This window comes from Chiloscyllium plagiosum, unplaced genomic scaffold (genome assembly GCF_037043375.1).
Source record: "Chiloscyllium plagiosum isolate Xiang-an unplaced genomic scaffold, Cpla_swu_hap1 HiC_scaffold_31, whole genome shotgun sequence".
Classification (NCBI taxonomy): Eukaryota; Metazoa; Chordata; class Chondrichthyes; order Orectolobiformes; family Hemiscylliidae; genus Chiloscyllium; species Chiloscyllium plagiosum.
The window spans coordinates 50,253,618-50,378,172 of record NW_028270169.1 but is presented as its reverse complement, the minus strand read 5'-3'; the positions used below and the strand labels follow the sequence as shown (position 1 = coordinate 50,378,172).

Here is a 124,555-nt window from a genome sequence, read left to right as displayed (position 1 = left end):
ATGACGCTGGGCACTGAGAGATCTCTATGCTGGGATACTGAGAGATCACCATGCTGGGCACTGAGATATCACCATGCTGGGCACTGAGTGATCTCTATGCTGGGCACTGAAAGATCACGACGATGGGCACTGAGAGATCAGCGCGCTGGGACTCTGAGAGTTCACCATGCTGGGCACTGAGAGATCTCTATGCTGGGACACTGAGAGATCACGACGCTGGGCACTGAGAGATCACCATACTGGGACACTGAGAGATCACTACGCTGGAACACTGAGAGATCACCATGCTGGGGCACTGAGAGATCACTACGCTGGAACACTGAGAGATCACCATGGTGGGCACTGAGAGATCACTACGCTGGAACACTGAGAGATCACCATGCTGGGACACTGAGAGATCACGACGCTGGGCACTGAGAGATCTCTATGCTGGACACTGAGAGATCACCATGCTGGGCACTGAGAGATCACGACGCTGGGCACTGAGAGATCTCTATGCTGGACACTGAGAGATCACCATGCTGGGCACTGAGAGATCACGACGCTGGGCACTGAGAGATCTCTATGCTGGACACTGAGAGATCACCATGCTGGGCACTGAGATATCACCATGGTGGGCACTGAGAGACCACGACGCTGGACACTGAGATATCGCCATGCTGGGCACTGAGAGATCACCATGGTGGGCACTGAGAGATCTCTATGCTGTGCATTGAGAGATCACCATGGTGGGCACTGAGAGATCTCTATGCTGTGCACTGAGAGATCACCATGCTGGGGCACTGCGAGATCACGACGCTGGACACTGAGAGATCACCGTCCACGTCCCCGACCCCCATCCCCGACCCCGACCCCACCCCCATCCCCGTCCCCGTTAACGTCCCCGACCCCGTCCCCGTCCCCGACCCCACCCCCGTTCCCATCCCTGTCCCCGTCCCGATCCCCGTCCCTGACCCCGTCTCGACCCCACCCCCGTTCCCATCCCCCACCCCGTCCCCGTCCCCGTCCCCATCCCCGTCCCCGACCCCGTCCCCGACCCCATCCCCGTCCACCCTGTCCCCGTCCACGTCCCCGACCCCACCCCCGTTCCCATCCCCGACCCCATCCCCGTCCCGATCCCCGTCCCTGACCCCGTCCCCGACCCCACCCCCGTCTCCGACCCCATCCCCGACCCAACCCCATCCCTATCCACCTCCGTCCCCGTCCACACCATCCCCACCCCAGACCCTGTCCACCCCCGACCCTGTCCACCCCTGTCCTTGTCCATCCCCGTCCCTGTCCCGTCCCCGTCTCTGTCCTCCCCCATCCCCGTCCCTGACTCACACACATGCAGCCACACACACACGCAGCCACACACACATACACGCAGACACACACACACGCAGCCACACACAGAGATACACACACACAGGCACACAGAGAGACACAGACACACACACATGCAGCCACACCCACACACAGACACACACGCACGCAGCCACACCCACACACAGACACACACGCACGCAGCCACACCCACACACAGACACACACGCACGCAGCCACACACACACACACAGACATACACGCATGCAGTCACACACACATGCAGCCACACACACACACACAGACATACACGCATGCAGTCACACACACATGCAGCCACACACACACACACACATGCAACCACACACACACAGACCCCCCCACACACACACACACATGCAGCCACACACACATACACACACACAGGCATACAGACAGATACAGACGCACGCAGCCACGCACACACACACACACACACACACCGACACACACGCACGCAGCCACAGACACAGGCACACAAAGACACACACAGACATACACACACACACACACACAGACATGCACACACTCACACACACACAGAGACATACAGACACACACACAGACACCCACACACTTACACACACACAGAGACACACACACCGACACACACACAGAGACACACACATAGACACACATAGAGACACACACACACACAGCCCCACACACACACAGCCCCCCCACACACACACGCATGCAGCCACACACACAGACATACACACAGACACACGCAGCCACACACACACACAGCCCCACACACACACAGACATACATGCATGCAGCCACACACACATGCAGCCACATACACAGCCACACACACACAGCCCCACATACACATACAGCCACACACACACAGCCCCACACACACATGCAACCACACACACACACAGCCCCACACACACACAGCCCCCCCCCACACACACACATACATACAGCCACACACACACACAGACGCACGCAGCCACACACACACACACCGACACACACGCACGCAGCCACACACAGGCACACAAAGACACACACACAGGCATGCACACACACACAGAGACATACACTGACACACACACCGACACAGACACACACACAAACAGACACACACACACACCGACACACACAAACAGATATACACAGACAGACACACACACAGACACACATAGACACACAGACACACACAGGCACACACAGACACAGACAGACACACAGACACGGACACACAGAAACACAGACACACACACTGACATACACACACAGACACACACAGACAGACAGACACACACACAGACACACACACAGACACCACAGACAGACACACACAGACACAGACACACAGGCACTCACACACAGACACACACACAGACACACACACACACAGACACACATACAGACACACACCCAGACACACAGACATACACTCACACACACATCCGCACATGCACATAGCCACACACACATACATACACACACGCACATGCACACACAGCCACACACACACATGCAGCCACACACCCATACGCAGCCACACACACGCAGCCACACACACACACAGCCACACACACAGACATACACGCATGCAGCCACACACACGCAGCCACACACACACACAGCCATATACGCACACACAGCCCTACACACACGCAGCCACACACAGTCCCACACACACGCAGACACACACACGCACTGCCACACACACAGACATATACACACACAGGCACACACACACAGGCACACAGACACACACGCATTCAGCTACACACACACAGACACGCAACCACACACACAGACACACACACACAGCCTCCCACACACACAGCCCCACACACACACACGCAGACACACACCCAGACACACAGACAGACACAGGTAGACACACAGACACACACGCAGACACACACACAGACAGACATACACCCACACAGATAGACAGACACACAGACTCCACAGACACACACACACACGCACATACACACACACACAAACACACAGACACACACGCAGACCACACACACAGACACACAGACACACACCCAGACACAGACACACACAGATATACACACACAGACACCACAGATACACAGACAGGCACACACACACACACACAGATACACACATACGCACACGCACATGCACACACACAGCCACACACACACACAGACATACACACACACACACAACCCCACACACACGCAGCCAGACACACATACAGCCCCACACATACACAGCCCCACATACACACACACAGACATACACACACAGGCACACAGACAGACAGACACACACGCACGCAGCCACACACACAGGCACACAAAGACACACACACACACAGAGACGTACACAGACATACACACACACACAATTTTTTACTGCAACGTTTTAATAAGTTCTAACTTTGCTCTGTACACATGATTATCGGGGGAAGGAGGGGTTTAGGGTAGACCCCTGTGTAGAACTCCAGGGAAAATGTGGGGAGAGAGAGAAGGCGGGAGGTCAGTCATTTGGAGACGGTGCCTGGGTTCCCATTGATGTCCAGGACTGTTCTCGGCAGTAATTCAGTGAGCCATATTCATTTTCCATCAGTGTAAACAAAAGACGCAATCAGGGTTGGATAACACCTCTTTGATGTAATGCTTCTATCGGGACCTTGAGACCTTCTTCGGATAATCGGAAATTCGGATAATTGATATTCGGATAATTGATATTCGGATAATTGAAGTTCCTCTGTATTTGGTTGGCATGGGTGAGTTGGACCAAGGGTTTCCTTGCTATACAGCTTTATGACTCTTTAAAGTGAAATCTAGAACTTCTAATTGGACTACAGGTTCCCCATAGAACAACAGATCTTAACATTTTAAAAGTATTTCTGACTCTGTAGGCAACTACATCTGTCACAAAACACAATTCTAAACTGGTGTTTTAAATTATTATTTCAAGGACACCTATGTTATATTTTACTTTTATTAATAACATATTCAACAAAGGAAACATTAAGATGACAGTACAAAAAGATCTCACAAATATTTTGGAGTGATTAATCAGTTTTCTTACCACTTGCTTGTTTGGATTTGTAACCCTCATTTTATAAAAAGTAATTTGATTGCTCAGTTTCCTAGTGCCTATTTATTCCTCTCTGTCATTTACCAACTGAACAAACTATTTTTAATTTAACTATTTTATTAATTGAATATAAATCAACAAATAAATTTCCATTTTAGCTGATCCCTGAGAAGTCACGCCCAAAAGTTTGACATTTTAAAGTAACAAACCTGTGAGAGGCTGCAGCACCTCAAGTGGCAGGAGGGCATTATTACAGCATGACAAGTTAATATTGACATTGCCCATGAAAAATGCAGCCTTCGGAATTTATGAAGCCAGTCTTAACAAGTTGTTAAAACCCCATTAAGTCACACAAATGTTTAAATGAAAAATCTCTTTATTGAAAATAGTTATGATTGTCTACTCCTTTTCCAGAAATTATTTTGACTGTAAAATAAATTAGCAACAGTACAGCAACAAAAATAATTTCTTCATAAAATGTGGATGCCATAGAATTGGAAGTCTCTGGTGCAGGATAGGAAGAGTCAGTGTACTGGTGAACAATTCTCCCACTGGTAAGTGCATCAGAATTATGAACCCTCAGTTGTTTTCCAATTAAGGCACGAGATGTGGCAAAGTCCTGTGTGTTAACAACATCACCACATGGAACACAAGAGAACATATCCTCCAATAACCACAACCATCATTCCAAGCCCTTGTTAATACTTAGCATGGCTTCTGCATAATCACCTGGTACTTATAAGCCATGGGATCATTGGAAATTAGGATTCATTTAGCATTTTGAACCATTTCTGCCATTCAATCATCATGTATAAGAACTCCTGCCTTGTCATGGTTCTATTATCCTTAATACTCTGACCTAACAAATACCCATCAGCATTGAGCTTTCAACTGAGCTCAATTAGCCTCAACAGTTTTGTAGTGGACACAGTCCAAGTTTCTATTCCCAATTCTGTTAGGATTATGCGTTCACTGATCCCACCCCTGAATGGCTGGGCTCTCAATTTAAAGTTACTCATTGATATAACCCCATGTTCCATTTGCCCTGGCCCTCACATACTCGTGTGGCAGGGGTGGACTCGAGATCAAAGAATCAGGGCGACCTTAGACTATTCAGGTTGTTTTTCAAATATGAATACAGGGGAGAAATTAGGATTTAATATCTGACCAAGCGGGAATAAACGGTATTATTAATAACCTGATCAAAGTTTAGAAAACAAAGAAGACGCCATATAAATCTATAAAACAAGTGACATTGTGATAAGCTCATTATAATCATTTGTGAAACTACTTGTAAACACATCAAAACCGAATCAGAGTTTGTAAACAATTAGTGTTGAAACCCCACACTTTAATTGATTCACTCTTGCTGATCATGGTATAAAGATACATTAGGTCATTTGATAAGGACAAAATGTCTTTCACTTAATGCTCCTTTGATTGACTTTCAAACTTTTCATCACTTTCTGGATGAGCGTGTGCCATCTCCTCTATTGGGTTAATTAGCATTAAGTAGTGCAATTGTTATGGTGCTGGTTTTCTTGTACCTGTTGTCTTATGCAATTATCACCAGGTTTAATTTCATTATAAAACGTGTTGGCTTTCAGTGTGCCCGTGGACCTGGCTGAGCTGTTTCTTCTGCCTTGCAATGGAGTGTTTGTGTTGAGGAACAACACACACACACTAAAATATTGGTGGTCAATAAACAAATTGCTTGAGGTTGAGCTATTACTCAGGTTTTCTTTCAAACTTTTAAACCCAAGATTCCTCATCTTCTTGTCTTTGCCCAGAGTCCTGTATAATGGATTGCTGTACTGCAGTTCTGTCACTTGGCGAAACACTGTGCTGATGAACCCAAAAGTCTTCTCCTGAACCAAGATCCTCCTCGGGTTTGGTGAAATGTAAAGCCGGGATCTGTCTTCCCTGAACTTTAGACTTTGAAACCTTGCTGTTGGCTTTGTGGGATTTCTGGGAGCTTCCAGATTTTGGCATACCCTTTACAGTTTTGTCTGCCTCTCTGTAGGATAACGGAGTGGGAATTCTCGATGGCTTCTTCTCAGGTCGGTTGTCCCTCCTGGGCCGTATCTTGGGGCGAAGCTTCAGTTTGTAGATGGAAGGAACTCTCTCCGGCTTTCTCAGTGACCGCTTTTGTCTTTCTTGTTGAGCTTTGGCTTTCTGGAGAGTGCAGGGTGAATCTATCCATTCCAACGAAGAATTAGTATCAGATCCTTCATTTGTGGATCTGGAATTCACCTCAACGGCGTTCAAATTATTCTGAGCCAACATTATTTGACTCTTCACACTGTTGAGGTTAGTGCCTTTAAAGTCATTGGTCTGTTGATTGCACTGAACAGATTTTGATCCAATCTTAGTACAGCTTTCACTTTTCACTTCAATTCTGTTGGGAAAAGGTGTGACGGTTTCAACAGAGGACAAAGCTGCTGCTTGTGGATTAGCACTCGATTTAGTGAGCAACATCTTTGGGCTCTTTGCTATCCAGTTCTCAATGTCCACCCGATTAAGCTTCTGTGTTCCACTAACAAGTTCAGCCAGAACAGCATTAAAACTGCAGCCATTCTCCGTCACTCTTCCCATCTGGGTTGACGCCACATTGATACAGCTGTAAGGCTGACGAGTGCTATCACAAGGACTGGGGAGTGAGGAAACCGAATGTTTGGATGAAATCGGAGAGTCAGGTTGCTTACATTTTGAAGAACTCGACAGACTGGGGACCAAAGCAAATGCATCAAGTTCACTGACCTCATGTAGACCCACCTGCAGAGCCTTCATATTGGATGCAATCTCATCTTCGAGGCTCTTGTAGAGTTCTGACTCTTGTGTAGGATTTATGGGAGGAGCTGTGTACGTACACAGCTCGCGCATGTCACTGTCGACACTTTTGTTATTATTGTTATTGATGCTGTAAGGCTCGGGCGTCCGCGAGCGCATCCGACTTTTTGGTTGAGACCACTTCTTGTCTCCATCGCGTGGTGGCTTGCTGACACACTTTGGCTCCTGCCAACAGCCTTCTTGCCAGGTACCATCCGGGCTGAGAGGGCGATGAGACACTTGACCCTTATCACTTCTCCTCTCAGCAACTTGAACAAGGGAGAGCTTACTGACTCGGCTAGGCGCAGGCGAATTACTCCTCACTGAGCCTTTTGAGGTTCGGGGGGTCATTTCAGAAGAGGATTTCTGGGAAACTGCACTGGTGCTTGGCTTGCCTTCATTTGAGTTACTTTGGTCCACTTTAGACTCAATAAACTGGGCACTGGTCCAAGTCTGGTTCAACCTGGTATTGGATTGTTGAGGAACAGCAAGCTGACTTGGTACTTTTTTGGTATCCACTGTAGACACAAGGATACGTTTGTTATCCTGGGCCGCAGAAGATTTAGAAGGTGCTGGCAAAGTCCTGCTCCTCTCTCTCCCTGTTCGAGCTGCTGTGGTAGCGTTGGAGTTGGCTTTGGTGCTCTCAACGTTCACTGACGTCTGGTAGGAAGGAGTAGCTGGCTGATCTTTCTGCCTAAATCAGAGACATCTCCATTAGCAAGAAAGCCAAAAAAGAAATGCATTCGTTTATCCTCAAGGTTAACTGAGGTGATTGTTAGTTAAGTAATATTTATTACGGGGTAGAAATTTCTCCACACAGTGCAGGCCTCTTGAGTAGAAAATGACGGGTTGCAAGAGGGGACCAATTTCTACCATACAATATTCCCTGAGGGCTCTTGTGATGTGGTGGTAGCATCCATGCCTTTGAGCCAGGAGGTCCAGGTTCAAGTCCCCCTGCCCCAGAGGTGTGTAATACCATCAGTGAACAGGCTGGTTAGAAACGATTTGCAATGTTCAATACTGAATCTGGGCCTGTGTTATAGACACAGCCGTTAGGTAAAGGCTGCCCTAAGTGGCTACCTAAAACAAGTGCTAACCCAGTTGGAGATGTAAGGTGAGTGATTCAGTGCCTGCTTTAGGACTCTCCCCACCCACCTTTGTAGTCAGGTGGCGATCAAAGCAGCAGGTATCAATGAACTGATTGGGAATTTACAATAGATACATCAGACACAGAAGCCAAGAGAATGTAAACAGCTTCCCCACAGCTCCACAGCGCGGTGTATTGCATTTACAGGATATGGGCATTGCTGGTAAGCCAAGTATTTGTTGACCATCTCTAACTGCCCTTGAGGAGTTAATGAGTTGTCCCCAACTGCAATTACTCCCATATCTGTTGGGTGGAGAGCGCTAGGATTTTGACCCAATGACACTGAAAGAATGGCAGTATATTTCCAAGTCAGGTATGGAGGGGAACTTGAAGATGGTGGCGTTCCATACAGTTGCTGCCTTTATCTTTCTGGATGGTCATGGTCCCCGGTTTGGAAAGTGCTATAGAAGGAGATTTTGTATATTTCTGCAGCGTGTTTTGTGGACGGTACATGTTACTGCTGCAGAGAATCTGTGGTGGACGAAGTGAATATTGTAGGTGGGGTGCCAATCAAATGGATGCTTTTTGTGAGAAGTTTCTTGAGTGTTGAATTTGAATTAGAATCCCTACAGTGTGGAAACAGGCCCTCTGACCCAACAAGTCCACAGTGACCCTCTGAAGAGTAACCCACCCAGACCCATTCCCCTACCCTATTACTCGACATTTACCCTGACTAATGCACCTAATCTACACATCCCTGGAAACTGTGGACAATTTAGCATTGCAAATTCACCCTGACCTGCACATCTTTGTGATTACGAGAGGAAATCTTAGCACCCAGAGGAAATCCACACAGACATGGAGAGAACGTGCAAACTCCGCATGGACAGTTGCCCGAGGCTGGAAGCGAACCCGGGTCCTTGGTGGTATGAGGCACCGGTGCTAACCACTGAGCCACCATGCTGCCCCGTTGTTGGAGCTGCACTCATCCAAGCAAGTGGAGAGGATTCATTATACTCCTGACTTGTGCTTTGTTGATGGTGGCAGACAGGAGGTGAGTTACTCAGCTCAGAATTCCCAGCATCTCATTTGCTCTTGTAGCAACAGTATAGATATGGCTAGTAGTGCACAGTTTCTGGTCAATGGTAACCCCCAGGGTAATGATAGTCAGTTTGCAATGATGGTAACACCATTGAATGTCACGGGAAAATGGTCAGATTGTCTCGTGTTGGAGATAGTCACTATTTGGCATTTGTGCAGGACAAAGGCAGTTTGCCGCTTACCATCATAAGCCTGATTGTTGCAATGGTCTAGCTGCAAGTTGGCACTATACTGGAACACAATGTTCTGGAACAGAGAATGATTAACCTCCAACAACCACAGACTGTGTTACATGTTATGTATGATGTAGGGTGTGTGATTTTATATGCATTTTTTAATCATTTATTTTTGAGTTGGATATTTGAGTTTTGAAATTGTGGAATATGGATTTTCTGTCTGAAGGGGTTTAACGATTAATTTTTAAGTATTTTAGCACTCATGGGGATTTATTTTTAAACAGTTTGAGACAGAGAGCCTCCAAGAACAAATGGGTTTTTGCTTACACTGAAGGAGTTTACAAGTGAAAGTACACAATCTAGGATATAAGGTTTTCCAGTGGAAGATTCTGGACAACTTTTAAGCTTGGGGGAAATATCCATAACCTGGAGAGAAACCTTTCAGTTTTATTTGCAGTTTGGGTAGTTCTCCAGCAATCTTAGCTGAAGATTGATGTGTAAAATAGTTTAGATTTGTTAAAAAAAAGACTTCAGTCCAGGGAGTTTAATAATAGTTCCAAACCAGAACTGTTTGGGTAAAACCATGTAGGGACTCTGAAGCTGAGAAAATTTGAACTCAGGCATATGAAGACTCCAGGTAGACACGAACATATGGAATTAAAACTACACTAAATTCATGAGATGATATAGAGTCATAGAGATGTACAGCATGGAAACAGACCCTTTGGTCCAACCTGTCCATGCCGACCAGATATCCCAACCCAATCTAGTCCCACCTGCCAGCACCCAGCCCATATACCTCCAAACCATTCCTATTCATATACCCATCCATATACCTCTCAAGTGTTGCAATTGTACCAGCCTCCACCATTTCCTCTGGCAGCTCATTCCATACACGTACCACCCTCTGTGTGAAAAAGTTGCCCCGTAGGTCTCTTTTACATCTTTCCCCTCTCACCCTAAACCTATGCCCTCTAGTTCTGGACTCCCCGACCCCAGGGAAAAGACCTTGTCTATTTATCCTATCCATGCCCCTCATAATTTTGTAAACCTCTATAAGGTCACCCCTCAGCCTCCGACACTCCAGGGAAAACAGCCCCAGCCTGTTCAGCCTCTCCCTATAGCTCAAATCTTCCAACCCTGGCAACATCCTTGTAAATCTTTTCTGAACCCTTTCAAGTTTCACAACATCTTTTCAATAGGAAGGAGACCAGAATTGCATGCAATATTCCAACAGTGGCCTAACCAATGTTCTGTACATCTGCAACATGACCTCCCAACTCCTGTACTCAATACTCTGACCAATAAAGGAAAGCATACCAAACGCCTTCTTCACTATCCTATCTACCTGTGACTCCCCTTTCAAGGAGCTATGAACCTGCACTCCAAGGTCTCTTTGTTCAGCAACACTCCCTAGGACCTTACCATTAAGTGTATAAGTCCCGCTAAGATTTGCTTTCCCAAAATGCAGCACCTTGCATTTATCTGAATTAAACTCCATCTGCCACTTCTCAGCCCATTGGCCCATCTGGTCCAGATCCTGTTGTAATCTGAGGTAACCCTCTTCGCGTCCACTACACTACACCTCCAATTTTGGTGTCATCTGCAAACTTACTAACAGTACTTCTTATGCTCGCATCCAAATCATTTATGTAACTGACAAAAAGTAGACGCTTAACTCCATGTTTCAAAACCTTTACCTTTGTGTTATATGTGAATAGTTGTTTTTTCTTCTACTTTACCTTCATTTGTTTTGTAAAATAAACTTCCATTTTACTGTCAAAAACCAAATTTGCAATATCACTTGCTTATATTCAAGTGAGGAACCACCTCAACAAAACCAAAATATGATCTGTCAAGCCAGATCTCAGCCTGGAAAGAGCTTGTCCAGTAATAATAACAACTGTGATCATAACATAGGTATGACTACATCTTTGATAGTTTGTAGCTTGGCCTTCAGTCATGGGATGAGGGCATCACTGGCTAGGCCAGCATTTATCCCCCTAACTTTCCAGAGGGCAGTTAAGAGTTAACCACATTGCTGTGGGTCTGGAGTCACATGTAGGCCAAACCAGGTAAGGACAGCAATGTCCTTCCCTAAAGGAAGCAGATGTGCTTTTTCCTGACAATCAGCAATAGATTCTTGGTCATCATTAGATTCTTAATTCCAGATTTTTATTAGATTCAAATTCTACTATCGTCTGTGGTGGGATTCGAATCAGGGTTCCCAGAATATTATCTGAGTCAAAGAGTCTAGTGATAATACCACTAGGTCATGGCCACACACACACATTATGCAGTTACAAGGAGGGACATTAGGTTGAACCTATGACCATCTGCTTGGGGAGAGAATGGACAGCTAAAGATTGAAGGAAGGAGTCAGTTCACCTGAAACTCTGCAGTTTGATCGACCCAGAATTTCAAATCAGGCTGAATTCCGATATCATCTTCTGAAGTAAAAGACAGCTGCTTTGCTAAGAGGTGAAGGAGGAATGGTAGATGGAGTTTAATTTAGATAAATGCGAGGTGCTGCATTTTGGGAAAGCAAATCAGAGCAGGACTTATACACTTAATGGTAAGGTCCTAGAGAGTGTTGCTGAACAAAGAGACCTTGGAATGCAGGTTCATAGCTCCTTGAAAGTGAAGTTGCAGGTAGATAGGATAGTGAAGAAGGCATTTGGTATGCTTTCCTTTATTGGTCAGAGCACTGCATATAGGAGTTGGGAGGTCATGTTGCAGTTGTACAAGACATTACTGAGGCCACTTTTGGAATATTGCGTACAATTCTGGTCTCCCTGCTATCGGAAAGATGTTGTGAAACTTGAAAGAGTTCTGAAAAGATTTACAAGGGTATTGTCAGGGTTGGAGGATTTGAGCTATAGGGAGAGGCTGAACAGGCTGGGGCTGTTTTCCCTGGAGCGTCGGAGGCTGAGGGGTGACCTTATAGAGGTTCATAAAATCATGAGGAGCATGAATAGAATAAATAGACAAGGTCTTTTCCCTGGGTCGGGGAGTCCAGAACAAGAGAGCAAAGGGTTAGGGTGAGAGTGGAAAGATTTAAAAGGGACCTAAGGGGCAATGCTTTCACATAGAGGGTTGTGCATGTATGGAAGGAGCTGCCAGACGAAGTGGTACAATTGCAACATTTAAAAGTCTTCTGGATGGGTATGTGGATAAGAAGGGTTTAGTGAGATATGGGCCGGGTGGTGGCAAATGGGACTAGATTCAGTTGGGATATCTGGTCGGCATGGATGAGTTGGACTGAAAGTTCTATTTCTGTACTGTACATCTCTATGACTCTAAGTAGATAGATGGACACTACAAGAGGATGGGTACTATCAACTTACCAGCCCTGCCTCTATTTACAAGACCAGGTCACTAGGGGGCAGAGGTACTCAGTTAATGTCTGCTTCCAGTTTGGACTGGAACGTGAACTATAACCTCCTGCCCCTGATTCTATTGCGACCAACTGAGCTGTATTCTCATACAGCTTTCATTAATACTGCATCAGTGACAGTGAAAAAGACAGTGACATATTGCAGGTGGATGGAGCAGGATTTGCAGATGGTGGTGTTGCCACACGTCTGCCGCACTTGTCCTGGTATCTGCAAAGATCACAGTTTTGGGAAGTGCCACCAAAGGAAACTTGGTGAGTTAATACTGTACACCCGAGTATGGAGTACACATTGCTCCATCAATACAGAAGGAAGCTTGGTGAGTTAATACTGTACACCCGAGTATGGAGTACACATTGCTACATAAATGCAGAAGGAAGCTTGGTGAGTTAATACTGTACACCCGAGTATGGAGTACACATTGCTCCATCAATGCAGAAGGAAGCTTGGTGAGTTAATACTGTACACCCGAGTATGGAGTACACATTGCTACATAAATGCAGAAGGAAGCTTGGTGAGTTAATACTGTACACGCGAGTATGGAGTACACATTGCTCCATCAATATAGAAGGAAGCTTGGTGAGTTCATACTGTACACGCGAGTATGGAGTACACATTGCTACATAAATGCAGAAGGAAGCTTGGTGAGTTAATACTGTACACCTGAGTATGGAGTACACATTGCTCCATCAATGCAGAAGGAAGTTTGGTGAGTTAATACTGTACACCCGAGTATGGAGTACACATTGCTCCATCAATGCAGAAGGAAGCTTGGTGAGTTAATACTGTACACCCGAGTATGGAGTACACATTGCTACATAAATGCAGAAGGAAGCTTGGTGAGTTACTACTGTACACCCGAATATGGAGTACACATTGCTCCATCAATGCAGAAGGGAGTGAATGTTTAAACTGAATGTAGTCATACCTAAGTTTTCATCCCAGTTGATAATATTATGACTGGAAAAGTCATAAGCTGACTGAAATCTGGCTTGATAGATGATATTTTGGTTTTGAATACAAGCATGGGTCTGAGACACATTCTCTCCAATTTTGCAAATGGCACAAAACTGGGTTGGGAGGGTGACCTGTGAGGAGGATGCAGAGATGTTTCGGTGTAATTTGGATAAGTTCCTTTAGTGGGCGGACGAAGTACAATGTGGATAAATGTGAGGTTATCTACTTTGGTAGCAAGCACAGTAAGGTAAATTATTGTCTGACTAATGAGACTTGGAAAATAGGGAGGTGCAACAAGACCTGGGTGTCCTTGTACACCAGTCCCTGAAAGTAAGCATGCGGGTACAGCAGGCAGTGAAGAAGGTAAATGGTATGTTAGCCTTCGTAGTGAGAGGATTCGAGTACAGGGGTGGGAATGTCTCGCTGTAATTGTACAGAGGCCCTGGTGAGACCACATCTGAAATACTGTGTGTAGTTTTGGTCCCCTTATGCTTCTAAATGAGATAAAAATTAGTGGAAGCCACAGAATTGGGAAACAGAGGATAACTAAAAAAGCAATAAGGGGGGAGAGGGTGCGATATGAGAGTAAGTTCGTTAGTGATATAAAAGAAGATTGCAAGAGTTTTTTTAGATGTCTAAAAGGCAAGAGAGAGGCAAGTGTGGACAATGAACTGTTAGAAGATGAGGCTGGAGAAGTAGTAATGGGGAACACAGACATGGTGGTGGAACTGAGTAGGTACTTTGCATCAGTCTTCACAGTGGAACACACCAGAGTCAGGGGACAGAGGTGAGTATTGTGGCTATCACTAAGGAGAAGGTACTGGGGAAGCTGAAAGGTCTGAAGGTGGATGAATCACCTGGACAATATGGACGATATTGTCCAGAGCTCTGAAGGAGATAGCTGAGGAGACTTTGGGTGGTGGTGATCTTTCAGGGATTAATGGAGTCATGGAGGGTCCCAGAGGACTGGAAAATTGCTGATGGCAACACTCTTATTTAAGAAGGGAGGGAGACAAAACTCAGAAAACTACAGGCCATTTCGCCTGACCTCAGTTGTTAGTCAAATTCGAGAAGCCATTATTAGGAATGAAATTGCCGAGTACTTGGAGGTGCATGGACTGAGTAGGCATGGTTTCGTCAAGGCGACATCATGCCTGACAAATCTGTTGGAATTCTTTGAGGAGGTAACAAGCAAGTTGAACAAAGGAGAGCCAGCGGACACGAGCTATTTGGATTTCCAGAAGATTTGTTGACAAGGCATGGGTGGCTGCTAAATAACATAACAGCCTGTGGTGTTAAGTGCAAGGCACTGGCTAAAACATTGAACATTTTCACAATGGAGTTAGGGAGAGTTCTCAGTGCTAAAGTGATCAAAGGGAGAAAGCAGGAAGAGGTGACTGAGTTGGATCATCAGCCATGATCATATTGAATGGTGCAGCACCCTCGATGGGCTGAATGGCTTTCTCTTGCTCCTATGTTTCTATCTATAAACCTATCCACATTTACAGACTTCACTTCTGTCTTTAATTATATCTTACACTCATTGTATTTTCAGAGAAGGGGAGTGGGAGGTTACCACACCACACACACTGCACAAGCAACTGAGGCCGTTAGATCATAATGAATAGGAACTGGATTAAGCCATTCGATGCTTCAAGCCTGATCTCCATTCAATAGAATCATGGTTCATGCAATGTTCCTCACACCCATTTTCCTGCCCTTTGCTGTAATTCTTGAGTCCCCTACTGATCAAAACTCTTGCGACAATAAAATCTAATTGTGAATTCTATGTATACACACAAGGACTCTTCCCCCACAGCTCGCTGTGGCAAGGAATTCCAAAGACTCACAGCCATCTGAGAAAGAAATTCCTCCTCATCTCAGTCTTAAATTGGCACCCCTGAAATCTGAGACTATGCTCTCTGGTCCTAGACTTGCCTATAAGGGGCAAATCCTGTCAAGCCCCTTAAGAATTCTCTTTGTTTGAATGAGATCACCTCTCATTCTAAATTCCAGCGGGTAGAGTCCCAACCTGTTTCACCTTTGTTCATAAGGACAGTCCCTCCATCCCAGGGATCATCCAAGTGAACATTCTCTGAACTGCCTGCAATGAAATAAAACCTTCCTTAAATAAGGGGACCAGACTGCTCACAGTCTTCACCAGCACCTTGTACAGTTGCAGTAAGACTTCCCTACTCTTATTCTCCAACCCCCTTGAAATAAAGGCCAAAATTCCATTAGCCTTCCTGATGACCTGCTGCGTCAATGTGCTAGCTTTCTGTGTGTCATGTCAATTCCCTTGTGTTGCAACTTTCTGCAGTTTATTTCCTTTTAAATAACGCTCTGTTTGTTTGCTCCCCCTTCCAAGTTGAACAACTTCATATTTTCCCATACATACTCCATTTGCCAACCTTTTGCCCACTCACTTAATCTATTGATGTCTCCGCATAAACTGTTTGCATCGCTTTTGTAACTACTTTAGAGTCGTCGGCAAATTTGCCTCCAGTACATTTACTTCCTTCCTCAGCCTCAGCATTGATCCTTGTGGTACCCCATTGCTCACCGGTTCCCAACCTGAAAAAGAACCCCTTTTCCCCACCCGCTGTTTCCTACCTTTTAGCCAACTCTCTATACACATCAATATATAACCTCCAAACACCACGGGCTCTTATCTCATGACTTAATCTCTCGTGAGGTACCTTGTTGATTGCCTTCTGGAAGTCTGAGTACAACACATCTATTGGTTTCCCTCTATCCATTCTGGTTGAGACTTCCTCAAAAGAGTCTCATAGCCAGGCACGATTTCCCAGTCATAAAGCCATGCTGACTTATACAATCAAAAATAGAGTCTTAAGTAGTTTTGCAGAACAGAGAGGACTGGGGATTCAGATACATAATTCTTTGAAGTTTGTGTCAAATATAGATATGGTAATTAAGAAGGTGTTTTGCATGCCTGGCTTCATTGCTCAAATGTTTGAGCCTAGGAGTTGGGACGCCATATTGAGGCTGAAACTTTATTGCTGGAACAGCACAGCAGGTCAGGCAGCATCTAGATGCTGCCTGACCTGCTGTGCTGTTCCAGCAATAAAGTTTCAGCTTTGATCTCCAGCGTCTGCAGACCTCACTTTCTCCTCGAAGACGCCATATTGAGGACATTGGTGAGGCCTCTTCTGGAGCACTGTGTCCAGTTCTGGTCGCCCTGCTATTGGAAGAATAGCATTAAGCTGGAGAAGGTTCAGAAGAGATTTACCAGGATGTTGCTGGGAATGGAGGGTTTAAGACAGAAAAATAGGCTGGATAGGCTGGGACTTTTTTCACTGGAGGGTAGGAGGTCAAGGGATGACCTTATAGAGGTTTGCAAAATCATGAGGGGCATTGGTAAGGGGAATGGCAGGTTCACTAAATAAATCCAGGGTGGGAGATTTCTAGACCAGGGGCATATTCATAAGGTGACAGGAGAAAGATTTTAAAAAGGATATGTGCAGCAATTTTTCGGGGTACAGTTACAATGTTTAAAAGATATTTAGGTAAGTACATGAATAATAAACGTTTGAAGGGACATGAGGGTGGCACAGTGGCTCAGTGGTTAGCACAGCTGCCTCTCAGTGCCAGGGACCCAGGTTCAATTCCAGACTCGAGGTGACTGTCTGTGTGGAGTTTGCACATTCTCCCTGTGTCTGTGTGGAGTACAGGGGAAATGTACAGTAATGAGGTATGGGAATGAGTCTGGGTGGGATACTCTTCGGAGGGTCAGTGTGATCTTGTTGGGCCAAATGGCCTGTTTCCACACTGTAGGGATTCTATGAGTCAAGGTAGGTGGGACTACTTGTTTTGGGATTACAATTGGCATGGACTGGTTAGACCAAAAGGTCTGTTTCTGTGCTGTATGACTCTGCATGATTAGATTATGATCATACAAATGTGCTGCTTTTACTTCTTTCATAATTGATTCCAACATTTTTCCAACAATGGATGTTGGGCTAATTGGCCTACAGTTACCCACTCTTTGCCCCCCTCATTTTGCCAATATAAGGGGGAAGACAGGTAGTCCAGAGCAATGCCCGATCACAGCAGGAGACAGCAGCATCGATCACAATATTGCCCAGAAGAAGACTACACAAGGGGTTTGATGCCATATCTTCTTGTTGTAGTTCAATTCCCCCAACAAACTGGGCGGTTAATTAGCAGAATAGGCAGTAGCATGAATACTTGTAGTCTCACAGGGAAATCACCAGGTTCCTGAAATGTAGCCTCAAACAGCTGGTGCCCCTGCCTGCTAACTGTATTCAAAAAAGAAGCAGACTCCTGCTGAAATCTCCATTTTCCTAATGTAAGAAACTGAATTGTGTCACAGTTAAACGCTCATTAGTAACCTGTTGACGAGGCATAATTAGCTTTAACATCCTATTGGGATAGATTGGGTGGATTATAAAAACCCTAACATGTTTCCATCACCTTCATTGCATTTACTTTGTCAAAACAGGAGACGTGGGGATAAATCAGAACAGTATCTCCTGGTGATAGCAAGCTGCCAAGTAACATGAGGTGTAAAGAACTACCCTGCAGGAAAGCCAATAGGAAGAGTACACTGCAGCTCAAATAGTGTACCAAGTGAATTCAGGGCCCAGTGGTACAACGAATGGGCTTGGATAAAAAAAGTCCTTTAAAGGGTTGGTGGAATGCTACCCATTATCTAAGGTAGTGCTGGAACACAAAGGAAGTTACATTACAGTTAAATAAAGCTCAGGTTTAGTTCTGGACACAGCACCTGAGGTCATGGGTAGAGTAGCAGTGCAGATACACCCAGAATAATACGAGAGCTAAAGTAGTTAAAACCATACAGATAGATTTTATAAACTAGTCTTGTATTGGGGATAGAACTCTTAGCCTTCAGTCAATTGGGTTTAAGGAACAGGGGGAGCTGGATCTGATTGTGTAGGTTATAATTTAGTTTCCGTTGCAAAGTTATAGCTTTTGCCATTTCAGTTTAATTTTCCATTCAATAAATCCCATGAGTAATGGAAACAGCAGTTTAAATTTAGCCAGAGAAAATTACACTTTATCATCATTGGCATCGTTATAACACCACCACTGAAGGGAGAATATGACAAGCTTACAGAAGCACAGTCCTTTACAAATGCCACATTCAAAGTTACAATCATAACATTGATAAAATATGAAGAGAAGAGTAATTGTTAAATGTAAAGGAAAATGTAATTCTTCTCCAGCATTTAGAAGCTCACCAATAGAGTTTAGAAAATTCTGGGCAAATGTTACTCGATACATGGACCCCAATAAGAAAATTAATTTCTGCTGTAAAGTGTTGAGACACTACTGGGGGTCCTGAAGTTGTCATGTAAACCCAGAGTCAGGGTCCGACCTAACTGCAAAGAGAACTGAAGGAGTAAAACACAAAACAGAAATTGCTGGAGAAGCTCAGCAGGGCTGGCAGCATCCGCAGGGCAGCATGGTGGCTCAGTGGTTAGCACTGCTGCCTCAGAGGTGGAGGGATCCAGGTTCGATTCCAGCCTCGGGTGACTGTATGGAGTTTGCACATTCCTCCAGGTGCTAAGATTTCCTCCCACAATCACAAAGGTGTGCAGGTCGGGATGAATTGGCCATGCTAAATTGGTTTCCAGGGATGTATAGGTTAGTTGCATTAGTCAGGGGTAAATGTAGAGTAATAGGGTCTGGGTGGGTTACTGTTTGGAGGGTCAGTGTGGACTCATTGGGCTGAAGGGCCTGTTCCCACATTGTAGGGATTCTATTAGATTACTTATAGTGTGGAAACAGGCCCTTCGGCCCAACAAGTCCACACCGCCCCGCCGAAGCGCAACCCACCCATGCCCCTACATTTACCCCTTACCTAACACTACGGGCAATTTAGCATGGCCAGTTCACCTGGCCTGCACATCTTTGGACTGTGGGAGGAAACCGGAGCACCCGGAGGAAACCCACGCAGACACGGGGAGAACGTGCAAACTCCACACAGTTAGTCGCCTGAGGCGGGAATTGAATCCGGGTCTCTGGCGCTGTGAGGCAGCAGTGCTAACCACTGTGCCACCGTGCCGCCCATATGTGGTGCATCTGTGGAGAGAAATCAGTGTTAACGTTTCAGGTCCCCAGATCCAAACTGTGACCACTTCAGTTTGACCTCCCATTCACCAAAATCCAAACTGATTTTTAAAAAATTCATTTGTGGTATGTGTAGGCCAGTATTTATTACCCAACCATAATTGCCCTGAGGATAGTTAAATATCAACCACACTGCTGTGGCTCTGGAGCCACATATAGGCCAGACTGGATAAGGATGGCAGCTTCCTTCCTTAAAGGGCATTAGTGAACCAGATGGGGTTTTCCCAACAATTGCCACATGGTCATCATTAGACTCCTAATACCAAATATTGATTGAATTCAAATTCCACCATCTGCCCTGGCAGGATTCAAACCCGAGTCCCCAGGACATGACCAGGATTGATAGTCTAGTGATAATACCACTCCACCATCACCTCCCCTTGTCAATCAAAACCCAAATTCAAGGTGACTGTAACCTTCTGGACATCTTGCCTTGTATTTAAGCAATTAATTGAAATGGGGAGGGTGGTGGTAATGTCACTGGGTTAGTAATCCAGAACCTCAGGTTTGAAAATCGGTGATTAAATGCCAAGCTGATGGTGACCATATCAATTGTTGTAATAACTCACGCCACTGTCAAGGGTTGTAAAAACCCATCTGGTTCATTAATGTCCTTTAGTGAAGGAAATCTGCCATCCTTACCTGGCCTGAGCCTACATGTGACTCCAGACCCTCAGCAATGTAGCTGACTCTTAATCAGCCCCTGGGTAATTAGGGATGGGCAGTAAATGTTGGCCTGGTCTAGCCAGCAATGTCCACTTCCCATGAAGCAATCAGAAAACTCAATCTAAATGGGTTGGGGAGAACTACAGTCCACACTTTAAGCACAACGCATTCTGTAACCAGATTTTGAAACATTTGAAATCATTCATCCTCTGATGCCTTTTCTGCCATTCCATTAGATTGTGACCTTTAATAGATTTGACTCTTCCAATGCTGACAAGTTAGATGCGCAGACCCTTCTTAGAATAGCAGTCAGACAACAGACAGGCCATCAAACAAGAAAACCAGCCACTGGAACTGACACTGAGCTTAGTAAATACAGTATAAACACAGCCTCAGTGTAAGTGATTCCCTTTTATTCAGAGGCTGGACTGACAATAATAACATTAAATACAGAACTAATTTGTAGAATAAAGCTGTGCTTTGTGTAAGCATTAGCTGGACATCTGAGAGCAGATTAATGCAATGACTGGCTAGTCTCTTGTACCAAATAATCAGCTGTTAAACAGATCCATTTAGATGAATAACCAGCATTAAATATCCTTATTTAAAAGGTGGAAAACAAGCTGCTCAGTTACATCACATCACTTGCATGCGTGGGGATTGTAAATCAAAGCACATTTTACTTAATGGAATAGAAACAGGGGCAAATTGTAGACATCAAACAAAACCTGTGCACATAAATGAAGTGACAGAGCTGCAGAATCATGGAGGAGCTCAGTCAGTGTATTGTACTGGCTCAGATTCTCCTGCAAATTCCAAGGCATGAGCATTGTGTCAGAATTTAGTGCTCACTCCCAGTTCCCCTCAAGAAAGTGGGCACTATGGTCTTCTTCCTGAATGATACCAGAGTACCTATGGAGAAGATGCTCCAGTTATACAGAAACAAATATATGCAGTAAGATCAGGTTGGGGGCCCGTACATTCTGGTACCAGGGAGCAGCACAGACTGCAGTTGTGTCTGGAACCTGCAAAGTCTCACACACACACACATAGACACACACAAACACACACACACACACACACACAGACACACACAAATACAGACACAAACACACACACACAGACACACACACACACACAGACACACACACAGACACACACACACACAGACACACACACATAGACACACACAGACACACACACACAGACACACACACACACAGACACACACAGACACACACACACATAGACACACACACACACAGACACACACACACACACAGACACACACACAGACACACACACACACAGACACACACACATAGACACACACAAACACACACACACACACACACACACACAGACACACACAAATACAGACACAAACACACACACACAGACACACACACAGACACACACACAGACACACACACAGACACACACACACACAGACACACACACATAGACACACACAGACACACACACACAGACACACACACACACAGACACACACAGACACAGACACAACCACACACAGACACACACAGACACACACACACATAGACACACACACACACACAGACACACACACATAGACAAACACACAGACACACACACACAGACAAACACACAAACACACAGACACAGACACAAACACACAGACACACACACACACAGACAAAGACACACACAAACACACAGACACACACACACATAGACACACACACACACACACAGGCACAGGCACACACACACAGACACATACACAGACACACACAAACACAGACACACACACACACAGACACACACACACACAGACACACACAAACACAGACACACACACACACAGACACACACACAGACACAGACACACACAGACAGACACACACACACACTCACACACACACATACACACACACACACCACACACAGACACACACACAGACACACACACAGACACAGACACACACACACACACAAACACACACACAGACACACACAGACACACACACAGACACACACATACACACACATAGACACACACACAGACACACACACACAGACACACACACACAGACACACACACACAGACACAGACACACACACACAGACAGACACACACACACACATCAATTCCCCTGCGTATGCAACCCTCCAAAAAAGAAACCTTAATGATAGAAAATTCAAAGGATTTCCTTCCATTAAGTTAAACAATTAAAAACGAGGCTAACCCTCACTCCGACCCCAACCCCAACCCAACATACCACCCACTTTCCCAACTGCTCTTCCTCCGACCTCGTATTTCCGCTGACAAACATCCCCACCTCCATGCGCACACACCATCAAGCACCAACCTCCCCAACCATCAGCCCAACACCAACAACCCCTGCTGGCCCCCTCCCTCACCCGTCTTATCAAATCATCTCCCCTCTTCTCTCAGCGTCCCAATTGCCCCCAGCACCAATACCTTACCCCCCCAATGGCCCTGACATCCTGTTCCACTGTCTGACAGCCGAACACACCCTGGCCATTCTGTCACTAACTTGGCACCATACCCACCTGGCACTAGGTATCTTGTTGTGCTGCTGAACTTATAAATCTTAGGATGTGGCGCATTGCTACAAAGGGAAGTGGGCTTTGATTTCCCTGACTATCCTGCACTGCAGGGGAACTGTGCTGGTTTCAGCTACTTTGCATTTCTGAAGGAGCCAGATTAGAATCCCCAGCGATATGTGCAGGGACCCAGTGCTAATGGTTCCATACAACTGAAGCCTGAATGCCTTGCTGCAGTACTCTGAACTGCTTTGCAATAAAGGGCCTTGCTCAGGGCCTAGCATTAGTTTTCATTTTATTAACCTTCGCCTCCGCCGCATCTGCTCCCAGGAGGACCAATTCCAATACCGAACAACCCAGATGGCCTCCTTCTTCAAAGACCGCAATTTCTCCTCAGATGTGGTTGACAATGCTCTCCACCGCATCTCCTCCACTTCCCGCCCCTCCGCCCTTGAACCCCGCCCCTCCAATCGCCACCAGGACAGAACCCCACTGGTCCTCACCTTCCACCCCACCAACCTCCAGATACATCGTATCATCCTTCGTCATTTCCGCCACCTCCAAACAGACCCCACCACCAAGGATATATTTCCCTCCCCACCCCTATCAGCGTTCCGGAAAGACCACTCCCTCCGCGACTCCCTCGTCAGGTCCACACCCCCCACCAACCCAACCTCCACTCCCGGTACCTTCAACCGCAAGAAATGCAAAACTTGCGCCCACACCTCCCCCCTCACTTCCCTCCAAGGCCCCAAGGGATCCTTCCATATCCGTCACAAACTCACCTGCACCTCCACACACATCATTTACTGCATCCACTGCACCTGATGTGGCCTCCTATACATTGGGGAGACAGGCCGCCTACCTGCGGAACGTTCCAGGGAACACCCGGACCAACCAACCCAACCGCCCCGTGGCTGAACACTTTAAACCCCCCCCCCTCCCACTCCGCCAAGGACATGCAGGTCCTTGACCTCCTCCATCGCCAGACCATGGCAACACGACACCTGGAGGAAGAGCACCTCACTTCCGCCTAGGAACCCTCCAACCACAAGGGATGAATGCAGATTTCTCCAGCTTCCTCATTTCCCCTCCCCCCACCTTATCTCAGTCCCAACCCTCAGACTCAGCACCGCCTCCTTGACCTGCTATCTTCTTCCCGACCTCTCCGCCCCCACCCCCTCTCCGGCCTATCAGCCTCACCTTAACCTCCTTCCACCTATCGCATTCCCAACACCCCTCCCGCAAGTCCCTCCTCCCTACCTTTTATCTTAGCCCGCTTGGCACACCCTCCTCATTCCTGAAGAAGGGCTTATGCCCGAAACATCAGTTCTCCTGCTCCTTGGATGCTGCCTGACCTGCTGCGCTTTTCCAGCCTTTTATCTCAGGCTTTGTAATGAATGGAAGGGAAGGGAGCCATTTAAAAAATGAAGGGAAAGCTAGATTTTTAAAATGTAAAGCACATCGAAGTAGGGCTCAATTCCAACGCCAGGTCAGTGTTGGGGGAGGGAGAGGTAATTGGAGATTAATTACATAGTCAGTTCGGATTACTGCTTTATATTGCTTGTCAGTGACCCCAGTCTGCAAGGGAAATGCGAGCGTGCAGACGTCAGGTGAAATATTGTGGATTGGTTGTGAATCTTCTGTTCTCCCTCGATCCCTGTAGTGGGTCAGCATGCAGACAGTCAGACACAAGCAGCAATGAATGGAGCCCTGGAGCAGTTTGTGTAATGACGTGCCATGCTGCTATATGAAGAACATGGAAGGAGAAAACCTATAATCTCTGGCAAAGAGAGACCACTGGCAACATCAGCACCTCTCCACAAGAAGCAAAAGTCCAATTAACACAGAGGATGGAGGGCAATGCTTCTGGGACAAGCCCCCACTCAATGTAGGATCGTTGAAACATACACCAGAAAGCACAGCAGCAATGTTTAACCTCACCACAACACTGGTGGTGGTGGGGTCGATTTCAGGACTTTCTCTATCAGAACTTTCTCGATAAAATCTCTCTCTCTCGATGAACCACTAATGGTAATTCGAGCTTAGGTCTTTACACTTGATGGAACTTTTTTAGGGTGGCATGGTGGCTCAGTGGATAGCACTACTGCCTCACAGCCCCAGGGACCCGTCTTCAATTCCAGCCTCGGTCGACTGTCTGTGTGGAGTTTGCGCGTTCTCCTTGTGTCTGTGTGGGTTTCCTCCGGGTGATCCAGTTTCCTCCCACAATTCAAAGATGTGTAGGTCAGGTGAATTGGCCATGCTAAATTGCCCACAGTATTAGGCGTATTAGTCCGAGGGAAATGGGTCTGGGTGGGTTACTCTTTGGAAAGTCGGTGTGGACTTGGGCCAAATGGCCTGTTTCCACACTGGAAGGAATCTAATCTCTATATTTAGCCTATGGATTTGGGAGAAAATATCTCCCCCTTACTTCTTCTTCTCTCCAACCCACCCATCTCAGGATTGTGACTCTTATACGCAAGTGTCCTTTATGATAGAGACTCACGTTTTTCCAAATGCTGTTGTAAGAATAATGGGTCAGTGGTTCCTTGTTCCCTCTCTTGCTCCATTCTCAAATACTGAGGGGACATTAGCTTTCAATCTTGCAGGAATCACTCCAGAATTTAGCAAGATAATCACCCGTGACTATCACTCTCGTCACATCCTTCAACACTCTGGGATTAAAAACTATCAGGTCCGAGAATTTTAGCAACTCTCAGCCCCGTGAATTTCTCCAAGACAATTTTCTTACTGACACTAATTTCCTTCAACTCTTCAGTCTCCCAGTCAAGTCTGGGGATTTTATTTTATATCTTTCTCAGGGAAAACAGAGACATGTTTTTTCCATGTAAGCAAATAGCTACAGCTGATGTTAATTTTGATACATATTGTTACCTAGATTTTAAGGAATTCCAGATGTTAGCTGTCAGTCCTTCAAGATCCTGAGCTGTTCTCCCCCAAGTCCCTATGACTTCATCAATACGTGCAAGGCTTACAGCACTCTCAGTATTAACTCTTTCAGACTCACACCAACAAATTCAAGAATAGCTTCTTCCCTGCTGTTACCAGAGTTTTAAATGAAACTCTCATATATTAGGTTAAAAATCACACAACGCCAGGTTATAGTCCAACAGGTTTATTTGGAAGCACTAGCTTTCAGAGCACTGCTCCTTCATCAGGCATCGATGAAGGAGCAATGCTCCGAAAGCTCGAAGAGAAAATGCTGCTCAAATGTCAGCAGGTCTGGCAGTAAGGAGAGAAAAGAGCTGACATTTCAAGTCTAATTGACCCTTTGTCGTCAGCTCTGAAAGCTAGTGCTTCCAAATAAACCTGTTGGACTATAACCTGACGTTGTGTGATTTTTAACTTTATCCACCCCAGTCCAACACCGGCACTTCCACATCATCACTCCAACTCATATATTAGAGGTGATTTTTCTCTCCACCTTCTCTGTAGCAGTAAAACTATATTCTGCATTCTATTCTCTTACCCTGATGCACTAATGTAAGATATGATTTGTCTGGTTAGTGTGCAAAACAATACTTCTCAGTGTATCTCAGTACACGTGATAATAATAATCAAACCAAATATGCAATGCAAGCAGTTTTCAATCTTTACAATTCTGCATCTAAGCAACTTGGGCCTGTCTTCAAATGTTTCCAAATTAAAGTTCATATCAACCCAGATTGCGTCAGTCAAACACTCCACTTCCAATATATGTTATAGAGTCATAGAGTCATAGAGATGTACAGCATGGAAACAGACCCTTCGGTCCAACCCGTCCATGCCGACGGATATCCCAATCCAATCTAGTCCCACCTGCCACCACCTGGCCCATATCCCTCCAAACCCTTCCTATTCATACACCCATCCAAACGTTTCTTAAATGTTGCAATAGTAACAGACTCCACTACTTCCTCTGGCAGCTCATTCCATACACGTACCACCCTCTGTGTGAAAACGTTGCCCCTTAAGTCTCTTTTATATTTTTCCCCTCTCACCCTAAACCTATGCCCTCTAGTTCTGGACTCCCCAACCCCAGGGAAAAGACTTTGTCTATTTATCTTATCCAAGCCCCTCATAATTTTGTAAACCTCTATAAGGTCACCCCTCAGCCTCCGACGCTCCAGGGAAAACAGCCCCAGCCTGTTCAGCCTCTCCATTTAGCTCAAATACTCCAATCCTGGCAACATCCTTGTAAATCTTTTCTGAACCCTTACAAGTTTCACAACATCTTTCCGATAGGAAGGAGACCGGAATTGCACGCAATATTCCAACAGTAGCCTAACCAATGTCCTGTACAGCCACAACATGACCTCCCAACTCCTGTACTCAATACTCTGACCAATAAAGGAAAGCATACCAAACGCCTTTTTCACTATCCTATCTACCCGCGACTCCCCTTTCAAGGAGCTATGAACCTGCACTCCAAGGTCTCTTTGTTCAGCAACACTCCCTCGGACCTTACCATTAAGTGTATAAGTCCGGCTAAGATTTGCTTTCCCAAAATGCAGCACCTTGCATTTATCTGAATTAAACTCCATCTGCCACTTCTCAGCCCATTGGCCCATCTGGTCCAGATCCTGTTGTAATCTGAGGTAACCCTCTTCGCTGTCCACTACACCTCCAATTTTGGTGTCATCTGCAAACTTACTAACTGTACCTCTTATGCTCACATCCAAATCATTTATGTAAATGACAAAAAGTAAAGGGCCCAGCGCCAATTCTTGTGGCACTCCACTGGTCACAGGCCTCCAGTCTGAAAAACAACCCTCCACCACCATCCTCTGTCTTCTACCTTTGAGCCAGTTCTGTATTGAAATGGCTAGTTCTCCCTGTATTCCATGAGATCTAACCTTGCTAACCAGTCTCCCATGAGGAACCTTGTCGAACGCCTTACTGAAGTCCATATAGATCACATCTACCGTTCTGCTCTCATCAATCCTCTTTGTTACTTCTTCAAAAACCTCAATCAAGTTTGTGAGAGATGATTTCCCATGCACAAAGCCATGTTGACGATCCTTAATAAGTCCTTGCCTTTCCAAATACATAGGTAAAAACAATGACTGCAGATGCTGGAAACCAGATTCAGGAGTAGAGTGGTGCTGGAAAAGCACAGCAGTTCAGGCAGCTTCCACGGAGCAGGAAAATCGACGTTTCGGGCAAAACCTTTTGCCCGAAACGTCAATTTTCCTGCTCCTCGGATGCTGCCTTTCCAAATACATGTGCATCCTGTCCCTCAGGATTCCCCAACAACTTGCCCAGCACTGATGTCAGTCTCACTAGTCTATAGTTCCCTGGCTTGTCCTTACCCCCTTTCTTAAACAGTGGTACCACGAAAGCCATCCTCCAGTCATCTGGCACCTTACCTGTGACTATCGATGATACAAATATCTCAGCAAGAGGCCCAGCAATCACTGCTCTAGCTTCCCACAGAGTTCTAGGGTACACCTTGAAGGAGAGGGCTTTGGAATATGATGACCATTTTCCATACCTCAGCAGCCAGTTCACACACACGGGATCATCTCCGCCCACTCAACCTTTATACAGCAGGGAGACTATGGTGAGAAAGATGTCCACAAGTCAACAAAATGCCTGATGTACAGACACACTCCTGTACTGCAGGGAGATGTGACACTGATACTTAAGAATGCTGGAGAAATTCCACCACATCCTCCAGATTGCAAGTCAGGGCTGTCAAACAAACATTAATATCCTCCCTGAACCCTACTTCAGGGGCATTCAGACCAAACCTCTACAAAATTAACTGGAATGGCTTGCACTCTGTGCCCTGATGGTCAAACACCAGCTTCCATGCTGAGAGTGACTGGGAGGTGCTTCCTACTAATCATTCAGAATGGCAATAATCCATCCATCAAGCTGTATCAGGTTTTTTTGGAGTTCAAACGCATTACTGTTGAGACAGAACATTAGTACAGAAGGGATTTGAACAGATGGATGTTTGATGTTTGAGACAGACACAATGGGCTGAAGGGCCTCTTTCCGCGCTGTAAATACTCTCTGATAAGGAAAGGAAAAGCAAATCCTGCAATCCAGACCTCACTGCCTCAGCCCCCCCCCCATGCCTGTGGGTCGAGAATCGATCTGTTTGGTCACATTAAGACCTTGCAAACCTGCAACCCGAATTAGATATCATCCTCAAATCAATGAGCAACTTACGAAAACGCTTCTTTTTTTCATTCACTCATGGGATGTGGTCACATTCCTGGATTAGCCAGCATTTATTGCCCATCCCCAGTTTCCATTGAGATGGTGGTGATGAGCTGCCTTCTTGAACTGCTGCACTCTAACCAGTGTGGGTTGACCCACAATGCCATTAGGAAGTGAATTCCAAGATCTTGACACGGGAACAGTGATATATTTCCAAATCAGGATGGTGAGTGGCTTGGAGGGGAGCCTGCAGGAGGTGGTGTTCCCGTGTACCTACCGCCCTTGTCCTTCTAGATGGAAGTGGTCGTGGGTTTGGAAGGTGCTGTCTGAGGATCTTTGGTGAATTTCTGCAGTGCATCTTGTAGATGGTACACCCTGCTGTTACTGAGCGTCGGTGATGAAGGGAGTGGATGTCAGTGAACGTTTTGCCAATCAAGTGGGCTGCTTTGACCTGGACAGTGTCAAGCTTCTTGAATGTTGTTGGAGCTGCACCCATCAATTCAATGTGATGAAGACAACACAGCCACTTCACAGAAGAATAACCAGACAAGAAGTGTCAGAGATGGAAACTTTCCACGTGGTAATGTTGGCCAAAAACGGAGGTTCCAGAAATAATCAGCCCATCCAGCCTACACCAGTGATCCACCTCTTCCACCAGAATAGTGGGTAGTTTACGCTCTCTCTCCTCTGCTCTCCTGCACTTGTCACTCCCTTGAGAAATAACAATATTTGTAGACGTTGGAAATCTAAAACAAACAAGTTCTAAGAATTCTGAAAACACTCAGCAGGGCAGGCACTACATTGTTTTCTTCACATACACTGGGCTTGACTCCTTGCGAGTTGCTGGCATTCTGTGCATCACTTTGATCAAGTGCAACCAGAAAATGGAATCATAGAAACTATTATGATTCCAGCCTCAAGCGACTGTCTGTGTGGAGTTTGCACATTCTCCCCGGGTCTGCGTGGGTTTCCTCCGGGTGCTCCGGTTTCCTCCCACAATCCAAAGATGTGCAGGTCAGGTGAATTGGCCATGCTAAATTGCCCATAATGCATTAGTCAGAGGGAAATGAGTCTGGGTGGGTTACTCTTCAGAGGGTCAGTGTGGACTGGTTGGGCCAAAGGGCTTGTTTCCACACTGTAGGGAATCTAATCTAATCTAATCTAATCTACAGCCCATACGAGGCCATTCAGACTCCAGGCTGTTCCATTGTTGCCTCCTCATCAGTCTGACCAATGCTAAATCTCTGTTCCTTCTCCCTACTAGCTTAATTCTTCTTTTACATAAGTGTATCTAATATCTTGTTAAGCATCCCGAATGCAGCAGCTTTAATAGCTGCTTTGGACTATGCATTGCAAATTCTCGTGCAGTTGCTACCACTCATACTGCCTGAGCAGATCAGAGACAGAAACCTGCATTGAATAAATGCCAATATCAAGTGTCCATCACCACTGATGCTTATTGTAAAGATTCTGCTTAAACTCATGCTATTTTGAAGGACTTGCAATTTTTTTTTTTGCTGTATGCCAAAGGGAGAAAATCAGACTGCTGATTGCTGAGATAGGATCATTGGACTAGAAACGCTGACTCTGCTTCTCTCTCCACAGATGTTGAGTTTCTCCAGTAATTTCTGTTTTTATTTCGGATTTCCGCAGTTCTTTGTTTTATTTTAGTCCGCTAATCGCTTCCACTTAACTCATTTTTTTTAAAATTCTGCTGGTTTCAGACAAGTTTAAGTTTTCAAGCAGCTTCACTCAGCTTCTTGTACAGCGTTCAGCTGAGCCTGGCTCAGTGATGATGGTCTCAGTATGGGTATTGATTCAGAGCTAACAATTACAACGGAAAATTCCCATCCTCACAAAAATCCCTACCATTCAGATGGGTTGCTCAATGTAGGTGTGCTGTTGGACACTAACTGGCTGGTTCACTGCCACAACCTGTTAGCGATTTATTGACCGTTTGCTGGTGAACCCTGTTGAAACAAATAGACAAACCCCATTTTGTACAAAAGAAAATCCACCTGACCCTTATTTGGGATTTACTACTGCTGCTGTCAAATTCCATCCTTTTGTTCCTGACTCACTGCTCAGTGCAATTAACCTTTCACTATTTACTATTCAATTTCTGACATTTCAAATCTTTTCCAAACCTTATCTCTATCAAATTCCAATCTCACACAACCCCCTCCAAACTTTACATAAGAACAGAAGTCAAGCTTTTACTTTATCCATTCCTGGTTTATTGCCCATCCCTAATTAACCTTGACAAAATGGTGGTGAGCTGCCTTCTTGCACCATTTCTGTCCATGTAGTATAGGTACTCCAATAGTGCTGTTGCAAAAGGAGATCCAGGATCGTGACCCAGCGACAGTGAAGGAATGGCAATATATTCCAAAGACAGGATGGTATGTGGCTTGCAGGAGAAATGGTGGTGCTCCCTTGCAACATAGCCCTGGTCCTTCCAGGTGAAAGAAGTCACCAATTTGAAAGGTGCTACGGAATTGTTGCAGGACATCTTGTAGGTGGTACACACTGCTGCCCCTATACATTGGTGGTGGATGGGGTGTTACTGTCCCAGTTGACAGCAATACTGGGCAAGTTAGATCCCAGAATGAAACCAGGCTTAATAGATCATCCATATAAATTGTGCAGTTCATTGACGTGGGGGCAGTCATTGGAAGATTTTCAAATGAGGCTGTGGACTCTCTTTATGAACAGAATACAAGTTCATTACATCAACAAAAACAAAGTTGTACATATAGAAGACAATTAGAGAGATCTTAATACTAACATCAAAACAAAGTTTTAACCTGTTTCCCACCACCATCCATCACAGAGACTCAATCGCAGAGAAATCTTACTCTTAGCTTTTTAAATCTTTTCAGTTAAATCTTTCAGACACTTTCCAGTTTCTTTCCTTTGGATTGTTGAGACTTTTCTTTGTGATTCCTTTCCAAGTCCGCTGGTCTGAACTATATTTGATTCTAATGGTTTAAACTTTCTCAGTTCTGACAACTTAAAGACTTCCAAGCCAGGATAGATTGGACGGAAAAAAAACACACTTCAGTTAGATGCTTTAGTACCCTGAGTGGTATTGATTTTCCAGCTACAAGAACCAGTTCTACCTTCTAACGTAAAATCTGAAACCTTCTGTTTTGAAATCCAAACTAAACTAGTTGCTTTAATGTGTTGTTTCAGCCTGTCTTAGACTCAACTGTATAGTTAATATCTTATCCAATTACAGTATATGGGTGCTCCCAGGGACTCGACTGCAAATATGCTTTCCTAGGACTGATACTCACTGTTCCAAATTGACTTTCTGACTTTTACTAACTAAAGAAAAACAATAGCCAAAATTCATCTGCCCTTATTTTTGAAATAAAGTTCAAATATCCAAAACGATGCACATCAAGCAGCCTGCTTTGGCCTGGATGGTGTTGGAGCTGTACCCATCTCGTCAGTGAGAGATGATTACAGCCCCTTGAGCCCAATACCCTTTCATATTTACCCTTTCATATTTACCTTTCACTGGCCACAATTTGCCCAGTGTCCTCCTCATCAACATTTACCGTTCAACCAACACATAGACCAGATGAGCTGTTGTTTCAGATTGATTGTCTCTCTGATTTCTGTGTGCTGAGTTCAGTCTGTTTCTCGATATCCTTAAAGATGTCAAGGCCCTTTCAGTGTTCAAAGCAGGTTACAGTCAACATAGTTTCAATCCCATTTGTAGGAATTTACTGTGTTGAATAGGCAAACAGTGATTACCTTTCCAAAATGTTTAATTGGCTAATTGAGACGCCCTGAGGACATAAACGGATTTTATAAACAGAGCATGTGGTGTAGGTTTTGTGTTGAATATATCAATATGTATAAATTTCTAATGAGGTCAGAAGCAATAGGGAGCCAATGCTGTTTAATAACTATCTCACAGTGATTTAAACTCCCAATACTACTGCCCTACCTGGTGTGAAAGAGTTGCCGTGGCTCTGATTTGTCCCGAGGCGTCCTTGTGGTTAAATGACCTGCAGAGGGGGTGTGAACATTGGGTGACGGGGGCCGAACAGCACTGCGACCTCGTGTTGAAACAGCAGATGGCGTGTTTAGTCTCCACTCCACTGGAGGCATGGGACTTTGTGACCTTGATAGAATGAGCGCCGCCTGTGGTTTGTTTGTCTGGTCTGTCCTCGGTGGCAGGCGAACCTTGATCTGGTGAACAGGATTGACAGGTCTGTGTGGGCTGCTGAACCTGGACACTTGCTTGTGAGCTGTTCAAAATTCAAGGGTCATGTTATTACTCAAAGACTGGAAACCTGCCCATCGGCTCCGGAACTCAATTGGCAGGCTGGCACAAGCCCCAAACTTCACATAATATTGCATTTGTAGTCTATCTAAGGTCTTGTGCACAGTCAATGCCTTCCCCTTCCAGTTTTATCCAGTGTGTCCAATATCCAACCATGCCTCACTATTTTCAGATTGCTATCTACAAGCTTCTCTCCTCCTCTCCTGCATTTACAGTCTTACTATTCAAACAGCAAGTATAAGGAGATGCTAGAAAAACTTGGGTTTCTTTTCTCTGGTGCGACGGAGGCTGAGGGGAGATTTGAATGAAAATTATGAGACACATAGATAGGGCTGACAGTCAGAATCTTTTTCCCAGAGTTGAAATCTCTAACACCACAGGGCATGCATTCAAGATGAGCGGGCGAAAGTTCAAAGGAGATGTGAGCGGCAAGTGTTTTTACACAGAGAATGATAGGAGTCTGGACCGCACTGCCCTGGGGGGTGGTGGAGACAGATACGACAGAGGTGTTTAAGGGACTTTGAGATAAGCACATGAATATCCAAGGAATGGAGGGATATGGAACAAGGGTACGCAGAAGGGATTCGTTTAATTTGGCGTTAAGTTCAGAACAATATTGTGGGCTGAAGGGCCTGTTTCTGTGTTGTACTCTTCTATGTTCTATATTCTAATTCTTTCCACACCCACACTCCTCACCTTTTTGTACTTACACATTTCTCTGCCTGCACCACCTAGTCACTGGGCTATGAAAAATCCTGTCTTTTTTTATTTCATTGGCATTTCTAATGGTGAGCTGAAATGAGAAGAGAACCATTTTAAAGCCAAGGATTGCTATGGGATTGCTGCTTGCCTTGAAAGCAAGTACCCTAACACTTATTTGTTTATTCAGCTGCTTGTTCAAGCAGTGGTTAAAGTCTGGTTGCAGATGAATTGGAGCTGATGGGTTGTGTGCAGATAGGCCTTCGGTTGGTACAACTGGCTGATTGGTCTATGGACTAGTGACCAATTATCGACAACAAAGGCCTCTGCCTACCAACAACCATCTGATGATTGGTTCTCAACGTAGCTGGACCAGCCTGGGGCTGTGAACACAATACAGAGAAGAAATCAGATCTGCTGCAGTTCAGGAGCTCTCTCTGTTATCTACAGCAAAGCCCACTTTAATCCTGAAGAAAACTAGTTTATCTTTCTGTCAGCACTTGTTGTGAGCAGTGACTTTAAATTGACTGTTTTGTAGCTGAACCTGCCACCCTGTGCCTCTTGCAAACCAGTGGAAGCATCCAGAGAAAGGTGACTGAGAAGCAGTACTCTAACTGGCAGAAGAATCATAACAATTATTTCAGCTACCCTGTGAACAGGAACTACTTTCTCAGGTTTTCCCTCTATCTATAACAAATGTTTTTTGCATGCCTGTGTATGTTGAGGGGAAATGTATAAGAGGATCAGAGTTTTAATTAGTGGAGTTATATGTCAACAATATATAATTGTTTACCTGTAGCCAGAATCTATTGAGTTGAAATAAAACGTAATTCATGTTAAGTTTAGAAAACTGGTCTGTGCTTTCCATCCATCAAACTGGTCTAAAAGAACAGTAAACTGGGGAATTTTACATACTTTTTCAAAAATTTTTAACTTTGTAACGACTCCAGGACTAATGGGGTGGCACAGTGGCCCAGTGGTTAGCACTGCTGCCTCACAGCACCCGGGACATGGGTTCGATTCCAGCCTCGGGTGACTGATTATGTGGAGTTTGCACATTCTCCCCGTGTCTGCGAGGGTTTCCTCCTACAGTCCAAAACAGATGAATTAGCCACGCTAAATTACCGATTGGTTTAGGTGCATTAGTCGGAGGGAAATGGGTCTGTGTGGGTTACTCTTCGGAGGGTTGGGTTGGGCTGAAGGGCCTGGTTCCATTGTAGGTAATCTAATCTAGGTAATTGTCTGAGTGAGGTGTAAAAACTGGTAGTCATGGAGGATTTGCCTCATGGCTCTGGGACTATGGATTCAAATCCCGCAACAGCAACTAATAATTCTGCTACTGAAAGCCAGTCTCCATCATGGCAACTGTGAAACTTCCTTCATCCCTTGGGTTCACTAATGTGCTTTATGGGAGTAAATATGTCATCCTTACTCCTTGTAGGCTCCAGAAATGTGGCTGACTCTTAACTACCCTCTGACACAACCCAGAATGCCACTCAGTTCAAGGACAGTTAGGGATGGGCAACAAATACTGGCCATAGTGGCAATGCCCACATCCCATGAAAGAATAAAGAGAAAAGCGTTTGAGTGCTGGCTCTTTGCCCATGTTGTTATATTGTGTCCTCCTACACTCTTTAACTCTTGTTCACAATTTGTCAAACCTATAATTTAGTTATCAGCAAATTTGAATATCATTGTCTCAACTGCTAGTTCTGGGTTACAGATGTGTGTATATATTCATGTATATTTATAGATTTATACAAAATAGATAATAGCAGCTCAACATAGACTGCTGAAGAACCCAAATTACAGCATTTAAGAAACTTCCCTCCCAGATCCTTAGATCTCTGCTCTCTAATACCCATCCCACAATCACTGTGACTCATCTTCCCTTATTACATGTTGCTTTACTGTTGTCATGCAGCTCTTGTGTAGTAATATAACAAGAGTGGCTCTTATCAATTCAAATGAACTGTGTCCAATGAATTCTCCTTAGTTGCTATTCTAAAAATGTTTAAAGAATAGTGAAGCATGGTCAGAAATCCTTACCGACTAGTTCTCAGTAATGGGGAAGACACCGGCTTATCCAACCTGGTTTTCCACTGCCTGTTTAACAGGCAGCTAATCAGAATTTTTGAAATTCAGTCTCAACTTGTGCCACTTGCTGCCCATTCCTAATATCATCTGCCAAGCTGAAGCTAAGACACCTGCATGAGTCATTGCACTCCCATTCTTGCTGCTGTTCAGTAGGAATTTCCGATAGATCAATGGGGTGATCCCTGTAACGTTTTTTTTTGCTTTAAGTGGACCAATTAAGAATCTTTAAAGCATTGCTGAAAAAGGACACATTTTGTTGAAGTGTTTCATCATGCTGTCATCAGGACAATTCACAAGAATACCAATTCAAGGGAAAAACCAACACTAATACTGCACAAGAGGAAGTAACTGATTGATTGGCAAACAGACTCTGAATTTATAAAGGCAATGCCATGGAACTGCACTGGTGTATGATGATCGGCAGTTAACTGCTGGCATTGTTTAAATTTTAAACCAGGAAGATTGATTCTGTTTGGTCAGGGCATTGATCTGAGTAATGCACCAGCTGCCACCTATTTTGCTGATTCGAAACAGAAGCTGTGCACATGTTCTTTCCAAAGGACAGGGCTGTAGGTGTTAATACGTATAGCTTCCAGTACCTACAAATGCACCATACTGGGGTCCTGACTGACAGCCCAAAATTGGCTATCGACACACCACTTGATGGTTCATTTCTTAGGACAATACCTTGACCATAGTGAAACCAACCTGGTGTAAAATTTATCCAAACCGGGCTGCTAAGTGTTAATCGTCATTACGTTGTACATGCTCCATGGGAATACCTCGACCAATCAGCACTTGTTGGTTTGCTTCTTGAATTGGGATTATTGCAACTGCCCTGTTTAATGCAAGATGAAAATCTTCAACAAGATCTGCCTTTTGTTTCAACAACCCATAAGTTTTGCAGGACCAGACAACGATATCCACTGCAAAACCACTGAAGTTTGAAACGGAAAATGGCCTTTATACATGTACTGTTGTATCTGGATGCTCCCTTCACCCGTGCCTTATCTCTCTAGCCAGCAGCTCCTGACCGACCAGCACTTACTGAGTGACGTGCAACGACAGGGGTCATGTTTGTCCAGGTAATGCTCCAGGGTGTCCCATCCCCCACCCACTCGCACCATCACAAGACTCCGCAAGATCTACAAAATAAGAGAGAAAGGCAGGAGTGAGCCTTGAGAACATTTAATATCTCTTTCCCTGAGCAAGACCAGCAAAATGTTTTTGTTTTGTATTTGTTTAATTTAATTATTAGAACAAGCTGTTTGCAGCTCTTGAAATCAATACACGCAAGAATCTATATTGGAGTCTGGCACACAATTCAGCATCAAATTATGGAATCCTTCTTGGCATCCAAATACAATCTGTCACGCACATTGATGGAACAGAAGGGGATCAATAGTGATGACTGTGACTGCATTAAAGTAATAAATTTATAGATCTGGACCAGGTGTGTTCCACAGAGGATTATTAATTCTGACCAATACTTTTGAACACTGGGTTGGTGGGTTTGAACATCCAATGTTAAAGCATCATTTGCAGATGTTTATCACAGTGTGGATGGAAATGATTCAAACTAGACAGCTCGCCGCAGTTAGGAAATGGCCTCCGATCAGGTTCAACTGAAGAATCCAGATTAAATTCCTTGTGGGTTTGACCTATAATTGAGAGGTATTCTATAGCAATTCAGAGGACATCAAGTGTCAACTGCATTCTGGATTTTTGAAAAATATGTTTGATGCTCAACAAGGACACTGTAATATTATTTTCGCCATCCAGAAAACATTAATTGCATAAACCACCATGGTCATTTGAGAATTTGAATTCAGGTTTACAATATCTGGAAATAAAAGAACTGCTTGCATCAAAATGAACATGAATCTATTGTATCGTCCTTCATGTCAAACTTCACTAAATGCCCTTTCGGGAAAGAACCCTGCATCTTTGTCTACATAATCCCAGGAAGAGGTGATTTTGCACTGGTAATACCTCTGGATCCAAAACCCCAGTCTAATTAGATTAGATTACTTACAGTGTGGAAACAGGCCCTTCGGCCCAACAAGTCCACACCGACCCGCTGAAGCGTAACCCACCCAGACCCATTCCCCTATATTTACCCCTTCATCTAACACTACGGGCAATTTAGCATGGCCAATTTGCCTAACCTGCACATTTTTTGGATTGTGGGAGGAAACCGGAGCACCCGGAGGAAACCCACGCAGACACGGGGAGAACGTGCAAACTCCACACAGTCAGTCGCCTGAGGCGGGAATTGAACCCGGGTCTCTGGCGCTGTGAGGCAACAGTGCTAACCACTGTGCCACCGTGCCGCCCACGTAATGTTCTGGGTTCAAATCCCCAACATGCCCAGGTTTGATCCTACCCTCAGGAGTCTGTCTGTGTGGAGATTGCACATTCTCCCCATGTCTGCGTGGGTTTCCTCTGGGTGACCCGGTTTCCTCCTACAGTCCAAAGATGTGCAGGTCAGATGGATTGGCCATGGTAAAGTATCCCATAGTATCCAGGGATGTGCAGGTTAGATGGATTAGCCTTGGGGAATGCAGGGTTACAGGGACAGGGTGGGGTGGTGAGGGGTGGGTGATTAAGTCTGGGAGGGATGCCCTTTGGAGGGTTGGTTTGAACTTGGTGGGTCAAATGGCCTGTTTCCACAATGTAGGGGTTCTATGATTCTATGGCAATTAGCGAAAGTTGAATTCAATAAAAACATGGAATTCAAAGTGTAATGGTAACTATGAACCCATTGTCAATTGTCATCTGGAACCCATATATCCTTTAGAGAAGGAAACTGCCATCCTTACCTGGTTTGGCCTATGTGTGACTCAGACCAACAGCAATGTGGTTTATTCTTTACTGCCCTCTGGGCATGAGGGGTGGAACAATAATTGCTGGCTTTGCCAATAACACCCACATCCCATGATCAAATATATTGAACAAAACCACAAAATGCATTTGACGTTGGCCTGTCCTCAGAATGCCACTCAGTTGTGTCAAAAAAATGCTGTCCAGAGACAAGCTCACCACCAGCTTCTCAGGGCAATGAATGCTGACATCACCAGCACTATCCTTATCCCAGGAGCTAAACTGGGACCTTGCATCAAACCCAACAATGAGAGTGGACTTTTCTCCAAACAAATGCACAATAAATGTGCAGGCTGGGAGCCATGGGAAATGCAGGGTTACAGTGAAAGGGTAAGGGGGTGTAAGATGCTCTTCGGAGGATCAGTGTGGACTCAATAGGCCATGTCGGAGAAGGGAAACCATTTTCCCTGCTTAGAGGAGAAACACTGGCTAAATTATAGAAGCCATTCACAGGAAGTGGCTGTGACAGCCATTGCCCTGAACAGAGCAAACACGTTAGTTAAATGAGCCGCTAATTGGATTCTCTCACTGACAAAACTGTTATATCTCCACACCCACTGATGAGTCCCCCGAGGGGTCACTCTGTCCATGGGAGCTCCAGCTAAAACAATACCCCAATACCCCTGAAGACAAGATGTCACCAGAGTATTTAATATTGATACTCACTGACCATTTGCCACTATGAACAGGATGCTACACAATCAGTTTCAATTGTTCAATTAATCGATATTCTTAGGCTAGTAATATTTCCAGCCTCTTGTTACCATTTTTCAATTAATCCATGTTGTTAGACCAGTAGTATTGTTAGCCTTTTAATATTATGAAACTATCTATCGTAGTTAGACCTGTATTGTTCTGTAATCAACAATCAGCCATTTGTAACCCTTTATAAATTGGTGGAGAGATTATGACTCATCAGTGCGGAGCGGTCTTTCGAAGCTAAGTGGTCATGTGTACAAGGTTTATTGGAAAATTGGACATTTCTCCGATAGGCCAAATGATAATTTTATTAACCCGACCGTTCTAAACCATAGATGATCCTCTTGTCCAGACACGATAATGGAATCCTAAAATGAGTTTTTAGATTTAAAACTGTCCTTTTGTCGCCATGAGGCAACTTTCCAGCTATTCCAGAAAAACCCTGCACGTGGGTCTGTGAAGAAGTGGTGAATTTCAGCAAGGCTTGCAGTTTGTAAATTCCTCTTCGCAACTGAGGAGAGAAGATATGACTGAAAGGCGGGGCAAATTTGGTACATGGACACCCTTGCCAACATTTTTTTTAAAAAACTGGAAATCCACTACCACTCACCCTCACAAAAATCAAAGTGTTGGAGTCGCCCACTTTGTATTTCCCTTCGGAGACTTTTACCATGGGAAACTGATCGGGGCAGGTACACCGGCTCACCAGGTGACGTACCTGCCAAGTTAAAAAACACAGGTAAACAAAGAGAGCCCTTCAGAATGTTCCAAAACATTTCACAACCTCAGGGATGCTTTTCAAAAGTGCTGTTGTAATGTAGGAAATGCAGCAGCCAAGATATATATACACATTCAGCAATCTCCCACATGGGCAATGAATTCAGTGACTAGATCAGCTGACATTAGCCAGGACTCTCTTGCTGTTCTTCAAATTATTGTTCACAGCCAGAGGGTAGAGAGAGAGACTCAATTTATGGGGAAGGTGATGACCAAGTGGTATTAATGCTGGACTGTTAATCCAGAGACTCAGATAATGTTCTAGGGACCCAAGTTGAATCCTGCTATAGTAGATGGTGGAATTTGAAATCAATAAAAATCTGGAATTAGGAGTTTAATAAGGACCGTGAATTCATTGTCGATTGTCAGGAAAACCCATCTGGTTCACCAACGTCCTTCAGGGAAGGAAACTGCCATCCTTACCTAGTCTGGTCTACATGTGACTCCAGACTCACAGCAATGTGGTTGATGCTCAATCCCCTCTGGCCAATGACGGATGGGCAATAAATGCTGGCTTGGCCAGCGACACCCTTGTCCTGTTAATTAATTTTTTAAAAATTATCCTCTCACCTGACAAAAGGCACTTCCAGCAGTGCGACACTGAAGGGTCAGCCTGGATGATGTGCTCAGTGGGGCTTTTGGAAACACGGTCTATGGGCTTACAAAACATCCAGCTCTAAAGCACAGCAGATATAAAGACAGCTGAGAGACTTAGGGCTGAATTTAGTGTTCCCCTAGCAGCTAGAAGGTGTGAGATGGGGACCCCATCGACTTCCATCTCTGCCTAACTAAGTAAGGGGTGTAACAGCCTTCCCACTAGGAGCTGGAATGAGATCCCAATTCACGGTTAGTGAATGGCCGCAGTCTGCTGGTAATTCATGAGCAGCTACCAGGGGAGTCACAGTCACCATGTGAGAGCCTGCAGGCTCCCCTCAAGCAGGGGTGGAATACCCCTCACTCAAAGGCACTCTCTATCCAATAACGGGACCCAACATTAGGAAGATGCAGAGTGGCTGCTGACGGACCCCACCCCCTGCTATTTCTGCGAGGATGCTCCGCCTGACTCTCTCCGTCGTCTCGAGCTGGTTAAATGGGAGTTTGGTTAGCTCGAGAGCCTGGATGGATGGTTTGCAATGTAGAGTGAGTCTAATTCTCGTACAGGCTGGGGTCACCAGGAAGTTCCAACCTTTTCATCCTTGGCCTTCAGGTTAAACTGACCACAAGCCATCTCTCTCTCTCTCTAATGACAGAATAGTCCACAGTCATCTCGGACTATGGTCCCTTTCACTGATTAACAATGCATTTGTTACCATTGTTTGGCCGTGACAGAGTCCATTTAGGTCCAAAGCCCTTCTCAGTGTCAGCCCTAATGGGGCGGATCTGTTCACAGCTTAAATTGTTCAAGTTATTGAAATTTCATGACATCGATTGCTCCAGAGGTATATAATAACATCTCTGTACAGGTTGATCAGAAAAATAGGTTAAATACAGAAAGGAATCAACAAAAGAGGTACTCTTGTGGTGCAGTGGAAGTGTCCCCACCTCTGAACTGAGAGAACCAGGTTTAAGCCCCACCTGCTCCAGATTGTATAGTAACATCTCGAAGCAGGTCAATTAGAAAAATAGATTACATTTTTTAAAATCGTGACGGGGACCCTCTTGTGGTGCAATGTCACTACCCTTGCACCAGGAGAGCTGGGGTCAAGTCCGACCTGCTCCAGGGACGTGTAATACCACGACCAACAGGTTGATTAGAGAAACCGCTCAGAGAAAGATCTTCATGACGTCAAGTTTGATTGGAGAACAGGTTCTGAAGTTTCTTTGACAGAATTCCGACTCAGTGTGAAGACTCACAAATCCTGCCATCTCGCTGTTCGATGTGAGAGTGATGGTCTCTCCCGTCAGCTCGTGAGGCTGGATTAAATCACAGGAGTGATCCACGTCACATTGAAGATTAGATCTTCACTGACAAAACTTCCAGGCAGTGTGGAACAACATGCGTACCCAAGGGTCTCATTAGACACGGAGATATTTGTACGAAGTCGTTCAAAACTCACTGATTTTCACAAAATCAGAGGGTTGAATTTTACAGCGCAAGGGACAGAAATGGGCCAGAATTTGCACTGGAGAGTTCAGGAGCAGGCTGCAAGGTTGAAGGAGGTTACAGTTATAGAGAGGGGATGAGGTGATGGATAGATTTAATTGCAAAGATTTTTAAGAAGCTGACTTAAGAAGTTGGGAATTGAAACCTGAAGAATGTCAAATTAGAGAAGGATGTTGGGAGTCGCTGCAAAACAGCCTCTGGGACGTAGAGAGTTGGAAACAACGGAGGTTTATAGAGAGAATGTTGAGGTAGACAGAACAATAGGACGTAACTTTAAAATTGATCTTAGAGTGTGCATAAGTTCACACAAGCAAGTGGACATTCAGAATTGTTTTGCAAAAATCGGAGTTGGGGCTGGAGATTGAACAGAATAGCCTTTATTGTCACAAATACTCAACAAGTATAGTGAAAAGTTTATATGTCGCTAATTACAGCGCCGGCTTAGATACAAGGTACCTAGGCACAGCTTCTAGATTGACTAAAAACTGTCAAACTTGTGGTTGGTGGATTTTTGTTCAAAAATGGACGTTAATGGATGCAGAACCGAGTGTGTCAATGGAGTTAAGATATAAATCAGCCATGATCTGAGTGTGTGATAGAACAAGCTCAATGGGCTGCATGGCCTCTTCCTGTTCCTATTTATTCCTTCTGTTTCATTACATTAGCTTCAATTTCATGCATGTTATAATAGTTTTAATTGTGGATCCTGTTTAATGGGAAGCCTCAAACTGTACAAAGAGCCCCATCTGTAGCCCAATCAAAGATTTGTATAAATTGAACATTATCTTGTTTTTGTATTAAGTACTTTGATGTATAAACTCCAAAATACTATTTGCCATTTTACAGTTGTTTTAACCTGCATCAATTTTTAAATTCAACATTCTTCCCTAGATCACTCATTGCAACTTTTGATTAAGAATCGTATCTGGAGACTTCTTCCATTGTTCTTTGTTCCTGAATGCACTGCTTCATAAATTGTTGCTTTAAACTGCGCCTGAATCCTGCAAGCCCACAGGACCATGTATCAGTCCAGCACACAGAGACAAATAGGGCCCACATGAGAACCGGTCTCTTTAAGTTGTGAGCAGTCAGCAATATCAAAGGCACCACATGGTATAGTGAATGGTCCAATGGCAGCGTAAGAAAATTACAGAAAACATGCCTGTTATTTGATTCAACCCAATTTGTCTGTGTCATCCCCAGCTGAATGTTGACCCACACAGAGGTACAGACAGGATGGGCTCAGTGAGAGGCTGAGGGTAAGACTGGTTTTGGGATCCAGACTCTTAATTATGATCTCATGTTTAACTACAGTTTCTCAGCTGCTACTCCTGCCTGGGTACAGTACCACTATAGCTATCCTCTGTTGGGATACAGTACCAGCTTTGCTGTCTTTTAATAGGGTACAGTGCCACTGTGGCTGTCTCGTGTTAGGCTACTCTACCACCTTAACTGTGTCTTATTGGGGTACATGCCACTGTGCCTGTTCCCTGTTAGGATACAGGAACACTTGGTTGTCTCCTATTGGGGTACCGTGCCTTAGTAGCTGTCTCTCATTGGGGTACAGTGCCATTGTGGCAGACTCCTGTTGGGGTACAGTGCCACCATGCTTGATCCATGTTGGGGTCAATATCCCTGTTTGTTTGTGCTCCGCCTTCTGTCAGCATGTAGTTACATATTCACCACAAGGTAAAGTCCTACATTCTTTATCATGCCCACCCCTTCCTTAGCTTGTTAATGCAGGCAGCTATTTGACCAAAGGAAGAGCACACGGAATTCTCATCTGAACCTCAAGCAATTCTCGCCCAACAATGACAGAGGTTACGTTGTTGCAGAGTCAGAATCCAACAAAAGTCAGAAGTGAGAGAGGGACGAACAGGACCAATCACAGGTTCACCATAGCGAACCTAACGCAGACCAATCACAGTTTCTCTACAGACCTATTACAGACCAATCACAAAACCGCCAAGCTAACCTAACACAGACCCATCACAGTATCACCACAGCTAACCTAACACAGACCCATCACAGCATCGCCACAGCTAACCCAACGCAGACACATCACAGCATCGCCACAGCTAACCTGACTCAGACCCATCATAGTATCGCCACAGCTAACCCAACGCAGACACATCACAGTATCGCCACAGCTAACCTAACACAGACCCATCACAGTATCACCACAGCTAACCTAACACAGACCCATCACAGTATCACCACAGCTAACCTAACACAGACCCATCACAGCATCGCCACAGCTAACCTGACTCAGACCCATCATAGTATCGCCACAGCTAACCCAACGCAGACACATCACACTATCACCACAGCTAACCTAACACAGACCCATCACAGCATCGCCACAGCTAACCCAACGCAGACACATCACAGCATCGCCACAGCTAACCTGACTCAGACCCATCATAGTATCGCCACAGCTAACCCAACGCAGACACATCACAGTATCGCCACAGCTAACCTAACACAGACCTAACACAGCATTGCCACAGCTAATATAACACAGACCCATCACAGCATTACCACAGCTAATATAACACAGACCCATCACACCATCGCCACAGCTAACCTAACACAGACCTAACACAGCATTGCCACAGCTAATATAACACAGACCCATCACAGCATTACCACAGCTAATATAACACAGACCCATCACACCATCGCCACAGCTAACCTAACACAGACCTAACACAGCATTGCCACAGCTAATATAACACAGACCCATCACAGCATTACCACAGCTAATATAACACAGACCCATCACACCATCGCCACAGCTAACCTAACACAGACCTAACACAGCATTGCCACAGCTAATATAACACAGACCCATCACAGCATTACCACAGCTAATATAACACAGACCCATCACAGTATCGCCACAGCTAACCTAACACAGACCTAACACAGCATTGCCACAGCTAATATAACACAGACCCATCACAGCATTACCACAGCTAATATAACACAGACCCATCACAGCATCGCCACAGCTAACCTGACTCAGACCCATCATAGTATCGCCACAGCTAACCCAACGCAGAACCATCACACCATCGCCACAGTTAACCTAACACAGATCAATCACAGTATTGCCACAGCTAACCAAACATAGACCCATCACAGTATTACCACAGCTAACCTAACACAGACACATCACAGCATCGCCACAGCAAACCTAACATAGACCCATCACAGTATCACCACAGCGAAAATAACATAGACCCAGTACAATATCTTCTCAGTTAACCTAACAGAGACCCATCACAGCATCGCTATAGCTAAGTTCACACATATCCATCATAGCATCGCCACAGCTAACCTAACATAGACCCATCACTGCATTGCCAAACTAAACTAACGTAGACCCATCACAGTATCGCCACAGCTAACCTAACACAGACCCATCACAATATCTCCACAGCTAACCTAACACAGACCAAACACAGCATCGCCACAGCTAATCTAACGCAGACCAATCACAGTATCGCCACAGCTAACCGAACACAGACCAATAAAAGCATTTCCACAGCTAACCCAACACAGTCCCATCACAGCATCGCCACAGCTAACCTAACACTGACCCATCATAGCATCGCCGCAGCTAACCTAACACAGACCCATCATAGTATTGCCACAGCTAACCTAACACAGACCCATCATAGTATTGCCACAGCTAACCTAACACAGACCCATCATAGCATCGCCACAGCTAACCTAACACAGACTCATCACAGTATCGCCACAGCTAACCTAACACGGACCCATCACAGTATCACCACAGTTAACCAAACATAGACTCATCACAGTATCGCCACAGCTAACCTAACACTGACCAATCACAGCATTGCAACAGCTAACCTAACACAGACTCATCACAGTATCGCCACAGCTAACCTAACATGGACCCATCACAGTATCACCACAGTTAACCAAACATAGACTCATCACAGCATCGCCACAGCTAACCTAACACGGACCCATCACAGTATCACCACAGCTAACCCAACATAGACCAATCACAGCATCGCCACAGCTAACCTAACACAGACCCATCACAACATCTCCACAGCTAACCTAACACAGACCCATCACAGTATGTCCACAGCTAACCTAACACAGACCCATCACAACATCTCCACAGCTAACCTAACACAGACCCATCACAGTATCGCCACAGCTAACCTAACACGGACCCATCACAGCATCGCCACAGATAACCTAACACAGACCTATCACAATATCGCCACAGCAAATCTACCACAGACATATCACAGCATCACCACAGCTAACCTAACACAGACTCATCACAGCATCGCCGCAGCTAACCTAACACTGACCAATCACAGCATCGCCACAGCTAACCTAACACTGACCCATCACAGCATCGCCACAGCTAAGCAAATATAGACCCTTCACAGTATACCACAGCTAACCTAGCAATGAACCAGCACAGCATCCCCACAGCTAACCTAACACAGACCCATCACGTTATCACCACAGCTAACCTAATACAGACCCATCACGTTATCACCACAGCTATCCTAACACAGACCCCTCACAACATTGCAAGAGCTAACCTATCACAGACCCATCATAGTATCGCCACAGCTAACCTAACACTGACCCATCACAGCATCGCCACAGATAACCTTACACAGACCTATCACAATATCGCCACAGCAGATCTACCACAGACATATCACACAATCGCCACAGCTAACCTCACACAGACCAATCACAGCATCGCCACAGCTAACCTCACACAGACCCATCACAGTATCCCCACAGCTAACCTAACACAGACCCATCACGGTATCACCACAGCTAACCTCACACATACCCATCACAGTATCTCTACAGCTAACCTAACATAGGACCATCACAGTATCGCCACAGCTAAACTAACATAGACCGATCACAGCATCGCCACAGCTAACCGTACACAGACCCATCACACAATCGCGACAGCAAACCGAACACAAACCAAACACAACATCACCACAGCTAACCTAACACAGACCCATCACAGCATCGCCACAGCTAACCTAACACAGACCCATCACAGTATCTCCACAGCTAACCTAACACAGACCCATCACAGCATCGCCACAGCTAACCTAACACAGACCCATCACAGCATCGCCACAGCTAACCTAACACAGACCCATCACAGCATCGCCACAGCTAACCTAACATAGACCCATCACAGCATCGCCACAGCTAACCTAACACAGACCCATCACAGCATCGCCACAGCTAACTGAACACAGACCCATCACAGCATCGCCACAGTTAACCTAACACAAACCTATCACAGCATCACCACAGCTAACCTAACAGAGACCCGGGGCGGCACGGTCGCACAGTGGCTAGCACTGCTGCCTCACAGCACCAGAGACCCGGGTTCAATTCCCGCCTCAGGTGACTGACTGCGTAGAGTTTGCACATTCTCCCTGTGTCTGCGTGGGCATTCCTCCCGGTGCTCCGGTTTCCTCCCACAGTCCAAAAATGTGCAGGTTATGTGAATTTGCCACGCTAAATTGCCCGTAGGGTTAGGGGTATGGGTCTGGGTGGGTGTGCTTCGGCGGGTCGGTGTGGACTTGTTGGGCCGAAGGGCCTGTTTCCACACTGTAAGTAATCTAATCTTATCACCCATCACAGCATCGCCACAACTAACCTAACACAGACCAATCACAGCATCGCCATAGCTAACCTCACACAGACCCATGACTGCATCGCCACAGCTAACATAACACACACCCATCACAGTACCTCCACAGCTAACCCAACACAGACCCATCACAGCATCGCCACAGCTAACCTAACACAGACCCATCACAGCATTGCCACAGCTAACCTCACACAGACCCATTACAATAGACAATAGACAATAGGAGCAGGAGTAGGCCATTCAGCCCTTTGAGCCTGCACCGCAGTTCAATATGATCATGGCTGATCATTCCTATTCAGTATCCTCTTCCTGCCTTATCTCCATAACCCTTGATTCCACTATCTTTGAGAGCTCTATCCAACTCTTTCTTAAATGAATCCAAAGACTGGGCCTCCACTGCCCTCTGGGGCAGAGCATTCCACTCAGCTACCACTCTCTGGGTGAAGACGTTTCTCCTCATCTCTGTCCTAAATGGTCTACCCCGTATTTTTAAGCTGTGTCCTTTGGTTCGGCACTCACCCATCAGCGGACACGTTTCCTGCTGCCAGAGTGTCCAATCCTTTCATAATCTTATACGTCTCAATCAGATCCCCTCTCAATCTTCTAAACTCAAGGGTATACAAGCCCAGTCGCTTCAGTCTTTCAGTGTAAGGTAATCCCGCCATTCCAGGAATTGACCTCGTGAACCTACGCTGCACTCCCTCAATAGCCAGAATGTCTATCCTCAAATTTGGAGACCAGAACTGCACACAGTACTCCAGGTGTGGTCTCACCAGGGCCCTGTACAGCTGCAGAAGCACCTCTTTGCTTCTATACTCAATTCCTCTTGTTATGAAGGCCAGCATGCTATTAGCCTTCTTCACTACCTGCTGTTCCTGCATGCTTGCCTTCATTGACTGGTGTACAAGAACACCCAGATCTCTCTGTACTGCCCCTTTACCTAAATTGATTCCATTGAGGTAGTAATCTGCCTTCCTGTTCTTGCCACCAAAGTGGATAACCATACATAACAGTATCGCCGCAGCTAACCGAACACAGACCCATCACAGTATCACAACAGCTAACCTAACATAGACCAATCACAGCATTGCCACAACTAACATAACACAGACCTATCACAGCATCGCCACAGCTGACCTAACACAGACCCATCACAGTATCACCACAGCTAACCTAACACTGACCAATCACAGCATCGCCACAGCTAACCCAACGCAGACCCATCATAGTATCGCCACAGCTAACCTAACACTGACCCATCACAGCATCACCACAGCTAACCTAACACTGACCCATCACAGCATCGCCACAGCTAACCTAACACTGACCAATCACAGTATCACCACAGCTAACCCAACACAGACCCATCATAGCATCGCCACAGCTAACCTAACATAGACCCATCACAGCATCACCAAACTAAACTAACACAGACCAATCACAGCATCGCCAAACTAAACTAACACAGACCAATCACAGCATTGCCACACCTAACCTAACACGGACCAATCACAATATCGCCACAGCTAACCTAACACATACCCATTACAGTATCGTCGCATCTAACCTAACACTGACCAATCACAGCATCACCACAGCTAACCTCACACAGACCAATCACAGAATGTCCACAGCTAACCTAACTCATACCCATCACAGTATCGCCACAGCTAACCTAACACTGACCCATCACAGTATCACCGCAGCAACACTAACACAGACCCATCACAGCATCGCCACAGATAACCTTACACAGACCTATCACAATATTGCCACAGCAGATCTACCACAGACATATCACACAATCGCCACAGCTAACCGAACACAGACCCATCACAGCATCGCCACAGCTAACCTAACACTGACCAATCACAGCATCGCCACAGCTAACCTAATACTGATCAATCACAGCATCGCCACAGTTAAACATACCCAGACCCATCACAGCATTGCCAGAGCTAACCTAACACAGACACATCACAGCATCGCCAAAGCTTATTTAACACAGACACATCACAGCATCACCACAGCTGACCCAACATAGACCAATCACAGCATCGCCACAGCTAACCTAACGCAGACCAATCACAGCATCGCCACAGCTAACCTCACACAGACCAATAAAAGCATCTCCACAGCTAACCCAACACAGTCCCATCACAGCATCGCCACAGCTAACCTAACACTGACCCATCACAGCATCACCACAGCTAACCTAACACAGACACATCACAGCATCACCACAGCTAACCTAACACAGACACATCACAGCATCGCCACAGCTAACCTTACCCATGCCCATCACAGCATCACCACAGCTAACCTAACACAGACACATCACAGCATCGCCACAGCTAACCTTACCCAGGCCCATCACAGCATCGCCACAGCTAACCTAACACAGTCCCATCACAGCATCGCCACAGCCAACCTAACACTGACCCATCACAGCATCACCACAGCTAACCTAACACAGACACATCACAGCATCGCCACAGCTAACCTAACACAGACACATCACAGCATCGCCACAGCTAACCTTACCCAGGCCCATCACAGCATCACCACAGCTAACCTTGCCCAGGCCCATCACAGCATCACCACAGCTAACCTAACACTGACCCATCATAGTATCGCCACAGCTAACCTAACACAGACCCATCACAGTATCGCCACAGCTAACCTTACCCATACCCATCACAGCATCACCACAGCTAACCTCACACAGAGCCATCACAGAATCGCCACAGCTAACCTAACACAGACACATCACAGCATCGCCACAGCTAACCTAACACAGACACATCACAGCATCGCCACAGCTAACCTAACACAGACCCATCACAGTATCGCCACAGCTAACCTTACCCATACCCATCACAGTATCGCCACAGCTAACCTTACCCATACCCATCACAGCATCACCACAGCTAACCTCACACAGAGCCATCACAGAATCGCCACAGCTAACCTAACACAGACCCATCACAGCATCGCCACAGCTAACCTAACACAGACACATCACAGCATCGCCACAGCTAACCTAACACAGACACATCACAGCATCGCCACAGCTAACCCAACGCAGACACATCACAGCATCGCCACAGCTAACCTAACACAGACCCATCACAGTATCTCCACAGCTAACCTAACACAGACCCATCACAGCATCACCACAGCTAACCTCACACATACCCATCACAGCATCGCCACAGCTAACCTAACACAGACACATCACAGCATCGCCACAGCTAACCCAACGCAGACCCATCATAGTATCGCCACAGCTAACCTAACACTGACCCATCACAGCATCACCACAGCTAACCTAACACTGACCCATCACAGCATCGCCACAGCTAACCTAACACTGACCCATCACAGCATCGCCACAGCTAACCTAACACTGACCCATCACAGCATCGCCATAGCTAACCTAACACAGACCCATCACAGTATCTCCACAGCTAACCTAACACAGACCCATCACAGCATCACCACAGCTAACCTCACACATACCCATCACAGCATCGCCACAGCTAACCTAACACAGACACATCACAGCATCGCCACAGCTAACCCAACGCAGACCCATCATAGTATCGCCACAGCTAACCTAACACTGACCCATCACAGCATCACCACAGCTAACCTAACACTGACCCATCACAGCATCGCCACAGCTAACCTAACACTGACCCATCACAGCATCGCCACAGCTAACCTAACACTGACCCATCACAGCATCGCCATAGCTAACCTAACACTGACCAATCACAGCATCGCCACAGCTAATCTAACACAGACACATCACAGTATCACCACAGCTAACCCAACACAGACCCATCATAGCATCGCCACAGCTAACCTAACATAGACCCATCACAGCATCACCAAACTAAACTAACACAGACCAATCACAGCATCGCCAAACTAAACTAACACAGACCAATCACAGCATTGCCACACCTAACCTAACACGGACCAATCACAATATCGCCACAGCTAACCTAACACATACCCATTACAGTATCATCGCATCTTACCTAACACTGACCAATCACAGCATCACCACAGCTAACCTCACACAGACCAATCACAGAATGTCCACAGCTAACCTAACTCATACCCATCACAGTATCGCCCCAGCTAACCTAACACTGACCCATCACAGTATCACCGCAGCAACACTAACACAGACCCATCACAGCATCGCCACAGATAACCTTACACAGACCTATCACAGCATCGCCACAGCAGATCTACCACAGACATATCACACAATCGCCACAGCTAACCGAACACAGACCCATCACAGCATCGCCACAGCTAACCGAACACAGACCCATCACAGCATCGCCACAGCTAACCTAACACTGACCAATCACAGCATCGCCACAGCTAACCTAATACTGATCAATCACAGCATCGCCACAGTTAAACATACCCAGACCCATCACAGCATTGCCAGAGCAAACCTCACACATACCTATCACAGCATCGCCACAGCTAACCTTACCCAGACGCATCACAGGATCTCCAACTCTAACCTAACACAGACACATCACAGCATCGCCAAAGCTTATTTAACACAGACACATCACAGCATCACCACAGCTGACCCAACATAGACCAATCACAGCATCGCCACAGCTAACCTCACACAGACCAATAAAAGCATCTCCACAGCTAACCCAACACAGTCCCATCACAGCATCGCCACAGCTAACCTAACACTGACCCATCACAGCATCACCACAGCTAACCTAACACAGACACATCACAGCATCGCCACAGCTAACCTTACCCAGGCCTGTCACAGCATCACCACAGCTAACCTAACACAGACACATCACAGCATCGCCACAGCTAACCTTACCCAGGCCCATCACAGCATCGCCACAGCTAACCTAACACAGTCCCATCACAGCATCGCCACAGCTAACCTAACACTGACCCATCACAGCATCACCACAGCTAACCTAACACAGACACATCACAGCATCGCCACAGCTAACCTAACACAGACACATCACAGCATCGCCACAGCTAACCTTACCCAGGCCCATCACAGCATCACCACAGCTAACCTAACACAGACCAATCACTGCATCGCCACAGCTAACCTAACACTGACCCATCCCAACATCGCGACAGCTAACCTAACACTGACCCATCATAGTATCGCCACAGCTAACCTAACACTGACCAATCAAAGTATCGCCACAGCTAACCTTACCCATACCCATCACAACATCGCCACAGCTAACCTAACACAGACACATCACAGCATCGCCACAGCTAACCTAACACAGACCCATCACAGAATCGCCACAGCTAACCTAACACAGACACATCACAGCATCGCCACAGCTAACCCAACGCAGACACATCACAGCATCGCCACAGATAACCTAACACAGACCCATCACAGTATCTCCACAGCTAACCTAACACAGACCCATCACAGCATCACCACAGCTAACCTCACACATACCCATCACAGCATCGCCACAGCTAACCTAACACAGACACATCACAGCATCGCCACAGCTAACCCAACGCAGACACATCACAGCATCGCCACAGCTAACCTAACACAGACACATCACAGCATCGCCACAGCTAACCTATCACAGACCCATCACAGCATCGCCACAGCTAACCTAACACAGACACATCACAGCATCGCCACAGCTAACCCAACGCAGACACATCACAGCATCGCCACAGCTAACCTAACACAGACCCATCACAGCATCGCCACAGCTAACCTAACACAGACACATCACAGCATCGCCACAGCTAACCTCACACAGAGCCATCACAGCATCGCCACAGCTAACCTAACACAGACACATCACAGCATCGCCACAGCTAACCTAACACAGACACATCACAGCATCGCCACAGCTAACCTAACACAGACCCATCACAGAATCGCCACAGCTAACCTAACACAGACACATCACAGCATCGCCACAGCTAACCTAACACAGACACATCACAGCATCGCCACAGCTAACCTAAGACAGACACATCACAGCATCGCCACAGCTAACCCAACGCAGACACATCACAGCATCGCCACAGATAACCTAACACAGACCCATCACAGTATCTCCACAGCTAACCTAACACAGACCCATCACAGCATCGCGAGAGATAACCTTACACAGACCAATCACAATATCGCCACAGTAAATCTACCACAGACATATCACAGCATCACCACAGCTAACCCAACACAGACCAATCACAGCATCACCACACCTAACCTAACACTGACCCATCACAGTATCACCGCAGCAAACCTAACACAGACCCATCATAGCATCGCGAGAGATAACCTTACACAGACCTATCACAATATCGCCACAGTAAATCTACCACAGACATATTACAGCATCACCACAGCTAATCTAACACAGACCCATCACAACATCGCGACAGCTAACCTAACACAGACCCATCACAGTATCACCGCAGCAAACCTAACACAGACCCATCACAGCATCGCCACAGCTAACCTAACACTGACCAATCATAGTATCGCCACAGCAAACCTAACACTGACCAATCAAAGTATCGCCACAGCTAACCTAACACAACCCATCACAGCATCGGCACAGCTAACCTAACACAGACACATCACAGGATCTCCAAATCTAACCTAACACAGACACACCACAGCATCGCCAAAGCTTATTTAACACAGACACATCACAGTATCGCCACAGCTAACCTAACACAGACCCATCACAGCATCGCCACAGCTAACCTAACACAGACACATCACAGCATCGCCACAGCTAACCTAACACTGACCAATCACAGCATCACCACAGATAACCTTACACAGACCTATCACAATATCGCCACAGCAAATCTACCACAGACATATTACAGCATCACCACAGCTAACCTAACATAGACCCGTCACAGCATTGCCACAGCTAACCTAACACAGACCCATCACAGCATCGCCACAGCTAACCTAACACAGACACATCACAGCATCGCCACAGCTAACCCAACGCAGACACATCACAGCATCGCCACAGCTAACCCAACGCAGACACATCACAGCATCGCCACAGCTAACCCAACACAGACCCATCACAGCATCGCCATAGCTAACCTAACACTGACCCATCACAGTATCACCGCAGCAAACCTAACACAGACCCATCACAGCATCGCGAGAGATAACCTTACACAGACCAATCACAATATCGCCACAGTAAATCTACCACAGACATATCACAGCATCACCACAGCTAACCCAACACAGACCAATCACAGCATCGCCACAGCTAACCTTACCCAGGCCCGTCACAGCATCACCACAGCTAACCTAACACAAACACATCACAGCATCGCCACAGCTAACCTTACCCAGGCCCATCACAGCATCGCCACAGCTAACCTAACACAGTCCCATCACAGCATCGCCACAGCTAACCTAACACTGACCCATCACAGCATCACCACAGCTAACCTAACACAGACACATCACAGCATCGCCACAGCTAACCTAACACAGACACATCACAGCATCGCCACAGCTAACCTTACCCAGGCCCGTCACAGCATCACCACAGCTAACCTAACACAGACACATCACAGCATCGCCACAGCTAACCTTACCCAGGCCCATCACAGCATCGCCACAGCTAACCTAACACAGTCCCATCACAGCATCGCCACAACTAACCTAACACTGACCCATCACAGCATCACCACAGCTAACCTAACACAGACACATCACAGCATCGCCACAGCTAACCTAACACAGACACATCACAGCATCGCCACAGCTAACCTTACCCAGGCCCATCACAGCATCACCACAGCTAACCTAACACAGACCAATCACTGCATCGCCACAGCTAACCTAACACTGACCCATCCCAACATCGCGACAGCTAACCTAACACTGACCCATCATAGTATCGCCACAGCTAACCTAACACTGACCAATCAAAGTATCGCCACAGCTAACCTTACCCATACCCATCACAACATCGCCACAGCTAACCTAACACAGACACATCACAGCATCGCCACAGCTAACCTAACACAGACCCATCACAGACTCGCCACAGCTAACCTAACACAGACACATCACAGCATCGCCACAGCTAACCCAACGCAGACACATCACAGCATCGCCACAGATAACCTAACACAGACCCATCACAGTATCTCCACAGCTAACCTAACACAGACCCATCACAGCATCACCACAGCTAACCTCACACATACCCATCACAGCATCGCCACAGCTAACCTAACACAGACACATCACAGCATCGCCACAGCTAACCCAACGCAGACACATCACAGCATCGCCACAGCTAACCTAACACAGACACATCACAGCATCGCCACAGCTAACCTAACACAGACCCATCACAGCATCGCCACAGCTAACCTAACACAGACACATCACAGCATCGCCACAGCTAACCCAACGCAGACACATCACAGCATCGCCACAGCTAACCTAACACAGACCCATCACAGCATCGCCACAGCTAACCTAACACAGACCTATCACAGCATCGCCACAGCTAACCTCACACAGAGCCATCACAGCATCGCCACAGCTAACCTAACACAGACACATCACAGCATCGCCACAGCTAACCTAACACAGACACATCACAGCATCGCCACAGCTAACCTAACACAGACCCATCACAGAATCGCCACAGCTAACCTAACACAGACACATCACAGCATCGCCACAGCTAACCTAACACAGACACATCACAGCATCGCCACAGCTAACCTAACACAGACACATCACAGCATCGCCACAGCTAACCTAACACAGACACATCACAGCATCGCCACAGATAACCTAACACAGACCCATCACAGTATCTCCACAGCTAACCTAACACAGACCCATCACAGCATCGCGAGAGATAACCTTACACAGACCAATCACAATATCGCCACAGTAAATCTACCACAGACATATCACAGCATCACCACAGCTAACCCAACACAGACCAATCACAGCATCACCACACCTAACCTAACACTGACCCATCACAGTATCACCGCAGCAAACCTAACACAGACCCATCACAGCATCGCGAGAGATAACCTTACACAGACCTATCACAATATCGCCACAGTAAATCTACCACAGACATATTACAGCATCACCACAGCTAATCTAACACAGACCCATCACAACATCGCGACAGCTAACCTAACACAGACCCATCACAGTATCACCGCAGCAAACCTAACACAGACCCATCACAGCATCGCCACAGCTAACCTAACACTGACCAATCATAGTATCGCCACAGCAAACCTAACACTGACCAATCAAAGTATCGCCACAGCTAACCTAACACAACCCATCACAGCATCGGCACAGCTAACCTAACACAGACACATCACAGGATCTCCAAATCTAACCTAACACAGACACACCACAGCATCGCCAAAGCTTATTTAACACAGACACATCACAGTATCGCCACAGCTAACCTAACACAGACCCATCACAGCATCGCCACAGCTAACCTAACACAGACCAATCACAGCATCGCCACAGCTAACCTAACACTGACCAATCACAGCATCACCACAGATAACCTTACACAGACCTATCACAATATCGCCACAGCAAATCTACCACAGACATATTACAGCATCACCACAGCTAACCTAACATAGACCCGTCACAGCATTGCCACAGCTAACCTAACACAGACCCATCACAGCATCGCCACAGCTAACCTAACACAGACACATCACAGCATCGCCACAGCTAACCCAACGCAGACACATCACAGCATCGCCACAGCTAACCCAACGCAGACACATCACAGCATCGCCACAGCTAACCCAACACAGACCCATCACAGCATCGCCATAGCTAACCTAACACTGACCCATCACAGTATCACCGCAGCAAACCTAACACAGACCCATCACAGCATTGCGAGAGATAACCTTACACAGACCAATCACAATATCGCCACAGTAAATCTACCACAGACATATCACAGCATCACCACAGCTAACCCAACACAGACCAATCACAGCATCACCACACCTAACCTAACACTGACCCATCACAGTATCACCGCAGCAAACCTAACACAGACCCATCACAGCATCGCGAGAGATAACCTTACACAGACCTATCACAATATCGCCACAGTAAATCTACCACAGACATATTACAGCATCACCACAGCTAACCTAACACAGACCCATCACAACATCGCGACAGTTAACCTAACACAGACCCATCACAGTATCACCGCAGCAAACCTGACACAGACCCATCACAGCATCGCCACAGCTAACCTAACACTGACCAATCATAGTATCGCCACAGCAAACCTAACACTGACCAATCAAAGTATCGCCACAGCTAACCTAACACAACCCATCACAGCATCGGCACAGCTAACCTAACACAGACACATCACAGGATCTCCAAATCTAACCTAACACAGACACACCACAGCATCGCCAAAGCTTATTTAACACAGACACATCACAGTATCGCCACAGCTAACCTAACACAGACCAATCACAGCATCGCCACAGCTAACCTAACACTGACCAATCACAGCATCGCCATAGCTAACCTAACACAGACCCATCACAGCATCGCCACAGCTAACCTAACACAGACCAATCACAGCATCGCCACAGCTAACCTAACACTGACCAATCACAGCATCGCCACAGATAACCTTACACAGACCTATCACAATATCGCCACAGCAAATCTACCACAGACATATTACAGCATCACCACAGCTAACCTAACATAGACCCGTCACAGCATTGCCACAGCTAACCTAACACAGACACATCACAGGATCTCCAAATCTAACCTTACACAGACACACCACAGCATCACCACAGCTAACCCAACATAGACCAATCACAGCATTGCCACAGCTAACCTAACACAGACCCATCACAGCATCGCCACAGCTAACCTAACACAGACCCATCACAGCATTGCCACAGCTAACCTAACACAGACCCATCACAGCATCGCCACAGATAACCTTACACAGACCTATCACAATATCGCCACAGCAAATCTACCACAGACATATCACAGCATCACCACAGCTAACCTAACACAGACCCATCACAGCATCGCCACAACAAACCTAACACAGACCCATCACAATATCGCCACAGCTAACCTAACATAGACCCAACATGCCATCGCCACAGCAAACCAAACACTGACCCATCACAGCATCGTCACAGCTAATCTAACACAGACACATCACAGTATCACCACAGCTAACCCAACACATACCCATTACAGTATCTCCACAGCTAACCTAACACAGAACCTTCACAGTATCTCCACAGCTAACCCAACACTGACCCATCACAGCATCGCCACAGCTAACCTAACACAGATCGATCACAGCATCGCCACAGCTAACTTAACACAGACCCATCACAGTATCGCCACAGTTAACTAAACAAAGATCCATCACAACATCGCCACAGCTAATCACACACAGACCTATCACAGCATCGCCACAGCTAACCTAACATAGACCCATCACACCATCGCCACAGCTAACCTAACATAGACCCATCCCACCATCGCCACAGCTAACCGAACATAGACCCATCACACCATCGCCACAGCTAACCTAACATAGACCCATCACACTATCGCCACAGCTAACCTAACATAGACCCATCACACTATCGCCACAGCTAACCAAACACAGACCCATCACAGCATCGCCACAGCTAACCTAACACAGACCAATCACAGCATTGCCACAGCTAACCTAACACAGACCAATCACAGCAGTGCCACAGCTAACCTAACACAGACCAATCACAACATCGCCACAGCTAATCTAACACAGACCCATCACAGCATCGCCACAGCTAACCTAACACAGACCAATCACAGCATTGCCACAGCTAACCTAACACAGACCAATCACAGCAGTGCCACAGCTAACCTAGCACAGACCAATCACAACATCGCCACAGCTAATCTAACACAGACCAATCACAACATCGCCACAGCTAACCTAACACAGACCCATCACAGTATCGCCACAGCTAATCTAACACAGACCAATCACAACATCGCCACAGCTAACCTAACACAGACCCATCACAGTATCGCCACAGCTAACCTAACACTGACTCATCACAGTTTCTCCACAGCTAACCTAACACACAGCCATCACAGCATCGCCAAAGCTAACGTAACACAGGCCAATCACAGTATCCCCACAGATAACCTCACACATACCCATCACAATATCGCCACAGCAAAACTACCACATTCATATCACACCATCGACACAGCTAACCTAACACAGACCAATCACAGCATCACCTCAGCTAACCTCACACAGACCTATCATAGCATCGCCACAGCTAACCTAACACAGACCTATCGCAGCATCACCACAGCTAACCTAACATAGACCCGTCACATTATCTCCACAGCTAACCTAACACAGACCAATCACAGCATCAGCACAGATAGCCTCACACAGACCTATCACAATATCGCCACAGCAAAACTACCACATTCATATCACACCATCGCCACACTTAACCTAACACAGACCCATCACACCATCGCCACACTTAACCTAACACAGACCCATCACAGCATCGCCACAGCTAACCTAACACTGACCCATCACAGTAACGCCACAGCTAACCTAACACAGACCCATCACAGTAACGCCACAGCTAACCTAACACAGACCCATCACAGTAACGCCACAGCTAACCGAACACAGACCCATCACAGTAACGCCACAGCTAACCGAACACAGACCCATCACAGAATGACAATGCAAACCTAACACAGCATCAGCACAGATAACCTCACACAGACCTATCACAATATCGCCACAGCAAAACTACCACATTCATATCACACCATCGCCACAGCTAAACTAACACAGACCAATCACAACATCGCCACAGCTAACCTCACACATACCCATCACACCATCGCCACAGCTAACCTAACACAGACCCATCACAACATCACCACAGCTAACCTCACACATACCCATCACACCATCGCCACAGCTAACCTCACACATACCCATCACACCATCGCCACAGCTAACCTAACACTGACCAATCACAGCATTGCCACAGCTAACCTAACACAGACCAATCACAGTAGCGCCGCAGCTAACTGAATACAGACCCATACAGTATTGCCACAGCTAAGCTTACACAGACCAATCACAGTATCGCCACAGATAACCTCACACAGACCTATCACTAGAACCTCCCTATCTCTTCTGTTAGATATCCAATCTCCCACCTTCTGGATACTCTCTCTAATTAAAGAACAGGTGACACGGTGGTACAGTGTTTAGCACTGCTGCCTCACAATACCAGGATCCCAGGTTCAATTCCAACTTTGGGTGACTGTCTGTGTTGTGTTTGCACACTTTCCCCGAGTCTGCGTGGGTTTCATCCGGGTGTTCTCCCACAGTCCAAACATGTACAGGTCAGGTCAATTGGCCATGGTAAATTAACCATAGTGTTAGGTCCATTAGCCAGAGGGAAAAGGGTCTGGGTGGGTTACTCTTTGGAGAGTCAGTGTGGACTGGTTGGGCTGATGGGCCTGTAGGGAATCTAATCCAAAGAAATGGCACGCGGAATGATGAACCCGGGTTGTGTGGAATAATTGGTGAGCCTGTGGTTACTCTTCTTAGAACAGAAAAGGTTAAACATCTAATCATGGAATTAAAGAATGGTCACAGAGCATCAGAAGGCCATTTGACCTGTCATGTTCTCTATAAGAACAACTCATTGATCTGAATGCCCTGACTTGCTGCCACAGCCCATCAAATTACTTCTCTTCCTTTTGAAAGCCACCCTTCAATCTGTCTTCACCACAGTTTCAGGCAGTGCCTTTCCAATCCTAACCACTTGCTGAATGAAAATAACATTTTCCCCATCACATCTTTGATTCTTTTTCCATTCCTCTCAACCATGTCCTCTGGTTTTTGATTCTCCTGACAATATTCTCCCTATATACTCTTTATGGACCCTTTATGACTTTGAACACCTCAAACAAATCGTCTTAGAGTCATAGAGATGTACAGCATGGAAACAGACCCTTCGGTCCAACCCGTCCATGCCGACCAGATATTCCAACCCAATCTAGCCCCACCTGCCAGCACCCGGCCCATACCCCTCCAAACCCTTCCTATTCATACATCCATCCAAATGCCTCTTAAATGTTGTAATTGTACCAGCCTCCACCACATCCTCTGGCAGCTCACTCCACACACATACCACCCTCTGCGTGAAAATGTTGCCCTTTAGTCCCTTTTATATCTTTCCCCTCTCACCCTAAACCTATGCCCTCTAGTTCTGGACTCCCCGACCCCAGGGAAAAGACCTTGTTTATTTACTCTGTCCATGCCCCGTCTCTCAGTTTTTGTCCTCCCTAAGCACAGTCCTGGGATTTCCAATCTAACCCTATAACTAAGTTCCTCATACCTGGAACCATTCTTGCAAGTCTCACCTGCTCTCTTTCCCAAGCCTTCGTTTCCCTTCTAAAATGCGGCCAAATATTCGGTGAACTGTCCCGGAGGGTTGATAATGGGCACATGGAGATTTAGGATCGTTGGCAATTCTTCATTATGTTCTTCATTATGCAGCAAATTTTGAAATGAATTCAGAAGATAGACTCAATAATATCATTTGGGGAAAAGCGAGTTGGAAACATAACTGAAAAGAAAATAATTTGCAAGGCCAGGGGTAGAGAGATAGAATAGAAGATAAATTCCCTACAGTGTGGAAACAGGCCATTTGGCCCAACAAGTCCACACTGTCCCTCCGAAGAGTAAACCACCCAGGCCCATTCCCCCTACCCTAGATTTACCCCTGACTAATACACCTAAGCTACATATCCCTGAAAACTATGGGCAATTTAGCATGGCTAATCTACCTAAACTGCACATTCTTGGACTGTGGGAGGAAAGCGGAGAGCCCAGAGGAAACCCACGCTGACACTGGGAGAATGTGCAAACTCCACACAGTTGCCCAAGGCAGGAATCGAACCCTAGTCCCTGGCACTGTGAGGCAGCTGTACTAACCACTGAGCCACCGTGCCGCCCAAAGTGGTAGACTAATCAGATAGTTCTTTCAAAGGGTTAGTACAAATACAATGGGCAGGATAGTCTCTTGTTCCATGACTGGGTATTATGAAGAATATGTGTGGCTCGGTGTAGGACAACGAGAGAGTGCAGTCATGGGTGTACTCACCATTTCATCCAAGTTTCTGAAATCACACAGCTCCTTCTGTGGTTTGGGTCTCGGAGGGATGGTCTCCGATGGCAGATCCATCTCCTCCCGGATCTCTTCCTCGATCTGTTCCTCCATCTGAATGAGGACCGGGGCCAACATCCCAAATTTGGAGGCTCTCCTCGCCACCTCCAGCAGGCACAGCACAACGTTCTTCTTGTTTTTCCTCAGCACCAGGTCCTCGGTCTCAAACATTAACACATCTGCAAATTGGAACAGGGTAAGCAGTCAGATCCGAGCAGCCTCCAAGCTCAGGAGACAATGCACAGGCAGCAAGTCGATAAAGAATGACCTGCATTTGTATAGTGTCTGCAGTGATCTCAGAGCACCTCCCCCTGCCCTATCCCAAAGCTCTTGACAGCCAATAAAGAATTCTTTGCGATCCAGTCATGGTAAGAGTCATCGAGTCGTACAGCACGGAAACAGACCCTTCGGTCCAACCAATTCACATCAACCATGTTCCCAAACTAAGCTAGTCCCACCTGCCTGCGCTTGGTCTGTACCCTCCCAAACATTGCTTATTCATTTACCTAACCAAATATCTTTTAAATATAATTGTAACCACATCCATCACTTCCTCTGGAACTTCATTCCACACATGAACCACATTTGTGCCCAAGTCTTTTTTTTAATCTTTCTCCTCTCACCTCAAAAATATGCCCCCTGATCTTGAAATCCTCCACCCTAGGGAAAAGACACCTGCCATTCACCACCACAATTTTATAAACTTCAATAAGGTTACATTAAAAGATGTCCACGCTGGATTTGAAACATTAATTCTGCTTCTCTCTCCACAGATGCAGCCAGACCTGCGAGTTTCTCCAGCATCCTCTGTTTGTATTTCATTATAAATCAATATTGGTTTGAAAGGGAATAGCAACTGATATTTTTTACCTCAACTCTTTAGATTGTCAATAGTTTATGTCATGTCTTATGAAACGGTGGGGTTGACAGTATTGACATGTCCAATTTGCATAATTATATCCCACAGTCCTATTTCTCAATTGTCCTGGTCTAATTACTATTGTTGCCAAGGCTATTAGCATACACTATAAAGGCAGCACTCTGGATAAAACTGCGATATTTAGACCAGCTCAGGCAGAAGCTCAGTTCTCGGGTTGAGTAAGTTCAGGCTGGGGACCTGGAGACATGAAGCATTGGGTGTACTGTAATTATCCTTTGAGGGCAGAGACTGAGAAAGAAAATCCGTTCTCTCACAGGAAATCTCTTCAGAAGGTTGTGGAGACAGGGCTCAACGAATATTTCAAGACAGAGGCTGTTCAATTCTTGTCAGGTAAGGAATCAAAAATTATGAATGGAAATGTGGAATTTAAATCACAAACAGACCAGCCATGGTATTAACAAATGGTGGGACAGGCTTGAGAGACTGAATGCCGCTACCTTTACTTATAAATATTGTTTAATCAACCTGTTCAGGAACGTATACACCTCTGGAGCAGTTGAGACTCAAACCTGGGTCTCCTGGCTCAGAAGTACAGACGGTGCCACAAGAGGGCCCATGTAACCAAAGCAGTGAGATGGGATCTTTTATGACCACCAAAAAGGGTAGCTAGGGCTCCATCTAAAATCTCATCTGAGCACAGCACCATTGATATTACAGCACTTCCCCAGATTCTGTGGCTCAAGTCTCTACAGTGGGACTTTGATCCCCGGTTTTCTGATTGACACCCAAAACTGAGGGTGGTAATGAAACAGGAAAAGCTCCTGGAGGGTGTGGGCAACCCGGGTCTTCTGGAAAGGGCAAGAGGAAGGATCAGATTCGTCCCTCCCCAGCCAATGTTATGCAAACTCCCCCTTGTGTTAACCTGTAGAACTGCTCCCATAAATGTGATTTATTCTTTGGATTGGTGCTGTATAAGAACAGAGTTAAAAATCACACAACACCAGGTTATAGTCCAGCAGGTTTTTTTGGAAGCACTAGCTTTCGGAGCGACGCTCCTTCATCAGGTGGTTGTGAAGCAGGACCATAAGTCACAGAATTTATAGCAAAAAGTCACAGTGTCATGCAAGTAAAATGATATATTGAACAAACCTAGATTGTTATTAAGTCTTCCACCTTTTAGCATGGATTACAGGTTTCGGTTCATTAATATGTAAATCCCAGAGCTTCTTTTAAGTTACATTCTCGAGATAACGTTAGGTTTTCTGAAAAAAAAGGTGACATCTCACTCAGACAACGCCTTAAAGGTGTGAGGTTAGAGTGTGTCTGTATCCCAATCTTGAGTCAGACTGGTTCTATTTCCAAAGTGGAATTTACAAAATATTACATGGATTGACTGCCTGCATTGAATGTCTGCAGATTATACATTTTTGAGCAAAATAGAATGTATCTGCAAACATAATTCTGCAAGTACAAATGCACCCCATAGACTTATATGCATGTGTGTGTATGTGTGCTTGCAGGATATGAGGGGGGAGAGGGTGGAGAGAGAGAGAGAGAGAGAAAGAGTGTGCATGTGAGCATGTGCGTGTGAGTGTGTGTTTGCGTGTGTGCAAGCTTGGTAAAGTGTGTGTGTGAGTGTGTATTTGCGTATGTGCAAGCTTGGTAAAGTGTGTGTGTGAGTGTGATGGGGATAAGCCTGTGAGAGGGTGTGTCCATGGATGTGAGTGTGGGGAATGTATGTATGTGTGTGTGTGTGTGTATGAGAGAGGGTCTGCATCAGTGTATGGGTATGTAAGAGTGCGTGTGTGTGTGAGAGAGGGGGTAGTGTGACATTAACCCAAATGTCCCAGTTGAGGCCATCCCCATGGGTAGCAAACTTGGCTACTCGGCCACTCTGCGTTGCTGCCTGGCCCGAAGTCTGCCTTGGAGGATGGTCACCTGAAGACCTGAGGCCGAATATCCCAGACTGCTGAAGTGTTCCCCAACTGGGAGAGAACACCCCTGTCTGGTGATTGTGGTGCAGTGTCCATTCATCCATTGTTGTAGCGTCTGCTTGGTCTCGCCATTTTTACCATGCCTCAGGGCATCCTTGTCTGCAGCGTATGTGATAGACAGCATTAACCAAGTCACGTGACTACCTACCGCTTACACAGTGGGTGGTGTCCTCACGTGTAATGGTGGTATCCGTGTCCACATTCTGACACGTCTTGCAGCGTGTACCAAGGCAAGGTTGTATAGTGTTATCCTGAAAGCCGGGCAGTTTGCTGCGAACAATGATCTGTTTGAGGTTTGGTGGATATTTAAAGGTGAGAAGTGGAGGTGTGGGGAAGGTCTTGGCGAGGTGCTCATCCTCATTGATAATGTGTTGCAGGCTGCGAAGAACATGGCGTAGTTTTTTGGCTCCTGGGAAGTACTGGACAACGAAGGGTACCCTGTTGGTTGCAGCTCGTGTCTGTCTCCTGAGGACGTCATTACAGTTTCTCACGGTGGCATGTTGGAACTGGTGATCAATGAGTTGTGCATCGTAACCTGTTCTTATGCGGGCACAGACAGACTTGTACTCACCAATAATAGATCCTCCTCAATCACCTTCTATCAACGGTTGAAGAGCTCCTACTGGAGACACAATGTGGACCCAGTGCATTGGCATGCACAATGGACATGGACCTTTTATTGCTGTGAAGATCAAGAGAAATGTAGAGAGAACCTGCAAACTCTACACAAGGCTTTCTTTGACCTTTGGCTTAAATGCAGCTGACCGCAGAAATCCGTCACCATCCTCTTCCTGCTGTGTGACAGCACGCCAGCCCTTTTCCTCACCAACAGATCCACCACTGACCCAATATTGGGATCACAGACTGCATCAGCGCACCAACGCTCCGCCCCCATCCTCCTCACGGCAACACTCCGCCCCCGTCTCCATGGAGATTCCCACCGGAGTGGAGCTTCTCTAACAGGATGAGCAGGAAACCATTGAACCGGCGTCACCTCCACTACTGAACCAAGACCGACCCAACCTTCATCATCGAGCTACAGAGTGTGGATGACCCGTGTTGTGTGTGTCCACTCGGAGCCTGAGCTCTAGACCATCATCGACACATTCACACAGGCACGTGAGACAGCGGGTCTTAGACTAAACCAGTAGGTGACAAAGGTCCTCTACCAGCCTGATGCTGCTATTATTAACCATCAGCCAATTATCAAGACCCACAGGGACTCATTGGACCAATTCCCGTACTTCAGTATGGACAGGCACCTCCAGTGTGGACAGGCACCAACGATGAAATCCAACATGGCCTCCAGTGTCGACATGTACCAACGATGAAATCCAACATGGCCTCCAGTGCAACTACTGGCCATCTGAGGAATAGTGTGTGTGATAACAAAGACCTTAATCCCAGCAGCAAGCTCATTGTCCACAGGACACCATGTTACCTTCTGTATGGGTCACAAACATGGACATTGTACAAGAAAGACCTCAAATCCTTCAAGGGGTATCACCAATAAAGCCTCCATAAAGTCCTGAAACCCACCAGCGGGAGCGATGCTTCAATATCAGTGTGTTCACCCAAAGCAACCTCCCCATTGTCTCAGCATCAGTTATGAACAATTAATCATGTTGAGTGGGCAGCATCATCTCCATAATGGACACAAATACCCCAAAACAAACTCTCTACTCCGAGCTCCAAACAGCTGGTTACCAGATTGACAGAATACTTCAACGCTGTCGTCAAAACTTTCACAAGAAATCCATCATATCCACTAACTCATGGAAATCTCTCGCCCAAGGCCATATAAAATGATGAAGAAGGACGCGCAACCATTTTGAATGTCTCTGCCAGACCCAGATGAAGACCAAGTGCAAACAGCAGAAGGAGTGTATGATATGCAAATCATCTGTGAGGCGACACGGTGGCTCAGTGGCTAGCACTGCTGTCTCACACTGCCAGGGACCCGGGTTCGATTCCATGCTTGGGAAACTGTCCATGTGGAGTTTGCACACTCTCCCTGTGTCTGTATGGGTTTCCTCCCACAATCCAAAGATGTGCAGGTTAAATGAAGTGGCCATGCTAAATTGCCCATAGTGTTCAGGGAGGTGTAGGCTGGGTGCATTAGTAAGGGGAATGGGTCTGGGCAGGTTACGCTTTGGAGGGTCGGTGTGGACTTGTTGGGCCGAAGACCCTGTTTCCACACTGTAGGGATTCATCCCCCACACACACACACAATTTAGCAAACACACCCCTGCCTCTGCCAGGGAGGGAGGATGGGAGCAGTATCTGATTATTTAGTCACTTCAGGACCCACAACACTGGAGTAGATGAGAGTCATCCCTGGTCCTGAGGTACTACCAAAGAAGACGAGGAAGATCCCATTATAGTACTGCATCATAGAATCCCTACAGTGTGGAAACAGGTCATTCAGCCCATTGAGTCCACACCAATCCATCCCCCGCTTCCCTATAATACTGCTTTTCCCATGGCTAATCCATCCAGCCTGTACATCCATGAACCTTATGGGCAATCTAGCCAATCCACCTAGTCTGCACATTTTGGATTGTGGGAGGAAACTGGAGGAAACTGGAGGAAACCCACACAGACACAGGAAGAATGTGCAAACTCCACACAGACAGTCCCGCGAGGCTGGAATCGAACTCAGGTCCCTGGCGCTGTGAGGCAGCACTGCTAACCACTGAGCCACCGTATTGTATTACCATACAAGGAAGTCCTTTTCACATGAAAGCTACATTCGCTACGACACAGGAGTAGATGTGTACTCAGCTACAGGCTAGTTATACAGTTGTTCCCATCAACACAGTACTCCAGTGATATAAGGCAGATCTGGCCCCAACAGTAATACACTACAAGGTGTTCATCTATGAGTGACATTATTAAAATATTTATAAAGGATCTATGGTCCTTTGTACACTATCTCTTAGTAAGGAGTGGTTAACTACCATATGTTACAGCTTGCGATTAAGCAAGCTCTGCTCTCTCTGACACCATAAACAGGAAAACTGCATTTATATCTTTCTCAGAGCTATCTCCGTTACTGTCTGAAGCAGATCATAATTAATCGTTTCCTGCCAGCTATCCCAAACCTTGATGTTTTTTCCTGGCTACCAGACAGGAGCGTGCAAATCAAGTACAAAGACAACACCCCATGGAGAATATATCTTCCTGAATGAGAACTGATTCTGTTAATCTTGGTTGAGGATAAGCTGCTATATTGACACAAAAGGTCTGTGAACTGTGAGCTCCATAAGTAACATTGGAGCATGAGAATTGAGAGGGGAAAGCAGATTTCACCCCTATTGTCACAATGATAATACAATTATTAACTGGACAAAGCAATTGATCTCTATCAATTAGTGGTCATCAGACATAATAATGTGATGAAGAAGACCTAGAATCCCTACAGTGTGGAAACAGGCCCTTCGGCCCACCAACCCTCCAAAGAGTAACCCACCCATTCCCCCCCCCTACCTAATGCACCTAGCCTAAACATCCCTGAACACTATGGGCAATTTAGCATGGCCAATACACCCAACCTACACATCTTTGGACTGTGGGAGGAAACCGGAGCAAACCCATACAGGCACTAGAAGAATGTGCAAACTCCACACAGAAAATCACCCAAGGTAGGAATCAAACCTGGGCCCCGAGCACTGTGCAGCAACAGTGCTAACTACTGAGCCACCATGCCAACCCTAACAATGGAGACTTTGACAACAAAGGCCCCAAATCATTTGTTCACCTCGAGCACGGCACATTTGCCATGTTATGGAATAATAGAACAGACACAGCATTGGAGACCACTCAGCCCTTCTCATCTGTGCCACCTCTCTTTTCAACAGTCTCACTGCCTCATCCATCACTAAACTCTGCACATATTTACCTTCGCCTGCCATCTTTCATTGTGCTGCGTATGAAGCTAACATTGTATTTAAGGTTCTTCTGAAATATCCTGGCACATTTTACCTTGCTGAAGACACAGTATGCATGCAAATTAGTGTCTGTGCTGCTTTCTCATTGGTAGAGAGCGTGCCAGAATCGGTGTCTGAACCATTGGGTTAAAGATCACTGCGGATCCCAATCTTGATCACAAACTGCAGTCTCCTGCAGCAAGTGGTTGTTGGGTGATCAAGGGGCAAGTTGAATAGAGAGTGTGGGATCTTCCTATTCTGTATTTGGGTTCAGTGAAAGCTTCTTTATAAAGCATTTTTAAATGATGTAATATGTGTTTCATAGAGAGCTCTGACCTGCTGGAGATCAATTAACATGCACAAGCTTTCTATACCATCATAAGTCTATTACAAGCATAGTACTGCGGATGCTTGAAATCTGGAATAGACAGAGAATGTTGGGGAAACTCAGCAGGTCTGGCAGTTAGGGTGGCACAGTGGTTCAGTGGTTAGCACTGCTGTCTCACAGCGCCAGGGACCCGGGATGATTTCCCACCCTGGGCAACTCTCTGTGTGGAATTTGCACATTCTCCCCGTGTCTGCGTGGATTTTCTCCGGGTGCTCCGGTTTCCTCCCACAGTCCAAAGATGTGCAGATTAGGTGAATTGGTCATGCTAAAGTGCCTGTAGTGTTAGGTGCATTTGTCAGGGGTAAATGTAGGGGAATGGGTCTGGATGGGTTGCTCTTCGGAGGGTCGGTGTGGACTTGTTGGGCCGAAGGGCCTGTTTCCACACTGTAGGGAATCTAATCTATAGAGTCATACAGCACAGATCCTTTGGTCCAACCATAATCCTAAACTGAACTGGTCCCACCTGCCTGCACTGGGCCCATATCCGTCCAAAGATTTCCTATTCATGGACTTACCTAAATGTCTTTTAAATGTTGCAATTGTACCCAGATCCACCACTTCCTCTGGAAGTACATTCCACACATGAACCACTCCCTGTGTAAAAAATTTGTGCCCAAGTCTTTTTTTAAAATCTTTCTCCTCTCACCTCAAAAATATGCCCCCTGATCTTGAAACCCTCCACCCTCGGGAAAAGACACCTGCCATTCACCACCACAATTTTATAAACTTCCATAAGGTCACATCAAAAGACATTCACGCTGGTTTCGAAACATTAACTCTCTCCACCGATGCTGCCAGACCTGTGAGTTTTACCAGCATCCTCTGTATTTCATTATAAATCAATATTGATTTGAAAGGGAATAGCAACTGATCATTTTTACCTCAGCTCTTTAGATTGTCAATAGTTTATGTCATGCCTTATGAAACAGTGGGGTTGACATTTGTCCAATTTGCATAATTATATCCCACAGTCCTATTTCTCAATTGTCCTGGTCTAATTACTATTGTTGCCAAGGCTATTAGCATACACTATAAAGGCAGCATTCTGGATAAAACTGCGATATTTAGACCAGCTCAGGCAGAAGCTCAGTTCTCGGGTTGAGGAAGTTCAGGCTGCGGACCTGGGATATGAAGTATTGGGTGTATTGTAACTGGCCTCAGTCAGTGAGAGGAGAGAGGGGTAGATATGGATCCAGTGACCCATGCTGAAATAAAAGGTAGCATTTGGTATGCTTGCCTTTATTGGTCAGTGCATTGAGTGTAGGAGCTGAAAATGTGTTGCTGGAAAAGCGCAGCAGGTCAGGCAGCATCCAGGGAACAGGAGAATCGACGTTTCGGGCATAAGCCCTTCTTCAGGAATCCTTTTCCAGCAACACATTTTCAGCTCTGATCTCCAGCATCTGCAGACCTCACTTTCTCCTCATTGAGTGTAGGAGTTGATGCGGCTGTACAGGATATTGTTGAGGCCACTTTTGGAATACTGCGTTCAGGTCTGATCTCCCTGCTATCGGAAAGATGTTGTCAAACTTGAAAGGATGCAGAAAAGATTTACAACGATGTTGCTAGGGTTGGAGGGTTTGAGCTATGGGGAGAGGCTGAAAAGGCTGGGGCTGATTTGCCTGGAGCTTTGAAGGCTGAGGGGTGACCTTATAGAGGTTTATACAATCATGAGGGCATGGATAGGTAGTATAGCTAAGGCTTTTTCCCTCGAGTAGGGAGTCCAAGACTAGAGGGCATAGGTTTAAAGTGGAAAGAGAAAGATTTTAAAAAGGACCATAGGGACAACTTTTTCACACAGTGGGTGGTGCGTGTATGGAATGGGCCACCAGAGGAAGTGGTGGAGGCTGGTATAATTACAACATTTAAAAGGCATCTGGATGAGTACATGAATAGGAAGGGGTTAGAGGGATATGGGCCAAATGCTGATAAATGAGGCTAGATTAATATATCTAGTCAGCATGGACGATTTGGACCAAAGGGTCTGTTTCCTTGCTGTATAACTCAATGACTCTATTGCAGATATTTTCAATCAGCCTGTTTAGATGCAGAACAAAAACAGAAGTTGCCAGAAAAGCTCAGCAGGTCTGGCAGCATCTGTGAAGAGAAATCCTAGTTAACGGTTCAGGTCCAGTGACCGTTCCTCTGTTTCTGATTTACAGCATCCACTGTTCTTTCGGTTTTTGTTCAGATGTGGAGGCTGAAGCAGTTAGAGCTTGAATCCAGGCCTCCTGGGCCAGAGATAGGGACAGGAATCTAGGTATATTTGGAGGCAGATGAAGATTGGAATTGCCTGTGCTGCTGGCATTCACCATCCAGATGCTGACTTTGGTCAGGTACTGGAGAGATTCCGTCACCTGCAAAATCAAATTCCCTCAGTAAAGGAAAGGGAAATGTTGTCATGAGGTTTCCTACTGCCTTACAGAGCCTGGAGCACTCATCTCACACAGTCCACCACACTTTCTTAAATCACTCAAACCTATAAATGAGCCATAGCCATGGCACAGTAAGAACATAGAACAGTACAGCACAATACAGACCCTTCAGCCCTCATGTTGTGCCAACCTTTTAGCCTACTCTAACATCAAACTAACCAACATGTCCTTCATTTTACTATCAACCATGTGCCTTATCCAAGAGTCACTTAAATGTCCCTAATGTATCTAACTCTCCTACCACCGCTGGCAGTGCATTCCACACACCCAACACTCTCTGTGTAAAGAACCGACCTCTGACATCTCCCCTAAACCTTCCTCCAATCATCTTAAAATTATGCCCCCTATCACCATTTACCTCTCGATTCCCCCTTTGACCGTACTTGGTATGAAGCTCACTGAAAACATCAACCATTGAGCTGGGAGGGATGGGGAAGGCTCAAATTAAGTCAGAATGCAAGGTGGGTGGAGGTGACTTGGGTATGGATTCAGAGTAATCTGCCTCTCATTAATTGCCTGTAAATCTCCCTTCCCAATACTCAATTCCATCAACTTCACTAAAAGGAAATTTTGCATGTACAATAAGCTACTATGCTACTCTGCCCAGGAGATCTGCTGTCCTGCTATCCCACGTTTAACTGTCTTGTGGCATCCGTACACACACACTGTAAACTGTCTGCATCATTCTGGGTCATCCCATCATTCATCTACACCCTGGCCAACCCCTCTTCACCTTCCTCAATAGAAGAGATCACTGTGATTTTCCAGCTCTGATCAAAAGGGCTGAAATCCCAACATTTCCTTTTCTGGATGTCACTCTTCAAGAATTCCTTTTGCTCTTATGTGGTAACTCAGGAGGCCTGACTGGGAAAGAACATCATTTATTGGTGAACAACAGAGTCACTATTCATGGCGTATATAGGCTAGTCCCAGCCTGGGACACTCCGTTCTGCAGATCCACCCCTGGGTTTGCTTAATAAAGGGCTCAGATGATGCGTTCAAGCTGGAAAGGCCTTTGCCTGTTACTGAGGGAACTCATTTTTAGAGCTTCACAGGGAGATTAGTTAGTGATTCCTGATGGACTTCTTTATATTAGCTCATGGAATGTGGACCTCACTATTGCCCATCCCAAATTGCCCCTTGAGAAAGTAGTGGCAAGCTGATCATGAACCGCTACAGCCTACCTGCTGGGGGTTGACCCACAATGGCCTCAGGGAGGGAATTCCAGGACTGTGACCTAGTGACCGTGAAGGAAGGGTGATAAGTTTCCAAGACAGGATGAGTGATTTGGAGGGGAACTTGAAGGTAATGATATTCCTATGTACCTGCTGCCCTTGTCCTTTTAGACGGAAGTGGTCATGGGTTCAGAAGGTGATGTCTAAGGATCCTTGGTGAATTTCTGTTGTGCACCTTATAGATGGTACATGCTGCTGCTACTGAGCATTGGTGCTGGAGGGAGTGGATGCTTGTGGATGTCGTACCAATCAAGCGTGCTGCTTTGGCCTGGATGGTGTCAAGTTTCTTGAGTGTTGTTGGAGCTGCACCCATCCAGGCAAGTGGGGAGTATTCCATCACCCTCCTGACTTGTGCCTTGTAGATGGTGGACAGGCTTTGGGGAGTCAGGAGGTGAGTTAGTTGCCGCAGTATTCCCAGCCTCTGACTTGCTATTGTGACCATTGTGTTTGTGTGGTGAATCCTGTTGAGTTTCTGAAACAGCTGAAGATGGTTGGGCCTTGGATACTACCCTGAGGAATCCTGCAGAGATCTCCTGGAGCTGAGATGACTGATCTCCAACACCACAGCCATCTTTGTATGTCCAGGTATGACTCTAACCAGCAGAGTGTTTACCCCCTGATACCCATTGATTCCTGTTTTGCCAGGGCTCCTTGAAGCCATACTCGGTCAAATGTGGCCTTGATGTCAAGGGCTTTCACTCTCACCTCCCCTCTGGAATTCAGCTCTTTTGTCCAGGTTTGAACCAAGGCTGTAATGAAGTCAGGAGCTGAGTGACCCTGGCGGAACCCAAACTGGACATCACTGAGTAGGTTATTGCTGAGCAGGTGCTGCTTGGTAGCACTGTTGATGACCCCTTCCATCACTTTACTGATGATGGAGAGTAGATTGATGGGGCGGTAATTGGCCGGGTTGGATTTGTCCTGCTTTTTGTGTACAGGATATACCTGGGCAATTTGTCGAGTAGTTGCCAGTGTTGTAACTGTACTGGAAGAGCTTGGCTGGGTGGGAGGGCAGCAAGTTCTAGTGCACATGTCTTCAGTACTATCAGGGCCCATTGCCTTTGAAGTATTCAGTGCCTCCAGCCATTTTTTGATATCACGTGGAGTGAATCGAATTGGCTGGAGATTGGTATCTGTGATGCTGGGGACCATTGGAGGAGCCCGAGATGGATCATCCACTCAGCACTTCTGACTGATGACTGCGGCAAAAGCTTCAGCCTTATCTTTTGCACTGACATGCTTTGCTCTTCCCTCATTGAGGATGGGGATATTTGTGGAGCTGCCTCCTCCAGTGAGTTACTTAATTGTCCACCACCATTCACAACTGGACGTGGAAGGACTACAGAGCTTAGATCAAATCTGTTGGTTGTGAGATCACTTAGCTCTATCTATCACTCACTGCTAATGCTGCTTGGTATGCAAGTAGTCCTGGTTGATCACTCCACCAGGTTGAAACCTCATTTTTAGGTATGCCTGATGCTGCTCCTGGCATGCCCTCCTGCACACGCCATTGAACCAGGGTTGATCCCCTGGCTTGATGGTAATGGTTGAGTGGGTTGCACTAGGATTCAGTTCTTGTAGGCATTATCACATCTTACAATGTAAAATGTGTCTTCAGTTATTCTATATGGAATTCCTAGCATCAGTCTTAACATCCACATTTCAAATGTGTGGCGTAATGGCGAACAAATTCTATCTTTTCTCACATCCCTGCTCGAACCCAATTTGACATTAATAGCTTTCTGCTCATTGATTCAGTAGCTAACCCATCTGATGTTCCTTGAGTGTATCATGCCCCAAGCACAGATACAGCAGCAACTTGTGATGAATATCAATGGTCAGGTGCTTATTAAAAATACTAAATCTCAAAATAAAAAGCCAAAATCCCAGCCACATTGGAATGGCTCGGGCAGTTTCTGTGCAGACAGAAAGCGAGTTCACGTTTCACGTCATTGGTGAACACTGTTCAGTTCTGCTGAAAGAGCTCTGACCCGAAATGTTCACTGTCACAGAAGCTGCCCATCTTCCACAGTCATTCCCATATTTTGGGGGTTTTTTTTATCCACTAAAAGCAAAGAACATCTTGCATCTAATCACAGATTTCATCAGAACTGGATATCAGCAAAGTACTTATTGACGTAAGGTGACAGTCAGCATAGGCATCAGCAGGCCACAGGCTGCTCTCTCATTAGAGAGAACTGGTGGGGCTTTAACCTAAAGGTCAGCATGCCTCACGTGAGGGGACAGGTTGAGAAGGAGGGACCTTCATGGTAACCGCAGCCAGTGCAGGAATTGACCCCACACTGTTGAGATGACTAACCAGCCAACTGAGTTAACCAACTCCCTACTTTGTTAAGTAACATTATAACGGATATATGGCAATCAATATGCATGTCTCGAAACAGCAATGTGATAATATCCAGATAACCTACTTTTTAAATAATGTTTGAGGGGCAAGTGTTGTCAGGGGCATTGATGACACCTTCTCTTCTTTTCTTCAAAGCAGTGCCTTTGGTTTGTTTGCATCCAGCTAATCAGGTAGACTTTACCTTCATTTCACAATTAATCCAAAAGACAGTACCTCTGATGGTGCTGCACTCCCTTAGCACAGCACTGAAAGGTCAGCCTTGACATTGGAGCTCCAGCCCTGCAGTGGGATTGGACCCTCTAATCTTGTGATTCACAGTCTGCTACAATCTGAGCCACACTGTTACAGATGGCATTGCTGCAATGAATGTGGAGATGGCCAGGAACAGTTAGAAATAACAGTATGATCATGGATCAAATCACTCTCGCTTCTGTGCAGATTCGGTGAAGTAAAGTGTCTCCTTTGCAAATGTCTTAGCTACAGAGCAGCGACACAATGTGTGGTGATTTGCAACTCCCTGAGCAAAAACCTGGCCAAACTAGTTGTACAAGAAAAAATAACAAGGTTAATGCTCCCCATGTCTCCACTTGATGAATGGAGCCAGGTTTCTGTTGACTAGTTGAATTGATCATACTCCCTATGTACAACATGTGGTTTCACTTGTTGCTTTGTGTAGAGACAGGAATTTATCAGGTACAAAGGCACTAGAAATTTCTATTTCTTCACTAGCCAGAACTGTGCTAAACATGCTATACTCATCATAACATCAACAAAGTGTCTTTAAAAAAACCATGAGACATTTCAACGGGGTAATAATTGACTGGATGTCCAAAAGTCGATGTCAATTTTCTTCAGCAATGGGGACAGACAGCAACACAGAGGCTGAATCATAGGGACTTGAATAATTGTGGGTGTGCCACCACTTCTGGGTCATGCCCAGCCCACAACAGCAGGCAGCCAATCAGGTGGGAGATTGGGCGGGCACCATATTGAAAGAGAATTGCAGAATCATTACAAACCAGGTTAAGCGACCAGATGGCCCATAGAGTCTACAAAGGAGCAGTCTGCCTCGTACCACTGCCCATGCCTTCTCCCTGCAACCCTGCACATTCTTATGTTTTAGATAACAGCCTAGTTCCTTGTGGAGGGTCTGGATTGAATCTGCCAGCAGCACAGTCTCAGACAGTGCATTCTAAAACCAAAACATTCACTGTGAGAGAAGGCTTATCCCCTTGCCTCCAATGCAATTACCTTACATCCACGTCCACTTGTTCTCATTCCAATTCTTCCCAATAGACTCTCAATAACTCCGGACACCTGGTGATTTCAAACACCTCTATCAAATCTCCTCTTTCTAAGGAAAACAATCCCAACGATTCCAAACTATTTATGCAATTGAAGTTCCTCATCTCTGGAATCATTCTCCTGGATCTGGACAGATTGAGCAGCCCACTTGCCCCAGTAATGATTAACTCCCTTCAAAAGAAAAATCATTGCTTCATGTGTCCGTCCCCCTGCTGTTTTCAGAAATGCAGCCTATTCTTGGACAGCAATTTGTTTGGAGCCTTTTTTTCATTTGTTCCAGGCTTCCAGCTGATTTATGCTGAAGTCAGTTTCACTTATCAGGAATACACATCAACACTGTGGGAGAGCGCAGTGCTCATTACTATCATCTTGCGTTCACTAGGAAAAGCATGATTTACCATATTACCTCAGGCTCATCCACATTTTCCACTTTGTTTGCATCTCTTCATGAATTCCGTCTTACTGTTCTATAGTTTGGCTAAAATATTAATTTACTGCAATGTTTTATTTCCCCAGTTTGATCATTAACAGCTCCTCCTTCAATCCTCTGCTCATCCACTTACAGAGCAACATATGGAATGTATTTCTCTTAGCCAAATCCCTCAAGGAATTATATTTGTATATTCTTCCTTTGTTTTCAGTTTTGATAAAGCTGGTAATTCATGTAGCCCCACCCTGAGTCATACTATTTTGGTCCTTTACTGACCTGACTCTTTCTTTAAAAATTCATTTGCGGGATGTGCTTGTCACTGGCTAGGCGAGTATTTACTGACCATCCCTAATTGCCCAGGGGGCAGTTAAAAGTCAACCACATTGCCTTGGGTCATATAGGCCCAACCAGGTAAGGACAGCAGTTACCTTCTCTGAAGGGCATCAGTGAACAAGATGGATTTTTCCCAACAATGGATTTATTCTTAATTAAGGATTTGTACTGAATTCAATTTGCATTGGATTCAAGGTCTACCATCTGCCATGGGAGGATCCAAACCTGGGTGCCCAGAACATTCCCCAGGTCTCTAGATTAACAGCTCAGCAATAATACCACTAGGCCATCACCTGCCCAACGACTAACTGCCTGCTAGTTACAGGACCAATGACTCCCTGACACTGAAATGGACCTGTGCCATGTAGTAATGTTTAATCGAAACCACAAAACAGGCACTAATTGTAACTTCCTCTAGCTTTATTGGCTATCGACTATCACCAAGTGGGTAGCAGCTGGCAGTGGGAGCCTTAAGTGAGGGAAAGGAGGCAGAAACATGGGGGTTTAAGCAACAACTGTTCTCATTGGTGGAAGATTGAATACAAGAGGTGACAGATTTAAGGTAATTGGCAAAAGAAGTAATCCTGATGTGAGGAAAATCCATTTCACATCAGGAGCTACTATGCACTGCCTAAGAGTGTGTGGAGATAGGATCGATCAAGGCATTGAAAGGGAAGTGAATTATCATCTAGAAACGGCAAATGTGTGGGGCTTCATGGAGAGGACTGACACAATGTGAATTAAAAGGGCCAGTGTAAGCAGGAACGTCCTCCTTCTGTTCTGTCGCCAGTCTGTGATTCTACAAGCTGCCTCAATGCATTTCTTCCAGGCACACCCCGAAATTCACCTGCACTGAGCTGGGGAAATTCCAGTTATCATTCTGTGTAGGCCACTCAGCCCCTCAAAGCACTCAATTGCTTCAGATGCAGTTTGCGATTTTCTGCATCTTAGCCTGTGAAACATACCACAAAGACTGGGTTCTTGCTGAGTCAGATATCTTGAAGTTTATTAACAACCCCACCTATTTATACGGTTACCTGAAAACTGTTAATTGCTTGGGGTGACAATGACGCCCTGCCGAAATTACTACCACTGCATTTCACCCACACCACATTAATAACGTTCCATTAAAGCATCAAAATAAGCAAGCGCATACACACATAATCTGTGTTTGATACTTACTGATGTTGCTATACATTATATAACCATGACTAACTGACTGAACATGGATACTACTTTGACTCCGTTACATAGAGAGATGGACCGCAGAGTCATGGAGTCATGCAGCACGGAAACAGTCCAACCAATCAATACCGACCATAATCCCAAACCAAATCAGTCCCACCTGCCACCTCCCGCTTGGCCCACATCCCTCCAAATATTTCTTATTCATGAACTTATCTAAATGTCTTTTAAAAGTTGTAACTACCCACATTCTCTACATCCTCAGTAAGTTTATTCCACACATGAACCACTCTGAGTAAAAAAGTTGCCCCTCGTGTCTTTTTTAAATCTTTCTCCTCTCACCCTAAAAATATGCCCCTGGTTTTGAAATCCCCCACCCTCGAAGAAGGCACCTGCCAATCACTTTGTCTATACCCCTCAGGATTTAATAAAACTCTATAAGGTCACCCCCTCAATCTCCTACGCTCCAGGGAAAGAAGCCCCGGCCTATCCAGCCTCTCCTTATAACTCAAACCCTCCATTCCCTCCTGGTAAATCTTTTCTGAACTCTCTCCAGCTTAATAATATCCTTCCTATAACAGGGTGACCAGAACCGGACACAGTACTCCAGAGAGGTATACCCTAGAACTCCGTGGGAAGCTAGGGAAGTGATTGTTTGTCTATCAATAGCCACAGGTGAGATTCCGGAAGACTGAAGGTTGTCAAATGTGGTGCCACTATTTAAGAAAGGTGGTAAGGACAAGCCAGGGAACTATAGACAGGTCAGCCTGACATCAGTGGGAGGGAAATGAGGGACAGGATTTACATGTTTTTGGAAAGGCAAGGACTGCTTAAGAATAGGCAACATGGCTTTGTGCATGGGAAATAGTGTCTCACTAACTTAATTGAGTTTTTTGAAGAAGTAATGAAGAGGATTGATGAGGGCAGAGCAGTAGACATGATGTATGTGGACTTCAATAAGGCCTTTGACAAAGTTCTGCGTGGTAGACTGGTTAGCAAGTTTAGATCAAATGGAATACAGGGAGAGATAGTCATGTAGATAGGGGTGGCACACTGGCTCAGTGGTTAGCACTGCTGCCTCACAACACCAGGGTCCCAGGTTCAATTCCAGCCTTGGGTGACTGGGTGACTATGGTTAGTAGGCTTGGGGATGACACCAAAATTGGAGGTGTAGTGGAGAGCGAAGAAGTTAATATAGGATATCCATTCGGCATGGACCACTTGAACCGAAGGGTCTATTATAACGCTGTACATCTCTTTGACTCTAAGAGGCTTCACCAATGTTTTGTACAACCTCATTATGACAACCCAGTTCCTACACTCAAAGGTCTCAGCAATGAAGGCAAGTGTGTTAAACACCTCCTTATCCATCCTGTCTACATGTGACACAAACCTCAAAAGAATTATGTACCTGAGCCCCTAGGTCTCTGTTCTACAACACTACCCAAAGCCTTACTTTTAACTGTATAAGCCATGCCCATGTTTGTTTTACCAAAAATGCAATACCTCACATTTATCCAAATTAAACTCCAGAAGGTGAGACGGGTATCTTCATACAGAACTTCAGATGCCACAATGTTATTAGACTGTCATAAATATATAAATCTCTCTGGTCTGGACTCTACGCTACATTAAAACACTCTTAGACAACAAAGTCCTGACAATCTCAATCCTGAATATGCCAACTTTCTCAAAACTCTCGTTTCTTGTGGGTGTGAACGGACTGTTTATGAAAAAATATTCTTCATTTCTCTCCTGACTGACATTCCTCTCATTTCAAGATTCTGTTCCCTTATTCTTGATGAACAAAATAAATTGTTTCTCCACATCTACCCGATTAAAGCTCAACATTTTTAAACATCTCAGTCAGATCACCACTGAAGGAACTACGAGCCATTTTTGTGCTCATTGTCCTCAGAATATTGAGACCTCCTTAATCCAGTGAATCTGGGATGTACCCTCTGCCAAGCAGCTGTAACCTCCTACAGAATCACAGGATTGTAACAACATCGAAGGTGGCCATTTGGCCCATTTGTGACTGCACCAGCTCTCCGACATCTACTCCAACCTTCTTCCCACAACCCTGTACATTCTTGCTTCTCAGATAAACTATCCAGTTCTTCTTTGAGTATGTCGATTGAGGTTACTTCCAGTACTGGCTTTTGGGATGTGGAGCCCAAAACCGAAAGCAGTACATGGGATCTGACTGGTGCACTGAAATCAAAATTCCTTCCTGTTGTGTTGCAGCCCGATAGATAAAAGCAAACTAAGACTTTTTTAGATTAGTTTTGAATCTACCCACAAGCTTTAAATGACTTGTCTGCACCGATTCCGCATAATTTCATTGTTCCTACAATATGTGGCCCACTACTGCATTTGTAATTATAAACTGAAGGACAGTTTAGAAAAATCGCCTTGCACAGCAGCAGTGCCACTTTAGAAATAGGAGACAGAATTATTATTTTTAAAAGAATAACAAAGACCTCTGTCCTTGCGATTTCTTCACTGAATTACAGGAAGGGAGGGACCATTACCCTAGTATGCAGCGCCAACTGAGTGCTCTTTACTGGCCCAGCCTCGACATTAGAGAATAAAACAATAAGGCAATCACCCTCAAAACTTGTATTTATAAAACACCATTAATATGGTAAGACATCCCACAATGCTTTGTAGAAATGTCGAGAAACATTTGACACTGAGCCACATGAAGGCAGAGATGAAAAAATATTTTACAGAGGGTCTTAAAGTAGGAAATGTAAAAGAGCAGAGAGCGTTAGGAAGGGAATGCCTGTGTTGAGGATTTGAAGGCATGGACATCAACAGTGCACTCATTAAAACTAGGATTGCTCAAGAGGTCAGAATTAGAGGAGGGCTGACAGCTTGAGGTGTTATAGGACTGGAGGAAATTTCAGGGATAAAGAGTTAAAAAGAAGATTGGAAGACAACACGATGACCAACTGTATTAAAGACTTTGAGAGAAATAGGTGTTCTATTTCGGAACGGCAGGCGAGCCCCAGATGGACAGAGGAAGCAATTCAAGGGCACCCTCAAGGCCTCAACTAGCAATGTGCAGCTTTCCCGCAGACACCCGGGAATCACTAGTCCAAGAGCGTCCAAGGGGGGAGGGGGAGGAGGAGCATCCGGGAAGGCGTCCAGCAGCTCGACTCAACCCGTCGTCAGAAAATGGAAGCCAAGTGAAAATAGCTAAAGGAGCACACGGCCACGTCAATGCCCCACTCACCCCCTTCCTGGGACCGCCATCTGCCCCCCCCCCCCCCACCACCTAGTGTAACACAGCCTGTGGTAGCCCCATCTGGCTGCTCAGCCACCTACAGACTCACCCTGAGAGCGGACAATAGTCATCCTCATCCACGAGGGACTGCCAATGACGATGATGAAGACTTTACACAGCTCAAGAAGGACAAGGAGAGATAATGCACTGTAGTCCCAGTGAAGAAGGATCCACTTTGATCAAGGACCCTGACAGAAATAGAAACCCCACTGGAAAATTTAAATGTGGAAAGAACTGGAGATTTTCCAAAGTCGACCAATAAAGAGTAAATTAGCGGCAACTTCTGCTGAGTGCAGAAGTTTTAATGTCAAAAGCCGCATTCAAATTTTAAATTGAATTTTAAGATAAAATTTTAATTTGTGTCTTGATGTGATAAAGAGAGACAGGAACTACAGCTTTTCATTTCACACTCATCAGGACTAACCCAAGAATGTCAAATTTCAAATGATCACAACAGTTTATATTAAGAGAGAAAAGGGTGAAAATGACACTCCGCCGGCCACACAATTGAGCAAAATCAGTTAAAAATCACACAACACCAGGTTATAGTCCAACAGGTTTCTGGAAGCTTTCAAAGCGCTGCTCCTTCATCAGGTGGTTGTAAAGCAGGATCATAAGACACAGAATTTATAGCAAAAGATTACAGTGTCGTGCAAGTAAGATGACGTATTGAACAAACCCAGATTGTTGTTAGGTCTTTCATCTTTTAGAATGGGTTACAGGGGTTCACATATTAATGAACTGAAACCTGTAACCCATTGTAAAAGATTAAAGACTTTATAACAATCTAAGCTTATTAAATATATCATTTTACTTGTATGACACTGTAATCTTTTGCTATAAATTCTGTGTCTTATGGTCCTGCTTCACAACTACCTGATGAAGGAGCAGCCTGATTAAGACTGTCCACCCCAGGCCCCTCCACATCAAAGCAAAATGAGGTATGTGTTTCAGAGCCCATGTGATACCGGGTACACAGGTCATATGTCACAGTGATTAACCAATCAAATCAAACACACATACTTTCCATTGTTCACAGTGTATACTGTACAGACATTATTCAATTGGCCTGTGCTTGCAGAAGTCAATAAACCAACTGTTTTCAATTTGATTCCACGATTGGGCAGCACTGGCTGAACAATCTTGAGTGTGTTAATAGCTACACCAACAACCAGTAAATGATAATCACTCAAGCTCATAAGTTAGCTCGCTAACACTTGTTAGAACACAAATTCCTATACAGGCCCATTCTATCCAAATTAAAGGAATCTTTCTTAAAACCTTGCAACTTTTTCAAATTACTTGAGAGGTTGCAGGATATTGAGATTTGTCCTCATAGAGTTAGAGAGTCATACAGATGATCCAACTCGTCCATGCCAGCCAGTCAGACAATCTGACCTCGTCCCATTTGCCAGCATTTAGCCCATTTCCCTCTAAATTCTACGTATTCATACATCCATCTAGATGCCTTTTGTAATTGTACCTGCCTCCACCACTTCCTCTGGCAGCTTGTTCCATACACGCACCACCCTCTGTGTTAAAAAGCTACTCCTCAGGTCCTTTTTAAATCTTTTCCCTCACACCCTGAACCTATGCCCTCTAGTTCTGGACTCCCCCACCCCAGGGAAAAGACCTTGGCTATTTACCCTGTCCATGCCCCTCATGATTTTATAATCCTCTATTAGATCACCCTCAGCCTCCAAAGCTCCAGGGAAAACAGCCCCAGCCTATTCAGCCTCTCCCTACAGCTCAAACCCTCCAGTCCCAGCAACATCCTTATAAATCTTTTTTGCACCTTTTCGAACTTAACAATATGGTTCCTATAGAAGGGAGACCAGAATTGTATGCAGTATTCTCAGAGCGGCCTCACCAATGTCCTGTACATCTGCAACATGACATCCCATCTTCTAGACTCAATGCACTGAACAATGAAGGCAAGAGTGCTAAATGCATTCTTCACCACCCTGTTCACCTGTGACTCCACTTTCAAGGAACTATGCACCTGCGCCCCAGGTCTCTTTGTTTGGCAATACACTCCAGGGCCCTAATATTATCTGTATAAGCCCTGCTCTGATTTGCCTTACCAAAATGCAGCACCTCACATTTATTTAAATTAAACTCCAGCTGCCACACCTCGACCCATTGGCCCATCTGATCAAGGTCTTATTTTATTCTAAGATAACCTCCTTCACTGTCCACTACATCACTTATTTTGATGTCATCCATGAACATACTAACCATGCCTCCTATATTAACATCCACATCGTTTGTATAAATGATGAAACGCAGTGGACCTAGCTCCGATCCTTGTGGAACACAGGCCTCCAGTCCAAAAAGCAACTCTCTACCACCGCCCTCTGTCACCTACCTTCAAGCCAATTTTATATCCAATTTGTCTCCCTCTCCCTGGATCCCATGTGATCTGACTTTACTGACCAGTCTACCATGTGGAACCTAGCAAAACTGGAATCGATGGGAATCGGGGGCAACTTTTCCACTGGACTCACGCTTGGTACACAGGAAGTTGGTTGTGTTTGTTGCAGCTCAGTCATCTCAGCTCCAGGACATCTCTGTTGGAGTTCCTTGGGGTAATGTCATTGAGCCAACCATCTTGAGCTGCTTCATCAATGACTTTCCCTCCATCATAAAGTCAGAAGTAGGGATGTTCACTGATGATTACACAATGTTCAACAGTATTTGGAACTCCTCAGATATTGAAGCAGTCCACGTTCAAATGCAACAAGATCTAAACAATCTCCAGCCTTGGTCTCAAAATTACAAGTAATATTCTCACCACAGGTGTGCCAGGATATGGCCATTGGTAACAAGAAAGAATCTAACCATTGCCTCTTGGCATTCAATGGCAATACTTCAATGTTGAGAGTGTATTGCTGGAAAAGCACAGCAGGTCAGGCGGCATCCAAGAAGCAGGAAAATCGACGCTTCCTGAAGCCCTTCATTAGACCCAAAACATCGATTTTCCTGCTCCTCGGATGCTGCCTGACCTGCTGTGCTTTTCCAGCAACACACTCGCAACTCTGATCTTCAGCATCTGCAGTCCTCACTGTCTCCAAGGCCAAACCACCATTCTCAGTGTCCTAGGGGTTTCCAATGACCAGAAAATGAATTGAACAGGATGCTTGAAAAATCCCAAAGCAGGTAAGGGGTTAGCAATCCTGCAACAGCTAACTCACCATCTGACTCCCGAAAGTCTATCCACCGTCTACAAGGCACAAGTCAGGAGTGTGATAGAATACTTACCACTTGCCTGGATGGGTGCAGCCCCAGCAACATTCATGAAGCTTGACACCATCCAGGACAAAGCAACCTGTTTGACTGGCGTCACATCCATAAACATCCACTCCACTCTCAGTAGCAGCAATGTCCACCATCTACAAGATGCCCGGCAGACATTCACTAAGGTTCCTTAAACAGCACCTTCCAAACCAACAACCTCAACCATCTGAAGACCGAAAGAACTGCAGATGCTGTAAATCAGACACAAAAACAGAAGTGACTGGAAACGTTCAGCAGGTCTGTCAGCATCTGTGAAGAGAAATCGAAGCTAATGTTTCAGGTCCGGTGACCCTTCCTCAGAACTCCGATGCTGCCAGACCTGCTGAGCTTTGACAGCAACCATTAGAAGGCCAAGGGAAGTAGGGACATGGGAACACCACCAATCACAATTTCATTTCCAAATCACACACCACCCGATCTGAAGGTAGATCTCTATTCCTTCAGTGGCACTGGATCAAATCCTGGAATTCTCTAAAGGCAATGTGGATCTATCCTCAGCACTTTGGAACTATAATGCCATTTCTTCACTGTGGTTTTACCTGCACGAAAGGGATCGCTTCAAGTCAAGAAGTTAGCTCTCAACACCTTCTCAATGACAATTCGGAATGGACAACATATGCCGGCCCAGCCAGCGACACTCACGTCCTCAGAATGAATGACATAAAAAACTTACGAACGTTTTTGGTCTTGCACTCAGGAGAACACTCACAAGAATCAAAAAGTAAAGGATAGCAACATTTTGTAGTTGATGAGAAGGGTGAATTTGACCAGTGAAGGCAGGCTTGTAATAGACATTAATAAAGGACCGTCTGACAGATTTCTCAACCAGCATGTCAAGGGCACTGAGCCTATTTGACTGATCCATTTCTAGGGTGAATTTGAGTGCAAGGTGGAGCTCATTAGGATCTATAAGGAAATATTAAAAGGCAGTTACAGATTCAAAAAATAGCAAATATATCATTTACAAATCAGAAGTACGCAAGGGATAGAAGGTTAGGTATTAATCGAAGACATGTTTCTCATGGAACCCAACGAAGATGCTTGCAAGAATTGGACTGAATGGGGATCCCAGAGCAATACCATTTATTTGGGTACACATGCTGTTGTTAAAATTTAACTCAACTGCACAACAACTAGATTAGATTACTTACAGTGTGGAAACAGGCCCTTCGACCCAACAAGTCCACACCGACCCGCCGAAGAGCAACCCACCCAGACCCATTTTCCCTACATTTACCCCTTTACCTAACACTACGGACAATTTAGCATGGCCAATTCACCTGACCTGCACATCTTTGGACTGTGGGAGGAAACCAGAGCACCCAGAGGAAACCCACGCAGACACGGGGAGAATGTGCAAACCCCACACAGCCAGTTGCCTGAGGCGGGAATTGAACCCAGGTCTCTGGCGCTGTGCCACCGTGCCACCCACCTAAATTCATAAGTTCAATGAACATTGACTCACACAATGAAAGTGGATTGACATCACCACAACATAGTTACGCATTGCAAATGTGTATGAGTTCCTTGAGTGGTTTATTGGTGAACAGGCTAGCAATGTCAAACAGGCACATGGACACTGCATTGCTAGCCACATGCAAGACCTCTGTAGGCATCACAATATGAAGGAATCCTTCACTGTGTAAGTGGAGAAGTTGTTCAGAATTAGTTGTAGTTATTCACCATAGCATTAGGCCAATTCATGTCCAAGCTGGACCGAAGGGTATGTTTCCATGCTGTATGACTCAATGACTCGATGGTAATTCGATAGATTTGTATTCTTGCAAACAGTCCTCTTGAGTGCAAGTAGAAAAGCTTGGAAAAAACGTATCTATCCAGCAATTTTGTACTCAGAATGCTCTTAAAATCCACCACTTTGACCAAGCTTCAAACACCATATGAAATAGGAACAGCAGGAGACTGTTTGTGCCCCTCGAGTCTGCACTTGTATTCAAGAGGATTGTGGCTGATATGGCATTTCTCCCATCTCCTTTCCAGCCCTCTTCCTGTAACTGACTCCCTGACTGATCAAGGATCCATCTCCTTCAACCTTAAATATACTGCCCGCACAGCTCTCTCTGGCAAGTACTTCCAAAGACTCTCAACTCTCTGAGAGAAGAAATTCCTCCTCATCTCAGTCTTCATCTTGTCCTAGACTCTCCCGTGAAAGGAAACACCCCTCAGCACTTACCCTGTCAAACTTCTTAAAACTCACATGTTGCAATGAGATCACATCTCATTGTTCTAAATTCCAATGAATCATAGAATCCCTACAGTGTGGGAACAGACCCTTCAGCTCAACAAGTCCACACCGACCCTCCAAAGAGTATCACATCTAGACCTATTCCCCTCTTACCCTACACTTACCCCTGACTAATACACATCTCTGAACACTATGGGCAATTTAACGTGGCCAATCCATCTGACCTGCACATCTTTGGATTACAGGAGGAAATCCACGCAGACATGGGGAGAATGAGCAAACTCCACACAGACAGTCACTCGAGGCTGGAACTGAACCCGGGTCCCTGGCGCTGTGAAACAGCAGTGCTAACCACTGAGCCACCTTGAGTAGAGTCCCAATCTGTTTAACCTCTGCTCATAAGACCACCCCTACCAGGGGTGGTTCAAGAGAACTTCCTCTGAAGTGCTTCCAATGAAATAATATCTTTCCTGAAATAAAGGGACCAAAACTGCTCACAGTACTCTAGTTGTAGTCTCACCAGACTAGTAGATTTGCAGCAAGACTTCCCTACTCTTACACTCTAAACGCCTTGAAATAAAGGCCAACATTCCCTTAACCTTCCTGATTCCCTGCTGCCCCTGGTGCGAGCTTTCTGTGTTTCATGCACGAGTTCCTGCTTTCTGCAGTTTATTCTCCATTTTAAAAGACATTCTGTTCTTTTGTTCTCCCTTCCTTTGGGGAGGCACGGTGGTTCAGTGGTTAGCACTGCTGCTTCACAGCACCAGGGACCACTCTCTGTGTGGAGTTTCCACATTCTCCCCGCGTCTGCGTGGGTTTCCTCTGAGTGCTCCAGTTTCCTCCCACAATCCAAAGATGTGCAGGTAAGGTGGATTGGCCATGCTGAATTGCCCATAGTGTTCAGTGATGTGTGGGTTAAGTTCATTAGTCAGGGGTAAAGATAGGGTGGGGGAATGGGTCTGGGTGGGTTACTCTTCGGAATGTCGGTGTGGACTTGTTGAGCCAAAGGGCCAGTTTCCACACTGTAGGGATTCTATGATTCCAAAATGATTAAGTTCACATTTCCCACATTAGCCTCGATGTGCCAATGTTTTTCCTACTTATGTTTAGTCACTCCCACAAATTTGACAGAGATTTTTATCTGATAACACTCTGGTGAAGTAGCTAGGGATGTTTTTTGATGTCAGACACACTGAAACCCAGTTTTGGGGAGTAAGAATTTCCTCCAATTAAATAGCAGTAAGAAATCTTTTCTTCTGCCCCCTTGGAAATCTGTACTCAATAATAGAACATAAAACTTAGAAAAGTACAGCACAGAACAGGCCCTTTGGCCCACAATGTTGTGACGAGGTTTATTCCTAATGTAAAATATAATGACTTAACCTACTCACCCCTCAACTCACTGCTATCCATGTGTATGTCCAGCAGTTGCTTAAATGTTCCTACCCCCCTCACCCAGGAGATTGTCAAGTGTCAATTCAAATCCCAGCTCAAAACTTGATGACCAAGGAGGTGGGGTTCATAACACTGTCAAACAAAGCAACTTGTAAATCATTCCAGCACACACCAAGGAATGTGGAAAGAGTGCGAGAGATTCTTGATCAGCGTGGGATGGAGAGAAAATTGGAACCTTTACCATCACTATCTATACCTGCAGCGCACAACATGTGTGTAAAAGTGTACATTATCACAGCCCGTTAGGGATTCTGGACGGCCAGTACAGATCAGATCAGCGTCAATAGAATTCCAACCTTCGAAATCAGCCTCCTTACCTAAGGTGGAGATCAGTATGCTGCTGGTCAGACAGAACCCAAGAAGCAGGTTTAACCTTCCATGATGCACCTTTGCAACACTCCGTCACGTTCTCTCACTGGCTTCAAGCAGACTGACAACGAGGGACTGCTGCTCAGCTGGAAGCAACTTTTTTCACGTGAGACATCAAACCAAGTCCTGCCAGCCTCCTCAAGAGGATGCAAGATCAGCCTTAAAGCCCAAACTCATTGATCAAGCTGACTAATTCCACCGCAAGTTGTCAGGTGTCACGTTTTGCTTCATTTTGCTGCTGTGAAGCCTCAGCGCTGTTTCATTACATTAAGGTCACTGTGTAAAACAGTTGTTGTGAAATCTTCACGAGATTATTTCAACAGTTGAATGGGGGAGTTGTGTCTGCTGCCCCTGTTAAAGTTGATCTCTCTACATAACGGTAAAAACAGTTTATCCAATCATTTGTCATGTTTCTGTTTGGAAGCCCTTGCTGTGAACAACCCAACACCTATATTCCTTACATTGCAACAATGCCAATACTCCAGCTGGCCAAGAACACACTGGGGTGGTCTGAGCTAAGAACACTGCCACATAAATGCAATTTCCTTTCGTTTCTTTACTCATATTTTGCTGAAATTAAGTCAATTTAATGCCAACATAAGAAGCAAGACAGGCTATATCTGTGGGGACAAGGTGGGAGGATTTAGGTTTCAGATGAATGAAGGAAAACAAAGGTGGAGGTAGCAATCACACCTATTGTGATACTTACAACAGTCAAATAGCCTAACAGCACTTTCCTTTATTGGCCAAGGTATAGAATACAAAAGCAGGATGTAATGGTGGAACTGTAGAAAACACTGGTTTGGAGGCAGCTGGTGTTTTGGGTACACTTCTGATCACTTTATCACAAGGAGGACAGAATCGTTCTGGAGAGAGTACAGAGCAGATTTACAAGCTTGTTACCAGAGCCTGAAACCTGCGGCGACAAGGCAAGATTGGACAGGCTCGGGTCATTTCACCTTTGAGCAGGGGAGGTTGAGGGATAACTCAATTGAGGTGTTCAAAGTTATGAGGGGCCGGGGTAGACTCAACAGGAAAGGCCTGTTGTCCCTGGGGAAGGGGGCATTCACTGGGGTGGGAGGGGCACAGATTTAAGGCGATTGCTAGACAAATTAGTGGGGATATGAAGAAAATCAATTACGCGGAGAGGGGCACAGATTTATGTAATTGATAGAATGATTAGAGAGAACTTCTTTTACTTGCTCGTGTGATGAGGACATTGCTGGCTCGGCCAGCATTTATTGCTCACCCCTAATTGACCAGAGGGCAGTTAAGAGTCCATCACGTTGCTATGGTCTGGATTACATGTAGGCCAGACCAGATAAAGGTGGCAGTTTCCTTCCCCAAAGGGCTTTAGTGAACCAGATGGGTTTTACTGACAATGGGTTCATGGTGTCATTATTCGACTCTGAATTCCAGATGTTGATTGAATTCAAATTCCACCATCTGCCGTGGCGGGATTCGATCCCAGGCTCCCTGAGCATTGCCGGGTCTCTGGTATAACAGTCCAGCGACAACACGATGAGATCACTGAGGAAAAGCTTTCTCGGGGAGGGACACAGATTGAAGAAGTGGTTCGAAGGGGACAGGACGGAAATCTTTTACAGCAGTGAAAGGCAGAAATGTTCACTGGATCTACATCTAAAGCTCCTGCAAAACCACAGACCAGCTTGGAATAAGGTTAAAGATCAAGTTCGGCTATAACCGGGAGTTGTGTGATTTTTAACTTTGTCCAACACAGGCACCTCCGCATCAGAGTAGAATACACAGTCGAGCAAACAGTTGGTAGCTAGTACTTTATTATAGAAGAGAATCCCTACAGTATGGATACAGGCTCTTTGGCCCAACAAGTCCGCACTGACCCTCCAACGAGTATCCCACCCAGACCCATTCCCCTACCCTATTACCCTACAATTACCCCTGACTAGTGCACCTAACCTACACATTCCTGTGACACTAAGGGCAATTTAGTAAGGAAACCCACGCAGACGCGGGGAGAATGTGCAAACTCCACACAGACAGTCGCCTGAGGCTGGGATGGAACCCAGGCGCTGTGAGGTTGCAGTGCTAACCACTAGGACACCATGCTGTCCCCATTGTTGAGGGCTGTACCTTGACAAAGTCAAGGGTTGACTTGGAGGATGAGACAGAGACAGAGACAGAGAGAAGGAAGGAGCTGTTGGAGAAAGTTACACAATCACCTTGGATCTCTAGTTCCTTGCGGCACCAGTTGATGAAGTTGGAGATGTTGTCCCGGGCCTGGAAAGTGCCGGGCTGGGCTGAGGTGGTGTAGGTGACCCCGGCCTGGGGCAGCTTCAGCTTGGACAGGAGCTGGGGGTATTCCCGGGAGAAGTCCATGGCCACTCTGGTCACATTGTTGGCGTGAGTGCACAGGAGGCAGCCGGTCTGCAGTGCATCCAGCAGCCCCTGGGCATCCAGCTGCAGCCCATACAGCTCATGCAGCCACTCGGCCAGGTCTTCCTTCATGGCTAGCAGGTACTCCCCACTGGATCGGAACGGCCGGATACTCTTGGCGGTGGCCGACTGGATGTTGTGAGCGTTGGCCATTCCCCCGGGGGTGAAGGAGGTTGAGTTTAGTTCACAGCCAGACCCCCTCAGGAGGGTTGCAGGGACTCCTGATGCCCCCCCACCTTGAAAGCAGAGCCCCTTCCCTGCGATCCACAAACTTCTCCCCCCAAACTCGCTGCCCGGGCTCCTGGAGAGACGTCTGCTAAGGCAGCCTCACCTCCCGCCCCCCCGCGTCCCGGGCTCGGTGTTTACAGCCACATCTTTGTGTTTCCAACCGATCCCTCTCCCTAGCGACGGGAAAGCCGTCCCTCCCCCTTCCAGGGTTAACTCGTGCCTGCCCGGGACCGAGTGTAATCACACACACAGCATCTCCCTGAGAACCCAGTTCCTGCTCTCGGGGCACCTCGTCCTCCACAGCTCTCATTCTCTCTCTCTCTCACTCACACACACACACTCTGCTCTTCCCCTCCCTGCTTCCAGTTTCTCTCCCTTCCTCACCCCTGGTCAGTTTCTCTCCCTACCCCACCCCTGGTCAGTTTCTCTCCCTACCCCACCCCTGGTCAGTTTCTCTCCCTTCCTCACCCCTGGTCAGTTTCTCTCCCTTCCCCACCCCTGGTCAGTTTCTCTCCCTTCCTCACCCCTGGTCAGTTTCTCTCCCTACCCCACCCCTGGTCAGTTTCTCTCCCTTCCCCACCCCTGGTCAGTTTCTCTCCCTTCCTCACCCCTGGTCAGTTTCTCTCCCTACCCCACCCCTGGTCAGTTTCTCTCCCTTCCCCACCCCTGGTCAGTTTCTCTCCCTTCCCCACCCCTGGTCAGTTTCTCTCCCTTCCTCACCCCTGTACAGTTTCTCTCCCTACCCCACTCCTGGTCAGTTTCTCTCCCTTCCTCACCCGTGGTCAGCTCCTCTCCCTTCCCCACCCCGGTCAGTTTCTCTCCCTTCCCCACCCCTGGTCAGTTTCTCTCCCTTCCCCACGCCTGGTCAGTTTCTCTTCCTCTGCAATGTGTTTCTCTCCCCCTTATATTGATCAATATCTCCTTCTTCTCCCACCTCCACCCCCACCCACACCCTCACCCCCACCACCCTGTCACATTCTTCCTCCTCCACCATAATAATCTGGTCAATTTCCCTTTCTTTCTCCCTGTTCAAATAAGGGTATTAGGAATACTACTGGGGTTCAGTTTAGCTCAATGGGTTGGATGGATGGTTGGTTTGTGAAGGAGTATGATACAATTCCTCTCACTTAGCTGAAGTTACGATGAAGGACTTTCCTCAACCTCTCTCCTTGAGGTTGAGGTGTGGTGGCCCTCAGGTTAAATCACCACACGTTGTCCCCCTCTCTCTCTCTAATGGGAGAACAGCCATCAGGTCTGGTAAGACAGTGGTAACACAACAATTTTCAAGAATACTGTTTCTCCCAGTCAGTGCATCGCAAAAGGGTTAGTTTGAAGGTATAACAAGTAATTAGGAAAGCTCATAGAATCTTCCAGGAGAAAGTGAGGTCTGCAGATGCTGGAGATCAGGGCTGAAAATATGTTGCTGGAAAAGCACAGCAGGTCAGGCAGCATCCAAGGAGCAGGAGACTTTCCTGGAGTAGGGCTCATGCCCGAAACGTCGATTCTCCTGCTCCTTGGATGCTGCCTGACCTGCTGCGCTTTTCCAGCAACACATTTTCAGCAATGTACAAAATGTACTCGGTGGGCGATTGCAACGACCCCCAATAAGGGTGGCTCAGCAGTAGTATTGAGCGAACTGGTTGGATTCTAAATGACGCAGCTATCTGACTGGGTCTGCAGCAGGTGGGGAGGGGAACCAACAAGAGGGAAAAAACATACCCGTCACATCCTTACCAATCTGCCTTCATTGGTCAGAACATTTGAATGTAGAAGTTGGGACATCATGTTACAGTTGTACAGGACTTTGATGAGACCACTTTTAGAATGCTGCATACAATTTTGGTGTCCTTCTATTGGAAGGATCTTGTTAGACTTGAAAGGATTCAGAAAAGATTTACAAGGTTGTTGCCAAGACTTTAGGGTTTGAGTTTTAGGGGAAAGGCCGAATAGGCTGGAGCTTTTCTCGCCCTGGAGCATTGGAGGCTGAGGGGTGACCTTAGAGATTTATAAAAGTTTGAGGAACTTGGATAGGGTGAATAGCCAAGATCTTTGTACAAGGGATGGGGAGTCCAAAACTAGAGGGCACAGGCTCAAGTTGAGAGAGGAAAGGAAAGGATTTCAAAAGTACCCGAGGGATAGCTTTTTTCACACAGAGGGTGGTGTGCATGTGGAATGAGCTGCCAGAGGTACAATTACACTATTTCAAAAGGCATCTGGATGGGGACATGAATAGGAAGGGTTTATCTGCCAGCTGCAGATACATCTATCCCTGATGGTTTTGTACAAGTGACCACTGCATATCGACTTTGAGAATAACCTCCATTGTGTTTCAGTGCACTATTACTATGCCAAATGGGGCAGACGTCAAACAACTCTAGCATCTCAAAACAGGGCATCCATGAGGTGATGTGGACCGACAGTAGAATTGTACTCAACGCAATCTGTAATCACATGGCTCAGCATATCTCCAACTCAAGCATTACCACTAAGCCGAGGATAACTTTGGTTCAATGGAAAGTGTAGAAAGGCATGCCAGGAGATGCACCAGGCATACGTGAAAATGAGGTATCAACCTGGTGAAGCTACCAAATAGGTATTCTTGCATACCAACCATCCCAGTCTACTGTCAATCAGTAAAGGGATGGAAAGTGTCATCAACAGTGCTGTCAAGCAGCACCTATTCAGCAATATCCTGCTCAGTGATGCCCAGTTTGGGTTCAGCCAGGGCCACACAGCTCCTGACCTCATTAAAGCCTTAGTTCAAGTATTGACAGAAGAGCTAAATTCCAGAGGTGAGGAGAGTGTGACAACCCCTGACATCAAGGCGGCATTTGACCAAGTGTGGCATCAAGGAGCCCTAGCAAAACTGGATCAATGGGTATCAGGGTGCAATTCTTTGACGGTTGGAGTCATACAGGACACCGAGGAAGATGGGCATCAGTTATCTCAGCTCCAGGACATCTGCAGGCATTCCTCAGGGTAGTGTCCGAGGGCCACCTTCAGGTGCTTCATCAATGACATTCCCTCCATCAATGTCAAAAGTGGGGATGCTTGCCAATGACTGCACAATGTTCAGCACCATTCGTGACTTCAGACAAGCAGACCACATTCAAATGCAACAAGATGTGGACAATATCCAAGCTTGGACTAACAATTCGTGCCATACAAATGCCAGCTATGACCATCACGAACAAAACACAATCTACCATCACTGAATCCCATCATTATCAAAATCCTGAATTGACCAGAAACTGAACTGGACACACCACGTAAACAGTGGCTACAAGAGCAGATCAGAGGCTAGGAGTACTGCTGTAGGTGACACACCAGACTCCCCAAAGCCTGTCCACCACCTACAAAGGCACAAGTCAGGACTGTGATGGAATATTCCCCACTTCCCTGGATGGGTACAGCTCCAACACTCAAGCTTGACACCATCCAGGACAAAGCAGCCCGCCTGATTGTCACAACATCCACTCCCTCCACTACTAATGTTCAGTACATACTGCTGCTACTATCAACAGAAATTGAAAAATCCTCAGACAGTATCTTCCAAACCCACGATGTTTTGAAGGATGACAGCAGATTCACCACCACATTGAAGTCCCCCTCCAAGCCACTCACCATCCTGACTTGGAAATATAATAGTTGTTCCTCACCGTCGCTGGCTGAGAACCGTGGATTTCTCTCCCTAATGGCATTGTGCGTCAACCCACAGCAGGTGGATTGCAGCGGTTCAAGGAGGCAGCTCACCAGTACCTTCTCAAGGGAAACTAGGGACAAGCAATAAATGCTGGTCAGCCAGCAACACCCACATCCCACAAAATAAATTTAAACAAATTCAATGTTTATGTGGATCTTCAGAATAAAAATAATTACTAAGGATTTGATGAATATTTAGAGGGGTCATTTACAATTGTTAATTGGATAGTCAGGGCATTTTATCAATCAATATAAATTCTGTTCTGTGAATTGACCAAAAAAAAATCCTATTATAGCATTTAATATAGTAAAAATGTCAATTCCACGATTTTTCTTTCTTTACATTCCTAGGCAGCAACACTTAACCACATGTGTAAAAAGGAACAGACTCCTGGTGTTGATTTATGGTCAATTAGCACATTTTAAGAGTGAGTTACATCACCAGTTGTTGTGAAGAATGTCTTGTGTTAGAGATTTAATACTACTGATTTCCTGTATTTGAGGGAATAACAGAATGCTCATCAAGTAATTGATCAAGCAGAGATTATTGAAGAGTGCATGAACTCAACAGTTAGTGAGCCATTTAGGCTCCTTTGGGTTCCGGACTCAAGATCTTAAGATGGGCCATGGCCAAACTCCTTAGAAGCTTTGTTTGCACTTTGTTAAGTATAATAGAATGGAATAAACTGGCTCAGCTTCTAGTAATTGGAGAAAAAAAAAACAAAATTATTTTCCTTTTCCAAGCAGAAAAGTTTAGTAAGTCTATATGGATGGAGATCTCTTCTAAATAAACTTAGTGGCAAACAAATTTTAAAAAAGAAACTGCTCAAAGTAGACTAAGTGTGATTTTTGAATCACAGAAACAACTAGCAACTCTATGCCATACCTTACTGTACTTGGGCTACAAGAGAACTGTGTGTGGGACAACAAGTCAGCAACTCAGGTACTGAGGACATGCAAGAAACCTCTATCAAAACTCAAGTTTCTTCATGCTTACCAAGTAGTTTGTTTGTTCAATCGAAATGCAACAGTGACAGATGTTGCTGGATATAAGCTGGGTTAATTTAATAAAATTTGTATACACACCCATCTTATGCATTATCTAGATGAGCTATTGAACTAGGTTAGGAGAAAGTGAGGACTGCAGATGCTGGAGATCAGAGCTGAAAACATGTTGCTGGAAAAGTACAGCAGGTCAGGCAGCATCCAAGGAGCAGGAGAATCGACGTTTCGGGCATGAGCCCTTCTTCAGGAATCATTCCTGAAGAAGGGCTCATCCCCGAAACGTCGATTCTCCTGCTCCTTGGATGCTGCCTGACCTGCTGCGCTTTTCCAGCAACACATTTTCAGCAAAACTCATAGAATGTTAACCTTTATTTAGGAGGGGTTTGAATGGCTGGGGAAGTTATGCTTCAGTTATGTAGGTGATACCACATCTGGAATGGTGTGTACCATACTGTTAACTTATTCAGGCAAGGCTATAAGCTCATTGGACACAGCTCAGAGAGAGTTTACCAGATTAATACCTGGAATGGAGTGGTTGTCTTATGTGGACAGGGAAGTTTGTTTCTGCTTGAGTTTAGAAAGAGTAAAGTATGATGTGACTAAAACAAATAAGATCTTGAGAGTTCATGACACAGCACACATGGAAAAGAGGATTCCTCTTATGGGAGAATCTAAAATTAGGGGTTGTTGTTTAAAAATAAAAATCTAAGGCAGAGACAAGGCAATTCCTTTCCTCCCAGAGGTTAGGAGTTGGGGTGTCATGTTGACATTGTACAGGATGTTTGTGAGGCCTCTTCTGAAGTGTGGTTCTGGTCTCTCTGTTATAGGAAGGATAGTATTAAGCTGGAGAAGGTTCAGAAATGATTTACCAGGATGTTACTGGGAATAGTGTTTGAGTTATAAGGAGAGGATGGATAGACTGGAACTTTTTTCACTGGAACATAGGAGGTCAAAGAGGTGACCTTATAGTGGTTTAAAAAAATCATAAGAGTTATAGATAAGGTGAATAGCAGGTGGCTTTTTTTTAGGGTGAGGATTTCAAGGCTAGGGGGATTTTCTTAAGATGAAGGGAACATGATTTTTAAAAAACATGAGGGACAACGTTTTTGCACAGAGAGCAGTTCATGTGTGGTGTGAACTTCCAGAGGAAATGGTGGGTGCCAGTACAGTTACAACATTGAAAAGACATTTGGATAATACATGAATAGATTAGATTAGATTACATTACATTACAGTGTGGAAACAGGCCCTTCAGCCCAACAAGTCCACACCACCTGCCGAAGCGCAACCCATCCATACCCCTACATTTACCCCTTACCTAACATTACGGGGAATTTAGCATGACCAATTCACCTGACCTGCACATCTTTGGACTGTGGGAGGAAACTGGAGCACCCAGAGGAAACCCACGCAGACACAGGGAGAATGTGCAAACTCCACACAGTCAGTCGCCTGAGGTGGAAATTGAACCCAGGTCTCTGGCGCTGTGAGGCAGCAGTGCTAACCACTGTGCCACCGTGCCACCCACGGTGTAAAGGTTTGGACGGACATGGGCCAAGCACAGGCAGCTGAACAAAGAGACCTTGGAACGCAGATTCATAGCTCCTTGAAAGTGGAGTCGCAGGTAGATAGGATAGTGAACGCGGCATTTGGTATGCTTTCCTTTATTTGTCAGTGCATTGAGTATAGGAGTTGGGAGGTCATATTTGCAGCTGTACAGGGCATTGGTTAGGACACTATTGGAATACTGCATGTAATACTAGTCTCCCTGCTATCAGAAGGATGTTTGTGAAACTTGAAAGAATTCAAAAAAGATTTACAAGGATGTTGCCAGGGTTGGTGGGTTTGAGCTATAGGGAGAGGCTGAATAGACTGGGGCTGATTTCCCTGGAGTGTCAGAGGCTGAGGGGCATGATTTGCCAGCATTTGGCCCACATCCATTTCTATTCACATACCCATCCAGAAGCCTTTTAAATGTTGTAATTGTACCAGCCTCCACCACTTCCTCTGGCACCTTCACGCACCACCCTCTGTGTGAAAGAATTGTCCCTTGGGTGCCTTTCAAAATTGTCCCTCTCACCTTAAACCTCTACCCTCTAGTCTTGGACTCCCCTACCCTGAGGAAAAGACCTTTCTATTTACCCTATCTATGTCTCTCATGATTTTATAAACCTCTGTAAGGTCACCCCTCAGCCTCTGACGCTCCAGGGAAAACAGCCCCAGCCTATTCAATCTCTCTCTATAGCTCACATCCTCCAACCCTGCCAACATCTCTATAAATCTTTTCTGAACCTTTTCAAGTTTAACATCTTTCCTGTAGCAGGGAGACCAGAACTGCACACAATATTCCAAAATTGGCCTAACCAAAGTCCTGTACAGCCGCAACATAACATTTCAACTCCTATATTCAGCGTACTGACCAATAAAGGAAAGCATATCAAACACCTTCTTCATGACCCTGTCTACCTTTGACTCAACTTTCAAGGAACTATGAACCAGCACACCAAGGTCTCTTTGTCCAGCAACACTCCCAATGGCCTTACCATTAAGTGTATAAGTCCTGCCCTGATTTGCATTTCCAAAATACAGCACCTCACGTTTATCAAAATTAAATTCCATCTGCCACACCTCAGCTCATTGGTCCATTTGATGAAGATCCCTTTGTGCCGTGAGGTGACCTTCTTTGCTTTACATTACACCATTTTGGTGTCATCTACAAACTTACTAGCCATTCCTCCTATATTCACATCCAAATCATTTATATAAATGACAAAAAGTAGTGGACCCAGCACCAATCCTTGTGGCACACCACTAGTCACAGGCCTCCCATCTGAAAAACAACCCTCCACACCACCACCCCGTGTCTCCTACCCTAAAGCCAATTTTGTATCCAAATGGCTAGATCTCCCTGGTTTCCATGTGTGAGTGCTTGATAAATGGAAAGCATCATGCCTGCTTTGAATTGCTGCTATTACTACACTTAACTATTTTGCGTAGCATTCCTCGGTGTGAATTGAGGTCAGAAAGACTGATCAGGGTGCGGGTCTCCAGCATCTCTCCATGCCCAGCTCCCCGGGGGTGTCCTTGATGTTGTTTTCATCAACTCATCACCATTGATTGGTTTGGCTCTGAAGGCAAATCCCACCCACTATCCCTGCTTTCCCCCAACCTTTCCTGGAAGCAGGATTCAATGTGGGATTTGTAGGGGGAGGGGCATTGTGGGGTTGGTGGGGGGAGGGGCGTTGTGGGGTTGGTGGGGGCAGGGACATTGTGGAGATGGTGGGGGGAAGGGCATGGTGGGATTGGTGTGGTGAGGGGCATTGAGGGGTTGGTGGGGGAGGGGCACAGTGAGGTTGGTGGGGAAGGAGCATTGTGGGTTAATGGGGAGGGGGAATTGTGGGGTTGGTGGGGGCAGGCACATTGTGGAGTTGGTGGGGCAGGGATATTGTGGGGTTGATGGGGGGAGGAACATTTTGGGGTTGGTGGGGAGGGTGTATTGTGGGGTTGGTGGGGAAGGGGCATTGTGGGGTTGGTGGTTGAAGGGGCATTGTGGTGTTGGTGGGGGAGGGGGTATTGTGGTGTTGGTGGGGGCAGGGACATTGTGAGGTTGGTGGGGGAGGGGGCATTTGGGGTTGGTGGGGGCAGGGGCATTGTGAGGTTGGTGGGGGCAGGAGCGTTGTGGGGTTGGTGGGGGCCATTGTGAGGTTGGTGGGGGAGGGGGCATTGTGGGGTTGGTGGGGGGAGGGACACTGTGGGGTTGGTGGGGGAGGGGGCATTGTGGGTTGGTGGGGGCAGGTACATTGTGCGGTTGGTGGGGGTAGGTGCATTGTGGGGTTGGTGGCGGGAGGGACATTATGAGGTTGGTGGGGGAGGGGACATTGTGGGGTTGGTGGGGGAGGGGGCATTGTGAGGTTGGTGGGGGAGAGAAAATGTGAGGTTGGTGGGGGAGGGGGCATTGTGGGGTTGGTGGCGGGAGGGACATTATGAGGTTGGTGGGGGAGGGGACATTGTGGGGTTGGCGGGGGCAGGAACATTGTGGGGTTGGTGGGGGCAGGAACATTGTGAGGTTGGTGGGGGCAGGAGCATTGTGGGGTTGGTGGCGGGAGGGACATTATGAGGTTGGTGGGGGAGGGGACATTGTGGGGTTGGTGGGGGAGGGGGCATTGTGAGGTTGGTGGGGGCAGGGGCATTGTGGGGTTGGCGGGGGCAGGAACATTGTGGGGTTGGTGGAGGCAGGGGCATTGTGGGGTTGGTGGGGGGAGGGACATTTTGGGATTGGTAGGGGCAGGGGCATTGTGGGGTTGGTGGGGGCAGGAACATTGTGGGGTTGGTGGGGGAGGGGACATTGTGGGGTTGGTTGGGGCAGGAACATTGTGGGGTTGGTGGGGGAGGGGACATTGTGGTGTTGGTGTGGGGAGGGACATTGTGGGTTTCATCGGGGCAGGAGCATTGTGGGGGTTGGTGGGGGCAGGAACATTGTGGGGTTGGTGGGGGAGGGGACGTTGTGGGATTGGTGGAGGCAGGGGCATTGTGGGATTGGTGGGGCAGGAACACTGTGGGGTTGGTGTGGGGAGGGACATTGTGGGGTTGGTGGGGGAGGGGACATTGTGGGGTTGGTGGGGGCAGGAACATTGTGGGGTTGGTGGGGGTGGGGACATTGTGGGGTTGGTGGGGGCAGGAACATTGTGGGGTTGGTGGGGAGGGGGCATTGTGGGGTTGGTGGAGGAGGGGACATTGTGGGGTTGGTGGGAGCAGGAACATTGTGGGGTTGGTGGGGGCAGGAGCATTGTGCGGTTGGTGTGGGGCGGGATATTGTGGGGTTGGTGGGGGCAGGAACATTGTGGGTTGGTGGGGGAGAGGGCATTGTGGAGTTGGTGGGGGCAGGAACATTGTGGGGTTGTGGGGGAAGGGGCATTGTGGGGTTGGTGGGGGGAGGGACATTGTGGGATTTGTGGGGGCAGGAACATTGTGAGAGTGGTGGGGGAGGGGGCATTGTGGGGCTGGTGGGGGCAGGAGCATTGTGGGGTTGGTGGGGGCAGGAACATCGTGGGTTTGGTGGGGGAGTTGGCATTGTGGAGTTGGTGGGGGAGGTGGCATTGTGGGGTTGGTGGGGGTGGGGGCATTGTGGGGTTGGTGGGGGCAGCAGCATTGTGTGGTTGGTGGGGACGGGGGTATTGTGGGGTTGGTGGGGGCAGCAGCATTGTGTGGTTGGTGGGGACGGGGGTATTGTGGGGTTGGTGGGGGGAGGGACATTGCTGGTTTTCATTGTCCTTACCTAATGGACAGGACTGCACTGCCCTCATGAAGGGTGGATTCAGGTTTTTAAACATTGTAAATATCTTCAAAAGTGTTCTTTCAACTCCAAAGTATTTGTGCGTTTCTGCACCAGTTAGTTGTTGAGCAACCTACATCATGGCATTTTCAAAACATTTCAAAGTGACCTTCCATCTCATGTTAGAGCTTGCACTGCTGGTTCCTCTCTCTGTGGATGACAGGGCCCTCGACATATCTATCCTATTTCCTGCACTCCCTCTTTCTTTACAATCTCACTGCACACTGGGTGCTCTTACTTTGATGTTAAGTCCATTCTACCAGCCTTCACATCTAATAGATCTTCCACCACCATTTCTGTTATCTTTCTATGTGATGCCACTGCCAAACTCATCTTCTCCTCCCTCCCTTCCCTTTTTACTATTCCAAAGAGATTGTTTCTGCCCCCTCAACACTCTCTCCCTGCCCTACAGCAAGTTCCTGCACCAGCAGCGTAGGTTCAACACATGATATTTCAGCTCCTTCCTCTCCTCCGCAGCCTCATACACTCTGGCCAAGTGGCATTGTGAATAATTTGTACTTCTTCTAATCGATTTGACTGCCTTCGCTGCTCACAATGCCATCTGCTCTACCACCAACCAGGGCTTGCATGGTCACTTTGCAAGCCCCCTCGGGTTCAGGCTGCAAGCCTGAAGCTCAGTCGTCTATCAGTGTCTTGTTAATTCTGTGACCCAACTTGGATTCCGAGACTGTTCCATTCAAGCTCACTGCAAGATCAGCACCTCATCTACCCAGTAGGCACTTGACAGTTCTCCACCCTCAGCACTGAGTTCAACAATTTCCAGTTCTAACCTCTGCCCCCTAGGCTGTCTGTGCAGCCGATTGGTTTGGCTTTCGTCACTTCCAGCTCCTCCCAATCTGGCTTTCCAGCATTTCGGCTGCAACTTCATTTTGCTACACTTCCTCAATGTAATCTCTCTTACCTTTCACCCGATTACGCACCCTTCGAATCCCCACAGTGCAGAAGCAGGCCATTTGGCCCATCAAGTCCAGACCAACCGTCTGAAGGGCATCCCTCCCAGACCTACTTCCCTACCCTATAACCCTGCATTTCCCATGGCTAACCTACACATCCCTGGACACTATAAGGCAATTTAGCACAGCCAATCCAACTGACCCACGCGTCTTTGGACTGTGGGAGGGAACCCACACAGATACAGGGAAAACGTGCAGACTCCACGCAGGCAGTCGCCGGATGGTGGGATTGAACCTGGGTCCCTAATGCTGTGAGGCAGCAGTGCTAACCACTGAACCATCTTGCTAATCAGGAACAGGAGTGCGGCATTCAGTTAGATCATGGCTAATCTGTGTACTTGTTTCAAAATGAACAACGACTTCCTCCAACCAGACATTTAGAAGCTAACACATTCGATACCATCCATCAACTTCATACCCAGGCGCATAATTATCGAAGGACGCTATTCAAATGCACAACATACATTGCATCAAGGATTTCCTCTCAATAAATTCTTGGTAATACAGACTTTAACATCGCTGAAAGCAGACTATAAGTTGAAAGCACAGTCAGCAGCATGATGGTGCAAGAATCAGACTTGAAAAACGCGTCACTGTTTTACTCAGAATGAGAAGAGGGTTTCTTCCCATTCGTTTCTGAGCAACACTGGCCACAAGGGGTTTCTGTGTAACACTAGCATCCACTGTCATAACAGGTTGCTCAAAAGGCATAAACAACAGCTTCGCTGTGCATTGATATAGCACCTCTAATGCAGCAGAGAGTGTCAAGGAGCTTCCCAACAAACTGTAACACAGTTAAGGAGATACTTAGCAATGTGACCAAACAGCAATTCAAAGATACGGATTTTAAGAAGGAAATTAACATAGAAGAGGGAATAACAGAGAGGGGGAGAGGGTTTAAGGAAGAATTTCTTGCCCTTAGGGCTGAGGCAGCTGAGGTCACTATTAGTGGAGCAATGAAAAGTGGGATTGCATAAGTGACTGAATTGGAGGAGTGCAGGGACTCAAATGGGTTGGTGGAGGTTGTTGGAGTATAAACATTGCTGTAGTGTAGTACTCTGGGTATCGTACTGCACACATGCAAAAGGAGATTTGCCAGTGATGTTAGATCACGTGGAACTGGGGCCTGGGGCTGTAGAGTTCCAGATAAGATGTTAACTAGTTCCATCTTCTGTGTATGTTCAATGAAGTCTGTTACTGCTCACTCACAAGAATGTTGACCTCACATTGGTACATAGCGCAATGCTGACTGGACTCACAGGGCTGCAGGCTGGGTCTAAAGTAAAGACTGTTACCATACAATGATGGACAGGCAACGGCCTAGCGGTATTATCACTGGAGTGTTATCCAGAAACTCAGGTATGGTTCTGCGGACCTGGGTTTGAATCCTGCCTGGCAGATGTTGGAATTTTAATTCAATGAAAATCTGGAATTAGGAATTTAATGATGATCATGGTCAGAAAAAAAGTCATCTGGATCACTAATTCTGTTTAGGGAAGGGAACTGCCATTTTTTCCGGTCTAGCCTGTGTGTGACTCCAGACCCACAGCAATGTGGTTAACTCAAGGTTTGTGTAAAGGTTTGTAGGACAAACAGGCAGACAGCTAGCAATTCACATGCATGAACATCAATTAGTCACTAAACCAGCTATCCTTAGTATCGTCAAGGACCACATATTTGATACAACAGTAATAGGACAAGCGAAACAGAGGATAGCCAGAGAATTCCTAGAAACATGGCTCTCATCCACAGACTCCATCAATAAACACATTGACCTAGACCGGCCACTACAACAAACAACCGAAAGGCGTGGGAACGAAACCAAATACATTCCAACTGCCGCAGTATGGCAGCTCTTCACAGGAGCCTCCATAGCACTGAGGACATCAGCTAGAAAGGGGACAGAACGTCTACAATCCATATTCCTAGCTTGGCAAACATATCCACAACAACTGCAATGTGGTTCATTGTTAACTGCCCTCTGGGCAATAAATGCAGGCCGAGCCAGTGAATGAGTAAAAGAAACAAAAAAAAAACTCCAAAGCTGGGGAAAATGCCCAAAGTGAAGTTCAGTGATGGTGGGGCCTGAGTAGCAAGGAGAGGTACACAGTAAACTCCAGAGAAAAATGAGTAATGTTGTACAGAAATGAAAGGCCTTACAGACATGGGAAGAACTTGACGACTTAGAAAATAGACTCTACATCAAGTGCACAAAGGAACAGGACATGGTTCAAGCATGAAGGAGCTTTACTGGTGGATATCCGACCAAAGTCTTGTAGGGGGTTGTGAATGCAAAGAGGGTGACGTGGATAATCTTGACAAACGGAAGTAAATACAGGCGATAGGACAAGTGGCTGCAGAGTGTGAAGCCTACAGCAAGGATTTGACTCCCCTGAAGGTACAGACCTGCAAGTTTAACATGCAAGGTTCTAAGCAAATGGCAGAGAAACCAACTGTGAATTGGACACCAGAACAGAAGCATCAATCCTTTCAGATACTTGGTTGAGGCCATGACTTCTCAGACAATCTTCCATTAAACATTGGAACTCAGGAAGTTCAAGAATCAGAGTAAGTGGCCAGATCCATGCTACATTCCTTTGGAAAAGAAATGGACTTATAGAGACATAGAACATTAAACAATACAGCACAGGAACAGGCTCTTTGTCATGCACTGAACATGATGCCAATTTAAACTAATTCCTTCTATCTATCCTTGGTCCATATCTCTCCATTCTTTGTATATTCATGTGCTTATCAAAACGCCCCTATCTTGTCTGCCTTGTAGGCCTCAGCATTACATTTCTTATTCATCAGAGCTAATTGAATGGCTTTAGTTGACCAATGGTGAAGAGACTCCAGTGCTGGCATTACAAGTGGACAGCCCAGACCCTGCATTTCTCTGAAAACAGATGCTAGAAATGGCAGGAAAGGAAAGTGATGGCCAGCCACAAATGGGACTTGCTGAGCGAGAGGTTTATTCTTTCAGAATATGGTCACAGTGAAGGAAACCAACACACTTGAAGGTTGGACTGAGATGGGGATGGTGTTCCTGAGCTCCAAACTGTCCCTTTTAAGGAGAATTAGTCCCTTCTTCAAGATGACAAAGACGAAGTGAAATTATCGACACATTGTACGGAACCTGTCCAGGAGATGCAGCAACGGCAACCACAGTCACTTTTAGTTGGCTCCTAGAGTAGGAAGCCACACCCACCACTGGGAAGCAAAGAAGTAACTTTGCAATTAAAGCTCCATAACATCCTACATGAATCTCAGATATCAAGAATTGTGGAATTAGAAAGATATGTTCATTCGAGCAAAGGAAAGGTCTCAGAGCCTCAAAGGAGAATTCAGGATCATTGAACCTTCAATCAAGGGGTGTATGACCATAAGACCAGAAGACATAGGGGGCAAAATGAGACCATTCAGCCCATCAAGTCTGTTTTGCCATTCAATCATGGCTGATATGTTTCTCAACCCCGTTCTCCTGCCTTCTCCCTGTATCCCTTGATGCCCTTACTTATCAAAAATCTACCCATCTCTGTCTTAAATATACCCAATAGCTTGGCCTGCACTGCCCTCAGTATCAATGAGTTCTACAGATTCACCACTATCTGTCAAAAGGAACTCCTCTTCATCTCAGTTCCAAAGGGTTGCCCCTTCACTCTGAGGCTGTGCCCTCAGGTATTAGTCTCTCCTACTAGTGCAAACATCTTCTCCACATCTGCTCTGTTCAGGTCTTTCGGTATTCTGTAAGTTTTAATCAGGTCCCCCTTCATCCTTCTAAACTCCATCGAGTACAGACCCAGAGTTCTCAACGGCACCTCAAGCCCTTCATCCCTGGGATCATTCTTGGACCCCCTCCAAGGCCAGCACATCCTTCCTTAGATACGGGGCCCAAAACTGCTCATAATATTCTGGATACGATCTGACCAGAGCCTTATACAGCCTCAGCAGCACATCTCTGTTTTTATATTCAAGCCCTCTAGAAATGAAGGCTAACGTTGCATTTGCCTTCCTCGTGGTGTCATATCTGCACAAGCCGAAGCCAATTGTATGAAACAAATTCTTTCAATCATGCACAGAGAACTTCAACGTGAGCTTGCCTTGTTTACGAAAGAGTTTAATTCCTCAAAAAAAAGGCCCTTCAAGATGCAGTGGAGCTACTTCATGCAGCTAATAACAAACTTTCCAGAGAGAAAGAGATCCTTAAGTCCAGAGTGGAACATACTGATATTCAATGAATAGAAATTATTGCTCTGCATAGACAGCAGTCGGAGGCTGCAAGAGGATTTTAACAGCATCTACTAGAGCGTTCTATTTTTCAGCCAAATTTGCAAGACTAAACCATCCAACACCTGGAGATACAGCAAAGTTTAAGGCTGAATAACATAATTAGCTTGAACACAACCAGAATTGGCCCAGTCTAACTACCTCATTACACTACTGAACTAACAGTCTAGCTGCTACCAGTCAAACAGTGCAAGCAATCTGAAAATGGAACAAAACTCTTATACTGACAACTAGTACTCTCACTCAAGTGAGACAACAAAGAGATACATTAATGGAGGACAAAGCCTTTTTATTACAGAAATGTTCAGAACCCCAAGGTCACAGTGAATGACTAGCTAATGAAAACTCTGTTGTTGGATGTTAATGAGCGATAATGTAGTCTTTCAGAAAATCTGCCTGGACATAGAGGAGTGCACAAGACTTTTCACCGTCTTCTTCATGACAAAAATCACTTGCAGAAGGAAGTTGTGTTTTCAAATAGCTCTGCCAATCAGAGTACTACACAAGAATTCCCTGTTGGTCTTGCCTTTGGCAGTTTACTCTGTTGGTGGGGCTGAGGTGTCCTGCTTTCTCATTTTGGCCCTGGTGGTGACTAGACCAGCAGCCACACACCACAGGAATGCTCACAGTAATAGCACAACCCTGTAGAAAGGGTTGGATTAGCCATGGGAAATGCAGGGTTACAGGGGTAAGGTAGAGGGCTGGGCCTGGGTGGGATGCTTTTCAGAGGATTGGTGTGGACTGAATGGGTCAAATGGCCTGGTTCCACACTGTAGTTCTGAATGTAAAAGCAGTGAAGATCTCTTTGTCTTCTTACTTCCAGCACTGTCTTCATATTGCCCCTCATTCTCCTGTTCATCGATTACATTTGTTCCTTACCTCAGGGAGTAAAGCGGAGAGAAAGGAGAGTGAAAATCTCACTTTCTTGTCTTCCTTTTCAAGAAGCTGTGATCCCTGAAGCCCTGGATTTTTTTGCCTTTGGGTAGTCGCTTTTGTTTTCCCATCAATGCTGTGAAATGTTTGCACACCACAACCCAAAGACAGGCCTTCATCAAGAGGTGCCATTCCATTTCACCACCGTGTTCACTGTCCAAGGAAGTAACAAGACCGTGCATACTCTCTGCACACGCTAAAGCTGAGCAGAGGGCTCTATTGGAGATTAATCATTCAAATTAAAAAAGTCCTCTAATGTACATAGTGACAGGCGGCCAGGGAAGGTGAGTGAAAGTGTTAAGTATTCGTATTTAAATGCTATAGGTAAAAATGAGTACTGTAAAAGAACTTGGGGAGATGTGAAGGAAAGGATTAATTATGCATTCACTCTAAATACACTCACTAAGTACAGGCACGGTGGCTCAGTGATTAGCACTGCTGTCTTACAGTGCCAGGGACCCGGGTCCACTTCCACCCTCCGACAACTGTCTGTGTGGAGTTTGCACACTCTCCCCGTGTCTATGTGGGTTTCCTCTGGGTGATCTGGTTTCCTCCCACAGTACAAAGACACAGTGGATCGGCCATGCTAAATTGCTCACTAGGGATGTGCTGGCTAGGTGGATTAGCCATGGGAAATGCAGGGCTACAGGCATAAGGTAGAGGGCTGGGCCTGGGTGGGATACTTTTCAGGGGATTGGTGTGGACTCAATGGGCCAAATGGCCTGCTTCCACACTGTAGGGATTCTATGATTCACTGGGTATGTCCAACAGGGCTTGTGTACATAGACTTGATGGTAGTTGGCTGTTCCTTAAGATGGGGAATTTCAAGGTGAGAGGAGAGAGATTTCACAAAAAAGACACAAGAGGCAAATTTTTTTTACACAGAGTGTGGTTCAAGTGTGAAATGAACTTCCTGAGGAAGTGGTGGATGTGGGTGCAATTACAACATGTAAAAGATGTTTGGATACATAGATGAATAGGAAAGGTTGGGGGCACATGGGCTAGGAGCAAGGCGGGTGGGATTAGTTCAGGTTGGGATGATGTTCGGCATGGACCGAATGATCTGTTTCCATGCTGTGTGACTCAATGACTCTATAACCAGGGCTGTAGGACTCCAGATGAGATCTAACCATCCTCTGTGTATAAGTAAGTTGAATAAATTATATTGCTGTTCACTGACAAGGGTGTAAATCTCACATTACTCTCGTTGCCAAGCTGAGGATGGAATCGATTGCAGACCGCTTTTTGGAGCCATCTTAATCCGATAAAAGGGTGAAATGTTTATAAGCCTGTTTGCAGCGTCAATATGATGCAACAAATCCTTCCCCTCTCCCATCAGAGCGATAGCAGAAAGGAGACTGCAAACCTTCAGTAAAGGCCCTGACTAAAATACTTGAAATCTCAGAAAGGGGAGATTCCAAACCACTCCAATCATCCCCCAAAAACTGCAACTCCCACTCACCACACCACTACCTCCCCATGTCACTGGACTGTGATATTTTTACTGTGTGTGTTTTGAATGTTGGGTGGGAGGGGGTGGGGGTGGGGGGGAGTATTAAATGCCTGGAATTATCTAAGGATCTGCTTGTGAAACAAACCAAAAACAACTGAGAAGCAGGCAATAATATATGTGCAACTCCCAGAGTCAGGGACTGTCTCTAAGAGGAACTTTCACTCAACATCAATGATGAAGGACATCAGCTCACAGAGGGAAGAACGCCAACTGTAATTATCAATAGCAGGGCTGTGTCTAAAGAGTTGTTTTAATAAGATTTTCTCCATTTAATCTGGAGAAATCCCACATTACTGCACTTTAGTTTTGTCTTGTTACCTCGAGGGGTTGGGTTTGAGTACGACAATAAACAGAGTTGCAGAAACAAATGAAACCCAGGTTATCCCCACTGCACTGAGTTGGATACCAGGCTCTCTGTGGGAACCCGATGATCAGATCCTCCCAACGCCATTAGTTCACACGTCTGTGAGCTTGTCTGCACTGAGAGTCAGATGTCGCGTTGACAGCTGTCTGATTCTCAAATACAGAGCATGTGAGGCCTTCTGGGAATACAACTCCACAACAATTGTGACAGTGAGACTGAATAATAGATTCCCAAGCCTCGTGAGATTATGAAGGTAACCGTAGACTTCAGAGGGAAAGCGAATTATATAAAAAAGGATGCAATTATCAATTACTAAAGTCCTTCACTAACCTCAGGGACTCAGGTAAACCACGAGTGCAAACCTACATGTCTCTGGAACCTTTGTTTACTCTGAGCATTGTCATGTACCTTTATTCCCTAACACAAATTTTTGATGCCTCCTTCCCGTATTGGCAGACTTGTCGTCTGCCATCCAACTGAGGATGAGTTACTATTTTCTGAAGCTGAACATTAGCAAGATTGAAGCTTTAACTCTGCCACCAATGCCCCCTCATTCCACCTCTAATCCCGCCCTTGGCTCAGGCTGAATCTGAGGGGTGCATCCAATTGCATTGTTTCTTATTCATCCACTGGATGAGGGCGTCGCTGGCTAGTCCAGTATTTATTGCCCACCCCAAATTGCCCAGAGGGCAGTCAAGAGCCAACCACATTGCTGTGGGTCTGGAGTCACATGTAGGCCAGAGCAGGTAACAATGGCAGTTTCCCTCAAGGACATTAGTGACCCAGATAGGTTTCCCAACAATGGATTCGTGAGCATCATTAGACCCTTAATTCCAGATTTTTACTGAATTCAAATTCTACCATCTGCTGTGGCAGCATTCAAACCCAGTTCCCCAGAAGATTGCCTGGTCTCTGGGTTAACAGTCCAGTGATAATGCACTAGGCCTTGATTGCGTGTATTCTCCAAACACAAAGACCCTCCCCATAACGTCACTCGCTCCTGCCTCAGTGTCCCGTAATCTATTGTTTAAATGCTTGTCTGTCTCCTGGGTTCATTCAAATTCAATTATTCCAGTGACCTCTTCGCGCACAGAGTCCACACTTCTGTCCTTGCTGCTCTGCATTGGCTGTTTGGGATTTAACATTTTTCAAAGACACATTAAATTCCCTTCTTAACATGGGTGCTGGGGCAAAATAAGCACTACTGCAGTTAGGGGGTAGTGTGGGGATTTCGGAAAAAAAAACAGGAGTGTCAAAGGCTCTGTTCGCTCTGAGAGCTGGAAATGAAAAAAAAAATTCCCTTCCTGACTTTGCCTAGCCTCATCTATGTCTTCCAACCCTGAAGATTTCTTTGTTCCTCTTGCTGTAGCCTCCTGGACATCTTTCTTCCCTATTCCCGACCTCTGGTAGCTGTCCTTTCATCTTTCCAATCCCTGGTATTCTCTCCTCCTCTCAGCTTCCCCTTAAGACCCAACGCCCCTCATTGAGTTTTTCCTCACTCTCTCCGAATATCTCATTGGCATCTCTCACAGCTGGCAAGACACCCAGTGTTTTCTCCATCCGTGCTTCCTAAGTTGCTGAGGGACAGAGATGGCAGAAGCTCTGACGATACTCCTTGGATGCAGGAGCAGTACCAGAGAGAGATAGATGTTAAGATGGTTACCCCACCTCCATAAGATGCACTGGTGAGATGGGCCTCACAGCAAATACAACTCCATATAGATATGATGCACTTTGGCAGCAAACTTTGGCACTTTGGCAGCAAACTTGGAGAGACAATATCATCTAAGTAGAAACGTATAAAATAAGGGCAAGATGAGGCCAGTTGGCCCTTCGAGCCTAGCCAGTCATTCAGAATGTCATGGCTGATCATCAAACTCAATATCTTGTTCCTATATTCTCCTCATACCCTTTGAATCCTATAGCCCTAAGAACTATATCAAAATTATAGCATTAGAATTAAGTTTTATTGTCACATGAGCTCAAGTACAGGAATACAGGAGTACACTGAAAAGTTTACAATGTCACCATTCACTGTGCCATCTTAGGTATAAGATACCTAGGTACAAAATCATAGGTATAGGTTTGATGGAGGGACAGGAATACATGTGCCGAGACTTCCTATTAACAAACCTTTGAAAATGGCAGGACATGTTGGTCAGAGAATATATTGGGAGGCATGCCTTTATATCAATTGGGGTATTGAATATGAAACATGGAAGTCATGCCAAGGGTTTACAACGCACTAGTTCATGTCCAGCGAGAATGTTTTGCGCAATTATTGACACCACATTGTATTCAGGCTATCGAAGCTTCTGAGATGGTCCAGAGGAAGGTTACCAGGTTGAGAGACTTCAGTTGAGTGAAGGATTTGTAGAAACTGCAAGTGTTCTCCTCTGAGCAGAGAAAGTTAAGGCAAGACTAAATTGAGATACTCAAATTTAGATAGAGCAGCTAAGGAGAAGCTGATTCCTCTGACAAATGGATGGGTAAGCAAAGGTTGTGAATTGAAAATAAAGATCTGGAGGGAGAAGGGGGGCACATGACCTCACATACAGGGTTGTGAAGATCTGAAATGTACCACCAAGTACAATGATGAATCTGATTCCTAGCAACTTTCAAAAGACATATAACTCCATTTTCAGGGTTTGTTGGGAAATGACTGGGGTTAAAATTGTATAACACCTTCAGAGAGGAGGTACAGACTTAAGGAGCTAATGTTTTCTTTCTGTGTTAGGGGATTCCACAGGTCAGGGTTTTGGAGGCCTAGTGAGGACAGGCCTGGAAAATACAGACTGGCTCATGTGGCAGTTTCCTGACTCTGTCCCTGACATCGGCTAATATCAAGGAACAGGAGAATCAACGTTTCGGGCATAAGCTCTTCTTCAGGAATCCTGAAGAAGGGCTTATGCCCAAAACGTTGATTCTCCTGTTCCTTGGATGCTGCCTGACCTGCTGCGCTTTTCCAGCAACACATTTTCAGCTCTGATCTCCAGCATCTGCAGCCCTCACTTTCTCCATCGGCTAATATCAAGGCAGGCAACCTATTAATCTTGTTGAAGGTAATGTTAAAGAGGCAAGCGGAACTTCCCAGTCAGTGTCCAGTTTCCTGACATGACAATGGGCCTGTTGTTGGGAACCAGGCTGAGATAGTTGGTGCTCCAGACAGATATACAGGGGGTGAGGCCGAAGACCAGATTGTAGATGGACTGTCTCCCACACCAGCCTAACCCTCTCTCCTGACGACTGCATCACGAGTTGCTGTTTTCTCTATTTTCAATTAGATTGTTGAGAAATGCCTGAGAGAGCACCTTCTTGTTAAAGCAGCCTTTCGGTAACTTACCTTGTGCTGGAGCTGGGCTGTCCTCTGATCCAGGAAGCCTTCTGATTGGCTCTCCAACCTTGACAGCCATTCTTCATTGGACAGGGGATACAATGATCAAAATTCCAAACAAGTGACTGCTTCCCTCAGGGGGGAGTTGGATTCTGGAAACATTCCTGACATATTTCTGCCCCAAACCAAAACCTGTGGTTCCATTTGATTTCCTTTGACAGGACATCCAATTCTGCCCGTGTATCTGTGAAGCATGTTGGGTACATTCCTGCTCGTGATGGAATTTCAAATAGTACACCACGTGACTGAGGTGAGGCTAAACCTGAAAAATACATAAATAGTTTGTCCTGAACATTCTCTCCTTACAATAAGTGGAATGAATAATGGTACAGTAAAGTAGGTTGGGCTGTTTATCCAACCTCCACGGCAGTGTCCTCTCTGAGTACAAAGTGATTGTGTGGATTAAATCAAATATTTTGCTTACCCCAAGCATCTTTGTTTTAAGGGTCACATTCTGGCAATTTGGAGGGTTAGACTGGGCGGGAGCAGGATGGGTCCAATCTAGTACAGAGTATAAATCCTTTCTTGATAAGTCACGGCATGATTCTATGATTTACTGTAAGACATGATAAATGCACAAGGTCCTAATAGCTTCGAATTCCTCAAACCATGTTAATTTAAAAAAACCATTAACTGGTGTTCGCCTCAGTGCCGTTAGTGGGAGCTTGCTGTGCTCAAAATGGCTGATGCCAATCCCACCTTCCAACAGCCATTACACTTAGCTGGCTCTGAAGCTTTGTTTGGAATGTGCTAAGGTGGCACTTTTGAAATCTGTCTACAAATGGGAATAAGACAGGCTTATAAATGCTTCAAAACATTCATTCAGCTTTAAAAGCAGGATCGCTGAGTACTTTCGTGCGATGATATGGGTTTCTGCTGCACTTGCACCAAACAGCAGGACAGTCGTGATCTGTAACAGTCTAAGGTCATCATAGGCACACTTTAAAAGCAAGCCTTTCTCTTCCACTCTGGGCAAATACAGCAGGCTTGTTCCATTGCTGACTAGTCAATAACACTTGCTAAGCAAAGACTCTTAACGCTTATTGTGGGCACGTTCAAGATTATTAACTCGAACAAAATAATACAATGACAACAGTGACAGTATCGGTGAAGGGTCAGTGCCTTTATACTCTGCACAGCAGCCAGGAATCAGTGCATTGAACCATCATGTGTCAGGAGTAATGGATCCCATTATAAAACTGCTCAGGATGTTTGATTACATTAAAAGTGGTCCTCTTTGCATAGAAATGGTTGCCTGGGAAAGCCAATCAACCATAGACACCTAGGACAGTAAGCAATCGATATCTTGAATTGGGTTATTTGAGAAATTGAGGGCGTTGGGATTACAGGAAGATTTGGAATTATAAGTTTTTTTTTAAATTGAAGGATTCAGAGTTGTGGAGACATTTAGGATTACTAAGGGATTTGGGATTATAGAGGGATTACCAGGCTACAGGGAAACTGGTGAACAAAGTACATGAATGGACTCAGAACCCAGCAGTCAATCCAGACTCTATACTGACAAGTATCATGCCTGTGAGTTACTCACGTTAGCACAAACAGACCACATATGGAATAAAATACAGGGGAAAATTTGGGGTGTGTGATTAGGTTGGACTACACTTCCAAAGGCAAGGTATTGTGTGATCCAGATGATAGGAAAGTTACCAAAGCTACAGAGAGGGTGGATGGGCGGTTTATCAGATTGGAGGAGTCTCCAGGTGAGTGGACAGGTTACGGAAGCTACAGGTTTTCTCCTTTTAACAGAAAAGGTTAAGAGGAGACCAAAGTAACATTCGCGCCACAAAAATACCAGGCAGTGGACATCTCCAATAAGCGACAATCTAACCACCGCCCTTTGACATCACTGAATCCCCCAATATCAACATCGTAGGGATTACCATTGACCAGAAACTGAACTGGCTTCACCGCATAAACACAGTGGGTGCATGGGCAGGTCAGAGTTTGGGAATACTGCAGCAAGTAACTCACCTCCTGACTCCCCAAAGCCTGTCCATCATCTACAAGGCACAAGTCAGAGTGTGATGGAATACTCCCTACTTGTCTGGACGGGTGCAGCTCCAACATTACTTGAGAAGCTTGACAATGTCTGAGACAAGACAGCTGCTTGATTGACACCAGATCCACAAGCATCCATTCTGTCTACCACTGACGCTCAGAAGCAGCAGTGTATACTATGGACAAGATGCACTGCAGGAATTCACCAAAGATCCTCAGACAGCACCTTCCATTCCCATGAGCACTTCTATCTAGAAGGACAACGGCAGCAGATACATGAGAACACCACCCCCTGCAAGTTCCCCTCCAAGCCACTCTCACCATCCTGACTTGGAAATATATCACTGTTCCTTCAATGTTGCTGGGTCAAAATCCTGGAAGTCCCCCCCCCCCCAAGGGCATTGTGGGTCAACCCACAACAGATGGGCTGCAGTGGTTCAAGCAGGCAGCTCACTACCACCTTCTCAAGGGGCAACGAGGGATGGACTACAAATGCTGGACCAGGCAGTGACACACACATTCTGTGAGTGGAGAAAGGAAATAGAGGTTTTCAAAGTTTTGTAGAGGCTTGATGGAGCGATTTGGGAGAAACTGTTTTCTCTGGCCCAGTAGATCGGTAATCATTGAGTTATACTTCACGGTGAATTTGTACATTGTTAAGCAGGTGCTGTTTAAACAGCTGCGATGTCTGATTGGTATGAAATAAGTTAAAAATCACACAACACCAGGTTATAGTCCAACAGGTTTAATTGGAAGCACACTCGCTTTCGGAGCGACGCTCCTTCATCAGGTGATTGTGGAGGACTCGATCGTAACACAGAAATAGACAGAGTATGACATGGTATGAAATAGACAGAGATCTCACTACGATGTCATTTCCAATGCTTCATCATGTCACGATGACATGAGATATTTTCTTCACTGGGTGGCCATTGGCCCTGTTTCCTGCTCATTTCCTCTTGACCCCAAAATGCCATCATTACACTTCGGGGAGACTAGGTTTCATATTTATGCAGATGCTGAGCCGCTCTTCCATTTTTTTGTGGGAGTTGCTCCTCAACTTCAACCCCATCCACTTGAACTTTGCCGCCCCCCCCCCGTGGTCTGGTGGGGAGGGATGGAGGGAGGGTTGGTGTCAAGGGAGTTCGTCCTGATTGGACTAACCTGAGCCTGGCCCCGCTGGCCATAAACAGATCCAAGCAGGAGGCTGAGGGGCTCAGCCAACCTTCTTCTCATCTGGGACTTAGGTCAGTACCCAGATGTCCCTGGAGAAGTGTATGGTGCCCATCAGTGTACTGGAGTCCTTCCAAAAGCAGTGGGCACTGAAGGGGCACAAGAGCGTCATTAGCCCCAGGAGTGGCACTTTAAATAACGGAGTTATGAGTACTTTAAAGTCTGGTTTATTTTTGTTTTGTTGGTTACACTACTGCTGGAGCATTTAATTTGTAGTTTGAAGAGCATTAAGGTGGATAAGTCGGAGATAGTGAGGACTGCGATGCTGGAGAAGTCAGAGTTGGTAAAGTGTGCAGCTGGAAAAAGAACAGCAGGTTGGGCAGCATCTGAGGAGCAGAAGAGTTGATGTTTCGGGCATAACTCTTTATCATCATAAGTCCCCAGAGCCCAGGTTATTGAGAGAGGCAAGAGAGGAGATTGCTGCGTAGGGCCTTGCCCAAGATCTTTGCCTCCTCATTTGCCATTGCAGGGGTTCCAGAGGACTGACAAGTAGCTAACGTTGTTCAAGAAGGGAAATAGGGCCAATCCAGGAAACTATAGACCAGTGAGTCTCATTTCGATGGTTCGGAAGTTATTGGAGAGGATTCTTAGGGGTAGGATTTATGTGCATTTGGAAAAGCACAGCCTAATCCGGGGCAGTCGGCATGACTTTGTGCAAGGGCAGGTCATGTCTTACCAACTTGATTGAACTTTTCAAGGTGGTGTCAAAGGTGATCGATGAGGGTAGAGCAGTGGATGTTATCCAGATGGATTTTAGTAAGGCTTTTGACAAGGTCCCTCATGATAGGCCCAACCAGAAGATTAAGATGCGTAGATCCATGGTGATTGGCCACGTGGATTCAGAACTGGCTTGCCCATGGAAAGCCGAAGGTAGTGGTTGAAGGGTGTTTTTCAGGCTGGAGGTCTGTGACTAGTGGTGTTCCACAGGGATCTGTACTGGGCCCTCTGCTATTTGTGATATATATAAATGACTTAGATGATAACGTAGATGGGTGAGTTAGTAAGGTTGCAGACGATACAAAGAATGGTGGAGTTAAGAAAGGTTGTCAAAGGATACAGCAGGATATAGATCAGTTGCAGATATGGGCGGAGAAATGGCAGATGGCGTTTAATCCAGGTAAGTGTGAGGTACTCCATTTTGGGAGATCAAATGTTAAAGAAAAGTATACAGTTAATGGCAGGACCCTGTACAGCACTGATGTACACAGGGATCTTGGGGTTCAATCCCACAGACCCCTGAAAGTGGCCACGTAAGTAGATAAGGTGGTAAAGGAAGTGTATGGCATGCTTGCCTTTATTAGTCAGGGAATTGAGTACAAAAGTCAGGATGTCATGTTGCAGCTTTATGAGACTATGGTTAGGCCACACTTAGAATACTGCATCCAATGCTGGTCACCACAATACAGAAAGGATGTGGAGGTTCTGGAGAGGTTGCAGAAGAGGTTTACCAGGATGCTGCCTGGATTAGAGAGTGTGAACTTTAAGGAGAGGCTGAAGAAACCTGGTTGTTTTTTCTGGAGCAACGGAGGCTGAGGGAAAGCGATAGAAATCTGTAAAATTATGAGATAGGGTTAATGGTCAGAATCTTTTTCTCAAAGTTGGAATGTCTAAAACTAGGGGGCAAGAGTTTAAGGTGAGGGGGAAAGGAGATGTGAGGAGCAAGTTTTTTTACACAGAGTGTGGTAGGTGTCTGGAGAGTGGTAGGAGCCTGGAACATGTTGCCAGAGGTGGTGGTGGAGGCAGATATGACAGGGGCATTTGAGGGTCTTTTAGATAAGCACATGGAAATATATACATAAGACATGGATGCTATGGACTATGGGCAGGCAGAAGGGATTAGTTTAATTTGGTGTCAAGTCTGCACAACATCATGTACCTGTTCATATTCTATGTTCCACGTAATGGGTTTACAGAAGGGGTGTAACCCTGAATCAGTCTATTATGTTAAAGCAATTTCTAATCTTAAATCTCCCTATTATCTCACATCTTTCAATCCCACAGCTAAATCAATTCAGGATCTCTCATTGGAGAGTGTGAGTGAGCACATTAAATCAGAGGATCAGAGGAAGCCAATATAGCGTAAATTTAACATATAGTAAATTTGACCGAAATTGCTGCATGTTTTGAGAGCTAACCAGCAAGGTAGATGAGGAATGTTGCCTGTATAGACTTCCAAAGGTTCCACACGAAAGATTATTAACAAAATATGAGCACACAGTATCGGAGACAGCTTTTTGATTTGTGTTCAAAATTGGTTGAGAAGAGAGAAGGGGTCTGGGTGTAAGGGTTAAGAATTCAGATTGTTAGCATATGGCAAATAATGTTTTCCAAACACTTGTAGTGGTGCCTCAATTTTGCATCAGAATTATTCATGTCTGAACTGAAGGGATGGAGTTTTTTTAATTCACCCGTGGGACATGGACATCGCTGGCTGGGCCCAGCGTTTATTGCCCGTCCCTAGTTGCTCCTTGTGGAAGTTGGGGTGAGCTGCCTTCTTGAACATCTGCAGCCCATGTGCTGTAGGTAGACTTGCAATCCCCTTAGGGAGAGAGTCCCAGTATTCCATATATTGAAGTTAACTATATTAGACAGGAGAGTATGTAGTATAGGCAGGAGCAGATTGTTGCAAAAGGCTATTTGCAGATTAAGTGGGTGATCCAATTGTGAACAAAATACATAGATTTCAGCTTTGTCACCATATCCTCAGGTCCTCTCCCACATTCTTGACCACAGGATACCTTAAGGAACTCCAGGTTAGCTCTTAATTTGTACTGGTGAGATCTGGTATGAAGATTTTTATTAATTAAGAAAATCCCCTGAGGAGAATTGTACAATCCAAATGGTTTCCATAAGGAGTGCTGAGTTAAAATTAACTTCGCCTTCCAGTCAGATACTGCTGAACTCAATCTTAACTGGGCAAGTCCCAGCATAATTATCCTACAAGCTTGTTCATTGTATTTGTATTCAGCTTTCAAGCTCCTACATTTGTGGCATCCATAAATTTCTCCACTGCACATAGCACACAGATACATCAGTGAGCACTACTCATTACACAAGCAAGTGACAAACAGTGCAAGCTGTGACAAATGGAGCAATTAATGGTCTGTTTGCAATTGCAAACACAGGCAGCGCAGCAAAACTAACAGGACTTTCCAGAATCAGGCATTTGATAGTGCTGATTTTCAGGACAAAGATGCACACTTGCAATCTGCCTAATCGACACGATACAGACAATGTCCAATGCTGCCGACTCATCATTAGGGTTGTGAGTACAGCCCGGGGTCAAGCATCAAGCTGACTGCGAGCTCAACTGTTTCATATTTTAAGGGATGGACCCTCATTTTGATTGTTTCGAGCTGTGTTCCTTTAGGACTTTATTGTCCTGTATTCTCGTCCCAATAGTCTCCAGGGTGACTTTGAGTGATAAATATGGGTGAGTGAGTCAGACAGCAGAGTTGTTGTGACTCAGCGAGACAAATTGCAAACTTTCACAGTTTTGTGCATTGTTTGCCAGTAATCCATGAGTTTACAAACTTTAGGGAAGAGATAACTCTAAGGAATTGTCTCGCAATAGGGGCAGGACTTGTTGCAAGGTTTTCTATAAGTCGATCAAAAACAGTTTGGAGGTCACCGAAGAACAGTTAGGAGATCGCAGTTACTTGGATTTAGAAAACACGGAAAGACAAAACAGATTCCATGTCAAAAAGGATTGATTAGCTTGACTGCTGAGAAGGCAACTCAACTACAATGGTTCTGAGTAGTTAGGGCCTACTTAGAAATCAAGATTAGTTGGATAGCTCTGTGCTGTCAGAACTCAGGAAGAAGCCAGTAGGTGGCCAAGTGTTACTATTAGCTGTCATTAATAGTTCAGTGCATTCAAGTTGCAAGCCCACAAGCTGTAATTTCTCCTTGCAACAAAGCAAGTTCAGAGCTCCGTCTATTAAAAAAGGCCCATGGACATTACTAACTTGGTGATAAAGATCGAAAAAACAGCGGATGCTGTAAATCAGAAACAAATCAGAAGTTGCTGAAAAAGCTCAGCAGGGCTGGCAGCATCTGTGAAGAGAAGTCAGAGTTAACGTGTTGGGTTCAGAGTTGAGAGTGTGATGCTGGAAAAGCACATCATCTGAGGAGCAGGAAAATCAACGTTTCGGGCAAAAACCCTTCATTGGGATTGATGCTGGAAGCCTTGGGGGTGGAGAGATAAGTGAGAGGGGGTGGGGCTGGGGAGAAGGTAGCTGGGAGTGCAATAGGTGGATGGAGGTGGGGGTAAAGGTGATAGTAGGAGGGAGGGTGGAGTGGATAGGTGGGAAGGAAGATGGACAGGGAGGACAGGTCATGAGCTGGAAGGTTGGAACCGGGGTAAGTTGGGGGGAGGGGAAATGAGGAAACCGGTGAAGTCCACATTGATGCCCTGGGGTTAAAGGGTTCCGAGGTGGAAGATAAGATGTTCTTCCTCCAGGCGTCAGGTGGTGAGGGAGTGGCGATGGCTCAGAACATTTGGGTTCAGAATTGAGGAAGGGTCACCGGAGCCGAAATGTTAACACTGACCTCGCTTCACAGATGCTGCTATGTCTGCTGCGCTTTTCCAGCAACTTCTGTTTTGGTGCCTGCTTGGCTCTGTTAGTTGAGTGCGAGAAAACAGCAGGCAAGGGAGCAGGTATTGGAGAGCAGCTTCAAGAATCTGAAGTAACATAGTCCCAGTGAAAGAGGGCAAATTACCCTAGCACTTATTAAGGCATTCTGTGGTGGGGGAGCTTCCAAAGAAACTCTGAATCTAAGATTTTGAAGAAATTGGAATGCCTGGTAAAGTTTCAATGAGATTTGATGAGCCATTGTATCACTAATGACTGTGAAAGCTTATAAAGAAATTTCATAGAGTCATAGAGATGTACAGCACGGAAACAGACCCTTCAGTCCAACCCGTCCATGCCGACCAGATATCTCAACACAATCTAGTCCCACCTGCCAGCACCCGGCCCATATCCCTCCAAACCCTTCCTATTCATATACCCATCCAAATGCCTTTTAAATGTTGCAATTATACCAGCCTCCACCACTCCCTCTGGCAGCTCATTCCATACATGTACCACCCTCTGCATGAAAAGGTTGCCCCTGAGGTCTCTTTTATATCTTTCCCCTCGCACCCTAAACCTATGCCCTCTAGTTCTGGACTCCCCGACCCCAGGGAAAAGACTTTGCCTATTTATCCTATCCATGCCCCTCATAATTTTGTAATCTTCTATAAGGTCACCCCTCAGCCTCCGACACTCCAGAGAAACCAGCCTGTTTGGCCTCTGCCTATAGCTCAAATCCTCCAACCCTGGTAACATCCTTGTAAATCTTTTCTGAACACTTTCAAGGTTCACAACATCTTTCTGATAGGAAGGAGACTAGAATTGCATGCAATATTCCAACAGTGGCCTAACCCATGTCCTGTACAGCTGCAACATGACTTCCCAACTCCTGAATTTGAAGGATCTGTCCTGTCCACATTTAGGTCTGTGTGTAATATCATATTTTCTTCAAGTTAGTTCTGTCTGTTGAAAAGTAAGTTTCATCTAGTACCTTGTTTCATTGTCCTGACGTTGTATTGCAAAGTTACTTAGATTACTTACAGTGTGGAAGCAGGCCCTTCGGCCCAACAAGTCCACACCGACCTGCCGAAGTGCAACCCACCCATTCCCCTACATTTACCCCTTCACCTAACAATGTGGGCAATTTAGCATGGCCAATTCACCTAACCTGCACATCTTTGGACTGTGGGAGGAAACCGGAGCACCCGAAGGAAACCCACGCAGACACGGGGAGAATGTGCAAACTCCACACAGATAGTTGCCTGAGATGGGAATTGAACCCGGGTCTCTGGTGCTTGTGAGGCAGCAGCGCTAACCACTTTGCCACCGTGCCGCCCAAGTTTATTGTTACTTGATCAAATCTATGCAAGTCTGCGGCTTTAGCAAATACCTTGAT

At 45.9% G+C, this 124,555-nt stretch overlaps 1 protein-coding gene across 2 annotated transcripts; it reads right to left on the bottom strand.

Annotated features, from left to right (window-relative positions):
* Nucleotides 1-3,705: 3,705 nt before the first annotated feature.
* Nucleotides 3,706-93,818, bottom strand: gas2l2 (growth arrest specific 2 like 2). Of its 2 annotated transcripts, none has more exons than XM_043718783.2 (6): nucleotides 93,382-93,818; nucleotides 64,023-64,264; nucleotides 40,754-40,861; nucleotides 37,610-37,706; nucleotides 33,427-33,730; nucleotides 3,706-7,918 (listed from the first exon to the last, which is right to left on the bottom strand). In XM_043718783.2, exons 1-6 carry the CDS (start codon nucleotides 93,746-93,748, stop codon nucleotides 6,148-6,150), a joined length of 2,889 nt encoding a protein of 962 aa, XP_043574718.2. In that variant the 5' UTR covers nucleotides 93,749-93,818; the 3' UTR covers nucleotides 3,706-6,147. The 2 variants fall into 2 exon arrangements, with proteins under 2 accessions (XP_043574718.2, XP_087833660.1); XM_087977534.1 differs by lacking the exon at nucleotides 93,382-93,818 and adding an exon at nucleotides 66,115-66,210.
* Nucleotides 93,819-124,555: the final 30,737 nt, after the last annotated feature.

What these genes read in the sequence shown, in the direction of transcription:
- gas2l2 (XM_043718783.2), bottom strand. Translation starts at nt 93,748, where the DNA reads ATGGCCAACGCTCACAACATCCAGTCGGCCACCGCCAAGAGTATCCGG. An exon ending in ACACTTTGATTTTTGTGAGG is followed by an intron (nt 37,707 to 40,753) that starts GTGAGTGGTAGT and finishes CTTATTTTGTAG; the next exon opens with ATCTTGCGGAGTCTTGTGAT. An exon ending in CTGTCGTTGCACGTCACTCA is followed by an intron (nt 33,731 to 37,609) that starts GTAAGTGCTGGT and finishes AATTTTGAACAG; the next exon opens with CTCACAAGCAAGTGTCCAGG.